Consider the following 143,879-nt stretch of genomic DNA (forward strand, 5'->3'; position numbering starts at 1 on the left):
TCTGGAACTTTGTACCACTCCCTAGAGGTCCTGGTACTGCAGCCAGCGAAACTCAATTCTTCAACGACATCACCAATAGCTCCTGTCTAGCGTCAACTCCCATTCATATGATTGGCTTCCAAGTTTTGGATGCTGCTCCCTTTTTGACACAATGATTTACCATTCTGGACTGGAGACAAGAGACAGCGCCGTCTTTTTTGTCCTTTTTTTCAATTTTTCATGTCAGCTGAGAGCATGCTGTAAAGTCCTTGAGGAATCCTAAGAAATGGAGTGAAATATGTTCAGCATTGTCCTTCTTTTTTAAAACGCAACGACTATGGCAGAGTGTGGGAAATGCAGCACAAGCAATAAGAAAGATTAGTGACAGACAGACAGTCTAACTACAGCTGTCATTTCTTTTTGCTTTATTTCTCATAAAAGCTTTTCAAGATAGTTTATGGACAGCTGTTTTCATGCTGCAGCTCATCATGACTGCAAAAGGCAGTTGCAAGCTCTATACAGGGAGCTGGTATAGGCTCCAGCCACCCTACAGGATGGGAGATATATAAAATGAATTGGTCGATACAAACAATTGGTCATGAAATAGTTGAAATATGTGCCCAATCTATGTTCTTTCAACATTGTCCTGTGATTTACTGGAGAACGGTCCAGCCCTTGAGTCAGCTGGAATGGGCTTCAACCTCTTGTACTGTATGCTGTATTTGTTTGGTGTTATTAAAATATCAAATATTAAGCCATAGTTGGGCCATTGATAGCGTATGGTTCAAGTAGTTGAGTTTTGTGCTGTTTTGTAAGCCCTTTGAGGCTCTTTTGTTATTACGGGCTTTCTAAATAAACTTGACTTGACTATTGATTGTGTCACACTGAGCCAGCTGGGATAGGCTCCAGTTACCCCATGACAAATGTGCTGCCATAAGGCAATTTTCTGACTGAAATTATGTATTTGCTAACAGTGATTAGAAGTAATTCATGGTTTATGCAAATTTAAGGGGAAAAAACTATCGCAAAAATGTACTCCCGGTTTCCGATCTCGCCAGAGGGCAAAGTTCGCTTGCTGGAAACTAGAGATGCTGTCCACATTGAATTATCATGCAGGAATGCCGTAAGTTTGACGATATTATAGTTTATTTAGATACATTTGGATATTGATGAGTATTTTGGTCAAATGTGATTGAATAAGCTTGAAGCACTTAATTCTGTTGTAGCCGCTCAATGTGTCGAGATGTACCTTTTCTGTTACAGTTTTCACTGCACAATTATAAAGGAAGGCAATTAAACTCTACAGTCGAAGTCCAGGGTCTTCATTTCTGCTTTAGCTTGGTGTCACCAACATCCCAAGCCATTGCTCCTGATGTGGTTCACATAGCGGATTTCAATTGGGAATACGATAAGCAATGTATTTATTTGTGTGTTTCTGGTCAGTCCAATACAATATCACATGTGCCCTGTAACTGATCAGTCCAGGGTGTAGTCCGTCTTTTTTCCTGAAGCCAGATCTCCAGCTCGCTGTGACCCAGAAGAGGAAAAGAAAAAGCCATGTTGGCATTTGATGTGTGAGAAGGAAATTGAATATGATTAATAATGCAACAAAAATGCATGGTGTGAAGTGATTATGCAGGAACAAGCATTCTTGTTCCGCAAACCAACAGTCCGACTGTATATACGAAAATTATTATCGCTCGTTGTTGGGGGGAGGGGGGGTTAAGCTGGAAGTGAAATGCGACAGGACTGTTAATAATTCCTGCTGCACAGTGATGATGAGTCAGGCTGAATCTTTAGACGGAATAAAAATAAGACTGTGCCTGCAGAGCCTATATCTGTAACTCCTCTCTCATCAGCTCCACTCTCCAGGACCAGCAATTTGGAAGGCTGAACTGTAAGTGACCCGAACTATGAGGAGTTCCTGCTGAATATGCACCCCTAGTGTGTGTGTGTGTGCATGTACAGTACAGTGTGCATGTGTGTGGGACTTGGAGGCCTCACTTTGGAAACTGTTTGGCCCCATGCTGCCATGGGCCACCTCAATCTGTATTTGTCATGACAACACTTATCACCACAAGGTAATCACCATGTCATTAAAACACTGACAGGACATATTCACTCACACAACATTACACATTCTAATGAGATCCAACAAGTGCGTACTTTTGTGACTGATGGGTATTTTATTGACCTAAGTTAGGCAATTTTTAAAGTTACCGTTTGGTCACTGTTTCTAAAGTGCCGTTTTGACACATGCATCGGATAGTAAACAATGTGGGGTGTCCGTCAATGTAATTATTATGTAACTTATTTCACAATTTCCCCTCTAAATAATGACATGTATACTGTGCTGCGGTTATACTCCGGTTTCCACCCACGTTACAAAAACATGCTAGATTAATTGGCAACTCCAAATTGTCCATAGGTATGAATGTGAGTGTGAATGGTTGTTTGTCTTTATGTGCCCTGTGATTGGCTGGCGACCAGTCCAGGGTGTACCCCGCCTCTTGCCCAAAGACAGCTGGGACAGGCATACCTGTGACCCTTGTGAGGATAAGCAGTAGAAAATGAATGAATGAAAAGCTTCACATGGCTAGCTAACTGATACTGATGCAATACTGAAGAATAAAAGCTGGCCTCTTGTGAATAACCACATACTTTACGACCTGGTAAGCCTCTAGCGCTGTGTGTTGCGTTGCATCGCTGTAGATCCCAGAGGGATCACACAACCTCATTTGAATGCTTTGATTCCACTTAAAGGTGACAAGGTCTGATAGCAATTGTATGGTGTTTTCAAAGGTGGGCATCACACAGTAAAAAAATAAATAATATATATATAATTATAATTGCTGGCTCTGATGTAGACAGTTCCTGTGGAACAGACAAACTTTAATGAGCCTCAAACAGAAAACTATGCAGATGGGACATGGAAAACTGTCAACTTTTGTACTTTCAGTATTGTACAGAGAAACAAAAACACCAGATGTGCTGTAAAAAAAAAAAAAATCAAGAACAATGTGATCATAGTTTAACACTTGTTGTTGAGCAAAATGTGTGATAAAACACACCATGTTGGCTCCAAGATAGCAAAGCTGACATAGCAAAAGTGGGGGTTTTTTCATAAAAAAATATCAGCAGCAGGAGCACATTTGTGATGCTGAGGCCGACTCTGAGAGTTTCTTACTGCTTGAGTGGGGATAAGCCACAAGGTAGAGCAGTGGAAGCTCAAACAAAAAGTGGCTAGGCTAAGGGGCGAGCATCCCCGCTTGCAATTGCAGGCTATGGAAGACAATGAGTCACACAGAAACAACCAGATTTGTATTGGTGCTGTCAGGAGGAGCAGCGTGGAGAGAAGGAAAAGAAAGGAATGAAAATCTCTTTGCGTGGGATCTCAAGAATGGACCAGCGGAGGTGCGATGCTGAGTGTACACAGAATAGATCTTGCTTGCGTAGACTATGAAAGACCCGGGCCGTGTAATGTAATTAGTTCCAGAAGCAGGGGGGGACGAACCAGGGAGGGTCTTTTAAGAAAAAAAAACTACCCACAAGAAACCTGACGATTTTTTTTTCCAAAAGAAAAGAAAAACAACATAATGCAAGTTGACAGGCAAAATGGGGCAGCATTTAGGCTTAGCGTTATTAGCATGACAAAGAGGAAGGAGAGCAGTGTCTGCACCCTGCATGGAGGGTGAAGAGGTTTAAGCACAAGAGCAGCAGGAGACGAGGAAGTGGCATACTGAGACGTGTGTGGGTCACATGCATATACATTTCCTGGTCGGTTTATTAGAGACACTCATACAATGTAATGCAGCTGTGTAGCTAAACAAGATAACCTCTACCTCAAATGGTGGCAGTGAGGGATTTTATTTATTGTGTCGAGAGTACGTTGACTAAAGGACAGAAGAGAGGGTGACGCTATTTTGCAGGTTTGCAACATTTCTAGCAGCGTATGTTACATTCTTAAAGGGACACCCCTAGAGGGCGCCAACATTTGAATGTCCATCCATCCATCCTCACTAAGGTGGCAGGTATGCTGGAGCCGTCTTTGGGCGAGAGGCGGGGTACACCCTGCGACTGGTCACCAGCCAATCACAGGGCACATATAGACAAAAAAAAAAACAGTCACACTCACATTCATACCTATGGATAATTTGGAGTCGGCAGTTAACCTACCGTGCTTATTTTTGGAATGTGGGAGGAAGCCAGAGTACCCGGAGAAAACCCACGCATGCACAGGGAGAACATGCAGACTCCACAGAGATGCAACATTTGAATGTGCTGCAAGCATTAGAGAACATCCTCCTCCTGCAAGTACAAGCTTTATTAATGTTTTAAATGGCTTATTTTCTCTGGTTACATTTACTATATTGAATCATATGAATGTAAACCTGACTGATTTTCTATAAAATTAGCTTATAAATAACTGTCGTAGTTAAAAAACAATACTGCGGTGTCTCTGCTTATTCACGTATGTGTATTATTTGTGCATCTCTTGAGTGTATTATACTTCTACTTTTCTAACATTCTTCTTCTCTCAATACCGTTTGAGGCTGTTTCATCCTCTGGAACAAAAAAGCCAAAGAAAAAGCAAAAATGTGATAATAATAAAACCTAAAAAGAATTCTCTTACTTCTTGTGCAGCTTCTTTATTTCTCACCTTTTTTAAGTTATTCAATTCCATCCATCCATTTTCTATGCCTCTTATCCTCACCAGGTTCGCGGGTATGCTAGAGCCTGTCCCAGCTGTCTTCGGGCAAGCGGCGGGGTACACCCTGAACTGGTAAACCTGCTAAGCAACTGTTAATTATGTTAAAAGACAAAAGGATATTACTGTATTTTTAGGTTGAGAGCATAAAACAGAAACTACCACATCTCATGGCGCAACAAACGGCTCAACCGTGTTCACTGAAGGGAGTCTGACTGTGCCACACTTTGAAAACCACTGTGACAGAGGTTCCTGTATCCCTGAGTGTCCATTAAAACTCAACATTATGGTCTTTGTAAAAGCAGAATTTCTTGCATTTGATGGTGAGGGTGTACTGTGTGCACCGCTGTATGTACAGTTTATATACTCTATATATTCATACAACTTGCGAGGCGTAGCACTTTGTCTGCTTGATATTAATACATGCGCTACAGGAGCATAATGAGAGAGGCTTGTGGCATTTTATTCTACACTTCTAACGACTGAGATGATCAAGTATGTTTGTTATGGGCTTGCGTACTGATCTGAGGGTGGTCTTACATACCGAATAAGAGAACTATCAAAGACTGATAACTCCTCGAGGGGGTGCAAGGGGCCTTCGGGCATGCAAGTAGGCCGATTACTTCTCCGCAGGGCAAGAAGTGATATCATCTCAGGCTGAAGGCTTATAGGGAGAAGGCAGGGTGTGTTAAATACAGCATGCATAGTGCATGGTCGTGATGGTGTGGGAGAGTTGACTGTGGTGCTTTTGCATCAGACAGGCACATCAAACGCCAGAGGGCGGGGTTAATCTCGCCCCATGGTGATGCTCAGAGGTGCAACTCGCTGCCACATTTAATGATGCAGACAGACTCTCTTTTACACGACCTCCAGTCACCATTAGCGCATTAACGAATAGCGAAAAACTTAAATTAGGTTCACCTGCCTATTAGTTGTATGTCTTTGGTTGTGTAAGCTTCTACCTTCTACCTCTGAGCAGCTGCACACAAGATCACTCACCCCTAAAGTTTTGTCTGCATTATTATTTTTCTGACAAATAAATGCCCTTTACCGTTAAATTACAGAATACTGTACTTACTGTAAATACCAAAATGTTAGGAATGCCCATGTTACCGGCACCAGACGTAGGGATAATCTGGACTGTTACACGGGCCAGGGGACACTGCGTAACCTGTGGATTAACAGAGAGAGGACCATGTTAGCATCAGCCTTGCGCCCTTATTTCTGACCCGCCCACCATTATAAACAATTAACAAACAAATACACAATCACATTTCCCACAATAGGCTTTTCAGTTAAGGTGCAGGTTGTTTCCCTCTCATACTCACAACACTTCACAAATAAAATAGCAAATTATGTAAACAAACCAAACATAAATAAATAAATAAAACATTCTTCCTTAAGACAAATGAAAACACATGACTGTAAAATAATTTAACAGAAGCTAAATGAGGTTAACATTAACATAACGACACAAATTATGAATTTCTACATATTTCACTCACTCTCACGCACGACTGACTAGCATCGTTCATTTACCTGGAGTGGGAGCAACAGAAATGTAAATGTAACAAAACATATAACCTTTTGTCAGGAAAACAACATGTACTCACATCTGGCTAGTCAAACAACTTGATTTTACTGAACACTTAATGACATTTTACAACAAATACACCTAAATAGGAAGTACTATATATGGTGTTTCTTAGTTAGCCTAGCAAAGCAGTCGGGCCTCTTGGCATCGAGCCAACACTCGTACACATCACAAAAACACTCAACATCGTACTCACACTTCATACAGTACTAAGACAAAAGTAGCAAACTAATATTTTGCACTACCTGTGGATTGGAACAGAGAGCGTTAGCCACGTTAACAACTTCAACGTGACTTGCGCCGTCATTTCTGACCTGCGCATGGGCAGGCATGGTCGCTCCAATTGATCCACAATGGAACCAGATCGCCACCTACTGGCAAAACAGTGTAACTGACCCTCAACATACGAAGAGTAGTTCAATAGCAAACAAAAAATAGAGGGGGTGTCTGTTAACACAATAACACAAGATGCAGCATTCAACCGATTACACATTATTTCTTTGATCTAAACCACCTGGAGACTCTTTCTCTAAAACCCAATCATCAGTTTAGAAATCTAGCGGTAATAATGGACTCCGATCTGAACTTTAACAGCCACATTAAATCAATACCACTACCACATTTTTTACCACCTAAATAACAAGGAATAATAAGGGAATGGTGTAGACTTTAAAATAGAGTTCACGGTCTTGCGCCAAAGTACAGTTGGAGCCACACAAACCATCTTGGGCACAGCTATGGCTAAACTGTCAGTTGAGCGTTATTAACGTTCATTGTTTTGCTGTGTACCCCGCCTTTCGCCTGAAGGCAGCTGGGATAGGCTCCAGCAGACCCACAACAACCCAAATGAGGACAAAACAATGATAAAATGAATGGACGGGTATAGTTTTGTGTGGGTGTACCTAATGAAGTGGCCAATGAATGTAAGCTAATATATAATGAAAATACTTTCTGACAGAGAGCAGTACAAATGATAAGAGCATAATTTTAATAAAAACTCCATTACTGCACATGTCCCCTATGAAATGTTAGGAGAGCAGTAAATTGAAATTTGATCAAAAGTAATGAAGCGAAAACAAGATGGTTGTATTATAACATCATTTTTATCTCCTGTAGTCTTTTGTCTTCATTGGGGGCCGCAATGAAAATGAATGTCTTTTTCTCGTCCTTTTTACAGATGTGTTTCATTACAGATAAATGTGCATAATCTAATTACCTATTGTTGCTGTGGTTTCTGAGGCCATGGTAAGTGAGTGTGGTACTCTTGATGCACATTTGGAAACTTGGGAAAATACAAAAAAAAAAAAAAAAACAATGTTGGAACAATCAAGGGCTTTAATCAGTGTTGTATTAGTTTTGTGGGTTCATGTCAACCACAGGCATGAATCAGGATAAAGGCCCATCTATTAACATTCAGGGGAAACTTGGTAGGGCAGCAATGGGCCAGTTTGTTACACATTGTAATTATGTAAGTAACACTGATTATTAAAGCATCCATTTTTTTTAATGAGTGAATGTTATCTGCCATCAGACTCCATAGTTGTGGTGTCTCATCTTACAGTTTGGAATTTGTGTACAAATTTCTTCTTCTTTCTCATTCGGCTTTTCCCTTCAGGGGTTGCCACAAATCAATCTCCTCCATCCAACCCTGTCTTCTGCATCTGTCTCTCTCACACCAACTACCCTCATGTCCTCCTTCACTACATCTATATACTTCCTCTTTGGTCTTCCTCTACACCTCCTTCCTTCTACCAATATATTCACTATCTCTCCTCTGGACATGTACCAACCATCTCTATGACATTATCTCCAAGGCCTCTAACATGTAATGTCCCTCTGATGTACTCCTTCCTGATCCTATCCATCCTGGTCACTCCCAATGAGAACCTCAGCATCCTCATCTCTGCTACCTCCAGTTCTGCTTCCTGTCTTTTCCTCAGTGGCACTGTCTCTAGACCAAACAACATGGCTGGTCTCACCACAGTTTTATATACCTTTCCTCTCATTTTTGCTGAAACTCTTCTATCACACATCACACCTGACATTTTTCTCCACCCGTTCCATCCTGCCTGCACACGCTCAATTTTGGAAAAAAATATAGACATATAAAGTTGCACAAAATGTCGCTCATGAGGTTTCGCATAAAAATAACTGAATTAGTAATGGAATTTATTCTTCATAAATGTGAGTACCAGGGAAAGTAGGAAAGTATTGCGTTACATTTAAAAAAAAAAAAATTCAAATATGTCAAAGAATTCAGATTTTGTGTTGGGAGATGTTTGATGACATTCACCGAAAGATAAACTGAAAACAAGAGTTTGAAATTAAGTAAATGTAATCCATCGAGTTCAATCTAATTCTATGACATTTATTTACAATATACTGTACACATGAATGTCATATTGATAAATGAAAACAGAGAACTAACCGAAACCGTGATCATGCACTTGTCAACAAAGGCAAGGAAAAACCCTTCCCCCAGGGGAAGAAACCTTGAAGATTTTATTGTTTTCAATTTTTTGCCCAGGTTAACTTTTTTTTACACTTGCGTGTTGCAAGTAATATTGTTAAAAATGTATAAGTTAGTGTCTTATTGTTTGTACAGTTTACTACTAACATTGCTGAACTTATTTTTACACTTTCATGACATATAAGAAGGTTAAAATGTTGCCCTAATTGCCAACAGTTGAACCGTGGGATGGATTATTTCTTTTTCCATCATTTCCTATGGATTGCATTTCATTTAAAGAGATTAGCCTCTTGTATTTAATACTGTCTCTGTGGGTTACGTTGCTACATATACAAAGGACCTGCTCATTGCTTCTTTCTGATCCAGCTTTGCAGAGCCCCCATCAAAATCCATTATTTCTAACTCCAAATTACATGGTTATCAGCGGCTGTGACACACGCAACCGTCAAATCCGGGAGCCAATTATCTGATTAGACTTTTTTCCCGTGCCCTTCTCCATTGAAAGTGCTGTAGACTAGGACATGCTGATATGTATTATATGTTGTTTTTTCCCATGGGCATCAGCACTGTATTGCACTATTTGTTTGAATTTTTAGTCTGAAATGTGCACAGGTTTAACACCACCACCAGGTAACATGGGAGCTTCAATGTATAGCAGGAAGTGAGCTATTATAGGAATTATGGTCCAACATGCAGCAGAATGTGACACTAATATCAGTTAGTTGCTATGCCACTTGATAGAAGTTTTGTCAGTGCTGACATAGCGACATGCTGACAGTTGCATGTATAAGATGCCTCTTGTTTTTTTTTTCTCTCTTTTTATGATCCGCATCCAGAATGATGTGAAGAAAGTGACAAATAGCTTGTGTCGTTACCAGCATGTCAAGTGACACGCACAGCACTGAGATTTATACAGCAGCAAGGCATCCAATAATACAAGCAGAGAAGTTGGTCCAGGGCTGACAAAATATATTTCAGTCACAATTACTGTGTTTTGTTTAGTTTTTTTTTTGTCAAACATCACCGTAAACTCTCCTGCTCGAGACTATGACGGTCCTTGGAGATAAATGGTTGCTTTCCAACTTGAAATATGTCACATTTAATTTGCATAGGAGGGTGATGCGGCAACTTGTAAAGCAGGTAAAAAGAATTCACATTGGAAAATCTGACTTGTCCATCAAAGCACCTGAGCAAGCTAAATCCAATAGGTTTTGACACTTTGACACTACCAGAGAAGTAGTATTCATTTAACCTTAGTGTTTTTATTATTGTGGTTGGAGTGTGCAGTGGCGTGGACTTGCACTGCATCATACTGAAAGGTGTTTGGAATATTTTGGTGATTACAGCAATCGAATAAATTTATTTATGGTAATGGTAAAAATAATGGCATTACATCAATAAATACTGTCCCAAACGTATGCATTTTAGTTCATTTATTTATTTTTAGTCAAATCGTTTCTCCGGGTACTCCAGTTTCCTCCTACATTCCAAAAACATGCTAGGTTAATTTATGACTCCAAATTCTCCATTGGTATGAATGTGAGTGTGAATGGTTGTTTGTCTATACACTACCGCTCAAAAGTTTGGGATCACTTGGAATTTTTTTTGGCCATTATTATCGGCAATCCTGCCATGAAGTCCAGCATCCTGAAGTCGCCACTTCACTGTTGATACTGACGCTGGTGTTTGACGGGTACTATATAGTGCTGCTGCCAGGTGACGACCTGTAAGGCGTCATTGTCTTAAACTACACACTCTCAGATATTTGTTTTCTGGCACTGTTGTGCATCGGGGCCTCCCACTTCTTTTTCTGTCCTTGTTAGACCCAGTTTGTGCTGCTCTCTGAAGGGAGTAGTTAACAGCATGGTAAGAGATTTTAGTTTTAGTTTAGATTTTTAAATGGGTTTTCTTATAATCTATTAGCCTTATAAAATGATTAACTTGGATTAGCAGCCATACCAGGAGATAGTTGATAGTAGGCTTCTATGCAAAATTGTAGATCGTTCTTTGAAAATCATCTGATTAATTTTAATTGTTTGTGAAATTGATAAAAATGTTTGTGAAATGGAAAAAAAAAGTTTGTGAAATGCATGAAAATGTGTTTTTCTTTGGAAAACAAAGAAATTTGCAAGTGATCCCAAACCTTTGAGCGGTAGTGTAAATTGTATGCATGTTCAAATAAATTAAACCATTACCATTATGTGTATTTGCATAAAGTATTGGTATCGGATCTGTATTTACTCAGTTTACTTTAATTTTACTGTATCTGATCAAAAGAAATCAGAGGTATCACACATCATCACCATTATCTGCTTCTACACACGAAACCATTCAATGGCCACAATCGGCACCGTTGAGTACCGTATTGGTTCAAATGTCCCGAGTCCTAGTCCTAGTCCTGAGTGCATGAGCTCTCAGTAACTGATGATCTAGCAGAGAGGCCATTGCATTCATGTCAACGATGGAAAGCCCTGCAGTTAAAAAAAATTCTGCAGAGGGGATAAAACCCGTCTTTAAACTTCCTTGTCAGTTTGGATTAAGTGTGTTGTCAGCTGAGGGAGCCAAAGTAGAGCGCCAGATTGTTTGTAAGGGATGAGGGGCCAGGAGGAAAGTCCCAAATCATCTAGCTGGTGTGTCAACATTGACCATGTTTATGTCTGGTTGTTCTTGCTGGAGTCAGTCAGATGTGGTCAAGCACATCCTGACCTCTCGGAGCAACACCTGAATGCTAAACACCTTCCTATCTGACTGTGACTTAACAGCAGCATTTGAATCAAACCCTCCAATCACACTTCGGTATTGTCAGTTGGCATTAGCATAATTGCATATTTCTGACCACACAGAGACTTAATTATAGCTAAGTGACTGCTAAGGAGAAAATGGCATTCCTTTATGCAGAGTCTTGTGAATTGTAAAGCCCAATGAGAACAATTAGAATCTTCAATTTGATTCCTGGCCATTAAGACAATTACATGTGTATAATGTGCAGTACATGCTTTGTCGACGTGTGTCCTCACATGCATACGTTCGGTATAGAATTCAATTATTTTAATCAGATTTATTAAAATAATATTATTGTTTTATAGGTTTTAGCCCCAAAATATAACATTAATCAGAATCATATACAAATACTAAATATATTTATATACTATATATTGTATACAATATATACTAACAATACAACATAGACTGCAACTTTTTGCTGTTAAATTCTGTGTCCACATTTAGGAGTCAACCATGGATGTCGCATGACTTAATGTATTTATGACAACACAACATAGTTGTAAATATATTATATACTATATATTATATACAATATATACTAAATATATTTAATACTAAATACGTATCAAATTAGGCTGCACGGCAGACAAGTGGTTAGCATGCAGGCCTCGCAGCTAGGAGACCTGAGTTCAATTCCACCCTCAGGCTATCTCTGTGTGGAGTTTGCATGTTCTCCCCGTGCATGCGTGGATTATCTCCGGGTACTCCGGTTTCCTCCCACATTCCAAAAACATGCTAGGTTAATTGGCGACTCCAAATTGTCCATAGGTATGAATGTGAGTGTGAATGGTTGTTTGTCTATATGTGCCCTGTGATTGGCTGGCCACCAGTCCAGGGTGTACCCCGCCTCTCGCCCATCACAGCTGGGATAGGCTCCAGCACACCCGTGACTCTTGTGAGGATAAGTGGTAGAAAATGAATGAATGAATATCGAATTATTTGTTAACAAAGGTTCAAGTATTACAAGAATTAAGGGATGATTTGAAGAGGAAAGGCTATAATTATATGACAATTGGTGGGTATTTTACTAGAAAAATGTCAGAGTATTCATAGAATAAACTATCCATCACTTATCTTCACGAGGGTCGAGGGTATGCAGGAGCCTATCCCAGCTATCTTTGGAGTCACCAATTAACCTAGCATGTTCTCGGAATGTGGGAGGAAACCGGTGTACCCGGAGAAAATCCACGCAAGCACGGGGAGAACATGCAAACTTCAAAGCCAGGTCTGCCCGATCTCCTGACTGTGCGGCCAACATGGAAGCCACTCGGTCATCGCGCGGGCCTTAGAATAAACTAGTGATTTTAATAATAGTAGTAATAATAGTAGTTTGCATTCCATCACAGTTTTTTTTACTTTATTTTTCAAGAAACCACAATACATGAGCATTGTATTAATTATTGTGTAATATTATATGTGAGAATACTAATATCACTAATGAGACTACATTTTCATTATTCAATTTTTCATTTTATATACACCATGATTTTAGGTATTATTAAAGCAGTTTGACTTAGGTTATGCAATTTATAATAAATCACGCTACATACAAAATATTCGATTTATTTGATTTTATTTTCAAATTCATAACAAGAGACTCCACATTTCTGAAATAGCGTCTGATCGAAGCAAAGGGCAGGGGGCTTTTTTTAATGGTTTGGGTTGGCCTGGGTCACACCGTGTACTTTTTGTATGAAAGTACTCATGAGAACATCCTTCATTGACGTGAAGAAAAATGAACATTTAATAGCTGGCATCAGAGCAAATGTTTTGTAGCACTTAAATTGAATTTAGCAGCAGATGAAGGGAGCGCTGTGGGTGATTTGAAGGCCCAGCAAGGCTGAAACATCTGATATGACTTAAGGAGCTGATAACGCCTTGGCTCATGGCGCTCATACAAGATGTCATGCAACCTTTTCAATATTTCACACCGTGAAGAGCCTCTGCAGGCAGGGAAGTTGTTTTATGGCTATTTGGTAATCCATCTTCATCAGCATGGACATGGAGACCTGCATTTTATCATAAGTTGTCCTGATTTATTTTTTTTCATCGCCATGAGTAATGTGTTTCCAAGTTATACAAATTAAAATAGAATTAAAAATAAATTGTTCATTCATTAATTTCTAATTTACTAGATAGTAATATTCATTTAGGATCATTATTTTTAAGATTATATTACACAATTTAATTAATTAATGGAAATCATCATTATTAATCTTTTATTAATCTATTTAATTTCCATCCATCCATCCATTTTTTATACCTCTTATCCTCACGAGAATCGCGGAGGTATGCTGGAGCCTATCCCAGCTGTCTTTGGGCAAAAGGTGGGGTAAACCCTGGACTGGTGGTCAGCCAATCACAGGGCACATATAGATAAACAACCATTCACACTCACATAACCTAGCATGTTTTTGGAATGTGGGAAGAAACCGGAGTACCCAGAGAAAACATACAAACTCCACACTGAGACGCCCGAACAGGAAATCGAACCCAGGATCCATTTAATTTAATTCTTGATTCATTGAAAAAATTGCAAATCTTAGTTATTTAAAATTATATGAACAGTGTGTATCATTGAAATTATGTTCAATGTTATTGAAGATTAAATTCCACAATGTCTAATAAATTATTCATTATTTTAAATGATTGTGTTTAAATGATCAATTCATGTATTTCATATTTCCTTCCACAATTTCAGTCAGTTAAGTCACTGTGTCAGTCCACACTTGAAAATGACCAAAGAAAAAGAAAAAGAAGAAAGAAAGCTGGTCTGATGTTGTGTTGAATCATACAGCAGTAATTCATTAAGGCTTTACCACGGATGTAGCTACTTTGTTACACATGCACCTTTGCCTTTGTGTGTCTATGCAAACATGACCTTCAACATCTTCTGATGAATTCAATTAAGACAGCTTGACATCTAATGAAGGCTTTCCAGCCTCCATCCGGCATATAGAAGTCCTTTCAGCAACTACAGGTATTCATCAGGCTTTTATTCATGGCAGGTTACACATGCATTATCAGTCTTTTAATCCTCTTAGTTCCTTTTAATAAAAACACATATTTTCCTTTGCAGCTGACTGGAGGAGCTACAGTGCACGCTGTATTTTTGCGGTGAGGCTTCTTTGCATGTGTTGGAGTATATACGGCTCACACACAAAAGGAAGTGGGCTGACCGAGAAGGCTTTGAAGGGTTTTAGTTCTTCCCAAAATGTGCTTCTTCGTCTGGGTTTCTCCCTGATGTGTGTCTGCTCGGCACTAAAAAGAGAATTGCAGATCAGCTTGGCAGACAAAAACAGAACAACTCCAGCTCTACGCTGCATTACAATCGAGGTAGGATTGTTTGGATTGTATGCATTTCATATTTAATACAGAGTACAGTAATAATGAAAATAGCTCAGGGTCAAGCAAGTCTCTTTTACACAGAAATAAGAGAGAAAAGGAATAGCTAACAGCCGAGGCAAGGGTGTGAAGTTGTTTTTTTAAACAATTGTCTATATGTGCCCTGTGATTGGCTAGCGACCAGTCCAGGGTGTACCCCGCCTCTCGCCTGAAGACAGCTGGGATAGGCTCCAGCATACCTGCGACCCTCCTGAAGATAAGCGGTAAAAAATGGATGGATGGATGGATGGATGTCTATAACATCTTACACACAGAGACCCCATAAAGAACCATAACAGTAGAGCCTACATTTATCTGTCTGTGCATTTCACACAGAAACCTGCAAAGCAGGTGAAACATAACCAGGTATTCAAACCGTTCTTGTCCAACAGTAACTAGCGGACCTTAAAACCTGGCTAATTACCCTCCCTTTTTCCACATAGTTATGTGTGAGCACCACAGACACAGAACAGTGGAGCAAAGTGAAATGTAAATCTTATGGATTCTGACGTACTATCAGAGCCATAACAATGGCAGAATTGTAGTAATACAATAATAACGCTTTTCAGAGTAATCAAAGACGCTTTACAGTGAAGAAATTTTTTTTGAGTTGAGTAAAAACAGAGTAAACGATGCATTAAATAATATTTAATATTTTAATTTTTATAATTTTTTATTTTATTTATTATTTTTATTATTTGTTATTATTTTTATTATTTTTAATTATTTTTATTATTTTTATTATTTTTATTATTTTTATTATTTTTATTATTTTTATTATTTTTATTATTTTTATTATTTTTATTATTTTTATTATTTTTATTATTTTTATTATTTTTATTAATAATAATATCCATCCAATTCAGAGCTTTTAAAAAAAGTAGACTTAATCCTGCATTTATTTGCCTGTGCATTTCACACAGAACCCAGCAGAGCTGAGTGTAAAATGACACATTATATCCATCAATCGGATAATTAGAGGCGTAAGTGCTGGTGTGCTGTATACAATATTCCTTAGACAGCAAGTAGCCCCTTCCACACAGCCCATAAAAGCTGTCTTTTCTTCTATGTACTGTAGTTGTAGTTGTGTTTTGGGGCTGTGATCATATTAGCAGATTTTGAGGTGCTATCAGAGCTGTGACAGGGGCGGGACTGTCTTTCAACCTATAAAACTTGCATATCAGAATATTTATCAGTGCATTTGTCACAGAACCCACGAAAGTAGCACATTGATGAAACTCTGTGTGCTCTCACAAAGTGACACATAATCCTGCCAGATAAATGGAAGAATAATAACGTCAGTGCGACATGAGTGGGGGTGGCCTGTAACAGAGGCACGAGTTTCACTGTGTGAAAGCGCATTCGCAATGCCAAGAATGGAGCGTGAGGAATGCCCAAGACTCCTGGACTGTTGTGTTGAAAGCAATTGTCACAAGGTTGACAATTGCGAGATAATTCTGTATATGTTGTGCTATCCCCCAAAATAAGCAATGGCAAAACGTGATAATACTTTGCTGTTCTACAGTTAGGGAGCCAATAAGTGTTCGCCATGATGAGATCATTATCACATGAGCTATGATTGTGGCTCAGTTGGACAGGCCGTGTAAATGAGATGCATATGGCCTCGCTTTAAAGAAGCCACACAAGGCTGTGCGCTCATTTTAAGGCAGCCATGGTTGGCCACTATGCCAGCCTTGATAAACACACACACCTCCAGCTGAGATTTGGACAAACCGTAGACCTCCTCCAGGAAAGACTACTTGGGGCCAAATGGTGTATTAATGAAGAAAAGGGGAGGACAAATCAAGCAAATAAACAGAAAAGGCCAATCAGCACATCTTTGGTACAAATATTTCATAGAATACACTCCAATATTGAGGTTTTTTTAACTTTGGGATTTTACTTTGGCTGCACAGTGAGCTAGTGGTTAGCGCGCAGGCCACACAGCTACGAGAGGCAGATTCGCTGTGGCATCTCTTTGTTTGCATGTTCTCCCCGTGCATGCGTGGGTTTTCTCCGGGTACTCCGGTTTCCTCCCACATTCCAAAAACATGCTAGGTTAATTGTGACTCCAAATTGTCCATAGGTATGAATGTGAGTGTGAATGGTTGTTTGTCTATATGTGCCCTGTGATTGGCTGGCCACCAGTCCAGGGTGTACCCCGCCTCTCGCCCAAAGACAGCTGGGATAGGCTCCAGCAACCCTCGCGACCCTCGTGAGAAAAAAGCGGTAAAAAATGAATGAATGAATGAATGAATATTATTATGATTTTTTTGGTGGGGGTCACAAAGTTGGTTTACTTATTTGCATCCTAAAATGACATCTACAGTATGTGTATGAACACCATTATAGTGTATTATGGTGCAACACTTGCACTCTCTTCAGGCGGCAACAAGCCAGTTTAACACTGAACAGATGTTGCAGCAGCTCATTCAAAGCCCACACGTGCAACATATTTGTGAATGAAACGTGCAATTTGAAAGCTGGAATCCAGATATTCAACATTGTGGATGGCCCCATTGCTGCAAATGATTAACATATGACAAGACTTTGAAGGTGGCAGAAGGAGGTTATTAGGTGAGATTTATAAACATCGCTAACCATGTCCAATCCAGTGAGAAAATGATGTGGAGCATTGCACTATATCTTGTTTTGCACGGAATTAACACTTTCACGCACAGATACTTGCCATTAGAAATGACAAAGTGTGTGTGGCAATATGTCACTCGAAAAAAAATCTCTCCTGTTTTTGCCGTGGAAATAGTTTCTTCAAGATAATCCATTTGTAGACAGATGTAGTGAGCTGAAAATTGGAAACAAAATTAACAGAAAAAAGCCCGACAGTACAGTGGAGGTCTTAATTGGGGGGCAACAGCATCAGCACATGTGTTGTTCAAATCCCCAGCTCGCTCCTACCCCACCAAAACCTCTTGCTAGCTTAATGTTGATGTTCTCCTCCAATTTCAGATCAACATTTGCAGTAACAGTGACCGTTGTAATTATTGGATTAGATTCAGCCCCAGAATATTGCCTTTTTCTCCCCAATTGCCATTGTTCACTAGTGATGGAAGCTAACAAGATAAATTGTATATGCACAATCCAGTAGGGGAGACGGGATTTCTTGTTAAAAAAAACTGTCATGTGATAATAATTAAATTAATCTCATGATAAATTAAAATTCATTCATTCATTCAGTTTGTACCATTTATCCTCACGAGGACAGCATTTGTTAACGGTTCCACGGACTTCCTTTAAAACTCGACGAGATAGATCATTCAAAGCAACAGCACCCCGGCTTTGGAATGAACTTCCTCTCAACCTGCGTTCTTTGGACTCAGTGGAGGCCTTTAAAAAGGATCTAAAGACTTATTTGTTTAGACAAGCATTTTAACTTATACTGACTCATATTTGCTGATTGTATTTTATATGTGCATGATGTTTTTATGTTGTGAAGCGCTTTGTGACTTTGTCTGTGAAAAGCGCTATAGAAATAAAGCTTACTTCCTTACTTACTTACGAGAGTCGCGTGCTAGAGCCTATCCCAGCTGTCCTTGGGACTGGTTGCCAGCCAATCACATGGCACATATGGACAAACAACCACTCACATTCATACCTATGGACAATTTGGGGTAACCAATTAAGCTAGCATGTTTTTGGAATGTGGGAGGAAACCGGAATACCCGGAGAAAACCCATGCATGCACGGGGAGAACATGAGAACATGCAAACTCCACACAGAGATGGCTGAGAGTGGAATCGAAATCGAATTTTGTGCATTGGTTATGCACTGAGATGCTTCATAGAACAACGGTGTTCCGACAGCTTGAATGGAGTGAGACGTTATGTCTGTCATACAGTGTTTTTTTTTGCCCAAAGACAGCTGGGATAGGCTCCAGCATACCCGCGACCCTAGTGAGGATAAGCGGCATAGAAAGTGGATGGATGGACGATGTTGTGCAGTAATATCCCAAAAGGCACAGATATTATAAATGCCATTTCTTGTTATGGTTTTGTTGCAGGATTCCTGTGTGAAAGAGCTGATTGTATCCAAAGTGGCCCAGAATCCTTGAATGTGTTGTAATTTCTAAAAGGATTCTGGTCTCTTTCACACTGATTTTTTAAAATGTGTTTATATGTATATATTATATATATATACACTACATATAGTGAACACATCAAGGACAGAGCTTTCCTGTAGGCCACATTTTCTCGAGGAGGAAAGCAAGGACAGCATCTACAAAATGTGTTTGTTGAAAATACAAATTGTTCCTCTTCATCTCCGGATGGGCCGCATAATCGTGCTTTCTTGGATGGCCTCTCATAAACTGTTTTTAATTTCATCCTGCTAAAAACTTCAATGACTTCCACCCCCCGTTGCCCCAATTTTCTTTGTGCTAAATAAGCGTCATATATCAACTGTCTCTCTGTTCTCTTTCCAGTTGTTCATCCTCTTCTGATCTCTTCTTCATCTTTTGGATCACGGTAACAAGGGATTAACTATGGCTTCAAATCAGTAATGTGATTTGAATTAGCGCTTCCTGCAAAGTGACCCCTACTAGTGTATTGTATAAAGTTAGCATACTGTGTGTTTCCAGATTGTTTTATTCCTGTCGGCTCCTTTACCTATTGCCTTTTCCGAGCCTTAAACTTTTGAAATTATTTTTAATTTAGTTCCAAAATATGCCGAAATAAATTTTGTTAGTCCGTCTGTACTGGTGCCAAATGCTTGTCTTATTTGTGGAATCATCTTCCACTCCTCCATTATGACATCAATGGTGGAGCAAGTAGATGTTAGACACTTTGCTCTCCTCCACCTTCCTTCCTTCTGCTGGAGGCCCCACAGGTCTGGAGGAGCCACTCCATTACCTACAGCTTACTTAGCAAGGCACTTGACATTTTAGAGGTTTGTTTGTACTTCTTATCATGTTGTGGCCCAGTTTCCCAATGGAGGGGACCATGCACTGCTTCACAATGTCACAGTACATGTTGGAATTCATGTTTCAACTTAATGAACTGTAGCTCCCCAGCGCTGATAGCACTCGTGCAGCCCCAGACCGTGACTCTTATCTTGCTACTCACGTGTTGCCAATTATTTAGACAATAAGGGCTGTGTGTTGACTTTTTTTCAATGGATAATGAATCTAGACTGCTATAAAAGCTCCGCACTTTAAAGCATATCCAAGTTTATTTTCTATAGCATTGTCCATTGTCCATGTTTGTCACACTTAAATGTTTCAGATCATCAAAGAATTTTAAGTATTAGAATTATGTATTAGGAAAAAAAACCCATCATACCTATAGTAAAATATGGTGGTGGAAGTGTGATGGTCTGGGACTGTTTTGCTGCTTCAATACCTGGAAAACCTGCTGTGATAAATGGAAACATGAATTCTGCTGTCTACCCCAAAATCCTGAAGGACAATGTTCGGCCATCTATTTGTGACCTCAAGCTGAAACAAACTTAGGTTCTGCAACAGGACAATGATTCAAAATACACCAGCGAGTCCACCTCTGAATGGCTGAAGAAAAACAAATTGAGACAAAGTCTTGACCTGAATCCTATTAAGATGCTATTAAGATGATGCAACCCACAAAAGAAAACCTTCAAAATCGTCCAGAATCTGCACCGTTTCCAACTGTATTTTCTTGGATTTGTGCTTCCCACCAAAATGGTCTGTTTTAATTTATTCTAGCCACGGCCCGCCTCTGGGCATGCCCATGCCACTGATTTGTCACACGCCCAAAGTGCTTCCTTACTTCCTAACCACTTTCTAATATAGTGGGTATAGGAGTTGATAATAAATGAATAAAGTCTTTGGAGAGATAATTGAAAAGCGTTTAGGAGTGACTGGCAGCTCACAAGCTACTGGCTAGAGACCCCTGACTTACCGTGTCTGAACTGAACTGAAGTGGTACCGCTGCTGCAGTGGAGCTCAGGAGAAGACGGACGCATGGCAACTTAGCCTGCCCGAGTAAGACACACTTTGTGTGGAACTCAGAAGCGGGACCTAAGGGCGGCGCATGGATGCACAAGATGTCCACAATGAATGCACCTTTCCCTGCGAGAGTGCACTGCTTCTGGCTCTAGCAACAGTTTGGCAAATATTTCACATTCATGTTCACAAAAACAATCCCGTGTGAAATGCTGTTGACAGGTGAACATATTTTTCACTTGCTGGGAATCACCAAATACAATAATTTCTGCCTGAGCTTGTTTCATAAACATAGTAGCAGAGCTTGGGGGAGGGCAGAGAGTTTATATGGTTTACAGCTATGCCTATATAAGGATGTCCGCCCCTCTGTGACATCACAAAGGGGCAGTTTTACCACGCCTTTAGAAACAGAGCGTTTTGAGTTTTCCCAAACTTCTTTCAGGGCTCACTTCCAAATGCACAAACCTCATTTTTGCCTCATGTTACCTCATGTGACAAACATGCAAAAAATTATCAGCAAACTTTTATACACTACTGTATGTGTCGTACTTAAATATACTTCAAAAGAGAACATATTTGATATTTCAGCTGTGTTACACAATGTGAAAAATTCACCAGCAGCACAGAAGACGTTTGTTGATTATATGAATGTATTTGCACAAAAACTCAACAAATGTTTCCACTGAAAACTCTTGCATTTGCCTTGTGGGTTTGACAAAAAAAATGCAATCAAAGCCTTGAGCTTCATGTCTGATATCAACACCCCCCCCCACCCCCCACCACCCTCCTCTTCTCATTTGCTAATATACTCCTCAGAAGGTAGGGATATACAGGTGAACTTAATTTGCACTTCTCTAATTTTGAATGTCCAACATGTTAAATATTTAACGCACACAGTTGTGCATATCACTAACTTTTTGTGAGGAGTATATATTATCCGATTCCTTTTTATCTGCTGTGTTTGATATGAAATGGCAGGTGGCCCACAGTCACAGCCTGAATGCTGAATTGAATTCTAAACACTAGTACTAAATACTAAATATTGATTCTCAAGGGACAGACATTTTTGCACCCCACCGATTTGAAATACTACATAAACTGATCATATTTATTCATTTATCTGTACTGTACAGACTGAATTAAAAAATGAAACCAGGAAAATGCAACAAAATGGAGCGCATACAAGCATATTCAAGAGTCAAACTGCATGTTGAGTACCTTCAATTTGTATATGTTTGTAGGTTGGCATTGAAATGAAAGCCGACAGTCTATTTGAGAAGCACCACATTAGTGCATGGGAACATGGCAGTATTACTACTGCATTTGTGTTACATGCTGCCTTTTAATATTGATGAATACATGATCTCAAAGTATTCGTTGAGAATGTATGCATGTACGTAGCTGCTGCTGTCATTGCTCACTGTGAAATATTCACATGTAAAAGAGCTTTGATGTGAGCTAGAGTGGCACACATATATCATGTGAATATGGGACTATCTTGGCATTTTTTTTCTATTAAACTCAGCCTAGTCTGTGATTTGTCCTTGACTGCCTTCAATGAGAGAACATTGCCCCCTGCTGATTCGACGTTTGTACACCATAATCACAGGCCTGACAAAAAGCAATGTGACATGCACAGGGGCTCCGGGGAAGGGGCTCAGTCATAAGATGTGAAGGAATCAGGATCGACTTTGATTCCCCCCTCCTTTTATATAGTCCTGCTATCCCTCATGTCGAAACTGTGCAGTCATGCAATGTAACATGTTATTCGGTGATTCGGTGAGGTGGCCTGAGTCTGACTGAGACAGCCCTACCCAAAGTGGCACCCTAGGAAAGATTTTCCATGGCTGCCTGCATTGTTTTTACCATTGTCTTTAATTTGTAATTTACACGGTTAACAAAAAATAAATAATAATAAATAATAATAACAGGCGGATGCACGATGGATGAGTGGTTAGCACGCAGGCCTCACAGCTAGGAGACCCAAGTTCAATTCCACCCTCAGCCATCTCTGTGTGGAGTTTACATGTTCTCCCCGTGCATGCGTGGGTTTTCTCCAGGTACTCCGGTTTCCTCCCACATTCCAAAAACATGCTAGGTTAATTGGCGACTCCAAATTGTTCATAGGTATGAATGTGAGCGTGAATGGTTGTTTGTCTATATGTGCCCTGTGATTGGTTGGCGACCAGTCCAGGGTGTACCCCGCCTCTCGCCCGAAGACAGCTGGGATAGGTTCCAGCACCCCCCACGACCCTCGTGAGGATAAGCTGTAGAAAATGGATGAATGAATTTTTGGCGCCCCTTAGAGGCCACGGCACCCTTGCAGCCTCTTCTGTTGCCTAATGAGCCAGCAGGCTCTGGCTGTGAAAAACTGCAATAATTCATTATACTAATTTACTTTTTGACTATTTGCACAAGAGCTGCACCAGAAATAACATCTTTGCCAAATTAATGATGCTCCGTTTTGACTCGCAAAATATAAAAATATGATTACACCATTTATGCTATTGACTTGGTGTGTGACGAACCCTGACGGGAAAAAAATTAGTTGTTAAAGGCACATTTTTTTCCTGACTTTAAGCTTCATTTCTGCTGGTTTGTGCTAATAAATTCTTGTGTATGTAAATAAAACAAATGTGTCTTACTAAAGTAAATCAAACCTCATAATTGAATAGATTATGCTCTGGTTCATTAAAATTCCATACTTTTTTTTTATAGCTGTCACAGGTCAAGTCAAGTAACTCTCACTGAAAAAGCATACATTTCTGCATAAGCAGAGTTTGCACTTGGCACAACAAAATGCCTCTAATGTTGTGACTGAAAGGTAAATTGCCTGGTGATGGAGGAGGAAATTAGTATTCCAACAGCAGCTTCTACTTCCAATTGACCATAATCTGCATTCACACAGTCCTCTGTGTCAGACGAAAGCCTTCAATTAGGAGTCAATTCTATTCCAATTCAAGGCATGACTATTTACTTTCTCCGTCAGCCCTCAAGACAGCTTCCCTACCCAGCAGTTTGCACAGCTCGCTGCTGTGAACTAACTGCAAAAACAAGTGTTTGAGCATAATCACATTCACAGTATTCTAAAGGCCTCACCTTGGTGGGTTTAGACGTGATGTAACATAAGTGGGGTTTTAAAAAATGGCAGCAACGAGATGAAACAGCGGCGAGGCTTTTGATACGAGGCCTCACGCTGGCGAGGATGTGGCTTAACCTCAGCGGGACGCATGTCCCCTCACCAGGTGTTCCTATGAGAGACCACCAGCTAATTGAATTTTGTTCTGCTAACCTTCGTGACACTGTTGGAGTCATTGACAACAATGGCATCACACCCACTTTGCTGCTCACAGCAGAACTGACATATTAGTCTGGCTAAGCTATGATAATATTAGCTTTGTGTTTATTGTGGGTGGCGCCATGCGGTTATTGTGAGCAGACAAGCCTGGAGGAATTCTTTCTCTGGGCGTAATAAAGCATCAGCAGTAGGCCGCATCTCACACTGAGATGCTAAGGAGCAGTCAGGCTCTATTGTGTGTTGAATTTCATACAAGGCAACTATTATTAGTAATTCACTGCAGTGGTATTGGTGCTGGGGGCGGGAGGGGGTCGCATGCACATAAAGGAATATATTTTCCACAGCAAAATGCAGGCCAGTGGGAGTCCATTTTTCATGAAGAAGAGCAAAAGGCCTTGCCCTACTCAGCCTAAAAGTCTTGCTGGGTTACACTAGCGGCACTTTCTGGTTGGTGGGATTATTGTCAAAATCCTGCTGCTGACTGCCACACAGCAAAAAAGTCAATATTTGCACAATGTCCTGTCCCGTATGGCATATAAATAAAGAAACACTAAAAATCCATCCATACATTTTCAAAATGAGTTGTCCTCATTCGGGTCATGGGCGAGCTAGATGGTCACCAGCCAATCACAAAGAGCATATTTATAAATAAGCATTCACTTACTTTTATATACATGTTATAATATGTAGTAACAGGTACATTCTTGGTAACATATAATACTTACAGCAGTGGTGGCACCTCCAATATGTACTTTTGTGGTAGTGGTCTGAGACATTGAGCGTGTGGGTCTGATGCGCTACGGAGTGTGTGGTGAAGCTAGTTGCTAGCCGGCTAGTAGCTAGCTGGTGTGGTGTGGCAAGGTGTCAATATGACAGTAATGTAGTTTGATCGGTTTAACAATGTTAATAATAATAATGTAATTGTAGCTTTGTTAATATGCACGTCACATTATATAGTATACATGGAGCGTTTTCCCTGACAAATGAAAACACGTATATAAGTCCCAAAGCAGTAACAAGCCATCAGTGCACAGTCAGCTTCCACGGCACACTGGAGCTCTATGCCCTGTTTCACAAAGTGGGACCTAAATCGCAAATGTTTCTTGATCTTCATTAAATTGCTACTCATTAAACTCAAGCCTCATTCACTTACCTGTCAGTGTGCTGGAACCTGTGATGGAAGACTGTTGTGTGATAAATTAAACACGTAGAATAAAGGTGGTAGACATTGACCAAGATGCCTACCACCATAATGGAGATTCAATAGAGATTTGCGATTTGAATCTGTATCTTCAGACTGTGAGGCCAACATGCCAAACACTATTTCACCATTCTGCTCAAAGTTATTACATTTCGTCTTGTAAGAGTAACATCACATTTTTTGCATGAAATAACAGTTGAAAACACAAGACAATATTACAGTTTTACGTTTTAGTTTGGCTTGACAATGTCAGAAATAAAAAAAATGTTTATTGTGACGCTTGTAGTTCACGTCACCTATAAACACTGTATGAATGGGCGGGACTACAGCAAAAACACAGGAAGTGTGTCGTTCATCCCACCAATCAGCTGCGCTCATACTGGGACGTCGTGCCTAAACAATAAAGTACATGCTGCAAGGCCAGCATAGCTCGAAACACGTTGCCTCGTAGTGTATTCTAAGCTATATATATCATTAATGTTGTTGTTACTTATTCGATGTTGACCCAAGGTCAGCTTTTACGAGTGCAAGTTGCTTTGAACCACGTTGAGACGACGTTAGCTCGGCAATGCTAGTCAGTCTCTGGTATGTTTTTCAGCAGCGTTAGCAAGGTGTATGTATATGAGTTAGCAAATATTGTGTATTTTAATGCGACAGGTAACAGTCAAAATTTCCGTAGGAAGACGTTTTTAGTAAAGAGTGTTATGTTGCTCGAATAATTATAATTGCCTAGCAAAAGGCTGCAAAGATTAACCGGTGTTCATTTCCGTTAGCCACTTGACGCGATTGTAAATCTGACATTAGCTTAGCTTTAACGCAAAGTCACGCAGCAGCAAACTGGACAAAACATTGGATCTAGTCGGCTTTAAGTCGGGCACAGCGGGTTCGCTGACCCCTCAGAAGAAAATGAAAAAGAGGAAGGAGTTAAACGCCCTCATAGGACTCGGAGACAGCAAGCGAAAAAAGCCGAAAAAGGGCTCCGGTCACCGGCTTCTACCAACCGAGCCCCCGGACTCTGAGTCAGACTCGACTTCGGATGACGACGGTTTCAACAACATGGACAGCGGAGCTGGCTTTGGGAAGTGAGTGATCGCTTTCTAAGATAAGACCGCCAATAACATACAACATGTGTATAGAACATTACATGATAAATGCAGAAATAAGGACTGCATTGGGTTATTTACGTAGCAGTACTTGGGCCATGCAAACATACAAATATACGAAAATGGACGTCATTTCACGTGGGCGAATAATAATTAACCAAGAATAGAACATCGCATATTGGGGGCACTTTAATAGAATAAATTGGGAATATTCGTATTAGGTTACAAGAAAAATCCTGAATTTTACAAGATAAAGTTAACGTTTTCCAAGACAACGCCACATTATAAGGGAAAAACCTGTATTTTTAGTGGGATAATTACAAGAGTAAATGTTATAAATACTACACGAGAAGTTGTAAATTCTATTTTGAAAATGTAGTAATTTAAACATAAAAAAAATCAGGAATGAAGAAAATATTTTATAATAATTCTTTTTTAAGAATAAAGCCATAATTTTAAATTGAGACTATTACAAGAATAAACTAGTCATTTTACAATTTTAAAAATGTGTGCGCTAAGGTAATGTTATAACGAAAAAAAGTTGTAGTTTTGGATTGATAATAATACATTGATAATAATTGATAATATTGATAATAATCCTGTAGTTCTGAGATAAATTAGATAAGAAATAATAAAAAATATTATTATGAGGAAAAACTTTATTTTACAAGAATAAAGTGAACGGTTTCAAGTCTGTACTGTACAGATAAATAGATAGAGGTATTTCAAATTTAGCAGGGTGCGAAAACATTTCTGTCCCTTAGTGGGGGCATGATAGAAATATAATTGAGAATCCCCGCATTATGATGATGACTGTCCGGGAGCTTTTAAAGTTACACTGTTGAAGTGTTTTCAACAAATATTTAATGATATTACCTGAATAATATATAACATGGCTCCGGAGATACAAGGACTGCTGGTCTTTTGACTATTAGTTTTAGGGTTATTTTAAAATTAGGACTTTTACTCACAATATTACTTTTCTTTTCCTTCCTCCAGTGCAGCCCTAGTAGTCCGCCATGGTTTATGGGCCACTTTATGAAAATGTATAATCCCCACGGTGCAGCATGCAAACCGCTGGAAATATATCTTTGTCATGAATAATTAAAGCAGTGTGTCTAATGTTTCCAATGTTTCTCTATTTGCAGAAGAAGCTACAGCCAGTGCTGCACTGTATGCTACCCCTTGTTTCTCTTCATTATACTTGTTGCATGCGTAACGGCCTGCGCTGGGCTCATATGGATGCAGATTGCCTTGAAAGAAGATTTTGACTCGATGAAAGAAAGATTGCACAGCAGTAAGTTGCCTTGTGATGACCATAATTGAGCTCGCTAAACTTTGCACCCTTGTAACAATGCTGCCAATGTTTGTGTTTTTCCTGTAACAGTGGAATCAAGCCAGAAGGAGTCTTCCAGTGAACTACCAAAATTAAGTGACGACTTGAAATCTGAGGACAGAAAACTTGATGACATTGAGAGTGGGGATAAGGGGCTGGGCAAACTCTGGTCTAACCTCACAGAAATGAACAGAAAGGTCAGTCAAAAGCATGCATTGGCGGTGTTATTAAGTCATATATTCTTAGAGGTTATTTGTGTCATTGTCCTCATGCAGATAACTTTACTGGACACTGCAGTAAACCATTTAAAGGCCAACTTGAAGTCAGCCTCCGATTTAATCAGCCTACCCACGACAGTTGAGGAACTGCAAAAGGTAAAGTGACGTCATAGTACAGGAGGTCAATGGTCTATGTACGGGTTTTGTTCCAACAACAGCGATGTAAGTCGAGTTAAATTGCAGTTGTAGGAGTAACTCGTACAGTCATGTACAGTCAATCCTCACTTCATCACGGTCAAACATCACTCCCTCAAACTGTTGGGGTTTGTAAAAAAAATAAATGACGGCTGTTTCTTGCTTGACTATGGCCTATTATTAGCCCAAGAACTTCATATCTAAGCAAATTTTGCATATTCTTGGCCTAAATTAAGCATTTTAAGCTGAAACGTGTTCTAAATGAACTAAAATACAAATACAGTTAAGGCAATACAAGACGTTTGTGAACTTCTACACTGGCCACAAGATGTCACTAGTACGACTGGCTTTTTGTTATTTTATAATTATTTTTCTCAGAACAAGCACTAAAATAATAATAGTCATCATCACAATCATAATAACGGTGTGTGCACTGTGTATATAATTACAAGTGAACGTGTGTAAATACACGGGTAGTTTACTGATCATCTTTTTTCCAAATTTTCAGAGCGTGGCTACAATTGGGAGCACATTAACCAGTGTACAACACGACGTGAAGACTATGCAAACTGCGATTGAAAGCCAGAAGAAGTCGGACGATGCGCTGAAGGCAACAATGGTAAATTCAAGGGAGTGCAAAACATTAAGTACCACTGACTTCACAGTCTATTGAGATCCAATACAAGAGCCCATTTATTATAGAGTAAGTTTTCTTGTGGTGTCCTACTGAATTTTTAAACTGTTGTTTTCTCCAATCACTAACGGCTTATACCATAGAAAGGATATGGTATAAGCCGTTTGGCCTCCAATGCCAAAATGGAAAATAGTCGAAGGCAACTTATTAGTATGTTAGTGTACATTAAAATAATTTTGCACTCAAGTCCTGTAGTTGCACATCAATAACTGGTCGACAACTCCCAACCAACAAGTACAAGACACACTGTCAGTGTTTAAGTAGATTGTGATGTTTTAACAAACACACACAATTGGAACTTCAGTCCAATTTTTCAGTGATGGACTACATATCCACATTTTCAGTAAGGTCTATTTGTTTGACAGGACATAAAAGACCTGAGGAAATCAATGACGGAGGCCAACCAGTCGGAGGTGCAGCATCACACGTGGACCAACGAACAGATCCACATCCTCCTGTCAACCGTCGCAGAGCTGCAGCAGAGACTGGCCTCCTTGGAGAACAGCTCCAAGCAAACAGTCAGTCATGTTACCACAGAAGCTTAACATTTTGGCCAGCAATTTAGAAGGAAATACTCTTCATCATCGTACAAAACAGTGCAAGACTTAGAGCTGTTTGGTTTTATGGTGGTTAAGAATGTTAAAAAAAGAGACGTATGAGTGTGGAGTTGCATTGCAGATGGTTGGTGGTAGATTAAGATGTTTTTGCACTTGTGTAACTTAAAGACAACCTATTATGCTTTTTATACTTTTCTGACCTATAAATGTTGTTACAGTGTTGTATTCTTGTGTTAAATCATGCCAAAATTTGAAATTGGGTTTCAGCAGTAGTCCGGAAGTCCTTTGGAACACTTGGGACTGTGACCAATCACAGCATAGTGAGCATGCCCGAAGGGGTACCGTGGGTGGAATAAATTCAAACAGACCGTTTAGGAAATCCAAGGAAATACACCTGGAAGGAATAGGGGCAGATTTTGGAAGATCTAGAAAGCTTTCTGTGTATAGCTGCTAAATAGGAGTCCACAACTCGATACAAAGGGACACAAAATTAACATAATTGGTCCCCTTTAATAAAGCTTTTATTGTGATGATACCTGTTTAGACGCAGGAACATATAATTATCTCCAATGTCCTCCAATGTGTTTAAGTGAATAAATTATCTTGACTGCTACGTTTTCCCCTCCGACTTTTTCCAGTTGAAAGATGCTGAATCTCATCCACTTGTCAGCAGCAGGCCTCAACTCTCCGAGAAGATGAATGAGGCTAAAACAACCAAAGCGTCACCAGGTACTGCTTTGTCATTAAAACATCAAATATAGTACTTCCCTTTGTCCTTGTCTGAAGTTATTGTTACGCTCTTATTTCTACAGACAATTCCACGCTAACTCCAGGTCCGCAAACGAGCAGGCACCCACGCTTCGTCACACCAAGCCGCTCCAAGAGAAACACTGATGTCAAATGCCAAAACAGGCGATTACTTTCTGAAATTGCATCACTTGAAGGTGCTCATATCTACAGTACATCTATTCTTTCAAAAGTTAAATGTTGCAGCTTACGGAGTACATTTTTGTCCACAGGTCTGGAAGAAATTTATGCCGACATCAGTCCCGATTCAGCGGGGTTGACCTACAATGAGCTGTTGGAAAAACTCGGGCCGTCCACTCCGAAAGCTCGCACCTTGAGGTGCTTTGATGCAGACGGAGATGAGAGGTACTCCCTGATGGAGCTGAGAGATGCTTTAGGTGTGTGGGCATAAAAAAATCCCCCCCCCCCACAGCAGTGAACAGTATTGAAATGAAGCCCTGCAGGGTCTGGCGTAAGGGGCGATGGCTCTCACTCCACACCCTTTCTGTACTTGCTGCACTTTTGTGTGAATTGAACATTGATCATGTTGATTGTCAAAGGCTACTCTCCAGTCCAGCACAACCCGAGCCCCCCCCCCCAAAAAAAACTTGACCTACTAACTTTTCCACACCATAATTTACTGAGATTTGGAGCACACATTTAGTTTTTCATCCAATCAGACTTTTTTTGTTTTCAATGCTACACCAACTCCCTCCTGGTACAAGAGTGAAATGTATTTTGGACTTTTATGAATGTTTACAAATGACTACTATTAGAAGCAGATTTGTCTTGTTTTCATATGTTTAGCTTCAGTTTTTAGCCCGTTTGCTATCTTTGCCGAAACATTTGAGTGATCCTATCAGTGGGCCATTTTGTATGCTTTTCCATTGTTAAATTTTATGTAGTTTTTTCCCCCCGTGCTTTCACTTTGTTTTTGACATTAAACAAGATTTGAAGGGCTATGTAAACTTTGAAACACTTTAGATGCATATGTAGCAATAAGAGACATAGCATGACTATTGCAGTAACAGGTAGTACAAGAAGCACTGAAATCACTCTTTTAATCATTTAACTGAATGTGTAATGGTGTATTTACACAAGTTATACAAGTTTCTCAATTTATCTTATTCAGGGTGTAGGATGAATTCAATTTGCTTTACAACTCAGCACTGTATGTTTTTAACTAAGTTGTGCATTGCACGTTGCTTATGATAATGTACAAATTATTTATGAAGAAGCTAAAATTGCCGACTACAAAGTAGTAGTGTGGGAAAATTAGCTCTGAATGCAACATTGGGCCTTTGTGAAAGCTGTTGGTCTATATGCTGCTACAATGAGATTTTGTCTTTGTGCGTGACTTCCAATGAATAAAGAGTTAAATATTTCATTTGTTGTCCGCCTGTTCACGATACGTATTTGAGAGGGTGCATGATTTTTAATTCAGAGGTAAACCAAAAAGAGAACAGACTTCAATGCATTATGGGTATATCTTGCAGTCTGAACATTATTTAAACCAGTGCCCCTTTGGCTCTCCAGTCCTGGGACAAGAGTCCAAGCAGTTCTTCCTCATTCTCTTCTTCTGCCTCCTCCATACTAGCTTCAGTCTCCATAGGTTCCTCCTTTTTCCTCATCTGAAACCTCCTCTTCACCACATCCCTCTTGTCCCTCAGGAGCTCCACTCTTTTGTAACACTCAATTTGTTCGTCAATCTCGTCGATTTGACGCTCAAGACGGCCCTCCTCATCATCTTCTGCCACGATGGCCTCCGACTTTGTGTTCACCTGACGTATCTCCTTCTGGAACTCTTCCCACTCCTTGTCCATTTGGTCCTTGGGTGCGTCCACGTTGCGCACTTTGGCGTCTCTCACTGGGTCGTCAAAGAAACCCTCTGGCAGTGCTTCGGCTGTGCTGTCTTTCTTCTCTGTGCTTTTCTCAGGCACCTCCGCTTTGAGGATGGAGCCCGAGTGAGAGACGGCCGGGGTTGTGGGGATGGAGCTGTCAAAGAAATCTGCAGGCAGTCCGGCTGCTTCTGCTTTCTGAGGAGCTGCGTCGGTATTCCCGGCTTCCTCTGTCGCCTCCTTGTCATCATCTTCATCATCATCATAGACTCCAGCTAACAAACTAATGCTGTCTGACTTTGCAGAATCAGACGTCTGGAAGAAATCTGCAGGTACACCCGAGACGGACTGACCTGCCTCTGGCGTTGGTTTCGCCTTCTTCACGCTGACGTCCTCGTCGTCCGGTGCTTTCCGCTTCACCGGTTGACTCTGCAGTGTTTGTTTGGCTTCTTTAAGCTCAGAAACCTTTTCCTTGTGTTGTTTTCCGAGGACGTGAGCGGGCCACAGCAGTTCAGACTTCACCTGCGTGTTGCACAGCACACAACTCAGATGTCCCAAACTGTTATATTTGGCATATGGAGACTCAACGCGTTTCTTCTCAGATGTTTGTCTTTGTTTTTCTCTCATCAGTCGCCGGAGTTCTTCTTGATTTACAACTTTTTTCCCTTTCTTTGGAGCCATTCTGGTCGGAAAAAACAACGCGGCTAATGGAGTTAGCTCGTCTAGCTTTTGCGACTATCTGAACGAGAGTCGCAGACAGATGATGTCATCCAAAATATTGTCGGTGGTGTCGCGAGAGTGGCTTCCAAGGAGCGAGCGAACATATTAGCATCCAGTCTGTTTGATATTTGCCGCAAACGAAGCTGCACCGTTTTGATGTAAATATGCATTTTAGAGCTTATGGTGGATACAACTGTGTAACTGTTTTAGGTTCGTGTTCCGTCTCAGATACATTTTGTGACGCTTTGTGTGCGGTATATTATAAAACACTTCAGGGATTTTAACACCGCGCCCAGGGTTGAGTTTATATTTTATAATTGAGGGCTGGCTAGTAGCTAGCATCGCTTCCCGGAGGCTTCTTATTTTGAGTCATTTATAAAACAGATATATTAGATAAAATTAGTTGTTCTCCGTTGCGAATGTTGATATTTCCACTAAAATTGTCAGATTGTTGCTAATGCCATCTATTGGCGTTGTAGTTTAGTTGATAGTTAGCTCGGTGGCTTTAGCCGTAATGACAGGTGAGACGATACGCGCCGTGCGAAAAGACCACTTCAAAGCCAACAAAAATGTCCAAGCCGTGGACTCATTCGACGACACTGGCCACCATTTGAAGTCCAACAAGGCTTTCCTCAAATCCGTCAAACCGTCTACACTGCACCAGCAGCAGCTTAATGCAAACAACCTGAACGGCAATGCATCCAATGGCAATATTGTCAGTGATGACAATAAGAACCCCATCATTCTCACCAACGAGGACTTCCCAGTGCATGAGTGTGTGTTCAAAGGAGACGTGAGGCGGCTGTCCTCTCTCATCAGGACTCATAGCATCTCTCAAAAAGATGTGCATGGTAAGAACAATGCTGTTTGCAGCTTCCTGTTTCAATCTCAGCATCATGTAATATTGCTTTGTGTGTCTCATTTTAGGTAATACACCTTTGCACCTCGCTGTGATGCTTGGCCACAAAGGTAGTCTACATTCTTTATTATTTTGACAGGAAGGAAACTCAAGTCATCTCGAGTTTAACATGATTTAATTCCACAACTGACGTATCACATTGTCTGGACTCAATAACCAATTATATTACCGTCAACTATTAATTTCTTTATCAATTATTATTTTAATATTATTTATTTGAATGCCATACACTATCTATATTGATTTAACCTTAACTCCTATTTAATACAAGAAGTGAACAAATGTATTGGCAGTTGATAAGAAATGGAAAGAGGTAGAATTTGCTAAGCTTTGCAAATTTCCCCACTGAGGGGCGAATAAAGGCATATCTTCTTGCTACTCCTTTTTGGGCTCCTTTTTAGAATTGTAATATGTGATGTAGTCCAGTGTAACATGTATGCATGTTCAAAATAAATTAAACCAAACAATATAAGACAATGTAACGACAACAACAAAATAAATAAAGCCCGTCTTCACTTTGTAACACACAGTTGGGCAAAGTAACGTCAATAGTGCTAAATAAATAAACAAATGAAGCAATTACTATTGGCTGTAATTAAGTCCTTGGGGGAGGGAGGGGGGGTTGGCTCCTGAAGCCATCATGTGTCCAAAGACTTACTCCCTGTGTGAACAATACATAAATGTATGCTATTTGAATAACACAATATTGTTATTGGAATAAATCTACCCACGTCTACTTTTGAAGACATATGGCCTTAGGAAGTGGCGGAGAAGACAATGCTACTTCACGTGGAACCTTTTTTTTGCACTCTTAACTGTCGGATAAGTGTAAAAAAAAAAACATGGATACATACCTGTCTGAACCTTCAAAAAGCAGTGTTCATCTTTTATATATTCTTTTTTTTCCCCTGTAGAATGTGCTCTTCTTCTTCTGGCCCACAATGCACCTGTCAAGATAAAGAACATACAGGGATGGAGCCCTCTAGCAGAAGCTATCAGCTACGGTGACAGGCAAATGAGTATGTTGCCGCACAAATGGGTTATTTTGCTTGCTGTGATATATTCTTACATGTGTTTGTATTCATCCCACATTGCACTTGAACATTCCAATTGAGTTAGTCTGCCTGTATTTCTTTTAGAGTTTAGGATTCATACATAACCTGTTGTTGCAATAATAGCCACCTTTAGATTGCAACTTATGAAAGCGATGGAAATGAGGTGCACAACATGATAACATAATGTGGGTGACATTGCAGTGCGTGAGTATAATCTGCACAATTTTGCATGTTCATATGAGAGATTTTTTGTCAGTCTATCAAATAGAATCTTATATTTGAGTGGGGCTTAACATCTGCTAAGTAGAGTATGTTGGGAGGTCAAGGTGACAGCCACTTGTCTGAAAATGCAATGGACAAGGCCAAAAATCCCAGCATTGGTCATCCTGGCAGCTTGGAAAGCAGCCTGAATGATGGCTTAGTGTTGGGAAGCTTAACCCAAAGCTTCTGGGTGCTGCATATGAAACACAAAACAGCATGCTGATGCCTTCTCTGCTGTTCTTTTCTGTAGCTGCTGTTAATCTTGTATAGGCCATTAAAGATAAACGACTCGGGAGTGAATAATTGAATAGTACATCGCATGATGCTAATGCTGCTGCTCTGCTCATGCAAATGGAGGCTAGCGCTAACGGGAGGAGACCTGCCTCTATAGCGACGTGACCCACCTACTTCAGTCCCTCTAGTTAGTATGCGGTACCGCTTGCCGCCGGACTAGGAGGCTCGCGCACACATCTCTGCTATAAAGAATATTTAAAGGTCAAATGAATAGTGTATTATTTTGTGTGTCCCATGTGAAATGCTGCTGCAGGTTTGTCCTCCATCATCACCTTTACGAGCTGTTCGAGGGCAGCAAAGTGCCTTGTCAGCATGTTTCCCGTCCACTGCGCTGTGTCTCCCACTGTGCATCTGAGATGCATTAGCTTAATATATAGCCGCTCTTGTGCAGCCAACCGTGCGCTGTGTTAAAGTAGCCCCCCATGAATTGGCCTTCCTAATAAAGTGCTCGACTGCTGGACTTAAGATTGGACTTAATATCAAGGTTTTATGTATGTACCTGTGTCTTCATTTGCTTATTTATTATTAATTTTTAATGTGCTAATATTTTAACCAAATGTCTTCTTATATGTGAATAATGCAAAATGCTTAAACAGTTCTGACTTTATAAAGATAATAATGATACCAAATTACTGCATTTTCTCAAATAGTGACCTCTGTTTTAATAGAGACCCTGCCCCAATTTATCAACGGGTGTGTCCTCCACTTTAATAATTAAACAAAGCAGACATGGCATCTGTATACTCCATTAAAATAAATGAAAATCAAGCTTTGTTATCTTCATGAGATAAGGCAGTTGTACTGCAATGATGCAGTTTTTAAGATTGTTATGTAACCCAAGGACCAACATGTACTTGTTTTCTGGAAATTGTTTCATGCAAACCAGCAGGTCTTTTTTAAAAAGAAGCGCCCAATTTCTTATTTATTTGCGTGTTTGTCACACTTAAATGTTTTAGATCTTAAAACAAATTTCAATATTTGTCACACCTGAGTTCCAATTTCTCCAACCACACCCACGCCTGATTACTGCCACACAGGTCTCATTTAAGAAATCACTTGAACAGTACCTGCCTAACAAAGTAGACCAAAAGATCCTCAAAAGCTAGACATCATGCCAGCAGCTAAAGAAATTGTGGAAGAAATGAGAAGTTAATTGAGATCTATCATTCTGGAACATTTTGGAAAACCTTAGGACTCGAGCGAACCACAGTGAGATCCCTTATCTACAAATGGCGAAAACATGGAAATGTCCGTTTTCATGACTCCACCATAAGAAAGACACTGGACGAAAACAGCATGCATTGTTGCTAACGGTGTCCCAACCAATTATTACATAGACTCCCTTTATTGTCATTGCACAAAAACACAGTAGTGAAATTGCCAACGAAATGTCGTGAACCCATATTAGGTTTAAATTTGTGTGACAAACGTGCAAAAAAAACAGTAACTTTTTCCCACCACTTATATATATTCAGGGTGGTTGTATATGTGGGTTAATAGGGTAAATGTTAGCAGGTGTCTTGTGGGCATCTTTTCCTGGCTTCATTGGCTCTACTTTCCTATGCTGCAGTCACAGCAATCCTGCGCAAACTGAAGCAACAATCCAGGGAGAGCGTGGAGGATAAAAGGCCCAAATTACTGAAAGCCCTCAGGGAGGTGAGTGCGCCACATTTGACTTGGTTTCATCCTAAATAAAAAAATCTTCTCATCTACAAAGTCTTATCTTCTTTTTTGTGTAGCTGGGTGACTTTTATCTGGAGCTGCATTGGGATTTTCAAAGCTGGGGTGAGTTGTGTGTATTTTTAGACACGTTGGAGGATGGGATCACACAATGAGCGCTTTTTTATGATCCGTTTTAGTGCCTTTGTTGTCCCGGATGCTGCCCTCTGACACTTGTAAGATCTACAAGCAGGGCATCAACATTAGGTAGGACACACTGCAAGGTCGTACAAGGTTGGAGTCTTTCAAACCGCCACATGCTGTCTTGTTCATTCAGGCTGGACACCACCCTCATTGACTTTATCGACATGAAGTGTCAGCGCGGAGACCTCAGCTTCATCTTCAACGGCGAAGCCCCACCCTCACAGTCCTTCGTGGTGCTGGACAACGAAGCCAAAGTGTACCAAAGAATACATCGCGATGTGAGAGCATCTTTGCTTGGTCAGCAGCAGAAGAGGCAGTACTTGATTGTCTTTCTTTGTTCTTGAAGGAGTCTGAGATGGAGACAGAAGAAGAAGTGGACATCCTCATGAGCAGCGACATCTACTCAGCCACTTTGTCCACAAAGTCCATCAGCTTCTCGCGCAGCCAGATCGGGTGGCTCTTCAGAGAGGACAAAACGGTAAAACCTATTTGAGGGACACTATCTCTTCATATAGTGTTCAGGGCCATTAATTTACTCAACTGCAGAGAGTAACAGGTATTTGCTGAGTATACCACAGTGGAAGTCAAATGACAAAATATTTTGGAAATCTACCCGTATCTCTATAAATTAGTACAAAATAGTACTGTTTAGCCTGTATATCTGTTTTTAAACATTTATTATTATAACATTTATCAATTATATTTTGTGGTCCACATGCACCACTTGTGTTGTTGGTTGCACCATACATGACGGAGGGGTTTGGTTTGGTAACCTCCAGTCTGTTGTGCGAGTATAGACATAAATGTCAGGCTAATTAATTGCAAATAGACAGCACTTCCTCAAGTTCAATCTCCTCATTGTTTAGTATGCTAGCACTGTTGACATAGCTTTATAGGGCCGTTTTACAAATTACACTTTTTTCGTTCAAATTTTTTAGAACGCTTTCTTTTTTTTTTACATTGTACACTTATTTGTTTTACCGGCAAAAATACCGAAATACACATTTTATCAGTCATATATAATTGGTATTATAGATTATTATCGGTTATTATGCTTATAATTGTTTGAAAAAATTCTTGAGGGTTTAGTGTAAGTACTTTTCGTTCACATAGCCATGTTTATACTATACATGCTTAATTTAGGTGAATACTAAAATTTCAGTTTTTTGACTAATAGGCCGTAGTCCACCACATAACAGCGATACTTCATCAATTAATTTTTTAGGGAAAAACTTGAGTGAGTAAACTTGTAAAAATGAAACGGCCAAGTAGCAAGGGATGACACCATGGATTAGTTGAATGAAGTATCTGGCTCGCTAAGGTGTTACGTTTTGTGCAGGAGAGGGTGGGTAACTTCCTGGCTGACTTCTACGCCGTCAATGGCCTGGTGCTGGAGTCCAGGAAGCGTCGCGAGCACCTGAGTGAGGAGGACATCCTGAGGAACAAAGCCATCATGGAGAGCTTGAGCAAAGGGGGCAGCATCAGCGAGCACAACTTTGAGGTCAGCTCATCACACTCTGATTCTTCTTCTTAGTGGCTTATTCTTCAAATCATGTTTTTTTTTTTTCCCTTTTAAAGCAGTCCGTGAGGAGGCAATCTCTCTCAGCCCCGCCCTCTAACACCATTTCCTGGGAGGAGTACATCACTGCAGAGCATGGAAAGTGAGTCCCCTTTTAGTCATTGTTGTCATTTCATGCAGACAACAACATCTTCATCTACCTCCTCCTCCTCCTCTTCAAGGCCGCCTCACCTGGGGAGGGAGCTGATGTGCAAGGAGAGCAAGAAACACTTCAAGGCCACCGTAGCCATGAGCCAGGACTTTCCTCTGGGCATTGAATCGTGAGTACACACCTTCCTTCCTCCTCGTACCTCATGGGTATCATGAATCATCTGTAGTTTTACCTCCCTACCTCCGTGTGCGCTTTAAATTCAGCTACTGAGTTACTGTAGGAGTGAAAGTCATGCATGTCAAACTTGGGGTGCTGTTGTTTACAATCAACACAGCGTTACTCCTTACCGCTATTACAATGTTAGATAATTCCTACTCCCTTTTTGACATGTGGAAGTGTGAATTGTATTGTGATGTATTTGTCAGGTTCAAACTCCTGTGACACCTGTAAAAACACTTAAACATAGAAGAGACAGACAACAAAATGCAAAGTTTCTCACAGTGAGGAGAGTGAAATAACAAACCCAGTGACATGCAGCTCCACTCTGAGTATGTAGTTCACGCTCCTTTCTTTTTATTCTCTTTAGGAGGTCCCTACTACATGGTCGTGCAACTCTAAAGGGGGGGGGGGGCAGTTGCACGAGCTGTGTTTGTTTGTCTTAAGTGTTTGTGTGAGTAATTACTTTTATTGTTTTATGTGTTCTTATCTTGCACATTCTTGCAGGATTAACAGGAACATCTGCAGGGTCGCTGCTGGTGCTCTCAGGCACCTCCAAGGCCTGGGGGGCTGGGGGTCGCTGGTCAGGGTCACGGAACATTCCTGCTTCAGAACACTAAAACACTTGTTCTATTGTCTAAGCAAACAGATATAAGGGTGACAGCTAGTACTATAATAATTGTATCTACCGTATCGTCTGGACCAGGGGTCAGCAACCCGCGGCTCCAGAGCCGCATGTGGCTCTCCAGTCTCTTTGTTGCGGCTCCCTTTGCAATGCTTGAATATTTTTTAAGCACCCGAGTGGTGAAAATGCACATCTTCGTTATGAGTTTACAAAAATCCAACTTTGTGTGAGACCATGAATGCATCCTGACTGAGTTCTGACTGGTGACTGAATGAGCAGACAGGATGCTATCCAGTTCTCTCTGACAGGTTAACATGAAGGGAAATGAGTAATACTTTGAGTTATTTGAGTTATTAATTATTATTAATGAGTTATTTGACGATTCTAAAAAATAAATTAGAGCTCATTTAAAAACAAAAGTTTATCTCCAGTACTAGCAAGAGTACTCCAACTCGTCTTTTTTTTTCCCTCCAATGTTGTTTTAAACATACAACGTTTTGCGGCTCCAGGCTATTTTTCTTTAGTGGGCAAGTGGGTGAAATGGCTCTTTTCATAGTAAAGGTTGCCGACCCCTGGTCTGGACTATAAGTGGCACAATTAGGTAGAAAAAAAAAACATACATAAGTCCCCCTGTTATCTTTAAGACGTGCTCCACCCCTACGATCCTTCCTGTACCCTCTGCTCCTCGGATGCAAACTTCCTGAGTGTCCCTAAGACAAAGCACTGAACCTGGTGGGACACGGCCTTGGTCTTCCGACACTTTTAAGACTAACTTGTTTCCGCACTGCTTTGAACAGATAACTTTTAAAACATGCATATTTAGTAATATGTACATCACATTGCAATCTCTTATTATCTATTTGTTCTGCTTCTTGTTTTTCACTTTCTACTGCTATTTTGCACACTTGCACTTGTTTGCTTTTACCATGTAAAGCATCAGTTATTATGATTATTATCATTATTGAAGTGACGGCACCCTCTCTGGTACTCCTTTTAGGAGACTGACCCAAATATATACATAGTGTATAGGTACCTAATGGGCAAGACTTTGGTCTTCTACACTCATGCATTTCAAGTTTGAAGTCGCCATGTGTCTTAAAGTTTTTGGTAATTTGTCATTTACAGGTTACTTAACGTGTTAGAGGTGGTGGCGCCCTTTAAGCACTTCAACAAACTGCGAGAGTTCGTCCAGATGAAACTTCCTCCTGGTTTCCCCGTCAAACTGGGTATGTTTTCTTCATGAGGGGGGGGCAGTCAAGTCTAATGTACTCCTGCTTCATTTACTTCCTCCCTTTTGCAGACATCCCAGTCTTCCCAACCATCACGGCCACCGTCACCTTCCAGGAGTTTCACTACGACCAATTTGAGGGGTCACTCTTCATCATCCCGCCCGAGTACAAGGAAGACCCCAGCCGCTTCCCTGACCTCTGACCTGGAAACAAGAAGTGTTTGGCTGCTCCATGCATCTCCGTTTCATACAGATGTGTAATATTAAGTGGAAAAGTGAGGTCAGTCATTGAGCTGATGCAAAGGATAAAGAAATGTCCTGCTGCTATTCTCTCATGAAAGGACTTTAATAGAAATATTCTCCTCGTGTTCTTGAAAGCGTCTGACACTGGCCTCTGTAAATAGTTTGTCTCCTCCAACAACAAAAACACTACTATTATATCCTCAAATATGCATTTATACATGATGTATCTAACTACTCATGGCCGTACTGTGTAGCAATACATTTAAGAATGTTTTTAAATGAGCCCATTTTAACTTAGTCATCACCTTCAAGACTTTTTGTTGTGCAAGATGAGCATTCAGGTTTGCTCATGTTTACCTCTTAGCTGTCTCCATGTTTCTTTGTATTGTCATGTGTGTGCGTGTGAGAAACCCAGCCAGGTGGTCAGGTAAGTTGTTTCACACTACACTGATCAAAGTATGTGAGGGTTTGTGTCATTCATGCACCCTGCAGCTTCTAGCATATCTGCAAACATGGTACCCAATTAAAAGAAATGTGTCACACCTGAAAGCACCTTTTAGTGGATACTGTTTTATTTATTTTTTTTACTATGCTGTGAATTTGACATTGCTGGAAATCTTCGGATTGTTGTTTTTTTTGAAGCACTCTTATTTATCCCTTTAAATAAAGCACCAGCATCACATTGCACTGGGCTTTTTAAAGTCATTTTTAAAAAATGTTATGTTTTTTCAAAAAAGTCCCAAAAAGCTGCAAACTGTATTAACCCTTAGCCAGGGGAAAAAACACCATTAACCACACATATGTACTTAACTAGAAATTTGTGTAATGGAAAAAGTAAAAATTAACTGGAATTTTTAGTACAGCTTTATGTATTATATGTATTATATTGATGTCTGCGTCATAAGAGGATAAGGTTTAGAGGCCTATATAAAGGCTCTAAAAAGGCCAAACATTGTTAGTCCAGTGAAAGGCATCATGTCTATCATATGAACATCTCCGGGCATTGAGTATAGCGTAGGTTGGTTTGAGCTACAGTGAGATACCCAACCCCCCAATCAGAAACCTGTATTGAATGAATGCCACAACAGGACTCTGTTTACAACAGGATCGCTACATACGGTTGCAACACCGGTACGACCGGTTTTGCTGTGCCAGTTGTACAGCACGGGACACACTGCCAGGAACATCACCCAGATAAGCAGTGCCACTGTATCAACCTGGTATTGAGTGTTTTGACTTTGTTTCATAGGTGTCATTACCTTTTTATGTTTTTGGTTTGTTATTCTTGAAACATTAGGTTTGTTTCTGTATGCCAATATCCTAAACAAATGCAGCAGAAAAAAAGTATGAGCTAGGTTTTCCAAACTTCTAAAATGTTTATTTAAATCAATGGGACTTTGTGTTACAATAAAAACATTTCCACGTATTACGTTCCAAACGTGTATGGTGGATGACAGATAAAATGCATTAAAGTACAGTATGTGGTGCTGTACATTGTTTATATTGCCCAGAAAGGGGCAATGTCACAGAAAAATGACAAACATGAATCACCAAATTGTTTTTTTTTTTATTATATAAAAGAAAACCTTGATAAAACATTTTCAAATAACGAGAAGCTAACTTACAACTGTTCCAAAACGCAACAATCACAAGACCCTACAACAAGGAAACAATAACGTGAGGAGGCGACAATTTAATAAGGAAAGCAACAAATGTGTCTTCCAGTTTCACACTTTAGTATGAGTGGCAAAGCCTCCATGTTGGAAGGGACAGGGGCACCCGGGCTAAATGCGGTGCAATTGAAGTAGCAAATCACAAGAGGAGAGTATGCCGAGGAAACTTTAAATCACATGAATTCACATTTTTGATGAAATGTTCATCGTGTTTGGATGGAAAGACAGAGCCTGGCGGGTGATTGGGGAGGGACGGTCAAGTCGCTCAGTCGCTGACGTCCATGTCGTCCTCATGGGTGTCGTCGTCACCGTTGGCCTGCCGCGAGTCACCATTGCCATCTGTGTAATGAGGCGACATGGCCGAGTAGTCGGAATCCTTCCTTTCCTGGCGCTCCTTCTCGCTGTCGTAGCCTTGCTCTTCTTCATCGTAATCCCTAGTAATCTGGGACAAGATGACATCGCTCATTATCTGGGCCGCATGCATGTTCAGGTTCAGATTCTGAAAGATCTAGAAAGTTTTGTGTGTGGGTTATTGACAACTCAATAGATCCATCCATTTTCTATGCCGCTTATCCTCACTAGGGTCAAGAGGGTATGCTAGAACCTATCCAGCTGACTTCGGGCAGAAGGCGGGGTATACCCTGGACTGGCAACTCAATACAAAAAGCTGACAAAAATGGCATAATAGGTCCCCTTTAATGTAATTTAATAATTCAGTTAAATAACTTAATGACTTCCTAAGAAGAATCAATTAAAAAAAAGAACAGATTTGTTTTTAATTTTTTCTCTTACTTTTATATCTTTCTCTCCTCCGTCTGACTTCCTCTCTCGCTCTCTTTCTCGCTCTTTGTCTCTGCTCCTCTTTTTCTTACTGGTGGAACGTTCTCGCTCGTCCCGGCTTCGTTCTTTCTCACTGCGGCGTTCCCGCTCTTTATCCCTCTTCTTGTCCTTCTTGTGCCTGCATGGAGAACAAATAACTTAACAAAAGTGGAATTGTGGGAGAAGAAATATTTTTCCCCACTCACCTGCGAGGCGAAGGAGACCTGGAGCCCCTCCTCTTAGGGGACTTCTTAGGAGACCGGCTGCCGCTGCGACTTCTCCTGCGTCTCCTGCAGAGGCGCAACAAAGAAGAAAGATGTTTAGCGTGACAGCAGGAACAGCTTGGAACAAAGAAGGAGGAGAAGTCAACTCACCGACTCACGCTGCGAGACCTTCGGGTGGTGCTGTAACTCTTCGGCGGCGTTTTGGACCTCCTCCTTCCAACATCCTCCTTCTTACGATCTCTGTGGAGTCATTTTTTTTTACATCAGCCAACTCTATCTGAAGCCCCTTTCTCACAGCCTCCAAAGCCCACCATTGTTAGTACTTGTCACTGTTCTTTAGAAAGAAAGAGGGGGGCAGAGTCTACCTGCCAATTTTCTAGCTTTGAAGGTATTATCTGAACACAGAAGCAGGAGGCTGCCTGTGTGAAAACTTTTTGACAATGCAAAGACCTGCACCCACCTGGATCTGCTTCTGGAGCGCCTGCCCCGGTCTCTGGAGCGACTCCGCCTCCTGCGGGGGCTTTTGGAGCGCCGCCTGTTTCTCGAAACGGAGCGCCGTCTTGACCTGCTGCCACTTCGCCTGCAACATCACCACTTCATTTCTGCACTTCAACTGACTAGGCGCCTGTCGCCTCTAATCTTCTAATAATTACCTGCGTCTGGACCTGGATCTGGACCGCCTCCTCCTTGACCTGGAGCGAGAGCGCTTCTTTCTGCTCTCATCTAGCAGATACACACGTGGTAAGTCCAACATGTTACAACACAGAGTACAAAGACAAAAGTAGCACACTTACTTCCTGGTTCTATTGCGGCAGAAATGAGCGACTGCGCCTCTCTCACTCTCTTCATGGCTTCCTCCATTTCCTTGTTGGCGGCATCCGCTTTGAGGCCAGCGCTGAGGTTCAGGCCTGCTGCCAGAGGGTTGAGTCTGCACACAAACACAAAGAGATGTTTGAATCACTGCTTGTCATTCTGACACCTCAGGAGAGCCTGAAGGTCCAGCTTAAGGTCCACTTACTGGGGATCCGTCATGAGCTTCAGCAGCTGATCAGCGGCCTGGAAGATACAACAAAGTATTTAGAATGACTGAAGTAAGTTTCCCCACAAAAAGAATGCCACAAGAGTAATGGTAATAGAGGACTATGACACAGACAACCCGCTAGTGGCTGTGAGCATCATAAGGAATGACATCGCAGCCATTTCATTAGCCACTTCTTCTGGCAATGCATAACATAATCCACTTTGATCTTATTGCAAAAAATGTCAAATATTTATAGTAATTGTTCTAATTAATGTGCGGAATTGATATTTCATTAACCCTCTGGGGGGCCTCTATAAATACAAATCATGTAAATATTTGTATTTTAATCCTCTCAAAGCCTATTTGATTCAATCATATTGTTTTTACTTATTCTGTGGTTGCACTGGGCATGCTCTACTTCTGTGCAGGCAGGCTGCTTGAAGGCCTCTCTGTGGGTGAGTGGGGGTGAGGCCAGTGAATCAGACAGGATGCCCGGCGACCTTATCACATTTACCGCTTGCTCACTAGTTACAGCCATGCACCCTTGATTGACAAGCTCAAATCACATACTGATCCATTGAGGAAGGAGAACACAACCATGCATGGCATAGTATTTAGCTCAGCACTTCCTAGTTTTCATCACTGCCTGCTGTATATGCATGCATTGTGTAGCATGAGTTATGTGGGAATTGCAATGTTACATTAATTTAGTGAAATTATGGGATTATCTTTAAAAAAAATTGCTTTCACCTGAGGGTTCATGTTGGGTCCAGGGAATCCAAATGCAGCCATAGCATCCATGTTTAGACCAGCAAATGGGTTTCCTCCAATCTGCAAGAGAGGAATGTTTACTTGAATTATCCTAGTCGTCTTATGATTATTTGATTCCCAACAAAGAGCATCATACAGCTGGATTGGGAAGGGGGTTGGGCGTGGGCAGAAGTCCTCCTCCGGGCAGGATCCCTGCAACGGCGTTTGCCGGGGCCAGCAGCGACAAAGCTTTGGCCTCATCCGGGATGGAGCCTGTACGGGAACAAACACCAGCATTAGTACGGGAGCGACCACTTCTTCTGCGTGTCAACATATCCAAGCAAAGTCTTCAAAAGGTGCCTTCAAAGTGAGGTGTTTTACCTTCTAGGTGTGCAGACTTTGCCTGAATTCAACACATCATTTTTGCAGTGACACAACTAATGCTGGCATACATCACACTAGTCCAATGAACACTGCCAAGAATGTATCACCTGAAATTGTTTGCTAAGTCATGAACCAAACGTGAGCAAGCCCAGCTCTTCTCCAATTGGCTGTGAGTTTCATTTAGACGTTTACTGAAACAAGCGACTCACTCACGGCGGCTTCGCTACTAAAAAGCACACACAGAGAAAAATCGGAGATACACACAACAGAGAGAATTTTAGGGTGTTTGCCAAAAAGTCTACACAATGTCTATTTACTAAAATGAAACAAAAAAAAAACATCACAGTTAAATATACCACATGACAGTAGTAGCTTCACCCTGCTGTAACATCTCCTTACCTGTCATTCATACAGCAGTCACATTACAGGCTGCATTTTTGCAACCTTACTCACATAATGTCATATTACTGTAGCTCAATCAAATAAATAGCAAGTTTTTCCAGATGTAAAAAAATTCACAATTGATTTTTTTCTGAAAATAATGCCACCTAAAATTGGAACAAACCTGTTAGTGAAAACAAGTGGGTTGCCAAAATGTACACACCATAAAACTAAGAGTTGCTGCTTTATGACAGCCTTCAGTGGTTATAGATGGGAGTCTTGACAATAATGTCTTTATAAAATGTGTCAAATGGTGGAGGTGGGGTGGGGGTCTCATGTGCATAGTCGCCCTTCAGGTCAGCCTGATTATATGTAGGTCTGGGTTCTGGCTGGGCTATTCCAAAACTAAAATGTTGATTTAGATGTATGCTATGGGGCAAAAATGTAAACTTTCTCTACAGTTGTGGGACAAAAATGACCGTTGAAAAGTTCCTCCACCTGGACTAAAGCATTCCATTAGCATGATGCTGCTTACCCACAGTGAACAGTGGTGTCACAGTTAATACACTCCCCCGTTTCAATTCCCCTTACTCTAACAGACAGACATTGTGGACACACACATGACAACATGAAAACAAAAAGAGCACACTGGAGAGAGAGAGAGAGAGAGAGAGAGAAAATGGCTGCAGGAGACAAATAAAGTTGGGTGGTATTTTCTGCAGGACCTTTTCAGTCTACGGGACTGGCTGAGCCAGGAAAAACAACTGTAAAACACAACAACAAAAGAAGACCACTGTTAAATGTTAGGAATTGTACCAACATCGACAACATGTCGGGAAGGCATCTCAAGACAACTTCAGTGCAGTCTTACTACAACGCAAGTATAGCAGTGGCTCACCTTGTTAACCCCATTTGTGTATATTAAGAGTGTAATCTAGACATGATATTTTGTAGTAGTGTATTTTTACTACACACAACTGTACACAGTTTAAGATAAAAGGAGTGATTTAATTGATCATGTCTTTGGACACTATGATTATATCAAAGACAAACGCACTCTGAGCCAATTATCTTGTACCATGCTGATGCAGTTACCAAAAATGGAAAATGAAAAATTTAAACCATGTAGAAAAAAGAATAAAACCATAATTTTATGAAGGAAAAATATTTAACTTAGAATTGTAAAAATTCTCATATAAGTGTAAATCTAGCCTTTTGTATTGTACTAATTTAGGAACTATAAAAATAATCATAAATGAAAAATCTAACTAGAGCCTGTCAAAAACGAATTCTGCCACTTTATTCTTAGTAATTTCCCACTTGTTTTGCTGTCAAAAATTTTGCTCTTTTTTATGTGCAAACATGCATTTCAAATGACATTTTGGAAGCGGGCAATTTACCAATAAATTATGCAACCTCGTGTCTTATCTATGAGGGTGCTTCCTATGAGAGCACCTAGGAGAGATGGGAGGTCAATTTAAAAAGAGAAAGCAGAGACAAAGACATAAGAAAAGGGTGGGGCTTGAATGCTTCCTGGCCTTTGCCATTGTTTACAGTCCCCTGTTGGCGGGCAGAGGACCACTTTCAGCCATCAACCCGGGGGCTGCTTTTGCCTTCTTCACTACAAAACCACACACACACACGCACGCGCAAAAACACACACACGCATACACAAATGACAGAGAGAAGTTTAACAGAGGGTAGTCCGGTATGGAGGAGAACTTCAATAACATAAGATTCCTGTTAGTTAGTTCAGCACCCTCAGTTTTAAATTATTCAACTCAACTTCATGCAGATTTTGGTATATTGATTTTTTTTATTAACTTACAGTTCTAGACACAGTTTGAATCAGACAGATTGCATCACAGTATACCAGAAATCTGGAGTTTAGTTAAGTGTATGCCTTCCACTCTAAATCCCATCTAAATACACGACCATGGCTAGCAAATGAGTGTGGTCTATTTTCTTTGTTGAATCACACACAGGTTTCATGAGGAGACAAACCTTCAGCAAACGGGACCACGATCAGTGCTCGGTCCACAAAAACAGTGTTGGTCAGATGTTGGGACACACCAACAGATTCTGGTTCCTGGAACTTCACAAAACACACCCGTGACGTCACGGGCATGGGGGAATCACTAGTGGAAAAGAAAAAAATAGTATTCAATTAAAGCATGGGAAACAATATAAAAAATCGTTTTTCAAATCAGAACAAACTAAGCAAAAAGTACAACTGTAATGGTGAAATAACTGTGGCTTATTAAAGCATGACTACTGATTTGATCATTGATTTAAGCTAGGTCGCATTTTGTTTACATTTTGTTCACAAACACCGTCCAACTAGAAAAATCAGAATGTGTTCATTGCGTCATTATCCTGATGAAAGAGCTTCGGACATATTTCGGTTGATATCGCTAAAACAGCCAATATCGAGGCTCTCATATCGACTCGTTACTGAATACTAAAACGTTGGGCATTCTATTGTGTAGCATATTCATAAAACGGCGTACTTATTTTAAACCCACAAATTCCTCTCATTCCGTGTTAATGGCTAGTGCACACACAGAACATGTAAAATTAAATAAAATCACAATAACCACGTCGCCATTTCGAACGCAACGTTTCGCGAGGTTAGCTACTTCAGTTGCGCTTCAACTAGCGTTAGCATGCTAGGCCTTGTCTTACATTTAAAACTTGCTGAGGTCTCTAATAACAGAACGTCATTAATGAATCGCCACTTTCTTTAATAAAAGAATGATCAGTAGGTTTACTCACTCTGGTGGAAATAACTTGAGTTCTTCGATGGTTCCAAGGAAACCAAAAAGTGTCCTCATCTGCTCCGATGTTGTGCTCGGCGACACGTTAGTCACCTGGACTACCTTCGTCGTGTAGCTCATGTTTCCCACCGAACTAAGATCACTAACGTCGATTTCTCGGGTTTAGTGACACTTACAATGACGCGTTGGTAATTAAAACGAGTTGTTTGGTATTTAGCTGGCTAGCTCGCTAACTGATACAACAACGGACTACCAGCGTTGCGCGGCCATGTTGAGGGATTAAATGATGCGTTCCGGTTATAGTTGGGAAGTCGGAATTTCCAGGTTCCTGGTGGGCAGACGCTATTTAGAACGCCCACTGCGTTGCTGTACTCTACTTACTGTATTGTTGTGACCGTCCTATTAAAGAATACTTTAAAACAGTAAAATTAAAAATTTCTGAGTGACGTATAACGTCAGTTCGCGTGTGCACATGTGTTCTTTATAGAACTCTTTAATACCCGTGTTGTTACGAATGTCCTTCAACTACGTGTACTTGAACAAGACACGTGGCTCATCATAAGAACACAATGCCACATAGTCATGTGTTTATTATATTTGGTCACGTTATATTTTTGGAAACCATTTTAGTTCATAAATGTAGTACTGCTCTGAGTATATTTGTATATTCCGAGGTGACACAAACGCTCCATCACTGCGAGAGGATGCGATTCAAAAATGGAGGATGGGTTTAGCATGGAACTGTCGGATGTGGACCAAAAGCTACTTTATCTTAGCTGGTTTCATAACTATTAGTGTGAATATTTTTTGCCAGCTTTATCACCTCATCAAATATTGTAATGTACTTTAATGCTAACCAATTGAAACGCGCTCTATAGTTTGGCGACAACCAAAATGCATGTATGGCACAAGTGAATGTGAATTCAAACCCAGTTTGTCAGAAATACTTTAATTCGTGTTATTTATTGTTTTATTATAAAATGCTGATTGATGAACACATACATTTTAGTAGTGGGTTAAAAAAATTAACGTACATACGACTGGTTTAGTACTATTTCACACGCTTAAAACTATATAAAAATACGTCATCTTTAGCGTTTCAACCGCAGCGCTAGCTCCCTTCCCATACAATGGACTATATCGTACATGTTACTGCACATGTGCAGAATGATTCCGGAAGACCTGAGTGATTTAAGAGAAACAGGATTAAACAAATAATATAAATAACAGTAAAATAAATATTTATTAAAAATTGATAGATAATAAATATTAAGTAAAAGCCAGACCAAAGAGGTTGGTCTTGAGCCCGGAATTGGTTTTCAAACTTGATGAAGTAAATTGGCACCCATACTTCACATGCACTAGAGGTCGCCATTTCCTGCTTGAACGCTCCAATCCACTTGCTCCTATAGAGAACACACTGGTCATGTTATTTGCATGGAGATTATCCTCCATGGTTTTATCCTCTCATGGGTCAAAGTTGGGTCAAACAATCTATAGACCGCAATATTTTTAAAAATAAAATGCTGTTGTTGAGTTCTGCTCAAGTTCAGCATACTTTATTGGATGCCAATGGTCCAGGTCGTGTCAATAACATACAAAAAAACAGGGTTGGCATCGGCCCAGTTGCCATGGAGATGAGTCAGCTGGCTGAGATGGATTAGTTTGTCCCATCATCTCCATGGAAACCGTACTAACGCCATCCTGTGATTAAGGGCATGTGACGTATACTGTATAAGGAAAAAAAAAACAACAAAACACACCAGGTCATCCTAGATTTTAAATGGCATGGTTTGAACAAAATGCTTTAATCCCAACTGTTTTCAAAGAAACGGTCTCCATGACAGCCACACTTGTATTACACAACTAGCATATGTTAGCTTGTTCCTTATAAAGCCCCCCAAAAAAGTCTTGTGGCATGATGACTAAGCGCCGACTTCATTATAGTCAGCGTCACCAGTGATCTCCTAGAGGAACAATACAGCGTTTGTTCAACATAATCCCTACACCTGGATTAGAACTGGACTGAGACAAGCAAGTTGAGGCATTTTATATCCCAATTTAATGATCCAATTTCTGCTTTTTAGCAAGGTATTTCTTAATGTATATACAATACATATGTATATTTTTTAATTAACATTTCCTTGTGATCATTTGGGAATATTTTGGTCAGTTTTATATTTACCTTTAATACAGCCGGTGCAAACTCCAATCATAATAATCAACATATAATTTAATTAAAACAGCAACACAGTATTATTCTTTTAAAGACATTTCTTGGATTTCAGTGTATCTCATTAAATTGTATAAAAAAAGCACAAACCTATTGCAACACATTCTAATTCAATGAATAATCCGGCTTCTGCCATTGAGACATTCAGCACAGGATATCAACACAATAGGATTCTTGTTCACGGTCTACTATTTAACCTCATTGGCCCAAAAGAGAGGAAAAAAAAAAGCTTTACAGTGTAGACGGTGAGAGGGGACTGGACGGATAAATACCTCAAATCTATCGTGTGAGAGCGCAGGCTTGTACTTTTCTACTTCAAGAGTTTGCTTTGTGCACACAGGCATCATGGTCAGCAGGTAAGTTATCTTTTTTAAAATATTGTATATATTTTGTTGTAACACTATGTCATCAATGACAAAGTGGCTTTAGTATTTACAGCAAATGTAAATACCCCTGAGGTGACCCAATCAGAAATGTTCCAAATTAACTATTCATGTAAAGTCATTTAATGTATTTCTATGACTTCAAACAGATTTGAACACCCAGCCGGCGGCTACAAGAAAATATTTGAGACATGTGAGGAGCTTGCTGAGCCCCTTCCAGCAACAGTCATAGGTAGATTCCAAATTCTTAACAATCTGTCTGCATTTACTCCCACAAATAGAGATTTCCATCACCCAAAATGCTTATTGTTCTGTTCCTCAGGGAGGATTCCTTCCTTTCTGAAGGGAAGTCTTCTGCGATTGGGTCCAGGTCTTTTCGAGGTGGGAGATGAGCCCTTCTACCATCTCTTTGACGGACAGGCGCTCATGCACAAATTTGACTTCAAGAATGGCCAGGTCACCTACTTTCGCAAGTAAGCAAGCTGGTAGTTTGAATCAATATTCTCGGTTTTAAAGTTATAGCCACATTTTCTCTCTCATTACTGAGCTCTTGTCTCTCATTTCTCATGTTGTGTTCCATCTAGATTCGTCAAAACTGACGCCTACGTCCGAGCCATCACAGAGAAGCGTGTCGTGATCACAGAGTTTGGAACGTTTGCCTATCCTGACCCCTGCAAGAACATCTTCTCCAGGTATGAATCCATGTTATACCTTAAAGCATCTTCTTGTTTATTCAAAGATTCTGCGATGTGTTGCAGGTTTTTCTCCTACTTTAAAGGTGTAGAGGTCACAGATAACTGCTTGGTCAATGTCTATCCGGTGGGTGAGGATTTTTATGCTGTGACAGAAACCAACTACATCACCAAAGTGGACACTGACACACTGGACACGCTGAAAAAGGTGTGAAAACATCACACTATGAGGAAACAACGGCCGCTGGTCAAACGCTTTACCCACGTCTGCTACTACAGGTCGACATGTGCAACTATGTCAACGTCAACGGTGTGACAGCGCACCCCCACATCGAGAGAGACGGCACGGTGTACAACATCGGAAACTGCATGGGGAAAGGAGCCACGCTGGCTTATAACATTGTCAAGATTCCACCCACACAGAAAGGTTCATGTCACATTATAGAAAGTTTTCCAGGCTTTGTATTAAGATGTGTAGCGAAGCCTTTTTTTTTTTTTTCATTTTAACAAAGCTGTCCTCTTTCCTTCATGATCTAGTTTTCTTCTATTTCACTTCCTGTTCGTCCCAATACTTTTGTCCACTTAGTGAGCATAAACATCCATGTCATACAGACAAGTCGGACCCCATCGAGAAGTCCAAGGTGGTGGTTCAGTTTCCCAGTGCTGAGAGGTTCAAGCCCGCCTATGTGCACAGGTGAGTGAACCGCCATTGGTTCTAGGTTTCCGTACCAACTAAGCACGCCAGAAAAGCTCTTCTTGGTCTCTCATTCCAGCTTTGGCATGTCCGAAAACTACTTTGTCTTCGTGGAGACCCCCGTGAAAATCAACCTTCTAAAGTTCTTGAGTGCCTGGAGCATCCGAGGTTCCAACTACATGGACTGCTTCGAGTCCAACGAGAGCCAAGGAGTGAGTCAGCATGGCCTCTCAAGTCCAACCAAAAAAACATCTCAAAGGATCATCACACATCACATCAGCAAAACAGCAAAATGTCATGTTACCATACATTTAATACCTAAAAACATGTGAAGCACCACAAGATGCATCAGGCACCTTTAAAGGTTTATTTTCCTTTAGTTTGATTATAAAAGCTCTTTATACTTACATGCAGAAAATAACTATAAAACCCCATAAGGTGACAGCATCACTCACCATTGTTTTTAGTTTTATTATACAGTGGTTATTACCATTTTTTAAAAACTACAATTAGGTGACAGTATTGCTTCGGTGACTTGTATATATGACACATCACACACCTGTTAACTTTACCTGATTTCCTATGTGTAAAATTGCTCATTTTGTGGTTATTGTAGACGTTGTTCCACATCGCCAAGAAGGACCCAGGGGAGTACATTGACCACAAGTTCAAAGGAGCACCCATCGGCATGTTCCACCACATCAACACCTACGAGGACAATGGCTTTGTTGTGTTTGACTTGTGTGCATGGAAGGGGTGAGAGTGCTGTTACATTTGAATAAGCACACATTTTTTACAGTGTTTTATAGTGCTGTGTTTGTGGTATGTGTGCAGCTTTGAGTTTGTGTATAATTACCTTTGGCTGGCCAACCTGAGGGCCAACTGGGAAGAGGTGAAAAAGGCAGCCATGATAGCTCCCCAGCCAGAGGTCCGCAGATACGTCATTCCCTTGGATGTCCACAAGGTGAACCATATTAGTTTTATCCTCCAAAGAGAACCCACAGCAACTCTTGTGTTTTACCTCTGATTGGCTAGGAAGAGCAAGGGAAGAACCTGGTCAGCTTGCCCTACACCACAGCTACAGCAGTGATGCACGCTGATGGGACCATCTGGCTGGAGCCTGAGGTGCTGTTTGCTGGACCTCGCCAAGGTACACACTCAGTCATTATAAACACCGGCTCAAAGTACACATATGGTATATTTAACTCTCCATTTCATATGCTTGTAGCTTTTGAGTTCCCGCAGATCAACTATGAAAAGTATGCAGGGAAAAATTACACTTACGCCTACGGCCTGGGACTCAACCACTTCATACCTGACAGGGTATGCAACATGCTTTATATGGGCAATACACAGAAACATACAGTAGATCTTTGGTTTCACTTTTGGTCCATTTTTGTCTGCAGATCTGCAAGTTGAACGTCAAGACCAAGGAGACCTGGGTTTGGCAAGAACCAGACTCCTACCCTTCAGAACCCCTTTTTGTCCAGACTCCTGATGGTGTAGATGAGGATGATGGTACATATATACATATATTTTTGTATTTTTTCATTGGACTTTTCTTAGTTAAGATCTGTTGGATGGATCTGGTTGATGTTAGCTAGTTTGCAAAAACAACAACTTAACTGCTGAAGTCTCTTGTTTGAAGTCTTGCATGACAGAGTTTGAACTACCATACTTGTTTGGGGCAATATCGAGGCAACGTTTCTACCAAAATGTTGTCTAATTATGACTGCAAGTCTATAAGACTGTGCTTTTCTGTTACAAGAGTGGAGGCCTCACTTCCATCGTGTCCTCCTCAGGTGTGTTGCTGACCATTGTGGTGGCTCCCGGGTCCCAGAGACCAGGATATCTCCTCATCCTCAACGCCAAGGATCTGTCTGAGATCGCCAGAGCGGAAGTGGAGTGCACCATCCCTGTCACCTTCCACGGCATGTACAAGCCACAGTAGTGACTTCAGTAAAGAGATCCCTTCTCAGGCTCATTTCATGTTTATGTCTATGTATAAAAATATGAATAAAGCTCTCTCGATAAATGGTGCTACTTTGTTTACTTTTGATCCAAGAGTGTAATTACTTGAAATAAGCAGTCCAAATTCTTGAGATATTTGCAGAGATTTGATGTGTTGCCATAGAAAATCCTATTATTACCCGAGTATTCAAACATGTTTCTACAGTCTGCTTTTTTTTACACAATTATTTTTCCAAAGTAAAAGCAAATCTGATTACCAGCATGTCACCTCTCAATCTGAAGAATGTTGCAATCAAGACGGATGTGAGGTCTCTGAATGCAACACAGACTTAACGTTCTTCACATTCTAAGCAACCGGAATAAACTCACTTTAGATTAACACGGTCAGAGGTGTGAATGTAACAATATGGTTATTACAAATGTACACACACTTATGTATTCATTTAAAGGTGTACCTATGAATTATGAAGTATTCAGGCACAAATATAATATAATACAACAAAGTATTTTTACATATTTATTGTATTTTTTCCCCTTCAAACACGCACACACACACAAGGGCTGGTTTGTTTCCAACAAAGATTACATGAAACATGATCGTTCAGAACGAGTTTAAAAACACAGTAAAAACAAATTGCTCAATGGAAAACTAATTTGGAACTTGTTTGCACAGTAAGGTGTTTAAACTAAACCTAAATGCAACAACAGTACCTAAATAATAGCAACCCAAATAAAGATAAAATAATATAACAACTGCAAAGTCAAATGAAAGTGATGAGCAAACCTCTGTCTGCACGCACTGAACAAAAACAGAAAGACGTGGTGGTAGTTTAGGTTATACATATATTAATCATGTATGTATGTATGTATGTATATTCCTAGAAATAAAGTGCAAATCTGTGGATCGGGTGAAAGTGACAGTTGTGATCCACCCGCTCATGCAATCAGAGCCCTTTACACTGGCTGCTTTATTTACACACCCAACCAAGTAACATTCACAACCTATTTATGCTTATATAGTATTTTCTGTGTACTTTTGCCTTTACGTATTTCCTATGGATTATATCCCTGTGTAAGGGAATGATATATGACAGCCAATCAGTATTCATAAATAGAATTTCAGCTCATAATTGTATGCTTTTTTGTTATGTTGCACCTCCAATGAGGGTCAATAATTTACAGTTAAGTGACCACCGAGGCCGGCTCAAGTGGTGCAAACCAATCTAGTATTGTGGAACTTTCTTACGGCTTTATTTGTTTGAAAGTGCATGGCAAGACAACACCCAACCTTTTTTCGTGTTGTTTTTAAACTGAGAGCATTAGTTGGTCTCGTAGGTGGACAGGAGGGCGGCGTCGACGGGCTCCATGCAGGAGGGGCAGGTGAAGGACCTCATAAGCCAGTCGTCTATACAGTCCATGTGGTAGATGTGCATGCATGGCAGGAACCGCACCGGGTCGCCGTAGACGAAGTCCAGCATGCAGATCACACACCTGCAAAACACAGGTTCATTAGTGGGTATATTGCATATCCAATGGTCGCCAGCCAATCCCAGGGCACATATAGACAAACAACCATTCACACTCACATTCATACCTATGGACAATGTGGAGTCACCAATTAACCTAGCATGTTTTTGGAATGTGGGAGGAAACCGGAGTACACAGAGGAAACCCATGCATGCACGACGAGAACATGCAAACTCCACACAGAGATGCCAGAGGGTGGAATCAAATCGGGTCTCCTAGCTGTGTGGCCTGTGCGCTAACCACTTTGTCTGTCAGACAGATTTTCATACATTGTATTTGATATAATCGTATTGCATGTGCACCTAATAAAGGGGTGACTATATGTAGAGAGCCAATTTGGTCTAAATACTTTAGTATAAAAAATATTTAAGAATGCACTCCTTACTCTCTGATCTTTTTCTCCGAGCCGTCTTGCCCTCCGTCATACACGCCTTTGGGCAGGTGCTGGATCAGTCCGATGCGCTGGGCGATGCGGATCTGTTCCTCCTCTGTCAGCTGGGTGGCTAGACGGGTCTGGCTGGGTGTGGGATGGTACATGGGCATGTGAGACTGCTCCTGTTGACAAACCAGCCATTGTACAAAGGTGTCATTCTTTGTATTTTCCAATGTGTAAAAGACAACATCATAGCCCCCAGCATGCTGTTATGTGGATGGTGGCTCTGTATTCATTTTGTGGTTTTAATTTGATTTGGCCCTGTTGTAGTTTTGCACAATACTTAATAAGTAAGATAAATCAGCTCACTATAATATGTACGTATGTTAGGTATGTGCTGAAAATCTTCCCCAGTGACCAGCTAGCGTGATGCTCATGCTAGCAAGAGCTCATGGTATTTAGATTCATTCTTATTGACAAGTACTTAGAAAACTTGACTCAGTGACACAAATAACGTTGGTCTTTTCTCAGGCCGCAACAATTATTCCAGTAATTCGATTTTAAAATAACCTGATTATTTATATATTTTGCTGCGAGGAATCGCTTACAAAGAAGGAAGTAGGAAGAAGGAAGCAGGCTTTTGAAGACACAGGTAGATTGAAGAGGCTAGAGAAAATGACAAGGCTATGAAGGAGAAGGAAAACAAAATGTAAAAAAACAGACACTCTCACAAGGAGCTCCTGCTGGATGACATGTAAAATGTGGAAGAAGTTTATAGTGGCTGTATTTTAATGATGATAAACCGGTACAAGGCGTATCGATAATAGGATTAAATATCCCAATATTTCAAATGATCTATATAGTGTTGGGCATCTAATCCGGTTCAGAACGACCATCGAGAGAAAGTTTGCATGGTTTAAATGAGGATACTAACCATAATCCTTTCATCCTATTATCAAGTAGTATATAAATACTAAACTATTAAAGTTGAATATAAATGTTTAGAAGTACACTTTCACAATAGCAGCAGGATGTTTGAATTGCACTTTATTTTGACCACACATCCATGCAAAACAAAGATGCATAATAAAGATGATGTTGTGATGTTCGGTGTTCACAGGTACATGTTGACATTTTTGAGGTACACACATTATAAGCTTATGGTGTTGGAATTGCACTGATGTTGATGTGTTCAGGTCAGAATCAAGTTATATAAACGTGTCATACTCGTATTACAAGTTATGACTACTCCTTTTTGGGAATGTAATGTGTGATCTGTGCATGAGGCAGTGACAAGATTGTGAACTTTTTATACAACTATATAAAAGATGAGCACATAAAAAAACTACTATAGCATACGAAGCATCCTATCAGATTGCTCTGATGTCATCCTCTATACTGCCCACTGCCACACGGGGGCATATTTGTGGGGTATCGACCATTCATGATTATGACATGCTGTAATGTACAGTACAGTTTATTTCAGTATTCAATTATTTAATATAATCGTATTTTTGACAATCTTACACAACGGATGAAGTTGTTAATGAATAACAAAACTTGCAAATGGCAATGCTCACCTGGTAAGGCGGAGGTGGCTCCAAGTCGGCATCTGTCACGTCCCCGAAACTCGCCCTGTCCGACTGGGTTTCATGAAGCAGAGAGATGTCGTCCGATGTCGGGGATTTCAGGCAGTTCCCCATTTTTTAATCTACTCCTGGTTCAGGGTTTCCACAAAAAAGACCCTCTGAAATACCAACGACGCCCGCGGTGGCTTGTTGTTTTTATTCTGATGTCACAAAACAGGGTTAATTCACTCCAAAGACATCCTATGCATGTTTATGCAACTCCCACGGATACTTCTCAGAGTTAGTGGTTAAGAGTTTCAGCTCATGTTTCCACAAAAAACATGCACCTCAACACCAAAACAAAAGAACTCCTGCTAACGGCGAGCTAGCTACTTTTGTCCACCAGCTGGGTGACTTCCTTGATTGGCGACGCTCATTTTACACTTGGATCGAATTCTGTGATAAATATCTACGGCAAAATCCACTGTCACTGTTAAATTAAACTGTATAAAGCTCAAACAGCATCGACAAAACCGCGTTTTACCTCCACGACTAACACTTTCATCAAGACTTTAAAGCTGCCTTGTCTTGCTAGCTCCTTCTTTAACCCTACATGCTAAAGTGTCGTTTGGATATGACGTCACGATATAAATCTTTCATGTGATTGGCTCGTTTCACCAGATCCAAAACAATGCCCAGGTCCGCCCCCTTTCTAATTACAACATAAAGAGAATGTGTTATTTACGCACATTTATGACGAAAAAAAACATAAAAACGAATTTATTTTAAGAATATATTTTCTAATTTTATGTTGATTTGTATGTATAATGGGTTTAACTATATTCTTACATCTTCATTTTCCTATACACTTATGTCTGATGTTCAGTATACAGCATGTAATTATAAATAAAAATAAAGTGTTACACTGCTCATGTGTCCAAATGCAGTTCAGAATAAATGAATCGGAAGTTTTGCCTTAATCAAATGTCTGTTACAGTCTGCAATTCAGCAGGTAAGATGTTCCAAAGCCTGGAAGCAGCTAAGAACAAGACCAATCAACCCACTGTTTGTAATTGGACAGGGGGACCTTAGGAACTGTTGGTTGGCTTTGCTGGTTGTTGGTTAAAAGGTAACACAAATAAGAACCAAGAATTGCCTTTAAAAAACACATTTTAATGTTAAAATCAACTATGAAACAGACTGGACGCCAGTGCACAGAGCCCAGAAATGGAATGATGTGACTCTGTTTACAGGAGTTGGTCAACATCATTTTGTACCAGTAGTAAGCGGTTGAGTAATGACTGGTTGATACCAACATATACAAGACACCACAGTAATCAATGTGAAAACTAATGAAAGTCTGCATAGCCATTTCAAGATCTCTGACCAGTAAGCAGATTTGATCCCAAACACAACGCACACAATTAAAAGTGATGTAAAATGAACAATTCTGTTTAGATACCGCTAAATGTTTTATGCATTTCCCCCTGTTTTGTTTTTACTGGAACATTGAACATTTCACTAGGTATTGGAGTGCCATTATCAATGTCGCTCTATTAAACTATGACTCATATTTTTAGAATCATTAGTGTTTTGCAAGGCTCAATAAATACACACTGGTGGACTTAAGGACACATTTATTTGTATTTACAGCTATTATACACTTAAAAACCAACAATCCCCCCCCGGAACTCATGATGCAAATCTATCTTTTTTTTGTAATCACAAATTTGGCCATGTCCCATGTGATTAAAACAAATACACAACAAACCTTTTATACAGCTTGCCAGCCTTTAACCCGTTATTTATTCTCTCTAAATGTTACAAACAGCCTCTGTACATTATTATTAAGCGATAAGAGTAATGTTTACTTGCGTCAGAAATGTATATGCTGTGTCTGTCTACAGTCATTGTCTGCAGTGGTTATACAATATTCACAAGGCAATTGAAATAAATGGTGTTCCCGATAGATTCCATCTGTAAAGGGTGTCGACCGGCAAAAAACAAACAGGAATGACAACGTAAAAAGTGTTTAAAGGTTCAAGAGTTGGCGGAGGCATCATTGAGCAACAATGCTGGTTTAAATAACAAAGCATCTCCTCTCTATTATTGTACGACTGCATTCTTATCTCACAAGTTATTGATAAAATTGATAAAACGGAAATAACGCTTCCCACCCCTCGCATTCCATGCACATTCATTCGTATTGTAGAAAAAAATCCAGCATTGTTGTTGTTAATTGTTTATACAGCATGTCTGGTAAAGTATGAGAGTGTGCTGTGTCAGCTTCTTGTATGCATTGACGATCATAATATATTTACAAAGACGTATAGGAAAGTGTTGTCAATAAATAATCCGAAAACAATCTTTGCTTATAAAAACATCTATTGGCATTGAATAATTTGTGTGCAAAGGTGTGCAAAAATCTTAAGCCACAATTAGCTAAACATTGTCTCTCTGTTTGTTAGTTAGCTTCTGGTTAAGGATCGTACCACTTTGATTCTGGTGGGTGACTCAAACAGTGGAAATAAATTCCAAATCTTTTACACCCTATGTAAAGTATCATTTCTTTATTTTAGAGGTGGCCTAAGACCTTTGCACAATCCCTCCATCCTGTGGCTCTGCATTAAAGTACTGTGCCCTATCTTCAGTACAAGGCAGGAAGTACACTTTTTTTTAAGTTGTGTTTTGTGAATCAGCAACTACAATTCCAGGAAGAAGTGTTCTGTGTTGTTTCGGATACTGTAACTAAGACAACGCTGTACATTGCAGCAAAGAGTCACCGTCTCCTCTTTTCCTAGCACCTGTCGTCCTCCTCTGTGTCACTCAGTTGGTCGCAGCCCGCCACCGAGGCCGTCTGCGCCAGACGCTTCCGGAAGTGTCCGTTGGGGACCTGCCAGCCAGTCCGCAAGCGAGGGCGAGCTGAGCTGACAGTGTTTGAGCGTCCCAGACTGCAGGCCACGGCCGCCTCAAAGGTCAACGTCTCCATGGGGCCGGTGGGATCCGGGCTGTGGTCCTCCTCTTGAGAGGCCAGGAAGGGCTCAGATGGGTAGCGACGAGGCGGGGAAGGGTGGTGACCCGGCTCGCTCCCTCTTTCGCCCATCACTTGGTCTTGCCTTGGAGTCTCCGGGCTGCCTTGCTCATCATCTTCGTCGATAGAGGGGTCAGCGCGGCACACCAGGGGGGAGTAGGAGATGTGAGGGCGAGAGCGGGTTGGCGTTTGCGATGAGGGTCGACGGACACTGGGGGTGCTAGACTCGGATGTGGAGGGCACAGGGCTGTCGGAGCTGTTACCCTGAGGATGGTAGAAATAATAATCAGTATTTTATATTATATAGGGACAATTTGGAGACACCTTAATTAATCAACTTGTAGTTGTGTTCAACCGCTGGGTGTAAGAACACGACAACCCTGATCCCAAATGCTCTTTTTTGAGTGGATGAACATTCCCAAGGACACACCCAGAAGACATGAAGCTTCTGGGTAGCTGCATATTTGCTTTTTGTTTTGTATACCTGTTTGTCTCTGGGGTTTGTCCTCTCCGCACTTGAGGAGCGTGACGGCTGCAGACTGCGTTCCTCAGAGTTGCAACGAGATGTGTCCGGAGACAAAAGGTGGCAGCGCTCCTTGGATCGACCTCTCTCTTTGTCGCCCTGCTGCCAGTGCTCAGACCGAGACACTATAGTGATGACAAAACAGGTTGAAATTGTCTATTAAATACAGAATAGATGATTGAGGACTTGAAGATGATGTCACGACAACAGCAGGACTGACCTGCAGCCTTGTAGCTTTTGTGGCGAGGTCGATAAAACCTCTCCGGACTTTTCTCCTCCTGCCAAAGACCATTGACCCGGTGGTCGGCCACAGTGGAGGCAGAACGCTTCATTGATCCGCCTGAAGCCTCCGTCTGCAAACACGCACAAACACATACATTACAATGAGATCATTTGGGTTACAGAGCGTTTCATTTGCATGCTGTATCGTTGGTTCATGCACCTTTTCTCAGGTCAAACTCAAGCACTAGCAACCAGTCAGATAGCTATTTGTAAATAAACACAGCAATACAACAAACAATTAAAAGATTTTCAACAGCAGTTGGCAAACATTCCCAACCAACTATCGCTGCACTCAATTCCATGTCTACTTGAATGTAGACTGTAATTGTTTGTAAAAGGAATAGTTATATATACTTAATACATATATTTAAATATATATTTGTAAGTATAGCCAAACTTTTGACTTGTACTAAATTATTTTTGTGGAAAATAAATAATTAAAAACGTTTTTGGATTTTTGTACAATAATAAAGGGGATTTGGTATAACAACTAAAATGTTTATTGGAATAACAAAGGTGGTGTTATTTTATTAATATTTTATTAGAATTTATTATTATTTTGTTTAGAAATTATTATAATTATAAAGTAAAAATAAAGTATTAAAGTATTTCAATTTTCTGAAAATATTTGTATCATTATATAGTGTATGTGTATTAATTTAATTTCACTGTTTTTATTATTAATTATTTTTAATAGGTCAATTTTATGTATTTGTTTATTAAACATATTTACAGACAGTATTATGCTATAAACCAGGGGTGTCCAAATATTTCTGCAGAGGGTTGTATACAGAAAAATCAAAGGACGTGGGTCCAGTAAGATATTATTATTATTATTAATCTATATATGTTTTATTAAATATTAAATGAAACATAAAATCATTCCAACATAGGTCAAGTTATGCTAATTTGATCATTATATGTTAACAATCATTGTTAGTGTAATATCATGTTCACCCATCAATCCATTTTCTATTTCACTTGCCCTCATTAGGGTCAAGGGTGAGCTGAAACCTAACCCCGGTGACTTTGGTGGGGTACACCATGGACTGGTTGCCAGCCAATCACAGGTTATATTTTGTTAAAACATTAAATGTTTCAACTTTTTCTCTTTTCAAGGTGGCCCTAATCCTCCCTCTTAATGTTTGGTTGCAATTCTATGTATAGAACATTCCATGGGCACCAATACAAATTGAGCTAAGGACTGCAAATGGTTCCTTGTTTCATGACAAAATGTTTCATGATCGCAAAAGGGATGGAAACACATCATTTGTCCATTTTGGTGCCCACATATTAAGGTACATTTTATTCACCTACGTAACAAGCTATATCTATTTTTATTGTAATTTCAAGCATTGCAGTTAAAAATCAACCACTTTTCAGACCTTGAAGACATGGAAAACAAACTCCATTCATTCATGGGGACCCTGCAGCCACATCTGGGCAGCCACGGATCCAACTTTTAAGCCTTGACCCGATTCCGAAAGCATCACAACCCAAAAAATGCTTTGGCTTTTGTCATGGGGAGCGGAGGCCATGCAGCCACTGAAGAAGGTGAATCTCCAGCAAGAGAGGCAAGAGTCATGCAGGAAGTGTGTACCTGCCACTCTACAGCCAGTCGGGGCACGGATGAGGCCCGCACACACAGGCCCCTCCCTAGTGGAAGATCGAGTGTGGCCTCAATCCCCCAACGGCATTCGCCCACCTAGGTGAGCAAAGACAGACAGGCAAGGCAAGAGGAGGAGACAAATCAGGCTTGTCCTTGCCTTGATTTGTCGGGGACAAGGTCTCATCTATCAAAGCCATCACTGACGGCAAATTCCAGGCCAGAAACAGACAAGAAGATTGACTTGCTTGGTGAGACAAGCCAGAAAAAGACAAGTCACAGGGAAAGATGGACTCCTTCTTGGAGGAACATGCATGCTCACATCGTGAGAGCCACATAAACAACAGACTGTCTACACGCTCCTCTGCAACACTTTGACTCATTTTTGGCAACAAGTGAGGATCCACTACAGTGTCGAGACAACACACACACGCTTGTCCGAAAAGACCACAGACAACCATGTTCTGTTAGGAAGCGAGAAAGTCGTTTGGGAAGGACAAGGAATTACAAGTGAGTAATACTTGTTTTATGAACAAAAGTATTGGGACACAATGCACCTCCAGAGGTAGATGGGAAAATGAAACTATACAAAATATAGTACCGTAAATGAACAATGAAATACCGTACATGTACACAGCGAGGAAAAGAGGTACTGTGGTGTGAAAAGGTGTTTACTGCCTTCCTGATTTCTTATTTTTTGCATGTTTTCAAACTTCAAACTAATTTAAATATTACTCAATGACAACACAACTGAACACAAAACACAGTTTTTAAATAAACATTTTTATTAATGGAGAAAAAAAACCTATATGGCCCTGTGTGAAAAAGTGATTGTCTAACTTAACTGTGGTTTATCACACCTGAGTTCAATTTCTTTAGCCACACTCAGGCCTGATTACTGCCACACCTGTTCTCAATCAAGAAATCCCTTAAATAGGATCTGCCTGACAACGTGAAGTACACCAAAAATATCCTGAAAAGCTAGACATCATGCTGAGAGCTAAAGGAACTAATGACAAAGGAAGTACCATAAATTATATAAGCTGCACCCACTAAATTTTGGAGAGCAAATGTATTTGTACATACGTATATCAGCTGCAATTGTCCATGTCATAAAATGGTATATTGTGGCACGCATGAGGCTGTGAGGACCATGCAGCTCGTTATTTGACAGGAGGCAATGATAAGTGATGAAAATCATTAGGGTTGCAGCTATCTAATATTTTAGTAATCGAGTATTCTACTGAATTTTCTTTCAATTAATCGAATAATCGGATAAAACATATTTTTAAAATTCACAAGAAAAAAGAAAACCTTTGACTAAGTAATGAAGGACCAATTGGTTGAATGATTGCCATAATGGAGTGTTTTATTTCTTAAATAGACATAGTACATAGGGTAAGTGGTGCTGATGTTTAGGGCTATCGATACTATATCCAATCTGACTGCACACAGACAAAAGAGTTGTTGAGGGAGTCTAACTGGTGTGAGTCAAACAGGCAAACAAAGATGAAGTTGAAATAAAATGCTATATTGGAAAATTTTTGGAAAAGGTGTAAAAATATAACAATTAAACATGAAACAGTGGTGAAACTTCCCAGGAATGGCTGGTCAACCAAAATAACCCCAAGTGCGCAGCGACGACTCATCCAAGAGATCACAAAAGACTCCATAACAACATCCAAAGAATTGCAGGTCTGACTTGACTCAGTAAAGGTCAGTGTTCATGACCCCACCATAAGAAAGACATAAAACAAAAACACACAGTTCCAAGACAAAAACCACTGCTGAACAAAAAGAACATTAAGGCTTGTCTCAATTTTGCCAGAAAACATCTTGATGAGCCCCAAGACCTTTGGGAAAATACTCTGTCATCTGACAAGACAAAGGTTTAACTTTTTGGAAGAACAAACACTTGATTGCAGTTGTTACTGCCAAATGTGGCCCCACCAGTTATTAGGTTTAGGGGGCAATGACTTTTTCATACAGGGCCATGTAGTATATAGTAGTATCACCATCATAAGACTGGACACACTGTGTGTATGTTCATTAAACATCCATCCATCCATCCATCCATCCATGTTTGCGAATAAACAACCACACACACAAATAGCATTTTGCGGACAAGACATAATTAGCATAAAGACAACATGAGAGTAAAGTTGTTGTACCGCATGAACGTGATATCAACTTGTGGCTTCCCTGTGGAACAAAAAAAAGCTCCAAACTAACTGCATTGCTTGTTTGTTTTAAAAACAAAATGTATCACTGTGACGAAAAGTCACATTTGGAGTCCGAAGACCAGAGGATAAGTGGATAACGCTAGTTAAATGCTAGTTTGATGGCACCAATGCAAAGTAGAGCAATGGTCAGTAACAGAGACAGCGAAAACAATAGTATTGGCAAATTTGAGAACTAGACTATACTATGGTTGAATAACTACATATGAAAAATGCATCACAATACTTTTGTCCATGTAATGTAAATAATGCATCATACGTCATATCAAGACATGCCTACTCTTTGCTTACCAGGTTCTGCTGCTGACTCCCATCAGCGTCAGAGCTCATAGACTGTAGAAATAGCTCCTGAGGTGAAATGGGACTCAAGGCCACGAAACCCCCTCTTGTCCTATGTAGGGCGGACGTAGAAGGGTGTAAATATACACATGAAAGGATGCATAAATGTACAGAAAGTACAAATACAAACACACAGGGCCGAGCCAGCACTGTGAGCCATCAGGGGCAAAGGCTGTGTGTTGGATAGAATGTCCTCAGGGAGCGTGGAAGCATCCAGACGCTTGAACATCAGGTTGCTCTTCTAATATAAGACACACTCCACCAATTAGTCTTTTTTTGGTCATAAAATGTCCTGTCATGATCACTTGCCTGAGCTTCCAGCTGTTGCCGCAGCTTCTTGGCCTTGTTCTGCTTGAAGTAGTCCATGATCATCATGGAGGCATAGATCTTCCCCACCGTCATGTCCGTGTCTGCCAACAGCAAGATCAGAGCTAACAGCCCTGAATGCTAACATGGCTGATTAGAGGCTGACCTTTGTTGATAGGCACCAGGAGGTCCAAAGTTTTCTGGGGCAGGTAGGGCCAGATAATGCTGATCTCTTTCTGCAGTTCAGCATCCAAGGCGATGCGGTCTTCACCACCTGGAGACACAAACAACACATTTTGATACAGCTATGGTGTACTGGTGTATCTAAAGTTGTGACCAGTGTGATATATGAAACACGCATCAATTCACCTCTGGCTATTTTGATGTCCAGCGCCGTGCGTATAAGCGACATGAGAGTGGAGGTGAAGTGGACCGTCATGTCCTCATCCACTGGCATGTTCATCAGCACCAACCTCTGAGGGACAAACAGGGAGCATTTGACGTTTTACATTTTTTAATACCCTTCCCATCCACAAGCTATAATTACCTTATAAGCAATCTTCGCAGGACATTTTTTTCCCAAGCCGAGTGGAGGAGACATGTGTGTTAACATTTCATACATGGCCGTATAATGGATGCGTCCACTGCGGAGTGAGGTGAGGAAGAAGACACACAGAAGATGTTAGAATATTATAAAAGTTATTTTAAAAACTACAATTACCTTTCAATGACCTTGCTGTGACTCTCTTATGAACTGGAAAGTATTAATATTCTCTTTGCATTTGCTTCCCTCTGCTGGACGAATGTTGACATTCATCATCATTCAACGATATTCGTCATTAGGCACACCACCCCAATAAATTTCATTCATTCATTCATTATCTACCGCGTATCCTCACGAGGGTAGCAGGTATGTTGGAGCCTATCCCAGCTGTCTTTGGCCGAGAGGCGGGTACACCTTGGACTGGTCACCAGCCAATCACAGGGCACATATAGACAAACAACCATTCACTCACATTCATACCTATGGACAATTTGGAGTCGCCAATTAACCTAGCATGTTTTTGGGAATGTGGGAGGAAACCGGAGTACCTGGAGAAAACCCGGGGAGAACGGGGAGAACATGCAAAACTCCACACAGAGATGGCCGAGGGTGGATCCAATAAATTTGCTTTTACAAATATTTAAATGCTTAGATTTGACTTACACAGTCAGACAGATATTTTAATTTTTATTTTTGTTGCTATTTCCTTACAATATCACGATAAAACAATAAGCTTAGAATATATCAAATAATATGACAGGATTGAACAAAACTCTGGACCGGGTCACAGGGGCAGCTAAGGAACTTGCCACTTCTGAAGTGTCCATCCACTTCTTTCAGATCCACCAAGGGAATATCAATCCATCCCCAGACCAGTTGTGAGACATAATCCCTCCAGCGTGTGTCCTAGGTTTTCCCCGGGGCCTCCTACTGTCTGACCATGCCTGTAACATCTAACGATCCATCCGATTTGGCCGTCAATTTCACGCACCAGCCTTCCATGGGGCAAGACCTTGCACCATACCTAAAGGGTGTGATCCACGCTGAGAACCATGGCCTCAGATCTGGAGGTGCTGAGGATCACCCCAGAAGCTTCACATCAATGGTGTCTGATCATACACACAAACAACCTGAGCATCATCAGACATGGACACTTGTATTATCACACCTGTCTAAAACCTGAGAACTTGAGGTAGTCCAACTTCCAATCTGTGGAATTCTTTATATGATTGGGTTGAAAAGGTTAGCAAAACGTATTTCACAGCTTCTTTCTTATTTGTAGCTTCGTTTGTTTGTCCACCTTAGACCAAACAAGCCAAGTAACATCCAATTAATGATGTGAATCATGTAGGACGTTATCATTTCCTAGTTTTTTATATTTATTTTCTTGTTTACCATTTATTCTGTTACTTTCTGTTTTGCAACAACCTGCCTGCTCTGGCACTATGTTTTTCTGAATATGTACTTGAAAGTGATACCACATTTACTTTGTCTAAATAAAAAATACAAATCAACCCCCCAAAAAACCAAGCCACCTTACGGTCCCTTTGGCATCACTCGGGCGAACTATGCATAACACTGCCTGTATTCGGTAAGTCCGGCCATCAGAATAAAAGAATGCCACAGTACCACATGCACAGTTAAGCCACACATTTAGTCCACAACTTTCACTCAGCCAGCCTGCTTGGTGAATGGATGTGGCACTGCCCATTAGTTTCACCATAATACCGGGTTAGTAAGCAGCATTTAGTTCCCTTAACTCCCCTGCACGAGTATCTCTACGCTAACCTGTAAACAGCAGCATGTACTATGTCAAATGCCTTTTCCAAGTCCACACAGCAGATGTAGACAAATTGGACTAACGCTCATGCACTCTCCAGTACCCTGGAAAGGTTGTAGAGCTGGTTGAGTGTTTGACAACCAAGATGAAAACCACATTGCACCTCCTGTAGTCAGGCACACCCTACGCTCCAGAACTCTAGAATAGATGTTCTCAAGGAAGCTGAGTTCTAACTACCGCGCAGTTCTGACAATCCAGTTGTAATGTTTCTGACTTCCACGCAATGTTGAAGAGACGGTCAACAAAGACATCCGGAGTCTTGAGGAATTCAGGGCAAAACTCATCCACCCTCAGAGCTTTGCCACTGCCGATTTTTATAATAAGGTCCAGAGAGGAATTTGGTTCCAGTACCCAAACTGTGGGTCAAGGTGAGTCCAACTACCAATACAAATAAATGAATAAACAATCAAGAAATAAATGGACAAATGCACCAGATACAAAAAACTTTGAAACTAAAATGGATGGGTCATGATTTGATCTCACCATGCCAAACGATCGTACTCTCCCCAGATTCTGACAAATTCATCCAAGTGATGAGGTCCAAGGATTGAGGAGTCCCGCGTGAGGTACTCAAAGTTATCCATAATAACGGCTACAAACAGGTTTAACATCTAACAGTGACAAAAAAGCACAATGCAAGTCATAAAAATGACGAAATAGATGACAATTGACTGTACTGTTTGAGTTCTGACCAGGAAGGAGCTGAAGAAGATGAAGGAGACAAAGTAACAGTAGGCAAAGTCAGTGCCGCAGCCTCCCTCATGGTCCGGGGACAATGTGAAAGGGGCGATGGAGGGGTCGGGCTCGCACTCTTGGCCCGACAGACAGGACAGCATAATCTCCTGCCAGGACTCCCCTGTTGCACTCCTGATAGATTTGAAAATGAGCAAGGACCTCATTTGCATGAAATTAAGACAACAGTCCCGCTGGTGAATGAACATCAACATGCATTCATGTCAAAAACCCACCTGAAGAGCAGCATGAGAGCGCTGAAGAACGTCTTGAAGTTGTTATGCTGATTGATGTGACTCTCATCATTCAGCTTAATGTTTCCAAACACCTGCAGACGGACATTACATTATTATCCATCCATAATAAATAACATCTGAAAGACTTAGGGGACCTATTATGCTCATTTTTTCGGGCCTTTTGTATTGATTGTGGACTCCTACAGAGCAGCTACACATTATAACCAGCACAGAAAACTTTCTGGATCGTCCAGAATCTGCACCCATTACATTCCAGCTGTATTTCTTTGGATTTCGTGCTTCCTGCGAAAATGGTCTGTCTATTCCACCCATGGCCCGTATCCACCGTGCCCACCTCACTGTGTTTGGGCTCACAAGGACGTCCGGATAGCTGCGGAACCCAACTTTATAGGAGTTGATAATAAGAAACATATATAGAGCCATATGTGTATGACTCTGAATCCCAGTAACAGTAACAGTCCCAAGAGGTTTAAGATATCTCTGAATGGTAAGTAGCTTTGGCATTTTTGCGTTTTCATGAAATGTCTTGCTTTCTACAACATCGGTAACATTGGTGTAATGCGGTCATTGCATGTTTTTTGCAGGACTACCAGGGTTTAAAAAAACACGGGTAGACCCATTGATTGTGATGGGAAAGGGCTATTAGCAACTCCAGACTCTGTGAGCTTGTAATTTACACCACTCGCCCAGTATGCACACTCTATAATGCTCACAAGGGCCGCGGGTATGCTGGAGCCTATCCCAGCTGTCTTCAGGCGAGAGGCGGGGTACACCCTGGACTGGTTGCCAGCCAATCACAGGGCACATATAGACAAACAACCATTCACACTCACATTCACATTAGGAATTGTAAAGAAACTTTGCTTTCCCTTACACCCAAAGAGACATTGATAACACCGTAACAGCGAAGCAGAGCCTGGGGGAGGGCACAGAATGTATCTGGCCTACAGCACACGCCCATATAAGGAAACCCGGCATGCATTAGAAAAAAACCCTCTGAAACCGAGTATTCAAAGCCATACCAAACTTCTTTCAGGGCTCACTTTCAAATGCGCAAACCTCTTTGTCTGAAACATCATTTAACACAACAATACACCATTTTAACTACTTTTATAGGTCAGAAAAGTTGAAAAAGCATAATAGGTCTCCTTTAAACAGACACATACCTGCATTCCGATGATGGCGTATATGAAGAAAAGCATTGCAATAAGCAGGCAAACATAAGGAAGCGCCTGTTGGAGAAGCGATGGAATTACTTGTAAATAAAATGCCAGAATTTACAGGATTGCCATTTAAATGGAAAAAAACTGACCTTGAAAGATTGTACAAAAGTCCAAAGCAGGATGCGAATGGTGTAACCTTGCCTCAGAAGTTTGATCAACCTGGCTGTTCGGAAGAGCTTGAGAAAACTCATGTTGATGGTGTTCACCGACTGGACCAGAAAGAGGAGGGAGGAATAAAATGAATTCAAAAATATGGCCTTTATCCATCCACCCATCCGTTTTCTCTGTTGCTTATGCTGCCTTTATAAAATTTTTATTTGGAATGTTTTACCTGTAAATCCACAACAATCTCAGTGATGCTGCCAAGGACTGTTATGAAGTCAAAAATATTCCAAGTGTCTCGAAAATAGTTCTGAATGAAATACAAAGTCATCATTATTCAAACAGCAAGAAATGTAAGAAATTGAACACATTTTTGTGTCTTTACTTACCACAAAACCAAAGGCCATAATCTTGAGTATACACTCCATGGAGAAGAGAACGGTAAATGCTGTGTTTAGATGTTTTAGGACTGTATCATAGGCCGTTGGGGCAGAGTGGTACTGAAAAAACACACAATGATGACATTTGGTAAATTGGTAAAATAATCTCTAACCAAAACGTGCTTTAACCAAATACATTTTTACCATAAAAAGTCATGTCAGTCCAATTAATCCTTTCCAAAATGGCAACAATGTTTTACATGCAAAAATCTAATGCATATACAGTTGTCCCTCATTTATTGCACATTATATTAAGAAATTGCACATTTTTGTATAAAGGCATAAAAAACCTGTTAATGACGTTAATTATCAGATTCCTGTAGACATGAAATAACACAGCTGTCACCTTTACAATCCCGTGATTCTTTGTTTACACCACATTGCGCAAGCTACGGGATCATTGCACAGACATAAGGGATGGCCGCCGCTGCATTGCAAGCTACCGAGCTAACTACTCAAGCTCTCCAATTTACTTAAACTTAAAGTGTTTCAAACAGAGTGAGGAAGAAGGACAAAGTAAGAAGCCAAAAACGTCCCACTTCCATATGGAATGGGAGGATATTTTATTACGCTATCATGTTGGAGTGCAGGCATTGTGTCTCATTTGTCTCATTTATCTCATATATGCAATATTACTTATGTCTAGTGACCAGAATAGTTCAGACTTGTATTACAATGTTTTTCTTTGAATAATAATAGGCAATACTCATACAAAACAAAGATAATTTATGTTATATTTATTAATATGGGGAAAAAAACTGCTATTGAACAAGGGAGCGAAGTTTGAACCGTGAAGTAGCAAGGAACGGCTGTAGTCTCTTTTGCTCACGGCTGCAAAATACCCCAAAATGAAGTCAATGAAAGTTGGAAATGCAAACATTTCATAAAAACTGTGAAAAACATTGAATATTATTGAATGGTACTGAAAATAAATTTAATTCATTTTCATTAATTAATTCATTTCATTTAATTTATATGCAATCAGCATAGTTTTATGCATGCAAAATACAATTGTTTTGTGTTCTTGTGGCACAACTGTTACTCTGCAAAAAACTACAGAGTCAGCTGCTGATGACAACATAGACAGATGGCAGAACTGACTTCCGGTTAATGTTGCAAGTTGCAAGCTAATGGGCTGATAACAAGGACGTTTTTGTAATAAAAACATAATGAGAAAACAGTTGGACTCATACAGCGTATTAACAACATGGCAAGATACAGATGCCATCAGATGCCGAGACAAATTTTGCAAAAAATATTTTGATGTTAACCAAAGAACAAGGTAACTGGGACATAACTGAGGTTCCACTGTTCCACTTATTGCCTCACTAAGGTCCCAAGTGTATGCTGGAGCCTATGCCAGCTGTCTTTGGGCGAGATATCAGGATACACCCAAGACTGGTTACTAGCCTGTAATATTTAATAAAAGACATAATATTTTGTAACATAATCTTGTTACAACTTCCTCTCTAATACCTTCATCATGAGGACCACCGTGTTGAGGGCAATCATGACCAGCACGGTGTACTCAAATGAGGGTGATGCCACAAAGTGCCACAGCCTGTACTGGAATGTTTGTCTGTTCTGGGGCATGTAGCGGGTCATGGGCTTGGCACTGATGGTAAAATCAATGCAAGCCCGCTGAAAGAGACAGAAAGGTAACAGTTTTAGTAAGATTTCCAAGCATGCGCTCGGATATTTACAAGTGTGCTGCACCTCATTCTTCTCCAGACTGCACTCCTGAATCATCTTGTCACCCTGCTCCTGGAAAGTGATGATGATCAGAGCCACAAAGATGTTTACGAAGAAGAAGGGAAAGACCACGAAGTAGACCACGTAAAAAACAGACATCTCCATGCGGTTGCCTCGACTTGGCCCCATGCTCTCTTCGGTCACATCAGTGGAGTGCTGCAGCACCCTGGGAAGAAGACACAGAAGACAAATAAGATTCATGCAATAAACAAACATCATTTTGAAAAGAAAGAAGACTCACTGAGGCCATCCCTCGCCGGTTGAGACAGTGAAGAGCGTGAGGAGGGCCCAGCAGACATTGTCATAGTGGAACTCATGCCTCTTCCACTCTCTCCTCTTCACCACCTTCTTGTCCCTGCTATAGTCAATGTAGTAGCCTCTGTGGTGGACACAAGTCATAATTTATTTCTTTTAAAGGGGACCTATGATGCTTTTTCCATTTTCCTGACCTGTAAATGTTGCTAGAATGTTGTATTATCATGTTAAACAATGTCAAAGTTTCAGATAATAAGGTTTGTGCATTTGGAAGTGTGCCCTGAAAGACATTTGGGATGGCTCTGAATGCTCGGTGTCAGATAGTTTTTTCTAACAAGGGATCCCTGTGACTTCACAACATTGTGAAAGTCATCTCCATCCAGCCAGTGACTTTCTTATAGATAAGCTGTTAGCTATACAAGCTGAGTGGGACCAATCACGATGGAGCAGGCGTGCCTGGAGACGGGCGGGGCAGACAGATTTGGAAATCCAACGAAATACAGCTGGAATAGGTGCAGATTCTGGAAGATCTAGAAAGCTTTCTGTGCGGGTTATTGTGTGTAGCTGCTCTATAGGAGTCCCAATACAACTCAATACAAAGGGCCGAAAATGAGCATAATAGGTACCTTTTAATAAAATATTACAAAATAAGCAACCATTCACACTCACATTCATACCTATGGACACTTTGGAGTCACCAATTAACCTAGCATGTTTTTGGAATGTGGGAGGAAACCGGAGTACCCGGAGAAAACCCACAGACACACAGGGAGAACATGCACACTCCACACAGAGATGCCCAACAGAGATTCGAACCAACTATGTGGCCTATTTGCTATCCACTAGTCCACTGTGCGGCCCTCCTATCAGGATATAATAATTACATCCAAAAAACACTTTCTGGTACTGAGCAAGATACCATTGGGCAGTCAGTAAGTTGCCATATGTGGACTTCCTAAAGTTGTGACGTGAGAAATGGACAAAAAATCTTAAATAAAGTTCTCTTTCCTGACACTTGTTCACAAGATTTAGGAGTGGCATGGAAGTTTAGGAAATTTAACCAAGGATTACTCAAAAATACATCAACCCTGTGATATGGTACTTCAACATCATGTAGAGTACAGCATTTTAAACATTTATATGAGTCTGACAAGTTGGAAATGTGAGATCACGCCAACATGAACAAGTCTGAGAGCAAAGTTCCACCAATTGAACAGACCCTACATGAAAAAACTATTGTGGCTTGAGTTTACTCTGCATTACAATGGGGGCTGTTTCTATCATGGTGCCAATCATAGCACAATATGACGGCAAAATGTGGCAACCAAAATATCAGAAACAGCCGCCAGTGCACTGATTACTTGTGTGTACCTCAGGCTGTGTACTTGCTTGTTGCTTAGCTACTGTTTTTATTTGTCTAATATCTACTCCTTTAGAAAGTAGCTGTGTCAGTAAAAATGAGACCAAATAATTTACAGCAGTTTATATGTCAAACTATAAATGTGTTAAGAGTTGCAGGGATGAAATGCCAAAGAAAGCAGCAATGGAGGATTATAATGCTGGTTAATACATCGCAGCATACCATCATATCAATCCCACTCATATTGACTATTCTGGTCTGTTTGCAATCACTCAAGCTCTGCATTTCACATCTATATTCGGCTTCCTATCATCTTAAAAGGTTGTGCCGTTCACTTACTGGCACTCCTTCTCCGTGTTCATGGAGCTGTCGGTGCAATAGAAGAACTTCCCCTTGAAGAGCTGCACAGCGATGACGGCAAAGATGAACATGAAGAGTTGGTAGACGATGAGGATATTGAAGACGTTCTTCAGCGATGTCACCACGCAATCAAACACAGCCTGAAAAGAGATAGGAAGGAAAATAAAGATTTGTGAAGGAACTGTATGTTAATTAATCACACAAACACGCATGCGGATGTTTACCTTGAGCTTAGGAAGCCTCTTGATGGTCTTAAGAGGTCGCAGGACTCTCAGGACACGAAGGGACTTTATGGTCTTGATGTCTCGGCCCTTATTGTTTCTGTTCAAAGTGTGGAAATGTGGCATTTAAGGCCAGGCTTGTGCAGTTTTTAATCAGTGCACCAGGACACTCACCAATAATAACAAAACACATAAAAGAAAAAAAAACAACATCTTAAAGACAATGAAGTCTCATGTACAATGCCTTTTAACTATTAGCTTAGGCTGCATGGTGGACGGGTGGTAAGCGCGCATGCCACACAACTAGGAGACCCGGTTTCGATTCTCAGCTTGGGCATCTCTGTGTGGGGTTTGTATGTTCTCCCTGTGTGCGCGTGGGTTTTCTCCGGGTACTCCGGTTTCCTCCCACATTCCAAAAACATGCTAGGTTAATTGGTGACTCCAAATTGTCCATAGGTATGAATGTGAGTGTGAATGGTTGTTTGTCTATATGTGCCCTGTGATTGGCTAGCGACCAGTCCAGGGTGTACCCCGCCTCTCGCCCCAAGACAGCTGATAGAGGCAAAGTTATACCAGAGCCCCATGCACAGCGGAAGAGATTTTGATCCTTGATTCAATTAAGACTGTCTGAGACTACCTCACTTGCAAAAATACAAACTGCTCCATTCTACCTTGTAGGGGTGAACGGTAAGTGCAACTAGCACTTATAAATGTTGTTAGAATGTTATATTATCATGTTAAACAAAGTCAAAGTTTCAGATAATGAGGTTTGCGCATTTGGAAATGAATCCTGAAAGAAGTTTGGGATGGCTCTGAAGCTTTGGTTTGAGACCGTTTTTTTCTAACACTGGCTCTTTGTGAAGTCACAGTGAAGTCATGGGCCAGGTACGCTCTAGAACTGCCCTCCCCACAGCTCTGCTTCGCTCTGCCGTTGTTAGCTATAGCTCCCAGGAAATCTTTCTCTGAGGCAGAAGTGGTTGGAGTTGGTGATTCCCAGCAAGAGAAAAATATTTACATCTGTCAACAGCATTTCACACGGGACTGGTTTTGTGACGTGAACTTGAAATAAAAGCAGCCAAATCTCACCAGGAAAGATGCATTAATGTCGGACACATTATGCCAACGTGTGTCTACAGAGGAGTGGAAAACCACAGTGTACAGTTGGAAGACTACATCAGTGTTCAGTGGGTATACCCGGGTTTTGTAAACATCAATAGTACCTAATGAAATAGCTGATGTGTGCATATTTGTGTAAGGCAACAATGACAACAACAAGAAAAACACACACAAAAAAACAAAAAAGCAGTGCTTTAAAACAACAACAACAAAAAAACAAGCACATGACAGTAAATGCTTAATGTGACTTAAGTAAATGTTTACCCCATCACATTCCTGGATGCCCCCACAGAGACAAAATCCACAGGAACAACAGTGAAAAAAAGAGTTGCGAGGCATAAGGAGAGAGACACAGTTATAAAGTCACAACAGAGAAAAATCAACATGTGCTGTGCGGTACAACACAAAAGTTCCAAAAGTTATTTGCTAAGACTCAGAGACGACATAAATAATTACACAATCAAATTATATAGAAAGCCATCTTTGTGCTCCCACTGCTCAGTCCAAGGATGCTGGACTCGGGCACCTTTATCCCGAGGTCCACTGCTGTGAACGGTGATATATAACCACAGTGCATGGTCACTGATGATTAGTGCAGTGAGTCACTGTGTTAGTCACAGGGCGGGCAGCACTTTGTGGTGACTCACGTCAAAGCGAAGGCAATGAGGGCTCCCACCACCACAATGAAGTCCAGGATGTTCCACATGTCTCGGAAATAAGAGCCGTCATGCAGGATGAGGCCCTGGTCGATCATCTTGAAGGACGAATGATGCATAGTGAATCATAGTATGGAGGTATTTTTACAGTTTAAACATTCCTCATCCTACCTTGATGATCATTTCAAAGGTGAACACCCCAGTGAAGACGTAATCAAAATAACGGAGGACCTGGGATAAAAACCATGAGAAGACATACAAGTTAAGACAACCAAAAATTAGTGATGCTCCGATATATCGGACAAAATTAGTATCTGTGTATTTGTGTAAAAAAAAAAACACGTAATCAGCATACGCCGATAAATGCCTTTCATATTCAATCACATAAAGGTATACAAAACCAAACTTGTTTGGTCTAGAGACAGTGCCACTGAGGAAAAAGACAGGAAGTAGAACTAGAGGTTTTCAGAGATGAGGATGCTGAGGCTCTCATTGGGAGTGACCAGGATGGATAGGATCAGGAACGAGTACATCAGAGGGACATTACATGTTAGAGGCTATAGTCAGAGAGGCCAGACTGAGATGGTTGGGACATGTCCAGAGGGGAAATAGTGAATATATTGGTAGAAGGATGCTGCGTTTAGAGCTGCCAGGTAGGAGGCCAAAGAGGAGCTTTATGGATGTAGTGAAGGAGGACATGAGGGTAGTTTGTGTGGGAGAGATGGATGCAGAAGACAGGGTTGGATGGAGGAGATTGATTTGCTGTGGCCGTTCATAGTCATTAATGTAATCGTTACCTTGTTTCTTTCTGAACTGGTACACACAGGGTCCTCAGCAGCCAGAGCAATGCTACTGGCCACAATCACGAGGAGGATGGTCATCTCAAAGTAGCGCAGATTAACAACGTAGTGGCAGATCCTTCTAATACTGTGAAGGTCAGAAATGCGATTTTTTAATTTAGTTTCATGGCAAATATAGTAGGACTTTTAAGCATCTTACGGGTTGGAGGCTTTGAAGAGGAACATGCTGTCTGGAGCAACAGGTTTAGGGGGAATGGGAGGTTCTTCTTCCTCTGTGTCTTCGTCTCTGTCTCTCTGGTCAGACTGGTAGGCCTCCAGCTCTTTGCTGTTCACTAGAACCCAGAAATTTCAAGTTGGACATGAGCAAGAGTCGTCTGTCCACTAGAGAACACCCAGTCAAATGCAACCTGTCATGGGCGTGAGCTCCAGAAGTGGTTGTGTGGACATTTCGATGGCCACACATCCCTCCAGGTTGGACTTGTCACGGTTGAGGGAGCCTGTGCGCTTTTCTGATTCGAGGGCACACACGGTGAACTCGGTGGCCTCCAGGGCCGTCTCCACGGGGACAGTTTGAGACTCAGGGATGTTGGTCGTCCTGAGGCAGGGGGAGAAATGCACGGGTGGCATGACATGTATTTATTTACAGCACTTCATACAATCCTAATTTTTTCTGTCAAAGTACAGTCCACATCAGGGGTGTAGACGTCACAAGTCGTAAAAGTTAAGAATGCAATGTACAAAAGCAGGATTTGGGTGGTACAAGATAGCTACAGTACCTTCCATCATCTCCAACATCTGCATACGGGTTGACGATACACATCCCGGAATCCTGGAGTGCCTCACCCTCCACCTCCACTTTATCCTTCTCTTCATGCTCCTCCCTCTCATCCAGTATCCTCCTCTCCTGACTGAGTGAACGCTTGGTGAGCGGAACATCATGCGGCGTCTGCGTACAGTCCAGACTCTTTGCCTCAGGGCGAGCCTCGCGGTGACGGTGCCGTCGGTGCCTGGCCCCTTCCTCTGGACCCTGACTGGGCCTGAACTTGCGAGCCATCCTGTGCCGGCCCCCACCTGTGGTTCGGTGGTTGGCACCACCTGTTTTTTCCTCTGAGAGGTTAACCAAAGGCTCGGCCGTCGGGGGTTCGGGTATGGGGATGGATATCGACATTGGGGGCTCAGGTAGGGGCATCCCTACGGACATCGGGGACTCGGGAAGGTGGCCGGGGCTGGCCTCTGGGGACAGTGCGGGTACGTGGTGGGCACTCGGGGTTTCAACGGTGTCCTCCGTGGGGCTGTTGAATAGCTCCTCTCTGCTCGCCATTTGCCGGCGTTTGCGTAGCTGATTGGCTCGTTGCTCCCACACTGACATGTTGACCTTTCTCCTCCGCTCACGGCGATTGGCGAAGGCGTTGGAGCTGTTGAGGGGTTGCTCATCCATGGCTCCTGAAGCACCCTCCCCTTCATCAGGGAAGGCTGGTCGGCCTCTGTGGATGGCACGTTTCCTGTATAGGTAGGGTCTTCTTCTGCCACTAAAGAGCAGAATGGACGTGTTAGCAAAGGCGGGCGTCAACTGAGGGAATTTATAAGGATTTGTTTGACATTTTGGTGTGTCTTTTGAAAAACTACAATGCTTAAACTACAAGCTTCTCTTAGCATAAGCGAGCAGCCGAACAGCCGCAGAGAAAAACAGCTATTTTCAGCCTCACGAGTAGATATTTTGTCTAGGCTGGACAACTTCTATTACTGGTTGCTTTGACAAATGTCTCCAAACAAAATTTGACTGTAAATTAGCTAGCTGTTTCCCTCTGCTAAGCTAACTGGCTTATTATCCACTATTAACTAATAAAAGCAAGCAAGTAAGCACATTTTCCAAAAGGTCAGACAGGATTTACTGGTGGAAAACATTCAAAAGTACTGTATAGTATACCAGATATGCAAGAAAATAAAAGCTTCCAACAACTGAAAGTTGACAGAAAAAGGTCAGACCTTTTCTGGGAATCAAAAATGTTACATAAGTGATGACAGAAAATCATTGCAATGCAAAAAAATATGTGAAATATTCTAGGTTAAATGACTTAAAAGCATCCAAAAAGAAAAGGGGGGTTACCTGAGAGATACATAATAAGTGAAAAAAACCCACAAGACCACAAAAGGGAAAAAGTGCAGGATTAACGCAAAAATCTATCAGAACAAAATCTCAACAATCATTTGAGGGAGGAATTTTGGAGAAGAAGACAGATGCATACAGATTTTACTTACTGTTATTCTGATTCGGTTGTTGTCCATGTAATAAATGAGTGATTATTTGAAAACAAGACATTAGAGTTTTACAACATACACAGAACATTGGTGACATCGTCCAAAATATGGCCTTCAAGATGATGAAGTCATCTGCTTTGTACAATTTATCATCGTAATGATAGCTCTGAAGGTAAATATATTGTCATTTTAGACAGTGTCACTTTACAACAGGCATAAAACGAGACAACGTGATGGAACCAGCAAAACACAATAAAATGTAGCAGAAATTATCTTGTACATTCATATATGTAACAAACACAACAACACAACTGGTCACAGCAGTCTGTAGATATATATTTTGGATGGATTTAGATGGGGTTTAATTTTTGTAGACTTTAATACCATATATTGTATTGTTAGGCTATTTTATTTAATTATTTAATTATTATTATTATTTTATTAAATTTAACTTAATTTAACTTAAGGTCCATTAAATGTGCTTAATTTTTTTTATTTAACTGTATATTGATTAAATTATAGAAAAAAGTAAATAAAACGATAATGTTACCAATTTGCATACCTAACTGTTTTGTTATTCAATTCAGAAGTAGTCTTAATGAAAATCATTTTACAATTGAATCTGTGAATTGGACGTTCACTTAAAATTCTTATTGATCTGCATGTGAGTTGCCATATTGTTAATAGTCAACTGATATAAGCACTTGTGAGTTCCTACAGTATAGTAAAAACATGCAAAACTAATGCAAACAGCCCTTCAGCAAGCCATGTCCATGCTCGGATGAGACACTGTTTACATTTCTGGAAAAAGGGGGCTAGTTGTTCTCAAGTGTCATAATGCATTCATTAGCAGGATATCTCAGCCAGAACCCAACAACGCATTGCAAAGTGTGTCTCCTCCCACTAGAGAGCGACAAGTGAGTCAAAATACCTCTGACCCGACTTACTGAATGATTAGACCTATGGGAAAGCCACCAGGTCACTGCCAGGCCAAAATTTCATAACCAATCAAAAGCGGAGGTACCAACAAAGGTAAATAGAAGTGAAACATTCTGCAGTAATAATTGTCCTACTTTTAACCCTAAACATTGACAGCAATACTTTAATACTGCTGTATTCCCCTACTTTTCATTTCTACTGGTTAATAGAGAAGCATCCAGGGACCAGTTTCAACAACTGCTTGCAAAGTGGTGAAAAATTTTCATTTTAAATATTAGTAGATATCTCAAATTATGCAAGGCCATTGAGGTTTCATGGTTATCTCATCCCGGCATGGTCATTTCTTTACTTAAGCCATTAACTTACTCGGATATTAAGCCATCTCTGCCTCGGGCATACCGTTGGTTGAAGAACTCCTCTTCCTCCTCTTCATCCTAACAAAAATGAACATGCACGTTGTCTGATTGATTAAATTGGTGCTTTAAGAGTCATGCTGTTCAAAGGAGGAGCGAAAAAAAAGAACAGTAAAATGTTGAGGAGATTAAACCTTTGTCAGTTCTTGCGCATTGGCCAGATTATCCACAGCGATGGCCAAAAAGACGTTGAGGAGAGTGTCTGTCGGAGAGATGATTAAGAAGGAAAATCTTTACAACTTAGTGTTTGGGCACAGCTATCATGCCTCACCAATGGGACTAGTTCTGTGTTTGGGAGCCATAAAAGCTCCACAAAGTTGAGGCACATTGATACTTTTCTCTGCATCAATGAGAGATTTTAGCTACTTCAATATGATGGACTTGTCAACAAGGATACAGTTTCCAAAGAGGGTGAGGACAATGAAGTAAATGGATGACCACATGCCATACTGCACGCCTCCTTGCGAGCGAATCCCGTTGTACATCACTTCGTTCCAGTCTTCCCCCGTCAGTATCTGCAAGGAGATATGTGTGACTTGTTGGGACAGGTTAGATTTTGATCCAAAATGTGCAAAGAAAAAATATGACAAATATGGAACGGTTGCAGAAATAAGCGTCAATGTGCATGATAAGCTGCCTTCTACTAGGCCTGATTGAAATGAGGAAAACCTAAAAATGTACTGCTATGCTGTCCACCAGAGAGAGACAGAGGAGCCCAGAGCCCAGAAGGAGGCTGACATCACCGCAGCCCCTGGTAGGCACCAATGAATGCTTTTGTTGGACGCAATGCATAATAGGAAAATGTTAAAATATTTTTTTTTCATTATTTTGAACTCATATTGGTACTTGTATATTTCCTAGGTATCTTTTGAGTGTTAAGTTGCTGTGTGATGAGTTTAGTGTTTCTTTGTAAGATGACACTGTCAGACCGTTATATTGAGGAATGGCTTCCTGCAATTTATATGGCACTCTATAGCTTGTGATTGGCTCCAAAGAAAGAGCAACCGTTTCCTCAATGACTCGTGAGCGACACAGTATATAAATGATTAGTAGTAGTTCTGAAGTAAAGGAGATGATTGATAGATACTTTATAGATCTCCAGGAGAAATTGACATGTCACAAGATTAGAACCTAGCCTTAAATTAGCTACAGTCAATAAGCCACAGTGTTCAAAGCTTAAGAAAAAATCACAATGGACATTTCGGTAATTTATTCCCAACAGTCGATTATATTCATTTTGTTGTGTGTCTCTTGGCTGCTCAGCTTCCAGTCGTGTATATGTATGTTGGATTTTTTTTGTCCTCAGCTTCAATGTGTTGCTATGACATCTGATCTGCCCAGGGTCTGAAGCCCGAGGTACCGAATGCCCCGCTTGCCACTGATTTGGATTTGAATATTTGAATTGAATAAACAAACAAAGGTGCTGTAATGATTTCAGGTGATTTATTTTGCATTATGTTTGGGTTACGTGATCAACAGTGCTTTGCTGGGTGTGTCGCCGTCCCTTATTTTGTTGACTCTGTCCCAAAACGTGTGATAAAATAAGGGCACATTAAGTCTTGAAAACTGAGCATTATACAGTATTTGTAAAGTGAAAGCAAAAGCATGTATTTCGTACCGTGAAAACAGCAACAAGTTAACAATAGGCTTGGTTGCATTTCTGTGGCTGATCTGATGCTGGATTCTGCTCATGCTTCTGATGTTCATGCTGCATATGTGCGCATGAATGTGTGGGTGGGCAGCGGAGGCGGGGGGCGGAGAGCAAGCAAGCAGTGTTGTTTAATCTGCGCCCCGGGTGAGAAATATTCCAGGGCGCTATGTGTCATGGAGGAGCAGGCAGAATAGGGAGGGGGAAGAGGGGGAGGGGGTGACGGTGGTTCAAACCTGAAACACTGTCATGATGGCAGCTGGAAACGTGTCAAAGTTGGTGGGTGTGTAATCTTCAAAGATGAACCTAGAGTGGAGCCATATAAAAGCATGTGGTCAGGTATGACCAAGGAGGAGTGGAGCTATTTCCATCCGTTCAGACGTTATGCTTTAAAGTGATGAAAGGAGTGACAATCTCTTCCCTACCGTCCTCCAAAGAGCTGCATCCCCAGCAGGGCAAAGACCACAATAAAGAGGAAGAGCAGAAAAAGCAGGCTTATGATGGACTTCATGGAGCTCATGAGTGACACAACCAGATTCCTGAGAGAGGCCCAGTATCTGGCAAGAGGGGCAAAAACAAACTTTTTGAACCTATTTAAATCACCAATTAAAAAAAAAAAGCTGCTAGTACTGCCCAAGCTTGTTGTAGAGAGAGATGATGTCGCTGTCCCACTTACTTGGTGATCTTGAAAATCCTCAGGAGTCTCAGCGCCCTCAGCACACTGATGCCAAATGACATTCCGGGTCGGAAGAAGCCCCACACCACTTCGAAGATGCTGCCAACAATAACCTGCAAAAAAATGGTTTAATGGTTTTGTGTCATTTATTTTGATCATGCATACAAGTTACATTGGTATACATGATATAGAACTGTATATTGCCGGTCTTTTGACTATCCCCAGAGCCAGAAAGAAGTATGCGGGCTCTAGAGCCTTTTCCATTCGGGCCCCGACGTTGTGGAATGCTCTACCTGTTAATATTAGAGCTGCTACCTCAGTAGAAATGTTCAAGTCCCGACTTAAGACTCATTTCTATACTTAAGCGTTTAGTTAAAAATATTCCCTGCCTGTTTTGACTGCCGCTCCTTCTCTCTCCCACTGCGGTCCCTTCTCAAGGTTTCTTTTTCCCTAATGGGTTTTGAGTTTTTCCTTGCCCTGATGGGGGTCCAGATCAGGGGATGTCGTTTGTCATCTATTGTCTATCATCTACTGTTGCCTGCTTGTTAAGCCCCTTGACTATATTGTACTACTATATGTCCAAAAAGGATCAATTTCAATACATTTGTTCACTTCCTGTATTCCAAATGTACTCTTTGCTTGTTTAAAATACATAGAAAAATAATATGGTATAGTTAAATTATTCTTGTACCCGTGAATAAATTATATAGCAGAAGTAAAAAAATATAACACTACAATAAAAGTAATAACCGATGAACGGATTAGTTTACAGAAACATAGTTGTGCAAAATTAACTTTTTAATGTTATAACAGTATTTTGTGTGCCTCCCTAAAGCCACAGATGACATATTTCACTCACGCCACAGTCGAAGCAGTTGAAGGATGAATGGAAGTAGAGGCGGAAGCCTAAACCATACATCTTCAGGAACATCTCAGCCAAAAACAGCCCCAGGAAAACAAACTCGGCATAGTCTGGAGAGGAGGAAAACAAACAAATCCATAAACTCAAAATAGAATGCCATCTGCCAGAATTGTGCTTTTTGAACATCAAGAAGTGGTAAAGTGTGACCCACAGAGGAAGACAGTGAGCCAGTCGGGCTGGTTGTGGTGGACAATGGCCACACAGATGGTGTTGAGAGCCACCAGGCTGAGCACCATCAGGTAGAACGTGTCCGTTTTTACCATGCGGCGGATGGAGATACGCAACATGCGCTCTTTGCGCCGTAGATAGGCGGCTGGACCACGGCGGCCGCTACGGAAGTTCATCCTGGAGCGGGACATACCTGCCAAGGAAGTGGGGAAGAGGGGTCAATCAATATACGTATACAATATGATTAATGGAAGAGCATTAATGGAAGAAGCTGAACTCACTAGCGGTGGACATGTCTGTGTATTTGTCGTCACCCGGGGCTCCTCGTCGTGCGCCCGTCTTCTTACTCGCCCTTTTCAGCACTTTGGTAAAAAAAAAAAAGCTTTAACACAGCTTTTAATTGTTGGAGTTCAATTCAAATTATGCAAGGTTTTCTGTTTAATTTATGAAACAGAACAAGCAAAAAGCTGATTTTTTAAATTTTTTAAACCCTCTATATGAGTTTTCATACACCAATATAAAATATATGTCTTTCATTGTCATTTTCATTATTATTGCTAGCTTTTTACATTGATTGGTAGGGGGAAGAAATCCCATGATTCCACTGCCTTATAGGTGACACTTCAGGGACTGACTATCAAATTAGACTTTTGTCACCCAAAATATATAAGAACACCACCACTGGCTAGCATATGTTACCAACAGTGGTTTCAGAGAGCAGATTGTACAAAGAAATGTCTATAATCTTTGCAATTAAGAGTTCAAATGATTGACATTTGTCATTCAGCCCGAAGGGGAAGTGGTGGTGATGCCTGTGAATGGCTGTCACTCATTCACAGCCTGTGCACAGGCACATGCACCTAGTGTGCATGCACATACCCATACACTCATTTTCCGATGTGTTACATTAGGTGAGGCTTGCATATGCTCAGAGTAGGAAAACCCACAAAATATGGAAGTACAGTAATACTTCGCGGTTAATTGGTTCCAGACCTGACCATGATAAGTGAATTTCCACAATTAGGACTTTTGCAGTTAGATCATAGAAAAGCAGTTTAAGTGCTAAACCATGAATATGAAATGAAATAACACCGTTACAGTCACCTTAATTATATTACCCAGTATAGCAGACATAATCAGAGAAAATAAGACATACATAAGACTTGCACTTGTGTTTGTTGCAATAAATAAATATGATCCGGACTTGTGGAGAACAGGAAGAGAAGTGTGTTCCGAGATGAGTTTTATCTTGGAGTGGATTATGGTCCCAACAGCAGCCAATGTTATGATTATGATTATTATTATGATAATTATGAATGGTTTTCGAGTTAAATCCCACCCTCGGCCATCTCGGTGTGGAGTTTGTATGTTCTCCCCGTGCATGCGTGGGTTTTCTGCGGGTACTCCGGTTTCCTCCCACATTCCAAAAACATGCTAGGTTAATTGGTGACTCCAAATTGTCCATAGGTATGAATGTGAGTGTGAATGGTTGTTTGTCTACAGTATATGTGCCCTGTAATTGGCTGGCGACCAGTCCAGGGTGTACCCCGCCCGAAGACAGCTGAGATAGGCTCCAGCAACCCCACGACCCCCATGAATGAATGAATGAATGGTTTTGTTATTATGTGGACAACCACTTACATCAACCTCTCTCTAAATACAGGTGTTGCTTTACACTGTATAGTACTACATTGTCAGCCATGTTGGTTGTTGTTCTTGTGGACAATGCCTATTTTACTTAGTTTTTGTAAGATTTTTGCAGTTACAAAAGCGATTGTGATTGCCAACAATTTGAGGTCAAACTATTAAGTAGAACAACATTAAAAAGTGTAATAGAAATGTGAAGGCAGCGGCAATCATATCCAAAGATGTGGTGATATGATCTTACCATCTAATGGTGACCTCCCAGAGTTTTTGTTCTCCTCTGCTAGCATTACCTCCTCTGTAATGGAAATAAAAGCAAGTTATTATACATAGATATAAACATGCACGTATCCATTGATCTGTCCTGACGTCTTTTTTCAGGAAGCAGGCATGAGCTGATGTAAACGTTCAGAGACCCGTGTGACCCTGTGTGTTTGAGAGGAAGCGCTCTTCTTCTCTCTTCAGTCCTCGCAATATCTCTCACTCTCGCTTCCCACTCTCACCCACACGGAGGTACACACACACATACCCACACAGCCGATAAACACATGGGCTAATGCAATTCACATGTATACGTGTGCACAAATTTAAGTCAGTGAGTCAGTATCACCTTTTCCTCACCCTCTATTTGCGTGGGAGACGCCCAATGCAGACGCCATTATAACAACCAATGCAGACTCACGCATTTTTGATTATCGCCACCACCGTCTCAGTAACAAAGCATCTGAGCATTGCAGTACCTGCCCTGTCAATCCAGGCCCGGTAGCCGTTCAATTCCCGCTCCACCTGCTGCTGTCGCCGCAGCTTCATGAAGGCCCGCCTGTTTTCCACACGCTCTCTCTCCTTGGCAAACTCTCTGCGGAGACATGCATAAAAACTCCAATTCGACAAAAAAAGTAAAATAAACCTTGTACATAGGAAGAGGGAGGCCACACCCACCCAGAAAGGACTCCCAACACCAGGTTGAGCACAAAGAAGGAGCCAATGATGATGAGGGGGATGAAGTACATCCAGTTCCATGTGGGGCCTAAGGCATCATTAGTCTGAAATGACATTAATAATATAAATCACAGAAACAACACAAATGCTTCATTATTCAGTACACAACTTCAGAACTGAAATAAAAATGGAAACAGATAGCAGGCACAACAACACAGAAGTCATTCAGATTATTGTTCCTGTTAATGTGATACCTTCATCCGGCTATTTGTGACCTAAAGCCAATGTTCAAAAATAGGTATATGCCACACAGGCATTCTTGTTCCTGTTGTTGTGACACTTACACACAGCCACTTGTTGCTAGGCAGAAGTTAAAAAAATTGGGCAATGCCAGTCATGTCGGGGCTGAGGTTGATCCTGGACAAAATGGCAGCAGGCAGATATTAAGGAATGAGGAAATTACGCGTACTCAAAAAAAAAAGCATTATATGAAAATAATAATAAATGGGTATTTATACACATTATTATCACAATGGAATCTGGGGCTCTGTATTCAATATAAAATGTAAAAAAGATATTATGAAATATATATATACATATATATAATTTTTATTTTATTTTTTTAATTGCACAAAAAAAATGAAATAATTATATAAGGAAGGAGGCGGCACGGCGGTCAAGTGGTTAGCCCGCAGACCTCACAGCTAGAGACCAGGCTTCAATTCCACCCTCGGCCATCTCTCTGTGTGGAGTTTGCAAGTTCTCCCCGTGCATGCGTGGGTTTTCTCCGGGTACTCCGGTTTCCTCCCACATTCCAAAAACATGCTAGGTTAATTGGTGACTCCAAATTGTCCATAGGTATGAATGTGAGTGTGAATGGTTGTTTGTCTATATGTGCCCTGTGATTGGCTGGCAACCAGTCCAGGGTGTACCCCGCCCCTTGGCCGAAGATATCTGGGATAGGCTCCAGCACCCCCCGCGACCCTCGTGAGGATAAGCGGTAGAAAATTAATTAATGAATGAATATAAGGAAGGAAGGATTTAGAAGAGTCCAAAAACAGCACTATAATAATTCTGATTTATATACATTTTCCGTGCTCTGCATTGAATATATCATTGAAAAGTATATGATATATATATATAATTATATTCATACACGTGCCCAGTGATTGTCTGGCGACCAGTTCAGCATGTACCCCACCTCTCGCTGGAAGTCAGCTGGGATAGGCTCCAGCATAATAAGGATAAGAGGTATAGAAAATAGATATACAGCGTGCACTTACGTTATAGAGAACGGCTGTCCATCCCTCCATGGTGATGCACTGGAAGACGGTGAGAACAGCAAACAGGATGTTGTCAAACTGTGTGATGCCATCGTTGGGGCCGATCCAGGTGTCATTGCAGTCGTACTTCTCAGGACACTTCCTCACGCCACATGCAAATGCCAACTCGGATGAGTCTACCGTCTCGTTGTCTGTGCGAAAACAGAAAAGAAAAAGAGCACCTTCATGTTACGAGGGGTTGAAACCAATCATGGAGCGTTGATGACCTCCATGGTGTTATGAGCATAGACAGAACAACACACAAGGAGATCAAGAAGCTGCCATGATGCATGCATCCTCCATCTGGCTGGTGGCATCAGAGCATCCATTTGTGCCTTGAAGCTCCTTTTTTTATTAGCCTGCTGCATATTCTACTTTCCTGTGAATTGGACATCGGGACACTCTTTCACTATTGGGTGCACTGGGGATGGTGGTGCGCTACTCAACAGGTTTTGTGAGGTGTGAGGTTTTGGCTATAACACTGGCCACACTTCCTTATATGGGTGTTCGCGGGTACAAGATCTAGGCTTGCCCTTCCCCTGCTCTGCTGCACTGTTTCATTGCTCTGATTTCACCAGGTTAGCGCAGAGCTAACTGATGTCTGGAGTTGCTTATAGCCTTTTCCACCACAATCAGTGGATCTATTATTTTTAAACACCGGTAGTCCCGCAAAAAATATTTAATGACCAAATTTACAATACCGATGTTGTATCAAGATTGTCTGCACTCAATAAATATGGACTTATGTTACCGCTCTTGGAGTTCATACACGGTAAGTCAGGGGTCTCCAGCCAGTAGCTCCTAACCACTTTTCAAGACGCTCTCCAAAGGGTTTATTCATTTATTATCAACTCCAAATAAATTTAGAAAGTGGGTTCCGGCAATAGCGCTTGGCAGTGTGACCAATCACAGTGGAGTGGAGGTGGCCTGCTACATGTATAGCATATATTGACTATATTTATTTGAGTTAAAGTTACACTGCAAGTCCAAATTATCTACCTTTTTCTACATATATAATAAAAAATTATTGATGAGTATTCCACAGGGCCGCACGGTGCTTAGAATGTTGCTCACACATTCAAGGGATCGGGAAGACCTGGGTTTGATTCTCTGCTTGGGCATCACTGTGTGGAGTTTGCATGTTCTCCCCGTGCATGCGTGGGTTTTCTCCGGGTACTTCGGTTTCCTCCCACATCCAAAAACATGCTAGGTTAATTGGCGACTCCAAATTGCCCATCGCTATGAATGATTGTTTGTCTATATGTGCCCTGCGATTGGCTGGTGACCCTGCCACGCCTCTGGGATTAGGCTCTAACATACCCATACCCTAGGATAAGCAACATCTAAAATGGATGGATTCATTAGACACACAGTTCATGTATTACATTCAATTAGTATTTGCTATATAATTTCAGATATAGAAGAGTATAGAAGCATATAGAAAACACACATTTGTCAGCTGAATGTGACCGTGATCAACCAAACTACCTTGGCGATCTACTGGTAGCTTGTGATCGACATGATGGGCACCTCATGTTACATGGAGCGGAAACCCTGCTTTGAATACTTCTTTTGGATGCCTTATACACTGTATTTGTATTTTGGTTCATTTAGTTTGTTTGGTTTGTTTATTTTTATGCTTGAAAATTCTTAACTTAGACAAACTATATGTGACATTTGCTTAAATGTGCAGGTTTTTACTAATAATAGGCTGTATTTAACAACAAAACAGCTATTCATAAGTTATTCATTCATATATGTTTGAAAACCATGGTATAGTGAATCAGCAAAATTTGTGGTGAAGGTTGAGCGTATAACACTGGAACGTCTGAAATGAATTTGGTGTACACCATAAATATATCAGCTTGGTAAGCGGTAGAACTGCTGAAATGTTTCAAATACCATCTCAATGAAAAGCTTTCAAACACAAGCGCAGAGGAGTTCCACAATGTTAATTAATCAGAACTGCAAAATGGACCGTGGGATGCAAGGACATAATCAAAACAGTTCTTCTGGTTATGCAAGGACACGTGCTGCTGGTAAAAAAAAAAAAAACATGTGCACGCCCACTACCATTGGACTACATCCAAAATATTCTGTGAACAGATGACATGATATGAGCAGTAACCTAATGGACACAATATTAAGTACACTTGCAGAGCAAGAGCCCCAAAACAAAAAGCCACATTGGACGTGAACCCACCCAGGATGTCAACAGACGGCAGGCAGGTGTGGTGAAGCTTCCCGCTGTAGAACTCCAAGCCGATGATGGCAAACATGAGGATGGCAAAGAAGAGGAGGAGACCAATCTGAAGCAGTGGGATCATTGCCTTCATGATGGACTTCAGCACTATCTGCAGGCCTGAGGGGGAACACAGAATTATTTCTTGTGTGCACAACTAAGTCAGTCAGCACTGAATGTCTACATTCCATTTCAGATTGGGTAGAATAAGCTTTGCCTGTGTATGCTGCATTTAGAGGTCAAAACAACATGAAAATGAAAGTGCTGTCTATGGATGAAATTAGAAAGAATAAAGGTCTGATTCCTTTATGTGTATTAAAAGGAAAGTGAGTTTAAAAAAAGACTCACTGGGGATGCCAGAAACCAGCTTGAGGGGCCTCAAGACTCGCACAGCCCTCAGGGTGCGAAGGTCCACAGGGATGTTCATGTGGGCTCCTGCCGTCGCCAGGATCCTAATGGACACAGCAGGGTATCTGAATGTGACTTAGTACTTTGTGATCAAACAGCTTGATGTCACCATTTCAATGAAACATTATTCAACATAAAGGAAAAAAGGTGAACGACACGGTGCACAAGTGGTTAGCATGTTCTCCCCGTGCATACGTGGGTTTTCTTCGGTTACTCCGGTTTCCTCCCACATTCCAAAAACATGCTAGGTTAATTGGCGAGTCCAAATTGTCCATAGGTATGAATGTGAGTGTGATTGGTTGTTTGTCTATATGTGCCCTGTGATTGGCTGGCGACCAGTCCACGGAGTACCTCACCCTCTCGCCCCTGAGGATAAGCAGCATAAAAAATGGATGGATGGAACAAGGTGCCTTTGGTTTCCTTGTTCCTTTTGTTGACATGAAGAGCATCTATCTGACATGTTTTATTGACATAAATAGCCTAACAATGAGGTGTTAGTCCAGAGCCACTTGATGATAATCGTAATCAAGCTCCCTCTAACAATACGAGCCTTGATGTGATGCATGAAGCAACCGTGGAGAAGACTGAATGGTGTTCAATTTGCATTTTGGAATTATATCCATTAGAGATGTTGCAATCGATTGGCCTAAATCCCTTTCAACACCGATCCCCTGTAGCTTGTACTACTGCAGCCTGCACGGATCCTTTTGTTCAGTGCAGTGTAGCCCAAGCTAATGCTACTTGGGCAAACCGATGACACCCGTTGCGAATATCATGATAATAAATGACCTGGATAAATGAGAATATTCAAAGGTATATTAGTAATGACCTATTTTTTGGCCCCCATGGAAGTCAAGGGACCTTGGAATTTTCCCCTTTCCCCTTTATACAGGCCAATAGATTTCATCATACATAAATTGAAATATTTATTACATGTGATCAGTATCGGAATTGACAGCATAAATCCCTGATCGGAGCATCCCTATCCACAGTATGTACTGTATATACATACAGTATGTATGCATCGCTATACTCATATCTGCCCAAACGCAATGACGTCTTTCTGCCTACACACAAATAATGAAAAACATACACGCTCTCTGGCTGACTAACAAGCACAGCCAAAGGCAAATATTCTAAAACGATCTGCTTATGTGCAAAGTCATGTATGACCTACAAGTACAATTATTTGTTGTCAATGCACCTGCCTATTGCACACACAAGGTTATGTGTGTGTGTGGATGATTGAGTGTGGGGGGGGGGGGGATAGAAGGCACATGGCAGAGACTCAAGTGTGGGCCCACGCAGAATCTCTCCTGAAAGTAGTGGGAGGGAGCGCGAGCGAGTGTGTGCATGATTGTGTGTGTGTGTGTGTTGGCCGAAGCAATGACACAGCGAGAGACACGGGGGTAAGGAGCATGTGGAGTGGGAGTCTGTGGAAATATCCTTCACTCCAAGCATTGGCCACAAAAGGCAGGAAGGAAGAGGCTGCATACAGTATACTTCAATGACACATGCATTGATTGCAATTAAAACAAAAAGTGGTATTTATTCGTATTTATTTAGTTTAATTTAGCTGTCAGGTTATAATTTACAAGTGTATGTTTTGTTAGAGGCTGCACGGTGAGCATCTCTGTGTGGAGTTTGCATGTTCTCTTCATCTATATGTGCCCTGTGATTGGCTGGTGACAAGTGCAGGGTGTACCCCGCCTCTCGCCCAAAGACAGCTGGGATAGGCTCCAGCATGCCCGCGACCCTAGTGAGGATAAGCGGTATAGAAAATGGATGGATGTTTTGTTGAAATCACAGAAAATGTAGCTTTATACAATAATACACTACTAGAGTTCCACAGGGATCCGTTGTTAGTCCTATTTTGTTTCATTGCTAAAATACTACCACTGCTTACTACAAAATAATGTACTCTGCATCATTTTTGTGGGTGGTCATATGCCCCTTCATCCAATTCCAAGTTTAAAGTTGAGGAGCCTTCGTTCGTTCCTATTTATTCTCTCAATAGTATTTAGCCAATCTAAATAAAGTCAAATTTAATTCATATTTAAATGAAAAACATTGACTAAAGTACTTGTTCAATCTTAAGGACAGTAAGTCAGGGTTAGTACAGATAGGCTGAGGTACTGAACACTGTACATGGAGCACTGTTGCACTGCTACTGTTAGAGAGGCTGAATTCATTACATGCAGCCTCTCCCACACACCTCCACCTACACTCCCTAACGCCGCCAAAAACACTACAGCAGTCATCGGCGGCATCACGTTGCTCGCCATTTGAGTGCAGCTCTGCGTATGCTAATGCACAAAACAACATCAACACATTAATGGCTTTAATACCAGCTAAAGAACACTGACTAATTAATATGTGGCTGTTGGATTGGAATTATGTACAAAAGTACAAAGAGTTGCACCTGAAACAGCACGCTTGTGTTAATAATGAAAGCTAAATAAGAAGAATCAAACAATACAGTTAACCTTGCTAAGAACCAATGTGAGAAATAAATAAACGTCTCAATTTAAGAAAGTGCTATGTTCCTAAGCATGATCACTAAAGATCCACTAAAGTACTTAATGCTGCACGGTAGCTGAATGGTTAGCAGGCCACACAGCTAGGAGACTTGGGTTCGATTCCCTGCTCGGGCATCTCTGTGTGGAGTTGCATGTTCTCCCAGTGCATGCGTGGTTTTCTCCGGGTACTCCGGTTTCCTCCCACATTCCAAAAACATGCTAGGCTAATTGGCGACTCCAAATTGTCCATAGGTATGAATGTGAGTGTGAATGGTTGTTTGTCTATATGTGCCATGTGATTGGCTGGTGACCAGTCCAGGGTGTACCCCGCCTCTCGCCCAAAGACAGCTGGCATAGGCTCCAGCATGCCCGCAACCCTAGTGAGGATAAGCAGTATGGAAAATGGATGGATGGATAAAGTACACTCAAAAAATAAACGTTTAGGCTCAACAAAAAAAATCAACGCAACAGTTCCCATTAGTCTTTCTTAGTTATGACAACTTAATTTGAAATTGCTTCGAACCAACAAACAATATTGCATTGCACAAATTAGCTTTTCCTCTTCACTCAAAGCTTATTTTAAGTAATGTTTACTGAATAATTGTTGTCATAGGGACAAGTTTTTAAGTTCGTAACTCAAAGAAATATGTTAAGTCAACTGACTTAATCATTTTATTCAAAGTAGTTTAATTTGTTGTCTACTTAATTATAATAACAATGCACACAACTTTTTAAGTAGCAGTAACTTAATATATATATATATATATACGTATGTGTGTGTATATATTATGTTACCAAGCTAATTTTATTAAGTCATGGCAACTTGAATTTTGTTTTAAGCTTACCAACAATAAAATTTGAGTGTATATGACATTCTAAATTAAGTTCATGTAATAGCCAACATTATTATTTGAACATAACTTAAAAAATAAAGTTAGCAACTTGGAAAGTTTATCTAAATCAATTAATTACATTTTTGACATTGCATTCATGTATAAAATCAAGTGGTGTCAACAGATACTCCAAATTACTTTTTAGAGTGTACTTCAGGTACAAAATAGTTTGCTAGCTATAGCCATAAATGACATCCTAATCAAAAATATCTCATTTGACTTTCAACGGACTTCTAAATGTGAATGTAGCACATAATCTCACCCAGACACACAAGAGATTATTATTGCCACATGGCTAATGAATCCCAATTCCCTCACGTTTATGTCATTCCGTCTAACGATCGGGGCGATAACTTTGGTGAGCAATCACTAATGTGACAAGACAAGGCCAAAAAGCTCAACAACTTACAGCTGCAGCTCTCTAAATAAACCACTCCTAAACACGCGACATTGTGGTGTCACGCGACATTTCAGCACTAATCGAGCATCATGTCCACCTGTGGCGACGCTGGTCGAGAACTAGCACCTTACCGCCAAATTCAATTATCTGACAGGTTTCTGTAGCCTAGGTCCTCCTTTTTTGCCACATGCTCATCACTCAGATTAAGGTTTTTAATCGAGCTCAGTGTCCCAGCAGATTGACTTGTAGCGATTCATTAATACGAAATGGAATGAATGCCGCCAGCACTGGCCCAGTAGCCTCGATTTGATTCCCACGAGGCCTCCATGACACATGTGCGCTTTCTTTTAAGTCTGACTTACTTGTACTGTGACACCACACTGATGGGGGTGGAGTGTCTATGTGTGACATAGAGACAGACGGAAAGAAAAGGCAGATGTGTTGGAGAAAATGTGCAAAAATGGTGGCAGAAAACGCGGCTGGACTCTTAAAGGTCCCACAATATGCTGTACTATTTTCAGCCATTTTTAAGTCTCAGGGGTCCCACAATAATGTATCGGATGTATCAGGATCCAAGAAGAGCTATTGCTGGCTTTCACATGACGTCACATCCCGCTGTTGTCCAACAACTATATTCATAACTCGAAGTTATGTAAAGTCAGAGCAAAAAAATCAGCATGTGGAAACCGTACAAATATGTATTTCGGAAAATGCTATTGGTCGGGTAGTTCATCCTAATGGGAAAAAAGAAGCCACCTTTCTTGGCTTTTGCTAACACACTCCAGCACACTCAATGTGCAATTCCTGAGGTATTTAGCTTCCCATGTTGGTGTAAAACAGGGGTCTCAAACATGCGGCCCGTGGGCCAAATGTGGCCTGCAGGACACTAGTTTGAGGCCCCCCCCCTTGATATGAAAGTTTAATGTTAGTGCGGCCCGCGCAAGTTTGATATGGATGCTGTATGGTATCATGTACCCAGAAAAAAATATTACGTTTGATTAATGTTCATGTTAAAGGTTAAATAACTGTTAATAGTTATCCTCCCTATCCGTGTGGAAGTGGTAAGTTTTTGGCTATTTAAGTTTAAAGGAAATAACTTGAAGGCTACCGTTTAGGTCGCTAGCTCTCTAGTTTGCGAGTTAGCATGTGTCTCAAGACCCTGCAGTTGCGCAATATGTTGTAAATAAAAAGAGTATAAATGTGACTATAGTCGTGTTTTGTCATGTCTACAGGGCTCTAATAATGCTTTGTTAATTTTAATCTGAAAAAAATAATTTGTCTACCCACCAACTATATGTGGTTTCTTAAGTTTTTATTATTTGCCATTTTATTATTATTATATTTATTTATTACTGATTGATTGATTTTCTTTATTCTTGATTTGTTTATTTATTTTTCATCTTATTTTGTGCAGAAAAATAAAAATTAAGATATTTGAGAACAGTGGAATGTTTTATCAGAGCTTTTATTGTAGAAAAGCGGAACCAAAGCACTGAAAAAGTTTGTATATTTTTCTGTTTCTAATAAATGTGTTTGTTTTTTCGTGGAAAACCTGATGCGGCCCAGCCTTGCCCAGACCCCAGCTCCAGTGGCCCCCAGGTAAATTGAGTTTAAGACCCCTGATGTAAACAATGGCGACTGAAGCGTATTCTATATCTGTTCATATTTGCAAACTTCTTTGCTCAAACAATCAATTGTTTCTTTTGTTAGGACAGACTTTCTGGTACTTTCGGTGTACAAAATAATTTATTCATTTAATAATTTAGACTACCTATACACCAGAGGGTGTTATCTGCCTCACTTATGCTGGTGTCATGGCGCTGGAGCATAATCCATGCTATTCAGTTCCCACGTCGCTTAGTGTGCAGAACTCCAGATGTTCTTTGAGGATGTCCTGCATCTCTTTTCTTTTCTTTTGTCCACTTTCTTTTGTCCAGAAAGTCTGCTTTGTGTTTGTATCAACCTATCAAGCGACTAAAAAGTAAGAGCTCGTTTGCACACAGCAGAGCTGATTTGGGCTAATGACCCATTACTGAAGTGCTGCAAACGTGATTGTTGGATAATGAGACTAACTCGAAGCATAGCTCTGTAAAAAAAAATAACATTTATAAAAGATGGAGCGAGATCACGTACAAAGAAGGACAAATGAGAACATGTGGGTGTCAACAGCAGTGGTCCTTGAATGCAGCACGTCTGAATGTATAATTAATTCACCAAACCAACCGGTCTTATGGGGAACAAATTAAGACTCTTTGTTTTTTACTCTTTGTTTCTTGGGTGTATTTTCCCGATCAGTCGCAGCGCTGCATTCAGAGTGATTTGAGCGAGGCCCTGAAAGCGAACACAAGCAGGTTTTAGATACAACTGCCAATCCACTTAACCACCCACCCATCACCCACTACAAAGACTGGCTGCTGCACTATGGAAACACAGATTTCTTGCTTTTATTTTATGCTCGCTCTGCATGGAGTTTGTCTCAACATCACAACCAACGTATGCAAAACTGACCCGCCAGTTGGGTCAACCCGACTGGAAGTGTGAAGTGTCTGCAGGCCTTCCATATATTGATACAAGCTGATGGGGGCGGTGTTAGGCGCATGAATGCACCAACATAATCCGACAAAGCGTGTCGGAAATTAATGTTGCGCTTCACCAACCACAGCCTAGTAAGCGCAAAATGAATTCTGTCAAAACTAATTGCACACTCACGATTGAGGTTTAATTAAAAAACTTTTTTGAAATTAAGTTTGTAGTACATAATGGAAGTACAGTGCATATAATTAGGAAATAACACACACTCACATACAATAGGCATGTTGGCCTGTCTGGACTCTGGATCCAATGACTGCAAATATCCAATAGTGATACCACTTATGTTCAGTATCGATACTTTAAATGGCTAATGTGACACTGCTCAGTCGAGATATCAAAAATGTCCAGGGCTGATACAGTAAAAGTTCAGTTTAATAGTGCAAATGTCCACTCGTGATACTATGAATGTTCAGCACTGATAGTTCAAATTCTCGATCTGCCATTGCAAAGGTTCAATGAATGTCCAATATGATACCGCGAATGCTCAGATAATATTTTACGCTGATGTCCCATGTGAGGGGTAAACTAATGGCCGATACCTATCAGGCTATTGTCAACAGGCCAGCTGAAATTGCGTTGGCAAACCTCACTTCCTGTTGTCTTCCCGGGCTCACACTGAATCCATCATGAATCCAGTTTGCCACTGCGTGTACCACAGACAGTGTGAGTGGCACTTTGCTCCAAGCCCAACTGGATCAGGCCGCAACGGATTCATTGTGAGCCCGGGGTAAGAGTCACTCTGGACATCAACTTGACAGCTCTAGCTAAAGTAAAATATCTCTAGAGTAGTATTCAAATGGCAAACATCAAAGAATCCTGTACAGATCTTACTACGCTGCACCAAGCCAAAGGATCCAACGCCAATCCCCGATTGATAGATTACAGACAAAAGTGAGAATGTTTAAATGTTATTGTAAAACTGCATGATTTGTCTATCTGTCTACGGTTATTTGTTCTGCCTTGTATGAAGCATATCAAAATTGAATATCATATAAAACATACTAGCCGTCAAAAAGAAAAGACTTGTTTCTGTGCAGCAGACAACTGTGATTATTTCCCCTGCGCAAAAGGATCAAATCACAATGTTTGGTGACGAGCAATTTGTGCAAAACAAACATTTTTGACTTTGTTGCCAAGGAGACGAGCCAAAGCCACTCACCCGCTCAGCACAACGATGAAGTCCATGACGTTCCAGCCATTACGCAAGTAGGAACCTTTGTGAAAGACAAAACCAAGCGCCACCAGCTTGATTCCCGCCTCAAAGCAGAATATCCCGATGAAGTATGGCTCTGTCTTCTCCTGCACAGATACATTAGACGGTTATAAAGACGTCATAAACATGTCATTGTGTTTGTGGTGTGTGTCAACACACTAAGCAGCTTGTAATTACTGTACACTGCTCTCAAAGCTGAGAGATAATTGTGGACTCCGACACTGGGTGCTCACCAGTCTCTTTGCCATGGGGGTTTTATCCTCTCCGGGAAGGTGCTGCTCCAAAGCCAATACAACACAGTTGGCGGTGATGGTGGCCAGGATCATGTACTCGAACGGCGTAGAAAGGGCCACAAAGTCAAGGAAGGTGACATTATTGGATAACAAATACAAAATATCAACAACCCCTTACACTTAAGACTTTGTGCATTAAAAACAAATGTTTTTTATGGTTGTGCACCACTGAAAGAAAAAAATGATGGATGATGCCTTAAATGACAAATGAATTAAGACAGGATTCATGTTCTCTTCGATGGGAAGGCAATCTGTTAAGAGTGAGGCTGCCGTCGCCATGGCAACATGTCTTTTAAGCGCTTTCATGAAGAGAAATGGAGAGTAGGTAAGGGAGGGGAATAAGAGTGTCAAAGAGTCACCTTGGCCTGACTGGGAGAACGACAACTTTGACACTTACGTCATCACTCTATCTATCTATCTATCTATCTATCTATCTATCTATCTATCTATCTATCTATCTATCTATCTATCTATCTATCTATCTATCTATCTATCTATCTATCCATCTATCCATCTATCCATCTATCCATCTATCCATCTATCCATCTATCCATCTATCCATCTATCCATCTATCCATCTATCATCTATCCATCTATCCATCTATCCATCTATCCATCTATCCATCTATCCATCCATCCATCCATCTATCCATCTATCATCTATCCATCTATCCATCAGTCAGTCTGTCTCCAACTCTAGTGAAATGAGGTCAGTGACTCACAGAAGAAGGGGACCAACACTAACTCGCATGTCCACTCTATTGCCAATTATGTGCGAAAATACATGCTACGAGTAGTAGAGCCTGTTTATTAGTCATAATTCATAGCTCGCTACTCCCCTTCCAAACCCACCTAGCTTGACATTGACTTTCTCCTCAAATTTTGGACTGACCTTTGTAATGATTAGAATAGATTCAGTTCCAGAACAATCCACTTCTCTCTTGCCTTTGTTCACTAGTGACGGAAGTTAACAAGCTAGATTCACAATCCATGTTCAAAGGGGACCTATTATGCTCCTATAGAGAAGCTACACACAATAACCCACACAGAAAGCTTTCTAGATCTTCCGGAATCTGTACCTATTCCACCTATATTTGCTTGCATTTCCAAAACGGTCTCTTTTAATTTATTCCAACCACAGCCCACCTCCGGGCACGCCCACTCCGCTGTGATTGGTCAAGCCCTCCCAAGGAGTTCTGGACTACTGTCGAACCCCACTTTCTAATTTTATCGGTATAGGAGTTGATAATAAATGAATAAACACTTTAGAGAGCTACTTGAAAAGTGGTTAGGAACTACAGGTAGCTCATAAAGTACAAGCTGGAGAACCCTGACTTACTGTGTATTAACTCAAAGGGTGGTAATGCAGGTCCGCGTTTAAAGGCTATTAGCAACTACAGACATCGGTGAGCTTGTAATTTGGACTCCGCTCCCTGTATGCACACTCTATAATGCTACACAGACAATGGCTTTCTTACATAAAATAAACACATTTAGGACACTTATAAATTGTTATTTGCAGCTAAGTAACGTTGGAAAGGCATCAGCAGTGGATAGTCCAGCTTTGTATTTTCCTGCTTTGCCCACATTCACAAAACAGCCACTTCAGCCTGAAGGCACGTTTGGGCACGTTAGCAGTCCTTCAAACTTGAACAAACTTGAACCATGTCCTGGAAGAAGTCAATGCTCCTTGCCAACAGGGTGAAATCGTCAACAAAGAAGTGCAGCGGGAGGTGGGACCTATAGCTTGCGTTCAGTGAATATTTTGTTGTTTTTCAATGAATGATGGTTCTGTAGACATGCAAGCTATATGGCTGATCATGCAGATGATGACTCAGGCCAGGAGGACTCAGATGTATGAGATGATACTGAGGACCACATTATTGCAGTGACCATTCAGGCTGCACCAGATCTTAACAATGCTATCAATGAGCCTCCTGCAGATCAAAATGAACCTGAATGCTCTTAGAGTGCTCAAGTTTGTTTACAAGTCTAACCATGAACCATTGGTATCTCTTTGTTCAGAAAAAGACGGACGACATATCCATGACTTATACCATGTCACAAACTATGTTCCCCACCATTCTGAAGTACCACAGATTTGACAACCGGGCTACACGTACAGAAAGGCCGACAACTGATAAACTAGCCCCATTCTGGTAGAGGAAGTTCTGGTGTGGAGAGAAAGTGATGTCAACCTCTCCCTCACCAAGTTGACAAGAAGGTTCGTCTCACTTGTAATTCATGTACATGTGTGTCATACTCATAGTGTTCAATAAACTGTGAGCGAGCAGTGTCTGTCATGTGGTATTTCTGTATTACATAATGGATACAAATGAACATTTCAGTTCACTTGCAGGATTCACCCTCTGGTTTGTTGATATCATTGTTGATATTTGACTTTTATTCTATTTTCCAAACAAAAAACGGTCATGTAAATGATTAAACAGATGGAGTCGCACAAACTACGGTGCTTTCAAGGGGGGTGTGAAATCTCAATGTTTGATGAAAAAAACATTATCAGTGAAGCATAAAGACATAAACATGTAAAAAGGCAGTGATTTACAGTATACCGTTTCCTTTCTGTTTGGTAAAGGCTGCAGCACATAAGTGTGCATAACCCTATGCGTTATAAATATGAGTACTGATAGATGACAGCCCCTAATTAGTAGTTAGTATTGCTAATTCATAGTCTCGTTCACCCTGGTTAACTTAATGCTTTGTTCGGCTTGCAAAAGTTTCAACTTTTTGTCCCACAAATCCTATTCAGCACTGGCAAATTAGCTTGTCTCACCAACCGGGAAGAAAAAGTGACAGCATTTCACCACAATCTTGTGCAAGTGAGTGCAATCACGTTGAATCGATCAGAATTGTTTTGCACTTTTGGACTGCAAAGATGTGGGTCTGAAAACGCCGATGATATGCCAGAGCCCTCCCACACGCCTCAGCCTTTTGGAGAAGCGTCAGTCCGATTCTGGCCTAAAGCCAGTCTTGACCACTAGCCCCCACTCCTACTCACCCACGGAGCTGGCGTTTAGGTAACAATAAGAGGACGACTGGTATGCTGCAAACGAGAGGGGGTGTTGAAGCGGTTACGCCATCACAACAGTTGACAACATACAGTAAGTCCTCTTCGGCTGACATAAGAGAACATACATGAGTTGATGGGAAAGTGGTGCTGAGAAGAAAGCATCCTGCCGCATGGGTGGATTTGAACTGACACCCACTCACAGCCACGCAGGTTCACATTCCAGTGAGCACTATGAGGCAAAGAGAGCCATGCATGTGCTCACACTGTGTGCCTCCTCCCACAGCTTCTTCTAATGATCACTGCACATTCTCACTAACTTGGTGTCCTCTGCCACGAGCACATGTAGAGCACATGTAGAGCACACCCAGAGGAAAGTAGAGCACATCGGAGTGAAATGCAGCTAATAGTAGTGTGGTGTTTGGGAGCTATGCTATAGCACTTTGCAACATAGTTCCAAACTCTTTACAAGATTTTTGGAGTGTCTCTAAGCTTGGAGGTGATGTTCTGAGACATGTGAGAACAGAAAAGGGCCTTCTCGAAATTTTCTCCCAAGTTAGAAGTTCAAAATACATTGGCAAGATGAAGAATTAAGATTCAGAGCAGAACAAAAGGGCGCCTTGATCAACCCCCTGATTGATTGACTACAGATGTGCACTACAAAACGACATTTTCATGTACATTTCCTGAATAGCATCTAATATGGTGCGTGTCTTGTCATGTTATTTCAGTTTTTCTCAGATGCTTTGGTGCTTTTCTCAGATGCTGGAGCCTATCCCAGCTGTCTTCGGGTGAGAGTCAGGGTGCACCCTAGACTGGTCGCCAGCCAATCACAGAGCACATATAGACAAACAACCATTCACACTCACATTCATACCTATGGACAATTTGGAGTCGCCAATTAACCTAGCATGTTTTTGGAATGTGGGAGGAAGAAAACCCACGCACGCACGGGGAGAACATGCAAACTCCACACACAGATGCCCGAGTGGGTAATCAAACCCAGCAGTGTGGCCTGCGCACTAACCACTTTATCACGGTGCGCCTCATCTTGATTCATTACATACAAAATTGTTGAACTAGTAATCAAGTCCTGTTAAGCAAATGTTATACCTATACCTGGAAGGTCAGTATTGTGGAAGTGGGGTGAGGATGCGATCAAACAATAGCCCAAAGACAAAGGCAGATTTCAAATGAAATTAGGTCTGCAATCGTGCACCGTGTTGTCAATCTCTCAATGGCTGAAGCTGGTCAGAGGGTGCAACCAAATTTGGTGGTCCTTCCAAAATTCAATTGGTATAAAGAACAGGGAATGCTGATAGCAAACAATGAAATAAGCCTTAGAGAAATTCATAGTGCTGTCATAGATGACAATAATATAGTTGACAACATAAAGCATGTTTTCTATGTATATGAACAGTCAGCACTGTAAACTGTTGTACTTTGTGTAGTTTCATGCTGTATACTAGCAATTCTGTATATGTATTCACAGAAATACAGTAAACTGGAAAGCACTAGTCATATCACCCTTATCCTCCTTCTTGGTCCATACAATACAACATTGACTGACTCTTTACAAGGTCTTAGTCCCTGAGAATGAGGGGTGGTCAACAAGTATGCTGTTGTGTGGGATAATGTCTGTTTTCGCCACTCACCTCTGGTCAGATGACAGAATGCTTGGCGAATACCGAGCTCCCCACTCCCCATTCCTTCATTTTTCTCTGCCTGGAGGTGGATGGTATATGACTGGCATCCAAATGTGCAATTGGCCTTGCTAGCAGCCATGGATGCAGCATGTGATGATTAATAGGGTTGTGAAAAAAAGCACCAACGCCACTGAGAAAACTATAAATTTGATCACAAAACATTCCTGACTTAGCCTTTAGCATGGCAACAGGAACTCGAAGTCATTGCCCCCGAGCTCTGTCGTTCATCTCTGATATTATCAGCGCTTCACGCTCTACTTCTTGGCGAACTAACACTGTTAAGTCACAAGTCTCACGGCTGCAAAATAACCCAAAATGGAGCCAAAGGAAAGTTGCAAGTGCCAGCATTTCGATAAAGGAGAGAAACTGTATTGAATTCAAGAAATACCTCATCACAAAACACAGAGGTGGTGTATGTGTTGATCTCGCTACCACCTTAAAAGTTTATTTCTGACTGTCATTGTTTTATGCATGGAAAATTATCATTAGAAAACTTTTGAAAGGTTTTGTATGTACGGAGCCAATTTTTTGCACTTTCATTATTTCATATGGGGAAAATATATTCGGTTAGAGTACGATTTGGTTTGAGTCGAACCTTCTGGAACGGATTCATGATGCTAGCCGATGTAACACTGTGTTTTATGTATTTATTTATCTTATAAGCACAGAAAATATGAACACTTAAAATACAAGATAGTTTGGGTTAGACTAAAGCCTAATCAATTCACTGAAGTAAACTTCAGTAAATCCATCAAAATTATATACGTATTTTTCATATTTGTACTTCGTAATAGTATAACAATTTATTGATATTTTAGAATAAGTAAATGTTTTATATTGTTTTTAAAATTAAGGGGGATTTCAAATTACTACATGATGATACTAATTATCATTTTGTCGTTTTTTACATGTTTATGAACTATTCTGACTAGATCGTATTGAATAAAAACATATTAAAAGTGTAGTTGCTACAACTACTGTTCATGTCGATCACTTTGAAAAAATCGTAAATTATTATATTCGTTTTAAACACAATTTTCATATTTAAACTATATATTTTATAACCGCTGTGATTGGCTGGCAACCAGTCCAGGGTGTAACTCGCCTCTCGCCCGAAGACAGCTGGGATAGGCTCCAGCTCCCCCGCGACCCTCTTGAGGACAAGCGGTACAAAATGAATGAATGAATGAATTAATTAATTAATTAATTTTATAACAACAAGTTAATGTTTGGATGAAATTCAAGATTAAGGGGAATAAACAAAACCCTGATGAATATTTGATTATTATTATTTATTTTTTTAATCATATTGCATATTGTTAATACTATTTACGAATACTAGATGAAGCCATTTGAAAGACTATCAAAAGTATGTTAAGGTGTAAGGAAACGGTGTTACATTTCCGAAGGGTCGTCGCACAGTAACTCTGCAACCAAGGTGCTGAACACAGTCACCGCCACTTGATCAACTTTACACGGCGTCAAGAAAAGGATATGGCCACTCGATGATGCGACGTGCATATTTCCTGATGATATTGTCCTCTGCAAAAATGAACAGCGACCTGTTGACGGTCAGGCAGTTTTGCCGGTGCGGCACAGGGTTGTACAGAGCCATGGTCCTGGCCCGCTGCGCCTTGGCTTGCTTCATGGACGCCGTCAGTGCGCCGGCACCAGCAGCGGCAGCTGTCACCGCCGGGTCCTGAGCGTCCATGCCTCGCTCCACGTCTCCATCCCCGGAGTCCACGGTGCTGGGAGCGGACTCGTCTCCGAAGCGAGCCATTCTACAAAGACAGATGAGCAAAGTGATCCGGCTTCAGTCCAACAAAAGTCACTCCATAGAAAACTCCTCGTCTAAAAACAACTTTTCAACTACAGCCTCAGTCCTCATTAGAAGCGTACAATCCGCCGGAAGTCCTTACAAACTTTACACATCCTCCCCTCCCCCACGAGTGTCTCCATGCATGCATGCAGCGATGTGATATCACCTGCAGCACTGGTGAGGGAGGAGGAAAAGTGGTCAGGCAACCAGGAGAGCGAACACATGAAGGAACCCTCCTACAGCATCATCTCATGGTTAGCACCGCCATCTCTATGGGAGGAGGAGATACGGGGGGGGGGGGGCACCTTCTGTATGTAGTTACCATAGCAATTGGGGGTTTGCTCATTTTGACAGAGGAATGCCATATGCACAAACACTATGTGATATTTAAAAAAAAACAGGTTGATTGATTTGTGCTAACTTGACATAGACAATATCAGGATCCAGTGATTGGGTTTGGAATATTGATACTATAATTGAAAATTTGAAATTAAAATATCTAATAATATATATATCAATATATTAAATATTTATAATATTTTCACGTTCATTATATATTTATTATTGATAAATGTGTATTTTATAATATGCTACATGATAATAATATAAGATAATATACCTGTTACTCATAATAATGACACCTAATAATAATAATATGATGTCTACCATAAAACAATTACAAATACAAACAAATGGTTATTTGTCAAATAATAAATACAAATTAACCGATGAGTCAAGCAAGTAAAGATTAAAATAATATTATGCATAAAATATTCCAAACACGACACCCAATAAGATACAAATAATATAAATCCTTATTATCATTGATGTTATATTTAATGTAAAATACCATGAATAAAAATACAACCAAAAAGGTATAATCGCTATCAAATTCATCATTATATATATTATATATATATATTATATATCATCATTCATCATCATTATCAACTTAATCATTATCATATGGGCATATTGTAGATTGTTTGACGTGTACTGTTGTTTTTCTTTTTTAGAGATTTTTTGGGGGGCAATAAAATCATTCAAAAGAGACAACAGTAACAAATAATTCATCGTAGAATACAGTATAATAAAATAGATGAATAAAAATAGTAAGAAAGCTTAATGGAGACCGGGTTGTACTGTAAGAATATTTAAAAACTAGGCCATTGTGCTAATATTGGAGCAAAAGTCAGGCGTAAAAATAGAGCATGAAATAGATCTTAGGGCTGCTCCCTTTTTTTTTGGGAGAGGAGAAGAAGAAAGACGGGTCTTTTTCGTCAAGCTGGGTGCCACAAGTGAGACCTCATTAGGCAACTGCTCACTCCATCTGCTGCTGCTGCACCCCCATCCTCCCAGAAGCTTTTTTTTTTATTCCTAAAAATGACCACACCACCATTCAATAAGCAGACATGTGCAACTAAAAAGTGCAAGTAAAGTCAAGCACAGCATCATCGATATAGCCGACGCTGTGCTCGGGATACTATACGTAGTATTTTACAGAAAGTAAGCTAAACAAGGGCTGTGAGACGCAGGTAGGAAAAGGGTGCAGATGGGCAGCATTTGAGGGCTCTGACGGAAGGGGGGGGGTGGCTTGTGAAGGCTGCCAAGACAGAGTGACAAATGGATGCTTGGCAAGGGCAAATCTTTAAGGTAAAGGGAATAAATATGATCAAGTTCCCAAGTAAGCTGCAAAAAATAAAAATAAATAAAAAAGTCCAAATGTACTCTTACACTAGACCAATCAACGAAAAATAGTTGTCCATGCCTACCAACGACATCTATCTCTCCATTTCTTTCTATCTACGGTATCCACTGTCTCAGTTGTTTCCATAGCGACATGGCTCTCTTGAATTCCATGCGCCCATTCTTTTTATTTCTGCCAACAAAGCCATGTTTCACAATAGTGCTTCCTACAGAAATTTGCACACACACACACACACACACACACATGCACAAGTGGGACGTCTTCTGCAGCAACACGTCTGTACAGTAGTGGAAACAGCTCAATTCAGCTGGTGGACAAAAGAGTTAAGACACAATATAGCTGTGATTCCTTGGATGGATACACATGGCAAAAGTCATGTTTGCTAAAAAAAAAAAAAAAAAAAAAAGCACACTTGTCAAATCGATGATATTTGACTTGTCCTTATGCGGCACATCCTTAAAAACAGCACCACGATTAGACTAATGTTTTGCTGTAGGTCCTTAAAGTCCATAAAAAGATGTTTAATACATTTATGACTGTATCAGCTGTTTGCTGAGGTAAAAGGGACAACAGAGTCTTGCACTGACATTATATACAAAATAAGAATAATTGGCAGTGAAGGGAAAAGTCTGCCCCCACAACAAATGAGTTGAAAAGCTCTGGTGTAAGCTAACGCTAAACTTTGTCAGAAACATGCAGCCTTACTGTATTGCCTGAATAACAATCATTTTCTACCGCTTTTCCTCATGAGGGTCGCGGGCATGCTGGAGCCTATCCCAGCTGTCTTTGGGCGAGAGGCGGGGTACACCCTGCTGGACTGGTCACCAGCCAATCACAGGGCACATATAGACAAACAACCATTCACACTCACATTCATACCTATGGACAATTTGGAGTCGCCAATTAACCTAGCATGTTTTTGGAATGTGGGAGGAAACCGAAGCACCTGGAGAAAACCCACGCATGCACAGGGAGAACACGCAAACTCCACACAGAGATGTACGAGTGTGGAATCGAACTCGGGTCTCATAACTGTGTGGCCTGCACGCTAACCACCCCCATAACATTGGCCTGAAATGCACTCTACAAAACACCAAGGTGTAAATTTGAGCAAGATTGGTCGAGCAAAACATCTTTGGCAACTATCCATCCATTTTCTATACCGCTTATACCCCGGTATGCTGGAGCCTATCCCAGCTGACTTCAATCGAGAGGCGGGGTACACCCTGGACTGGGTCTTTGGCAACTAATTGACCCCAAATCATTGAGCATTTGTCCCATGATCATACATCCACTAATTGTACACTGTTTGTTCTTATTAGGGTTATATAATAATTGAGGAGGAGTCTATCTCAGATGACTTTGGGCAAGTGTGCCAATCATAGGGCACATATAGACAAACAAACCTTCACTCACATTCACACCCAAATGATTTGCACCCGTGCTAGCCGCTAGGTCACTGTGACTATACAAGCTGGAGAAAATCTGTATTACATATATACAATGTCCATAATTTTACACATGACTCACTACTCCACTGCAGAGGTTTTTTGTGTGTATTAGAACCAAATAAAAAATGTCTAGTGGCCTCTATTGTGGTGATCTATGAGTACATTTATGACATTTGGACGATTGTATACTCTGTGGGAATGGTCCTATTTTTTTTTTTCTTCCACAGTTGAGGTCACATGCAGGTCCATGAAGGCCTTCTTGGGTTAGTTTGGTGTGGAAGAACACCATCCAACGGCAAGTCACAAAGCCCTGTCATACCTAAAATCATCAGTGACCTCTGACCTCAAAAATGGACAAGAAATTCCCACAGAAAGACTGTAATCATCTTGTACAAAGTCTTCCCACTTCCCACAGGCTTCCCATACATTTATCCACTCCTTGTCTCCTCTAATAATAAAAATAAACCAACAAAACCAATCAATAATGGATCAATACAGAGATTAAGAGTCCCACTTAAGGCAAATATAACATGGGGAGACATATGATTCAACTTCCTGTATTCACAGGAAGTTGCCTTTTTGACAGTGAAAGGAAGCAGGATGAGAGGCCATGACACCACACACACACACACACACACACACACACCCACACACACTAGCTAAAGTGGGCCATACTTGTGCACAGCATTTATATAATTGCAGATAGGCTTTGAGCCAACATTGACTCAAGTGTTTGAGTGTTTTATTTTATCTTTTCCCCTCTCTGGCTCTCTGTTCCCTAGCAACGGATATCCGCTTGCACCAATGTTATGTCGGTTTATTTCCACCAACGACTGCCACTTGAAGCTTCCAACCATGGTGTGAAAATGTAGACGTATGAGAACAGTTCATATTTCAAATGTGAGGGAAATCATTCATAAAGTTCAAAGAAAAAAATATGTTTCCTGTCTAAATATACTGTATAAGTTTGTGGTTGATAAATATGATTATTTATAAGATTATTCTGAATAAATAACCAATAATATTTTACCTGTTGGGCTGTGGGATGACTACAATTATGCTAAAAATATTATTAATGTACAATAATCAATATTTACATACTGTTCCTGTTACTTTAATTTTGTATATTATTATTCTAACATATATAGAACAAGCCAACAGGGACACAAAAATAAAATCTGATTTTCAAATACAAAAATAATGATATAATAACTTTTAATATTTAAATTCAATATTTATACATGCAAATAATGCATGTGTGCCTATTAAATATGAAACTAAATGTTCCTTATTATGTTTGTGTATGTTGTTTATTATTTATTGTGATATAAAAAAAAATCCAAAATTTACAGTTAATTGACAATAGTCAATTCTGAGGGAAGAAAAAAATCCCCCAAATTACCAGAAATTTTCAAAATTTTTCAAGCCCATGTGTAGTTTGCATGAATATATTTTTATATTTAAAAAATGAAGGCCCCGGCTCTAAATGCATCTTTTGCTGCTTCCCTGCTGTTGCCCTACTTTGATTCCCTAGCATCCCCTAATGGACAAATAACTGCAATGCATGCAAGGCTGAAAAATAGTGCAGCTCTCTCCATCATTTTCACCTTCCCTGTGTGTTATGTTCTCTAATTAGCCGTGCACTAAACGCCTGAGCATTGCAAATAGGCAATGAGCAAGCAAGAGAGAATGACACTAACTGTACAATACACACTGAAGTGGACATGGAGTGGGCGTTGGAGGTCCAGAGAAGGGTGGAAGGAGGAGGTGGTGGGTTTAGGGTGTCATGTTGATGGAGTACCACCACTCCATGTTCAAGTGTTGGCTAATCACAGCACCCTCAGCTCGACCATTAATGGCACCGCAGTCCCAAGTAGCAATGTTACACATGCACGCTGTACAAATAAATCCAAAAGTCAAAGCTGAGTTTTGAAAGCTGGAAGCAGTGGGGGCTGATTTGGGTGATTCATGAGTGGAACAATGCTTTCAACAAAAGGAAAACGGCAAATATTGCTTCTATGCAGAGAAATAAGCACTGTAAGGCGGCAACAAAACACATGTACATCTTATCATGGTGACTCACTCTCATTCATTCTATAGCTGCTGTTAAGGAATAGAGCTAACACAAGGGAATACTGTAAAAGACTATTATGAACACGTAAGCTGCTAAGCTAAGAAAATCAGGAACATTTGCCTCATCTGACTCATTTGGGCTCCAAAAAATACCAAAAACCGAAACCGATTTACAAGCTATGTGGCCATAGTCCAAGATAAGAAACTTAAAACTCAACCAGACACTGTCTGTGGGTTAAGAGAATCTCAATCGCCTCCCAATGGCTGTGAGTGGTACACTAGCCGGTGCCGGGGGTCCTATATTTTATGTTGTATTTGTAGACATACAGCAAATATTTTTGTGTTCTCACCGAAGGACAAAAAAGAAGTGCAATGATGACCACAGAACTGGAAATAGAATTCCAACGCAGGAAAAAGCAGCACATTATGACTAAAAGAACAACACAGTTAATATAGTAAATACTATTAAGAGGGATTGACTTATTTTTACACTTTTACAAAATATTGAAATGTTAGTTTTAAAATGACATGTTCTACCAGGGTGAACGTTTGACCCCAGAAGTGATTAATACAGTTTCATTATTTTCTACAAAACAAATGTGTTCATCATCAGAGATACCAATGTACTACAATTACTACTGGAAGAGAAATATCAATAATACATATAAGCAGTAATTTTCACACTAGTGTAAATGCTAGCAATATTTTTTAAAGCTGTTTCAAACCCCAGGATAATTTAGTGGGCTAGTTAAAAAATGGAAATTATTAGCAATTCTGTTAATTATGTGGAATTGATTGTTGATTGCACCCTCTGGCATCTCTGTGTGGAGTTTGCAGGTGTGGGTTTTCTCCAGGTACTCCAGTTTTCTCCCACATTCCAAAAACATGCTAGGTTAAGAATGTGAGGTATGAATGTGAGTGTGAATGGTTGTTTGTCTATATGTGCCCTGTGATTGGCTGGCGACCAGTTCAGGGTGTACCCCGCCTCTCGCGTGAAAATAGCTGGGATAGGCTCCAGCACCACCGTGACCCTCGTTAGGAAAAAGCGGTAGAAAATGAATGAATGAATTGAAGTGTGTACAAAAGTGAGTCCATCCATTTGACCATTCATTTAACCTTTAACCTTTGCCTTTGAGTGTCTTTCAACTTACTCCCACTCCTTCCTGCGAGCTTGCGGTGTGCTCTGGATTTTATGAGCCTGGTGAGCCATGATGATGTCCTTCTGTTCCACCAGTCCTCCACGCCGCCGAAGCGCCCCGTGTCCTGGGCTCGGAGACCCCGAACCTCGATCCGAATCCTCCCCACATGGCACATCAAAGCTGGCCGCTCGGGCGGGAAGGTCCAGGAATTCGCCGTGAGGGACCTGTAGGGAGCATGAGCGGACACCCTGTGCCAACCCGGGGCGGGCGGCTGGGATGGGCTTCCTCCAGGCCTCGGGTTCGGGGAGGGATAGGGAGGACTGTACGCGCTGCTGTCCACCGCCTGGACCGCAGATGGACGGAGTGTGGAGGGAGAGGGAGAGGGACTGGTCTGAACTGGTAAACATTTCCATAGTTGCTAGGAGGCCACCATTTCGCCACAATGCTGCAATACAGACAGTAGAGAGAAAGAAAAACATCAGTAATAGTCAGTGCACACCTAAACCAGATGTGGAACCCAGGGGCCATTTTTGTTGGCCCTCAACATATTCTAAACATCAATTTAATTCAGTACTAATTACACAAATTTGCTTAAGAGTTCATATTTTTTCACATAGCTTAGCATAAACTGACTTACACTGGATTGGTTTTAATATGTATCAAAGTGGTCCCTTTTTGTACGTGTGGCCCTCAGGAGAAAAGGTTCGAACACCCATGATTGAAAAAATACAATTTTACAGGAATGTTTTGCTTTTTCTTTGGCTTTTCCTGTGTGTGGTTCTTATCCTGGACTGGTCGCCAGCCAATCACAGGGCACATATAGACAAACAACCATTCACACTCACATTCATACCTATGGACAATTTGGTGTCGCCAATTAACCTAGCATGTTTTTGGAATGTGGGAGAACAAACTCCACACAGAGATGCCGAAGCGGAGATTAGACCCCGGATATTCCCGATCTCTAACATGCTAACCACTCGGCCATCATGCAGCCCTAAAAGGGTACCAATGATATAGCAAAAAAGAAAAATATGATGATAACCATAAAACATGGCTGTTAAAGGTACATAATAATGCATACTAAACTTCTTAGATAGACGAAAATGTGAGAAACATTGAATGTATAACTAGTATAGGGAAATTATGGAGATAGTTTGACTCTGGAACAGACAAATTCACTTCCCATTGTCTTTTATGGGGAATGTTTTTAATGTTTTTTAATGTTTTTTTAGTGGCTCCCCTGTATTCCAAAGTGGTATTGCAAATATTGCAAACGCTAACTTAGAACTAGTACATACTGTATGTAACATAAGCCTGGAGTTTGGGTCCTTCTTCTGAAGGTTGTGTAATGTTTTGACTCTATGGGGGCCAGCAGTTCCATCCACACAAAGATCAAACATGACCCAGTGGTCGCCGCTTATGTGTAGCATGTGAGACAGCCTAAGACGTGGGCGTGGAAAGGTGTCAGGGCTGAAAAAGCAGCAGGTTTTGGGTCGAGCAAATATAGTCATAGTCAGAGACACAGCAAACAAGCTTGTGTTGCCACTGAAAGGAGATGGAGGATGAGGATGAGTGAGTGTGGGAGAGGCTAGGTGAAGGTATAACAGTGACTCACTCATCAAGACCTGTTGGAGTTGTTCACAGAAACTGAGCCTAGAGGTCAGAGCACAGAATTAACAAGGCTGGCTCAGACTGCCACTTAAAGGGGAGCTACTTTAAATTAATACTGTAGGCGCTACTAACCAAATCAGATGTTTGCACAGGAATTGTGTTACTAATCAAATCAAATCAACTTTATTTGTATAGCACTTTTCCTGCAAAGACATGCAACACAAAGTGCTTTACAGTGCTGAACATATGAAATAATTTGGTGAATAAAATCGATTAAAATGGCTGCACATGGATTTCCATCAGTTTCTAATATTTTTTTTCTAATAAAAATAAAAATAAAAATAAAAATAAAAATAAAAATAAAAATAAAAATAAAAATAAAAATAAAAATAAAAATAAAAATAAAAATAAAAATAAAAATAAAAATAAAAATAAAAATAAAAATAAAAATAAAAATAAAAATAAAAATAAAAATAAAATGTAATAAGATGTTTGCATAAAAATGCTATTTGGGTTAGTAATAAAATATATGCACCTCTTGAGTTACTAATTAAATGAAATTAAATGTTTACACATGGATGCCACATGTGTTAACAAGAAAATAAATGGATTGATTTGTCGATAATTCAATTGAGTCCAATAACCACTGCAAGAAAAATACATAATTGCCCTAAATCATGAACATTAGGGTGGGGATTGCCCTATAGGCTGTGATCCATTTCTTTTAAATAGCCCCAATGCTTCACAGTGGACATTCGCACACATTGTGCACTTTATGCACACTCGCTGCATAACTGGAGCAGGTGAATTCTTATTAATGCAAAAAAAAGCTATTCAACAAGAACAACAAACAAAGGCAGACAAACAAAGATCAAATTCATGCACTTTTACCTCCACAAGATGTTCTTATTCCTCCATGGAGTACGCCTCGGGTGGCATCCTCGATGCAGACCCTCCCTGCCCGCTCCGCACAAGTTGGGAAGGATGCTGATGATTCCTTGAGTGATAATTCTTGCCGGGGGGAGGAGGAGGAGGAGGGGGGTGTGCTATAAATACTACCCGGCGGATGGCAGCCAGAGCAGCGTTCCACGCAAGAGCGTAAACACGAGTGAAGCGTGGAGATAAAGCAAGCCCACCTCCCGTAAAACCTAGCACCCCCCCGCACCCCACCCACCCACCCCACCGGCTGCCGTGGTATGAGTCACTTTGTGTGATTCTCCTCTGCAAATGTCTGCAAAGATTTTCAATATTTTTTTTTATTGATTTCAATGATGACCAAGGAAGGGGGAATCTGACCGGGGATCAGCTGAGTGCAACAGGTTCATTGAAGAGTGCGTGTTTGAGTCATTCAGTCACCACTAGATGGTGGACTGATGCCACACACCTTAGCCTCTTTTCCATTGTGCATAAGCAGGGCTGAAAGACAACTTTTTGGAATGTCAAATTACAGTTTAAAGCCACCACAACGCCTTTTATAATATTAATGAAACATCTATCAATCAAAAGAGCGAGCAGACCTCACAGCTCGGAGACCAGGGTTCAATTCCACCCTCAGCCATCTCTGTGTGGAGTTTGCATGTTCTCCTTGTGCATGTGTGGGTTTTCTCCAGCTACTCCGGTTTCCTCCCACATTCCAAAAACATGCTAGGTTAATTGGCGACTCCAAATTGTCCATAGGTATGAATGTGAGTGTGAATGGTTGTTTGTCTATATGTGCCCTGTGATTGGCTGGCGAACAGTCCAGGGTGTACCCCGCCTCTCGCCCGAAGACAGCTGGGATAGGCTCCAGCACCCCCACGACCGTCAGAAGGAAAAGTGGTAGAAAATGAATGAATGAATGTTAGGACGGTATTTGCAATAAAGTGAAAAAGTTCCTCCTGTATTCATGTATGTTCTCTACACAAAGAACCCAAAACACTTGAGTGTTTATTATTATTTGAAGAAATTTGAAATTTGTGAAGAAGCGTGTGCAGGCAGGATGGAACGGGTGGAGAAAAGTGTCAGGTGTGATGTGTGATAGAAGAGTTTCAGCTAAAATGAAAGGAAAGGTATACAAAACTGTGGTGAGACCAGCCATGTTGTTTGGTCTAGAGACAGTGCCACTGAGGAAAAGACAGGAAGCAGAACTGGAGGTAGCAGAGATGAGGATGCTGAGGATCTCATTGGGAGTGACCAGGATGGATAGGATCAAGAAGGAGTACATCAGAGGGACATTACATGTTAGAGGCCTTGGAGATAAAGTCAGAGAGGCCAGACTGAGATGGTTGGGACATGTCCAGAGGAGAGATAGTGAATATATTGGTAGAAGGATGCTGCCAGGTAGGAGGCGTAGAGGAAGACCAAAGAGGAGGTTTATGGATGTAGTGAAGGAGGACATGAGGGTAGTTGGTGTGAGAGAGACAGATGCAGAAGACAGGGTTGGATGGAGGAGATTGATTTGCTGCGGCGACCCCTGAAGGGAAAAACCCAAAAAGAAAAAACAAGTTTATTATTATTAGCAAACTGAACAATTTATTCAATGTAATGAATTTGAATGTCCCTGACCACATGAGTTTCAAGAAGCTCACATCCACGTTCTCTGTGACTACAAGCAAGCTATAATTGACCACACAGTTAATTAAAAGGCCACCTGCGTTCGTCTTAACCACCACAGTTATTCCCCAAGCAGACGACGATGATGATGAACTCTCCGCTTGCGCACACGCTAAATAAAGACTTCAAATCCACTCACACATCCCCCGAAGTAAGTTGTGGGACGTCGCTGTGAATCTTTCTTAATCAGAATACTTGGATGAGGTTTTGTCTTCATTTGAGGAAAGAGAATATGCAAAATACACATCAGCTTGGTCCATTTTCTGTACCGCTTATCCTCACAGTCGCGGGCATGCTGGAGCCTATCCCAGTTGTCTTCCGGCAGGAGGCGGGGGTACACCCTGGACTGGTTTGTTTGACAGCACTGCTCATAGATATATATACCTATACCTTACAAAAGGTGGGGTAAAGTTACATCGCTTCTCGTTTTACTATTGGCCGCACTGATCAGACAAGTGTGACATCACAATGGGACTTGAGAAAAAAAGTGAAATCTGCCTCTGAATACACTGCAACATTGACACAAACCAATAATAAAACACCGTTAGAGAGCCCATTCTTGTTGGGACATTCAAGAAACAGTCGCCTGGTGCTCTCTGCAGTTGAGTAAATAAACACCATAACTTGAGGAAACATGTTATGGAACTTTTTTTGTTCATAAAAGGCCTGATAAGACAGTTTAATCATCAAGAATCAGTTTATTTCCATATTCTAAAATGCAAAGGACATAACAGGATTTGAGAATAAATCCAAACGGTTGAGTGCACAAAAATGTTTCACTGCAAGCGATTATGTACAAGAATGAAGTCAACAAACCTTTACAGGATTCAACATTTAGAGTAAACTTTAGTCTTTTTTTTTTAAACTCAGTAGCGTAGACTGGACTGGACTCAGTTGTACTGAAAGAAAGCGATTTTTGTTTCGTTAAAACACAGCACAATGATTCATTTACAATAGTGTGAACTCTGAGGTTCACTTTAAGTGCATTAAGGTCTGCTTTATGCTCAGATTTGGAAGCTTAGTATCTCATAATACTCCTGGAGGTGGCGCTTTTTAAGTTGCACAAGAGAGAAAAAAAACAATATAGCCACTCTTGGCTTGACCTAAAAATACTTCCCATACATTGGTGAGCAATTTGATTGTACCATCAATGTGTCATTAGCTCCAGCATTAATTAATGCAGTGGTACCTCGGTTTTTGTTATGAATTTGTTCCAAAAAGTCAGACGAAAACCGAAGCAGTTTTTCCAATAGGAAATAATGTAAATCCAATTAATCCACTCCAGACAGCCGAAAATATGAGAAAAAATATTTTAGAGAATAATTACATCTTTACATGCAGAAAACAATGTGAAATAATTATAAATGATGAATGAAATAGACAAACCTTTTACTTATACTGAAGACATCTTCATACATTGAGAAGAGTTCTTTCTTAAAGTCAGCCGTGTTTCTCACCCTGTTCATTAAATTGCTGGCACTGCCAACTTTTTTTTTGTCCCCATGGCGGGTTATTCATCAGTTGCATACCAAAAAATTATTCAGAAACGCATATGATGTTCATTTCGGTGAAAAAAAAAAAAAAATCATATGTATACCGGGGTGTTAGAAAACCAAGGTTTGACTGTATTAGGATTTGGTTTGTTGATTATGTTTTGTACAGTGTATTTTAAATCACAGTAAAACAGATTTTTGGATCACTTTGGATGCATGAATGTGGGATTTTTCCCAACCAAAAAAAAAAAAAAAGACATGCGAAAATATCATCAAACCAGGTGATCAGGTGTTTAGATTAAGTGCACAACACACCAAAACATAGTGTGAGCAATGATGACTATTTATATATCACAATTAAAGTAACTCACCCAGTCCTGGTTTAGCTCCAAGATCCAGTGGGAATCAGTCTGTCATTGGGTTTATGTGGCTACAGGGTACGACAGAGATGAAAGCTAACATTGAGCTGGACACTATACGTGCTATAGAAGAGAAGCCAAAAACACCACTAACAGTGTAAATAAATCATACCTAATATAAACCATTTCTCAGAGCACAGAGACGTTTACATACATGACTTACACCGCTTTTTTCCCCACTTCTCTTCTGACTTTCAGAGGCGGAACCAAAGTGCTCAGGTCGAACTTGTAAAAAAATAATTTATACACACACACTCCATGACCGAACGGGGGTTAGTTGTAAAATTGCCGCCTTCTTATTGGTGCTATTCTCCCCAATTCATGTGGTACTCAGTGCCTTCGTCGCCTCTCGGCTGGATTAGTTGTCATTTGTTAAAAGGAAGGCAGGCAGGCAGGATGACGGTGGAACAAGCCGGGCCCGCTAGAGGTTCTGCCACCTCTCCTTCCAACTCTGTCCATGTTGCTTTCTCTGGGCTGTAGCAGATTGTAGATGACTTATAAGCCCCCTGGGGGAAGAGAAAATACTGTCATTCCTTCCCTTCCTGTTGGTGCTGCTTGAGTTTCTTGCGGTCAGATTTAATATGTTAGACAATACCATGCTCCAGCTGTAGCCCCCCACCAGGAAGATGCTGTCATCCAGGACAGCGCAGCCTGGACCGCTGCGACCCTCCAGAATGGGCGTCTGGAGGATGTTCCATTGATCTGCTTTTGGGTCGTAACACTCCACTAACATTACATCTAAATGAGAGAAACCTGTGAGTGGGAAAGACAAGTATGCAGTCATCCATTTTCTTAGAGTATTACAAACAACTAAGAAGATTTTTAACATGTTATTGTAAGGCAGGGGTCTCAAACACGCAGCCCGCCGACCAAATGTGGCCCGCAGGACACTAGTTTGAGGCCCCCACCTTGATTTGAAAGTTTAATGTTAGTGCGGCCCGCGCAACTTTGATATGGATGCTGTATGGTATCATGTACCCAGAAAAAATTATTACGTTTGATTAATGTTCATGTTAAAGGTTAAATAACTGTTAATAGTTATCCTCCCTATCCGTGTGGAAGTGGTAAGTTTTTGGCTATTTAGGTTTAAAGGAAATAACTTGAAGGCTACCGTTTAGGTCGCTAGCTCTCTAGTTTGCGAGTTAGCATGTGTCTCATGTTGCGCAATATGTAATGGTTGTTGAAAAACCTGAAATAAATATGTTGGTAAAGTCATTAAAAAAATGTTTATTTGTCATAATAAAAAGACTTTGCAGACGTAGTGGTGGCAGCCCCATGCAAACCATCACCAGAGCTTAAAAAATGCTAGGAAAACCCTGAGTCATGTAAAAAGATTACAACATCCTTATAGTGCTCGCCATGGTTTGTAGTCAAAATACTTTGAAAGACATGCTAGATTTCCTCAATGTAGTGTGCTCCTATATACATACTTTGCTTGATGGTGGACATGTTTTTCAAACAATCTTCTTCAAGTTTGACAGAATGTGCTTATCAGTCCGCAAAAGGTATGTACCAAATTTGGTGGTATTTCACACACCGAAAAGTTACACAGGGTGTTTTGTATAGCACATTGAACTGTGTCAGAAATTCAAACGTTGGGGTCTAATAACAGCACCACCATGTGCACTTGATGCACCCAATATCGCATGGTCAAAAAACTCTATAGACGCTAAGTTACACTATAATAAAAACATTTTTTTTCTCTCTTTGATATTTAAAGTATGAAAATGCAGAGCAAAAAGCAACTCAAGGACTCTGCCTTTCAGAATCTTCTAAATCCAACACCAAAGACAGGCAGGTATGCAGAGAACACAAACACAAAGAAACAGCAGCGCGGTATTCTACCACTGATGAAAGGAGAAGTGAAAGTAAAATGAACAAGGTCACGAGGACAAATAAAACAAACAAACAAAACTATCAATCTTGATTGTTTTCTGTCCATTTCCAGACACGTTCCAATGCGTACCTTTCAAATGGTTTCCTCCAATCGCGTAGAGGCGGTCGTTCATTCCGGCTAGTGTGTGAATGGCACGCTTTGTGTTCATGTCCTGCTTGCGAGCCCACACGTCCATTACGGGGTCATAGCAGTAGAGCCAGGACACGTACTCGCCATTGTGGACCCCGCCTACAGTAGGTAAAAAGCTCTATCAGCCAAACATGCTGTATTATTACTGCATTTAGTCTGTATTTCACTTCAATTCATTCTACTTATAAAATCACTGGTCACAACATTAAGTCCAGTATGTATGAGTGTGTATAGGATTAAGTTGAAGGCTAACTCCGACGTGGGGCGGGACTTCAACTAACCTGATATGTAGATCTTGCCGTTATGCACTGCTCCAGCATGGGCGGCCAGAGGCTGCGGTAGAGACGACACATAGTTCCACTCGTTGGTCTCCAGGTTGTACGACTCCACGCTGGAGAGGTAGCCTGTCTCGTTCCGACCACCGATCACGTAGAGGTGCTTTTCCAGGCGACAGGCGAAAAAGCTAGCTCTCCTGAGGAGGAGGAGGAGGAAAGTGTCATGTGGAAGATTGTATAGTAAAGTTGATGCAGTTTCATTAAAAGAATGGCCTCACCTTTCCTGCATTGGGGGAAGTTGTATCCAACTGTTGAATCTGGGATCATAGCGACTTACAAAATTAGTGCTGTGTTTTCCTAAAAGTACAAGGAGAAAATGTGATATGTAAAAAATGTACATAGGGAAATGTAACCCAAGTGAAAATGGTAATATAATTTTTTTATATATACTTGTATACTATATTTTTTATTTAATAATACCCTTTCATATAATTATAAGTGCATATATATATATATATATATATATATATATATATATATATATATATATATATATATATATATATATATAAAGTATAAATAAAATGTTTCAATATACCAACACTCAGCATCAGGTGATTTGAATCATGTGATTCTGTGCACCCAATTAGGGGTTCACCCCTTGATCACATGACACCCAATAACCAATAAATAGCTAACAGGAAGCCACTCACCAAACACATATGGGGAAACACTTGCTGCACAGGTAGCATGGCAAATTTATTTCAGAGCAATAATATGTTTTAACACTGCTGCATTTAAATACATTGAAGGCACCCACTATCACTGCCACGACTGGGAGCACTACCTAGGAGCATTTCATGGATTATATATTGACCGGAAGTGGTAAGTGTTGATAAAATTGGCTTCACTTATAGCTTAGCCACACTGCCTCTTTATATGGGCTGATTAGCATGAACAGCAAATGCCAGATTCTCATAGTGTAAATGGAATAAACATCCACTTTCATGTTGATGGTAGAATTGTTGCATTTCACATTATATTGCAAACACAGAATCAGCTTTATGCTGTCTTGGTTTCCTACTTGTTTGTACAAAAAGGCCCCTCAAACAACTTGACACGTCAAAGATTTCACTGTCACTTTTCAGCGCCAAATAATGACAAGTGTGACTGAGGGTGTTGCGTGTCCACTCAGTGCTCATCTGGCTTAACAAGACTAAAAGTGCAGCAATTGGAGTATGAAATGCCAATGAGGTGCATGGCTTTACCATTGGGGTTCCATTGATCCTCTCCTCCTAGGAGCAACAGAAAGTTTTCCACCTCCACAACGCAGTGATGGGCACTGTTGTAAGGCATTACTGAGTGAGACACAAAGAAAATACATTAGTCCATAATAGGAATTGTACAGTAAAAGTGGGAGCTGAACATCAATGAAGAACCCTTCAAAAACACAGAATATTCCTGGAATAGTAGAAGAAGAAAACGTAGTCTGGGGTATCATTGTTATCATTAAAAAACACATTTCTTGGTGGGGGTCACCTGCTTTTGCACCCCCCTTCCTGTCCTCCATCATCTTCGGTTGCAGTGACCCCCATTGAGATGTGGAGAAATGGTCTTGGGTGACAGTCGTAATGAACATGATCGTGTTCACTCAATAAATCTTGGGCGTGGGCGGCGGGGTAGGGGGGGGTCTTGTGGAGCACAAATCAGTGAAATGTTAAGGCCCACCTGTCTGTCTCCATCAGTCATTTCCACTGTCGCCTTCCCACTGCCTGATGGATCACAGTTTCTGCAGAATTAGACAGCCTTGAATCTCATTTCTTTCCAATTGGCCTCTCGCTGCAATCTCACTCCGCCCGTCTTGACATGTGCCGCTCCTTGTCGGGGTGGGGTGGAGTGGAGTGGGGGGGGGCTCAGATAGAAGCTAATACCACATACACTAAACACAGCTTTATCTTGAACGAGGGGATTAGGTTGCCTGCCTCCAGTGCACCTCAAAGACAAGTGCCATATGACTGCCAAACTCCCTTACATGCTATTTACATTATCGTTCAGTCAGCAGTATATAGGCCACGGATGGGCGGCTTTTTATTTGATGTCTAGTGACTTGAAATCATCTTGTACTTGTAGGAGAAAAAAAAAAGAGGTGCTCCTGGCTCTGCAGAGAGGCGAGGCTACAGTAAAGTTGGGGAAGCAATACGGGAGAATACGGGATGTGGGATGTTTGTCCTGCCTCTACAGGTGTCTTGGACACGGGCGTGCAGCAGAGACGTCTTAGATCTGATTAGTGAAAGACATAAAACATGCCATTTACTTTTACCTTTCCCTGTGTTGGTGCTTATTGGGAGAATTTAATCTACCTACCGGTGCCCTTTTGCTTTTAGATCCTCAGTGATGGGCAGCGTCCTCTTTGACACGGACACCGTGGTTGCTGTTTACACTGAGCTCAAGGGCTCACTAGAGGGAGTCAGAAACCTCTGCATAGAGGCAAAAGGGACGCTTGACTGACGACATGGCTAATGCACCAAGGCTGCTCCAGCTCTGCCTTGTGTCTTTTTCCACCATCATAGCAGCTTCCACACGAGGGTGGAGTCTCTTTTTTTATTTTCAAGCAGCCATATTGTACAGTGTGATTGTTAGATGTTATTGTCTTTGTCTGGCGTTCATGCACGTTGCTGTGGGTACACTCGGTGTCAAACTTCACACCGGGACTGTGGCTCCATGTGAAACAACAAGGGGGAAGATCAGAATCTTCCCAAATTATCTTGATGAATGTCTTAATCAAAGGCTGTCCCTCTAAGGTTTCGCCTCATTGCAAAGTTATGATTGAATGTTAATAATCTCCTCTTTCACATCCATTGTGTGGAGTCTACATCAGATGCTCACTGATGTGCTCAGGGGATGATTGTGCAATTTTGTCCTTCCACAAGGCCACGGACCATTTAAGTGTTAACTTTTTAAGTTGGTGATGGAAGTGATGGAAATCCCCACTGACCTTTTTGCTAGTTGCCGTTAATACCCATGAGGGCAAGGGTAATGAGCAAATGACAGTGCGGACACCAGCGTGCTTCAGCCTGATGTGTGTGTGTGTGTGTGCGCGTGTCTGTAGAGAGCACCCTGATGAATTCTGGTAAAATATGCGCCTGTCGACTAACAAGACATCTTTGGGGGACAAACAATAAACTTTAAAAGACTACAACCGAAAAACCACTCACAAGATTTCACAAGAAAGCTGGCCTGGAAATGATAGCTAATGCTGAGAAATGTCTCCAACTACCACAACAAGTAAGAACTCGATAGAACTGAATAGAAAAATATGGTTTGCCATTATGTCAAGTATGACCTTTGGAATATGAGAACAATCTAGAGGTGAGTTTAAAAGGTCAAGGATGGCAAGTGAGGGGGAGGAAAGAAATGTGAACTAACAAAAGCATTGTTTTTTTTTCCTGGAAATACAAAGAATTGTGAATATGAATGTAAGTGCAACTGTACTGTATAATTGGTCGGTGGTCATTGGTAGATGGGCTTGGAATAAGGAAAATAGTCTCTGCTGTCATCATGGTGACCATGGAAAGATCTACTTTCTAATCCTTTATGTTACAATATTGGGGAACCAGCCTGGACATTTTTTGAACCGTGTTCGCGTCTATGGTAGTGATGGGATTTCGATTACCTTTCCTTGATCTATTTACAGATCCAATAATTGATTGTCATTTTCAAAATGTATCTCACCCAACTGCAAGGCATACGCATCACATTGAAGGAGCAGTAGAAGAAGATGACGCACAATTAAAAAAGCTCTAAAAAAAAGTATGCAGCATGTTCCTCCCACATTCCAAAAACATGCTAGGTTAATTGGTGACTCCAAATTGTCCATAGGTATGAATGTGAGTGTGAATGGTTGTTTGTCTATATGTGCCCTGTGATTGGCTGGCGACCAGTCCAGGGTATACCCCGCCTCTCGCCCGAAGACAGCTGGGATAGGTTGTAGCATACCTGTAACCCTTGTGAGGATAAGTGGCATAGAAAATGCATAGATGGATGGATGGATATATTAGGGCTATCAATCCATATGTATGTTTTCAATCACATTTGTCCATAGTCCATACTCTTTTCTTTCTCCATTTCTGCTCAATATTTGTTCCCACTTGTGGCTACAGAGTTACCGTGCTTCAATCAAACTATGGTGTAGGTCGAGAGTCAAACAGGAGGCCTGCACGTTAATCGTGCCTCAAAAAAAACACCACCGTTACGGGAAACTTCTGTGCATTATTAACGCACATGTACAAAAATATTTCATTAATTAAAAAAATAAAAATAATAAAATAATTCATTAGTTAATCACACAAAAAATGTTAATGAACTGGATAATTTTGCTGGTTGTTGCCATGGTTGTTTTCCTCGTCTCACGCATCCAAACAGGCAGGAAGAAAGTTCACTCTGTGCATTGGCACAGCACATTTGTTTGTGTCAATGGCATGAACTAAGTGAGCCCTTTTGTCCGTCAAAAAGTCTCTTTGTCTCAGTGGGTGGAGGCGGGGCTGCTAGCATACACACAGAGTGAAAAAATATGAAGCAAATTTGATGTATTGTTTGCCGACATTAAGCATTTTGAAGGATAGAATTGGCTGAAAAATTCAAAGATGCTGTAATTGATATGTATTATTCTACACTTGTCACCAAGTGACACACCAGATTTGATCACAAAGAACAGAACTTTGACTGCAGTTTCGAATGATCTCACAGCAGGTACAACAATCCCTAAGAAAAATTCCCAATAAAAACACGACGTTACTATTACGGCCATTACCCATGGCAAGCTAAAGCTTAACTCTGAACCCCCTACGCCACTTCCTGTCCGCTTGCCACTCAGCTCCCCAGGGATTATATTTATAGCAACACATAAATGCAAGTCTTAAATGGCTTATTTACTCTTATTATGTCTACTATATTGGACAATACAAGTGTAAAGGTGACTATCTGTGTTTTTTCATGTCCAAAGGGCTCTAATATTGTTTTCTATGCTCGAACAATGAAAATATTCTTGCAGAAATTCACTTATCACTGTCGGGTCTAGAACTGCGATCGGGATATACAAGGGATTACTGTATACACTTTTTTTAATCTATACCATCTGATCCTCACAGAGCCCACCCTGCTGTAGTGGTTAGCGTTTTGGACTTTGGAGCGGATGCCTCGGGTTCGAATCTCCACTAGTAAGCACTATCGGTATTCGTCAGGAAGGGCATCTGGAATAGAATTTTGCCCCAATTACTTCAAGACACAATGATCATAATGATCTATTATCTCTTTATCAGTCAATACTATTTGTTATGACTTTATTTCAGGATGTGAATTTGTACCAAAGTCATTTCAAAGTTAAGTAGACTTTATCCCCTATTGTTTTTTTTAAATATATATTCCTTATGTCTCCTTTAAATGTAACACTATTATAATACAGTACAAATCTTTATTGAGATTGTATTTATTCACCAAAACCGCAAGTTGCTTAGCTCTTTAGTATTTATTTTCTCTCCAAAGCCAATATTAGTTCACAGCCATAAGGCCACCAACCACATTTACTGTGTTTTTAGTAAATAATTACAGCAATCTAGCTAGTATTGATCACTGCAAGTGAATAATCAGGACGAATTTAAAAGCTGCTCAGTAAAGATATCACACGTCCCTGCGTTCAATCTCTGCCACAGTAGATCATTAGATTCAAGTGAATCCCATCATGCATCTCGGCAGCATATTTCAGCAAAAACAAGGGGAACCGGGCGTGAAGTGCCGCAGTGCCGTGAAGTCACGCTCTGATTAGAAACTTATATTAAAAAGTGATAGTGATATATTATTACCTGAAGGATTTAGGGAACTCCTTCACTCAAATTAACCCGCGTTAAAGTCATCCACAGGAACGACCATTCCCCATCATAAAAAGCCACGAAACAGGAGATGCTGTGAGTTGAGGGAAAAAAAAAATCAAAAGGATTTTGAAACTCACTTGTGAGGATCTTCCATGTCTTTTTTTCGTCATCATAGTACTGGACCAAATTGCTGGGGAGGCGATCAGGTCCAGGAGGCAAACCACCCACCAGTAACAGCATTCTCTTATTGGAACGGATTCTGTAAGGACAACAGTGTGTATGAGAAAATAAGTAAAATAAATATATATAAAACTTACTTCATAGACCGACACCAGGGACATCTTTATCACTGTATTTTCACTTGACTTGAAGACATTTATTACAATTAACAAAAGGCACACTTATCACAGTGATCTGTTATCAAATGGTTATTACACTCTTAAAGGTATCGTTCTAATTAGCAGTGAAGCGAGGATGGTCCTGCAGGGTGCCATGCCGGAGGCTAAAAAGGCAATTGACTACATAACCCTGCCTATACAATGTCCCCATCTCATTGGCTGTCATGATTCATGTGACATCCACTAGTCGTTTGTGGGAGTTTGCATATGATATATAACCTGGTGGTGGAACACTCTATTCTCCATATAGGAGCATTGTCTGCCTGCTAATGGATTTGAACACAAATCTACCAATTAATCACAATATACAGTAATTATCTTACATTACATCCAGTTACCATTCACCTTATTTCCTTTTTCTTAGCGGTCTTTTTTTAATGAATGGCAATGTCACTCACAAAGCATCTTTTCTCTCTGCTACTGGCCCACTTGGAAGCCTTTTTGGGGTTATTCATATGCAAATGACCCCCTGGACATAGATAATGGTGATTAATTGAGAGGAGAAGAACAGTGGCATGTGAAACTAATTATGAGGATTCCCGAATCCTTGTTCATTTAGGCCCACGTGTTCAAATAGATATGTTACTGTTGTGATGTGGACATCGATTTTTGCTTTTAAAATTCAAAATGACGATGGAGTAACACTGATGCTAATAAGTGGGGGGGGGGGGGGGTGATGACATCACTGCCAAGGAATGAACTTCCTGACAATAGTTCTAGCTAGTCCTGTAGCGTGGCATGCTAGGCATGCGGTTTAGCCTCGTTGTGTGAGTAAAACATGTGCAAGAAAGTACCACCAGATCAAATGTCTAATCACTTTTGAATGAAAAACAGAAGCTATACATGTATAACATGTTAACATACATGCTTAGCAGTCCAAACGTGGTCACCATAACTTGACAACAATGCGCAGATTTTTTTTAAAAGTGATCCCTCACGTTAGTTGTCTCACCTGCTTGCTGTGGTCTGCCTGCAGTGCTGCCTGAAGGGCATCAGGTGGTAGTTCATGGCATCCAGCAGTAGCTTCTGGCACACAGGGTCACTCCTCATAAAGTCGACCGACTGCACCCTCTCCACCAGCTCCGGGGCTGGGATGAGGGCGAAGCGCAGCCTCTTCATGAGATCCGGAGCATAGTGCATGCGGGTCTCTCGGTCATGCTCCAGCCAGAGCACCGACATCTGGAAGAGAGCCAGCTCCGACTCCACCGGGGGCGGCAGAGCGTCCAGCATGGCGCACATCTCCTCAAAGTTGAGCAGCAGCACATCCTCCACCAGGTACTTGTTGGCCAGCTTCTTGGTCTCATCAAGCCCGTGGAGTGCGGCGATCTTGCAAATCTGCTTGTAGTTCTGCACTGATATCTGGTCGTTGAGGAACTGCACGCTGAGCTTGGTGATCTGGGGGATGTTGAGAATCTTGCTGACCGACAGAACCTCTTCCACTGTGTCCAGGGAAAGAGTCACATTGGCAGTGTAGAGGTACTCCAGCACTAGTCTTAGTCCAATGGAGGAGCAGCCTTGCAGGACCAGGTTATTGATGGGCCTGGCGCTGGGGGTCACCAGTTTGTCATCAGGAGAGGACGAGGGGGTGCCGCTGCTGCCCTGGTCTCCTTTGCCGCCCTCGTTGTTGATGGCATTATGGGAGGAGAAGAGCGATCTGAAATACTGGGAGCAGGACGCCAGCACCGCTTTGTGGCAGTGGAAGTGCTGTCCTTGGGCGGTGAGCGTCACATCACAGAAAAGCTGCTTCCTCCACAGGAGGTTGAGCCCGTGCAGCAACGTGTCACTGTGTGTTGGGTCAAAGGTTGACGTTCTATCACCCGATCTGGACATGACTTCCTGACTGTGGACGCCACCTGGGCAACAGATAAACCATGCAAGCCATTTACCTCAGAGCATCGAAGTTGCACAACACATGCCGGCTCAGTCTATGTAAAAGCAGCCTTTGGATAAGTTATCAATCCAGAATGGCAGAGCATTTACATCCCATGTGGGATTAGGTCATCTTCATCTTCCAACAAAAACACAGTAGTCCCCGTCGTACAATACTCCCATCCATTCCTAGTAGATTTAAACAGAAGCTGTGATTTAGGGGGCGCAGGTGAGCCAAAACAAAGACGACGGAGATGCTGTGGAGCTCTAACCGGCAACGATGCTCCACTCGGCGGATACGGAATGCGAAATCCCCGCTAAGGGAGAGCGTAGAGCAGACATCCTCTCTTCCCTCTCCGCTTCTGCTGCTGCACACGCTGGCTATACGAGACGAGCACACGGCCCCGGAGAGGAAAAAAAAAGGCAATTATCTCGTCGAAAACAAAGTCAAATAAGAAAAGAGGTACAACTTCACCGCGATGTCAGAGTCTTTTGTTGCGGACACGTCACGACAAAACGCCATTTGTGCGTGCGTAAACTTACGCGCGCCGCCAGTGTGACAACTAAATGATGAGAGCAGCCACAACTTACCTGACACACACTCACACGCACACACTCTAAAAAGAAAGTAATCTTCTGGGGGGGGGTCCGGTAAGTGAGATTCCCTCTGCTTTTGTTCTCTTCGTTTTTGTTTTTTTTTTTTTAAAAAGCGATTCCCCGCAAAAAAGTCCAAATTAGGTTGTGGTTATTTGTTGATCATTTGAATCCTCGGAATTAACCAGAAGTGTGCGACTGTGTGAGAGGGGAGCCGTGCTTTCTGCAAGAGAAGAAGAAGAAGAAGAAATATACGTGTGACAAATTATGCTACCAAGAAACAACACATCATTATCCTTGGGCCTGGGGCTCAGTGAGTCGTAACGAGAGTAATAGGAAATCCACGGTTGGGGAGAGAAACGGTCGTGCATGGCCGGTGGAGAGAGACCATGCAGGGGTATGGATGCTGGAGAGACTCGCAAAATTATGGCTCAAGGCTATTGTAAAAACTGTCGAGCGTAAATGACTGCGATTTCAAACATCTATGGAAGAAAGGAAAGAGGGAAAAGGGGGAGAAAAAAAGGCGAGTCTCATGGTTTTTTTTTTCACCCCTCGCTGTTATGGAGAGAAACCGTCAAGTTTTAGTGCGCATTGCTAATTAGTCAATTTCTCTCTGCCTTCACAGCCCGGCGACTTTGCTGCTGAGCTGAAACTGCTAATTTCTGGGACCAGCCTTTTTTTGGCTGTGAACTGGATGGATGAATGGCTTGTCTCGCACAAATGACAAAAAGCCCCTGCCTTAATCTCCATCGCCAAAATAACCCCTCATCTCCCAACCCCTGCAGATAGTCCTTCAAAAGCAAGGTGCTCTATACTCAAGTCGTGCATATGCATCATAAACTACATGTCCGGTCTTTGTTTATAAGGTGAGCCTTTTTCACTTCATGTTTTTCATTAAAATCATGTTATGGATGTACAAGTTGTTTTATTAGTGTTTCACATCTCATGGCCTCAAGTACAGGCCTGAAAACACCATAAAAGTAGTGAAACGAGGATAATAAAAATATGCACAAATTCATACCGAAACCAGCCCAGTGCCTCACCCGTGTCTGACGTTTATCGCTCAGACTTTTCCTGTCCTTTCACCTGGGTACACCACAGATTACCTTACAACTAAACATCCCACTTCTGACACCATTTGTCACCAAACTTAAAGGGATAGTTCATTTTTTTTACATGAAGTTGTATAACATCCACATCAGCAGTTGTAGTGTGCTGAAAAGAATCCATCACTTGTTCCGTAGTCAGACGGTTTGACTTTCATGGAAAACTGCAAATGTATTACACGTTTATATTAACGTATATTGTTTTGAGAAGCAAAGCACTTCACTGTGACCACACCAACTATCCAGAACTACTTTCCTCAAAACCAAAAAGCGACCAGAACTTGGCTCACAGGATGAAGTGGGGGGTCACTGTTGATACACTACACTGTTAAGGGGGATGTCATGCAACTTGAAGTTAAAAAAATAAGAACTATGCCTTTTAAAAGCAGTCAACCCGGACTGAATACTGATGCCAAAAATGAACACTAAAATGTTTTGGACTATCCTGTTCTACACCTTGACTTATCTCCGGGACACTATCAATTAGGTCACGTGTCCTTATCTTTTCCACTGGGCATGCATTAGTCAACCATTCAACTTCTGACACCAAAAATGATTCCGAAAATCTTTCTGTATGCAACTCTTGGTGGTTTGAACTGCTCTGTCCTAGTGGGTCTCCCATCTCTGTGGTGTATCTCTCAAGGGTCACCTTTCCCAAGCGTCCTTTCCGGCATTCCATGGGCAATAATCCAACTTCTTACACCAAAAACGATTCAGAAAGGTTTTCTGTATGGTATCCTCGGTGGTTTGGACATCACTGTCTTTGCACTTAACCTATTTCTGGGGTCTACAACTCAGGGTTCACCTTTTCCGAGGTCCTTTAAACCGGGCATGCCACAGACAACAATCCCCAGTTCCTGTGCCTCACCAATCTCTGGGCTGACTTGTTCTAAGCATTCTTCCAATTGGGCATTCACAGTCCACCCATTTCTGACACCAACTGTCACACAAGTCAGGAGTTGTACTCTCAGCTTGGATTCAAACAGAGTCTACTTGGTTGGCAACCCATACACTCACCATGACATCAACTACCACAGAAGAAAACCATCACAATGACTTTGTCTGTTGCATTTATGGCAACGGATGGTTAAAGGGGAACTGTTATGCTCATTTTCTGCCTTTTGTATTGCGATATGGACTCTTTATAAAGCAGCTACACACGATAACCCGCACAATAAGCTCTCTAGATCTTCCACAATCTGCACCTATTCCAGCTGTTTTTCCTTGGTTTTCCAAAAATGGTCCGTTTTGATTTATTCCACCCCCGGCCTACCTCTGGGCTTCTGTGATTGGTCACACGTCCAAGCGCTCTGGAGTACTGCAAATTTTGTCGGAATAGGAGTTGATAATAAATGAATTAAATCTTTGGAGAGCTACTTGAAAAGTGGTTAGGAGCTACTGTTGGTGCATGAGCTATTGTGTGGAAACCCCCGACTTACGGTGTATGAACTCAAGGAGTAGTAAGATCGGCACCGCTAGTGTGGTGAAGCTCAGGAGAAGCCGGGTGTGAGGGTGCTACGTCCACCTCGCCTGCCTGAGGAGGAGCACTCATTGTCGGACACACTTTGTCAGAGGCACTGCTGGTGCCGTGGAGCTCAGAAGCCGGACTTAAGGGTGCTGCATTTGTGCAGACAATCTTGGCACAATATTGGTAGTAGAAAGGTGTTTTTTGTTCTTGTAATTAGCATGCATGCAGGTAAGATGCTCACTCTATTCACATTCTTAAATGGCTAATGACAACCGCTTAGACAAAATAAACATGGTTCTAACACACTTAAAAGAGTGCTGCAAAGCGGGGAGTGGGGCAGGTGTACCCTGGCACGCCCATTTTAGGAAGTCTGGCTCACTGTGACATCACAAGGAGCCAGTGTTAGAAAAAAACTCTGAAATGGGGCGTTCAGAGTCATCCCAAACTTCTTTTAGGACTCACTTCGAAATGTGATAACCTAATTATCTGAAACTCTGGCATGGTTTAAAACAAAAATACAACATTCTAACAGCACTCAGAAAAGAGGAAAAAACATAATAGCTCTACTTTAACAACACTAAAAAGAATTGACTGAGAATGACTTATTAGGACATAATGAAGTGTCAATTAAATAAAAGAGCTCAATTAGAGCAAAACAAAAGAATATCCACATGGGAGTCCCATGAGACAGGCAGTGAAAGATACCTCACATGCCGTATGGAATGACAGATTGGCATAAATGTTCACATTCTATGAAATACACCCTGCACCATGTCTTTTGGACATGCACTGACAATCCACATAGATATCATTTATCCAGGTACAGTAAGTATTACTGCTACTGAAATTAGCGTGTACTTTCAAACATGCTTGTTTGGTGTTTGCTACAGTTTTCAGTCGGACTGGTGAGGACGCGTGGCAGCGCTACAGTAGTTGGCCGTGTTGCACTTGGGAGTCACATACTGTTATCTTTACAAGCGCTCAGTTAGCACTAAATTACCCAAGTCTCCAGCGAGCCATTCTAACACAATAAAATGACCATTTCCAAACTCTTTCAGCTCTTTGTAGCAGCTCAGTCTCCTGAGGCCGCTGGTCTTCAGATTGCAGGGCGTTTATGGTTGCAAGTTGTTGCAGTGTGCGGGGTTGGGGGTGTGGGGGGTGGCTTCTGGTGGTGGGGGGGGCGGTTGGTGAGGGGGGGTCATCAGATAAGAGAAGAATTTCAAGACTAATTAAACCCGTTGAGACAAAGAATCACACTACAGTGATTTACAACTCTCTGTGCCAGTTAACCCGGCTCATATTTATGTGTCATATTACACAGATCAGATCAGGTCCATGCCTATAGGAAGCCATTAGAGATGGTGCCAACAGCAAGATGAGTCTTTTGTAGACTTATGGGCACGCATACTTTTTAAAGTGTTGACCGTTAAAATAAATGTAGCTCATGCTACATTTCATGGCTATATTGCAATGCTATGATAAGCATTCAAATTATTTTATGCAGCGCATGTTGCACACAGCATAAGGTCAGACATTTTTTACTCGATTAGCATAAAAGGTGAACATTTACTCTTAATCAGTGCACTGAAACAAAAACCAAAGTTGTGAATAGCTTAAGCTTTCATCCATAATTCCGTTTGCTAGCTTCTGCAGACAGGGAGGGGGGGTTATGCTAAGATAGAAAGTATTATTTTCCTAAATGGAAGGTGTCAGATGGTCACGGAAATGTGATCCGCTGTTCAAGATCACTGCTCCCCATCTGCAATTTGTGACGTGTGAAAGATTCAGCCCGAATGTGCTCAGCAAGCGTAAATCCTCAGCACTTTCTCTTATCGGGGAAAAGCAAGATAACCAGCTGTTTACAGATCAGAGAACATATCATATTAATATCATGGAGAGGGCGATATCATCTTGTTTGTAAAAAATATATATATATTTTATTTTAACTAACTATGGTGTGCTATGGAAACCTATGAACTACAATTAGTAATGTTAACTGGTCATATTAAGTACACCTGCACAATTGATGAGATCATTTCATGACATGCTCAGTTTTGGGATTTAATATCACATGTTTATTATTGTAGTTGTGCAGAAGTGCACTGCATTCACTGTTTTATTGCTGACCCTCTGATATACCTGAAATTAAATACGATAACCAAAAATATCCCTCAAATTCATCCTTATTAAACGCATTTTACATGATGTTTACATGAATGATAATGTAGGATGATGGTTGAACAGATGGAGTTGGAGTCACGGTGAATAAGTTATATATTTAAGTTTCACTTTTGTGTCACACAGCAATTATGGTGCATTCAAAGACTGCCAAACAAAGTACAAAACCTCAACACTTGATGAAAAGACATTATCGGTGAAGCATAAAGACATAAACATGCAAAACTGGTGGCACGTATGCTGTACAATTTACCTGTATTATCATCATCTAGCCATCTATTTTCTATGCCACTTCCCTTCACTAGGATTGCGGGGGTATGCGGGAGTTGATCCCAGCTGACTTTTGGACTGGTTGCCAGTCAATCACAGGGCACATATAGACAAACAATCATTCATACTGAAAGTCTACAACCTAACATGCATGCCTTTTCACATATGTCTTAACAAGAAAGAGCTGGCTCGTCTATAGGTCGTCCAAGAGCGAGGCTCTTGACTAACACCAACAGGAGGTGCCCACATCACGCCCTCCACTGGCTCCCTGTTGTGTACCGTGTTCGATATAAAATCTTGGTACTTACTTTTCAAGCCCTGCATGGACAGGCCCCTGCATATATTTGTGATCACCTCGTACACCTCAGCCCGCCTTCTGAAGTCGTCTCGGCAGCATTCGTTAATGGTTCCACGAACTTGAGGAGATCAATCGTTCAAAGCAGCTGTGCACTGGCTTTGGAATGAACTCTCTCTATAGACCTGCGTTTTTTGGACTCAGTGGATGCCTTTAAAAAGTATCTAAAGACTTGTTTGTTTAGACAAGCGTTTTAACTCTGACTCAGACCTGTTGATTGTATTTTCTATATGAACATGATGGGAGTAACCAGCGAAAACCAACTCGCCCACAGGGAGAACATGCAAACTCCACATTTTTCTGTGAACAAAAATGGCTTCTCTTTGGAGAAAAAAATATTTTTTGTGTTTTTACCAAAGGCCTGCAGATTTGTGAGTCTATGAATGCTGAGTAGCAAATTTGCGGGGATGCCCTGTGTTCCGTCTTGGGGGAGTTACATCTATGTGAAAGGACTGACGGGTCTAGTCGAGGTCACGAAACAGTATTTTAAGGGATCAGGAGTTTTTGAATGAGCAGCAGCTACTTCACAAAGACTCCTCACTTCCCCATGAAGAGAACAAATGAGTTCACTTGGAGGAGAAAGCAGAGGAGTCAAAGGTTGCAACTTTTCTTTCTTGTGCTCAATTTGGGAGGGAAAAAGGAGCTGATTAACTGTCTTCGATTTACTGTACCGACAGTGAAGTGCATGCTTGTCATCTTTGATGAGTTAGAAATGATTCTTATACCATCCGCAGGGCAATGCGATAAATAAGACAAGCACTTTTGTGTGTGTGTGTCATTCTTAAGGCCCTGCTGTTCTATAACCCCCACACATGGCGTAGCCACCACGGATACGGCTCAGGGAGTCAGCCGGCAGCCGGGAGAAACAGGCGGTGTCCCCAATGTGTGTGAGTATGTGTGTGTTTTTCAAATGATAAAAAAAACAATACAAATTGTGTGTTTCAAGTGTAAAGGAGACACAAGGGAGGTAGACTGACGCTCACCTGAGTGAAGAGTCCAGGCTGTATGGAAACCCAGAGTCTGTGTGCCTGTGTAGGGGGCCACAAGAGGAAGCTTCAGAGTGGGGTAGGGGTGCTGCTGTGGCTGCACAGTCCCCCAGCGTGATGCATCTACCTTCAGGGTGGCAGCAGGCGTGGAGTGGGGTGCGATGGAGCGAGCGCGGGCTCAGTGGCGCGGTCACCTGGGGACGTTGAAGCTGTTGTAGCAGGACTGATAGTTCTTCCTTGGGAGGACTGCAAGATGAGCACCATTGTATTAGCAAAGTCCTTCTATAATAAAAAATAATCAGTGATATAGTTTGCAGTGCTGTAGAAATAATACCCATCATATTGAGAGCTGTTACTAATATTTTGCCCTTCGTGTAGCGGCATAAGTTCACCACAATATTAGAATCTCAGTATAATGTACCGGCAGTCCAATTCTACATTGCTGCAAGTTAAATCAATACAACTCACTTTTAACACATGGCATCTGCTCAGATCAGCAGTGTGCAAAGTGCAGCCCGGAGACCATTTGCTGCCCATCATTCATTTTTTATTGGCCCACGGCACATTGTAGAAATAAAATTAAACGTTAAAAAAAATGCAGCAAAATGGGAAAAATTTAGCAAAAAGGGTCAATGTATTGAGAGATACAGAAGGTGGAGAATTTTAAATAACTGGGGTCAACAGTCCAGAACAATGGAGTTTGTGAAAAGGAGGTGAAGAAGCGTGTGCAGGCAGGATGGAACGGGTGGAGAAAAGTGTCGGGTGTGATGTGTGATAGAAGAGTTTCAGCTAAAATGAAAGGAAAGGTATACAAAACTGTGGTGAGACCAGCCATGTTGTTTGGTCTAGAGACAGTGCCACTGAGGAAAAGACAGGGAGCAGAGATGAGGATGCTAAGGTTCACATTGGGAGTGACCAGGATGGATAGGATCAGGAACGAGTACATCAGAGGGACATTATATGTTAGAGGCCTTGGAGATAAAGTCAGAGAGGCCAGACTGAGATGGTTGGGACATGTCCAGAGGAGAGATAGTGAATATATTTGTAGAAGGATGCTGCCAGGTAGGAGGCATAGAGGAAGACCAAAGAGGAGGTTTATGATGTAGTGAAAGGAGGACATGAGGGTAGTTGGTGTGAGAGAGACAATGTAAAGACAATGATTTGTCTTTAAATAGATAACATTCTTTTCAGCATCAATTGTAATTACAAAAATATTCATTCATTCATTCATTTTCTACCGCTTTTTCCTCACGAAGGTCAGGGGGGGTGCTGGAGCCTATCCCAGCAGTCTTTGGGCGAGAGGCGGGGTACACCCTGGACTGGTCGCCAGTCAATCACAGGGCACATATAGACAAACAACCATTCACACTCACATTCATACCTATGGACAATTTGGAGTCACCAATTAACCTAGCATGTTTTTGGAATGTGGGAGGAAACCGGAGTACCCGGAGAAAACCCACGCATGCACGGGGAGCACATGCAAACTCCACACAGAGATGGCTGAGGGTGGAATTGAACCCTGGTCTCCTCGCTGTGAGGTCTGCGCGCTAACCACTCGATCGCCGTGCCGCCTACAAAAATATTAATCATTAATATTAATATTGATCACTGGCGATCTAGACATTTCAGGTATCAACTTATTGCCACCCCCATGTGAGTAACAACATGAAAACATTCTGCTTATCTTTTGCAGTGGTACTTAGTGTTGTTGGCCAGTGAGTATGCTAGCATATGATACAAACTGCATTACAAAAGTTCCATCATTTCAACATGAATATATAAATCCTCGGCAAAGGAATATAAACTATGACATCAAAACACATTCTGCTATAGGTAACATTCAGTAATTTGCAGAAGCAAACACAGCGTTCACTTCAGTTGGTTCCACTTGCAATAGGAAGCAGGCAAATTAATAGGAAGGGATGTGAACATCTCGCACATTAAAAGCTGTTCAATTCCAAGCCGTACATTTGTGTGTTGCGACTGTTGGAGTCCCATCTTTTGGAAAACTCTGCGTCTAACATGGTCAGCTCTCCCAATTATTCAGTCCACTGACAAGTGAAACAAATGGGAGCAACCCGGTGCATCCTGTATTATCTCCACTCCTTGGATTCCCTGACAATAATTAATACAATGGCAAGCTTCTGCTTCCGGGCCCACCAGACAACATAAGCTCTCCCTTTCTGAGGGCTCTCAAGAGGAAATTACACCCAGGCGGAGGGTTTGGGTGCAGGTGTGGGGGGGGGGTGCAATGTCATACATACACTGTACATGCTGGCCCCTTGCAGCCAGGTCTGATGATATATCTACAGCACAGTGATGAAATACAATGTAAAATATGTTAAGACAAATACTTTGCCCTTTGCAGCATCTATAGCCTTGAACAGCACATGTATCTAGGAAGGTCACGTGACACGAGCTTACCAAAGCAGCAGTGCGGACCACCTCACACACTATTGCATCGCAATATCATCTGCTCATAGAAAGCATATCGACATTACATCTAATACATGTAATAAATTGCTTATATACACTCTGTAGACACTTCATTAGGTACTCTGCGCAATATAATACGAGCTATAGAGAGATATTAATGTAACAATGTGTATTATTGTGGCTGTAGTTTGTAGTGGTGTAGAATTTTGAAATGATTAGAGACATCTCTCAGCATGTTGTGCAGTTAATGATGCAATGCAGTCCTATTCCATTACACCTAAAAGTACAACAGATACATATTGCTGTCAATCAAAACCAAGCATTATCTCTCAAGGAAATATGTTTTCATATATTCAATTGTACAGGTGTACCCAAGATTGCATTTATTCTAGCCCATAGTGTTTGAAATAAAAAAAAATAAACAAAAGTTTATTTTCTATTTTGATTAATCATGTATTTATATGATTTTTTTTAAGTCTGTGCAAGAAGGGCCCAGCATGACCCGTTGGAGAATTGCCACCTCTCCTATTTTGGCCGGCGAGTGTATTACAGGTTTTTTAATTATAGAGGAGCACATTCCCCCAGCATCCATTAAAGGAATGCCATGCTAATTTTAAATCCTCACAGCAGGCACTGGCTTCGACGGCAAGAAAAGTGGATGAGTTTCTCTTTAACAGCTGTAATTTGTGTTTTCCAATCACCATGCTGATTTCTGCTCATTATACTCTGGTTTCACACCGGTAAGTGAGCAAAGTTTGGATTGATTGACTCTAATTAACTAAGAAATGTTCCGAGCCATGGATTTATTATCATGCTAGCTAGCCACAAATGTCAGAGACTTTCACAAATTATTATCCTGTTAAGATAAATATCGCAGAAATCAGATGAGTGTGAAGGCAGAGGGAACATGTATTGTTATTGTGATGAATTAGTTTGGCATGTTTTCTGCACATCAAGGGATCACCTGAGAGAATACACAGTTTCCCTCTGTTGTAAACCAATGACAGATAATTCAGCTAACTAAACCTCATGGTGGCATTGACGGCAATTATTACAATATTAGATTTTATGTATATTTAAATGACAGGATATAGGGGTCACATTCAATGCAAATGTTACCACAGGAATTTAGAAAATGAAGCTTTTTTCATTCATTCATTTATTACCACTTATCCTCACGAGGGTCACAGGGTTGCTGGAGCCTATCCCAGCTGTCTTTGGGCGAGAGGCGGGGCACAACCTGGACTGGTCGCTAGCCAATCACAGGGCACATATAGACAAACAACCATTCACACTCACATTCATACCTATGGACAATTTGGAGTCACCAATTAACCTAGCATGTTTTTGGAATGTGGGAGGAACATGCAAAATCATGCAAACTCCACACAGAGATGACCGAGGGTGGAATTGAACTCGGGTCTCCTAGCTGTGAGGCCAGCGCGCTAATCACTCGGTCGCCGTGCAGCCAAAATAAAGCCTTGCTATCTATGAATGACTTGGGATGTCGCATGGAGAAAATTAATGGTCAATTAATCTATCAATGGAGTCTTATTTCTCTGGGATGTAGCTTATCTGTACTGTACTGTATTTCAAACTAGTTGATACTGAAACAACAGCGCTTCTGCTGGTTGCAGCCAAACAGGGCGCACAATCTACACCAGGGGTCTCAAACTCGCGGCCCGCGGGCCAAATGCGGCCCGCGAGACGCTAGTTTGAGGCCCCCATCTTGATACCAAAGTTTAATGTTGAAATGACAGCTTAAAGCTGTGTGCACACCGTACACAATTAACATGATTTTGCCCCGCCCATACTGTTACCCTACCCTGTTACCCCGCCCTGTTTTGCTTTGGATTAGCAATGAAACTAAAAGCTCATGACGCTGGGTACAAATAAATGCAGGAAATGATTTGGAATAAAACGGAAAATATACGGCAAGATGAAGCATCTCATCAAACATGTTGTTAAAGTTACGATGCTGCTTCGATGGAACTGAGTACGATGTTAACTTGCTAATTGGGTAAAATTATTAAGTTTCATTAATGTTCATGTTAAAGGTTAAATAACTGTTAAAACTGTACATTTGAATCTGAAAAAAATAATTTCTCTACCAACTGTATGTGGTTTCTTATTTGCTGTTTTATTATTATTTTACTTATTTATTACTGATTGATGGATTTACTGTCTTTATTCTTAATTTATTTATTATTTTTTTATTTTTATTTCTTATTTTGTGTATAGAAAAATAAAAATTAAGATATTTGAGAACAGTGAAATGTTTTATCAGATATTTTGGTGTGGAAAACCGGAACCAAAGTACTGAAAAAGTGTAGGGTATAGCAGAAGCAAAAGCATTGAAGATAGTTTTTTTTAATTGATTTTTTTTCCAGTTTTTAATAAATGCGTTTTGGGTTTTTTTTTTTAAAACCTGATGCGCCCGGCTTCACCCAGAACCTAGCTCCGGTGGCCCCCAGGTAAATTGAGTTTGAGACCCCTGATCTACACGATCGAATTGGAACGTTAACTAGGCTGATTCCTACAAATTGCAGTGTGGTACTTTTCATACATGTCATACTAAATTCATATGAGACCCGCCTACCATGCAGCATAAAGTAAGGATAGCTATGTGTCTGATAACAATGCTATTCCCACGTGTGCACCCTAAAAGTTGGCAGCATCGCCCTCATTGATATTTTAGACACAGTAGCACCTCTCACGACTAACATTCTTTCTCGGTGCTCTGTCGGCTCCATGACTCAACTCTGTGGCTGGCTCAGGAACAAAGGCTGGGATGGTACTGGAGACTGAGAGGACACCTCCATTTCCCCTGTTTTCAAAGCAGAGAGTTTTCGTTAGCTTCAGAACCACGCTCTGATACACTCGGCTTCTCGCTGATGACTAAAAGCGATCACTGGGGTGGATCGGCGTGAAACGGGGCCGTCGTCTGCATGGTGGCGCCACGCTGAAATGCTGCCTATAAATCAGATTTTCAGAAAAGATGGCACTGTACAAAATAGGAGAGAAAAAAGAACACAAGAGAGTTTTGCATCCTTTTCATACTGAACCAAGTGAACATACTGTATGTCTATCAAGAGTGCAGATTAATGTGACCACACATATATGTATTACTGTGAAAGCAGTGACCAGTTGGTATTTGGAGAGGTCAATGTTACTTAATATGTTAATACGCTGGCTAAATTCAGCTTTATAAAGACAGCATCAGCAGGTTTGAGTCTCATTACAGGCTAAATAATTCCTAGTGACAACAACAAACCATCATTGAGTTCAATGCTCTCAGATCCTAGACATCACTAAGTCATTGTGTCCACACTGCCCCCTTCTGTTACCACAAGGCCAGGCTGCCTGACATCTAAAGTACAAAACAACAGCCCAGTTGTACTTCTATTAACTTGACAGTGGAGGCAACCCATATTGCTAAGCAATCTTGAAATATTTCCCATACAGACTGAAAGTATTTATATTCATGCACAATTTGTATTATTTATCACTGCTGTTTTGATGGAAATGTAAATATTTAATAGGACATTTATTGTTTATTTCGGAAGGTTTGAACTTTTCCAATGGATCATGTATCATGAGGAAGAAGCTGGTGAAATACAGTATTATATAAAAAAAATCAATTTTTGAAAACAATACAAAATGTGATTGGTTTAATATTTCAATTTGAAAATAGTGTTTCCCCAGGGTGTTTCTTTCAAGCAACATCCTTTTGTGCACACTATTTACCCCTGGATTGCTTTGGGCTAATGTCTCAATAATTTTCACTCCTTTCTCAGGTCCTTCCCACAAAGGACTTAACTAATGATCCATGGACAAAATGAAGCATTTAAATTTATTCATTAATCATTCATCTCCAGCTCATTGAAAATGCTAAACTTCCACAAAATTAAGATTGAATATTGAAAAGTGATTGAGGGAGACAGCCCTCAGAGTGACGGAGAGTGCGGGGAATGGGTTCTATCTGGAACCAAAACAGAACCTCTGCTCGCACGCTGGTGGTCAAGGTGTGCTAAGTGCTAGTTAAGGTCACCAGCTTTCACTAGTTGTAATTAGATCTAAAGGAATCTGGAGAAGCGTAGAATTTCTGTCAACACTGCCTGTAATTATTCTCTTTTCCAATTAATGGTGACATAGATTAATTATCTGATGAGGCAAAGCCAATTGCAATCATTCACCCAGCTAAAATTAGATCAGTCCTGACAGCAGCATGAAAGTCACCTGTTTCATTGTTATGGATCTGCAGCGAATAAAAGAGTGGGGGGGTCGTGATAGTGAAGCGTGTGAGGGTAAGTAAGTTGTCTGGTACAGGTGAATGTCCTGCTGTTTGAACTGAAGACATCTACTTGTCTGTTGTGACCGTGTCCATGCTGGAATGTTAGTTCACCTATAATAATAGTAGCGTCCAATATAGAGATGAGCTCTATTTGAATACATTAAAACAATAAATAAAAACAACAAACTAAAGGAAATCATGTCTTTTTATGCGGAAGGAGAACAAGAGACTCTTGGTCAACCAATCCAGGTTCAGTCCTCTTCCGTTTTAAAAAAAAAAAAAGAAAAACTCAGCATGCAGTTTTTCTATTAAACTGCCTGGCACTGTCAACCAGCTTGGGAATCTGAGCAGACGCAGCCATGCAGAAATTCTCTGACTAACAATTATATCAGAAACAGGATCTTGGATTACTGTCCCCGGGGACTGGGCCGGTGGGCGTCTGCTCCAATCATTACTGGCCATTCAACAAGGCTCTGCACTGCTCTCCACTGTTAGCCATTGTCAATTATGCCATCCCTGGTGTAAACCCCATGGAACACAAAGCTGAACTGCCAGTTCCGGCTGTAGTGTAGCAAGCTGACAGCCCCCCTCCCCAC

At 41.1% G+C, this 143,879-nt stretch overlaps 8 protein-coding genes across 12 annotated transcripts; 3 read left to right on the top strand and 5 right to left on the bottom strand.

Annotated features, from left to right (window-relative positions):
* The first annotated feature begins 25,719 nt into the window (after positions 1 to 25,719).
* On the top strand, positions 25,720 to 31,626 carry efcab14 (EF-hand calcium binding domain 14). The gene is made up of 9 exons (XM_058066487.1): positions 25,720 to 26,432; positions 27,602 to 27,750; positions 27,841 to 27,986; positions 28,065 to 28,163; positions 28,711 to 28,821; positions 29,262 to 29,414; positions 30,092 to 30,182; positions 30,266 to 30,397; positions 30,473 to 31,626. Exons 1-9 carry the CDS (start codon positions 26,257 to 26,259, stop codon positions 30,649 to 30,651), a joined length of 1,236 nt encoding a protein of 411 aa, XP_057922470.1. The 5' UTR covers positions 25,720 to 26,256; the 3' UTR covers positions 30,652 to 31,626.
* On the bottom strand, positions 31,253 to 32,870 carry znf830 (zinc finger protein 830). Its single transcript, XM_058066488.1, has one exon. It carries the CDS (start codon positions 32,756 to 32,758, stop codon positions 31,748 to 31,750), a length of 1,011 nt encoding a protein of 336 aa, XP_057922471.1. The 5' UTR covers positions 32,759 to 32,870; the 3' UTR covers positions 31,253 to 31,747.
* LOC131125192 (ankyrin repeat domain-containing protein 13C-like) lies at positions 32,548 to 41,858 on the top strand. 2 transcript variants are annotated; one of them, XM_058066485.1, is made up of 13 exons: positions 32,548 to 33,648; positions 33,725 to 33,766; positions 34,631 to 34,735; positions 36,897 to 36,982; positions 37,066 to 37,111; positions 37,186 to 37,252; positions 37,323 to 37,467; positions 37,536 to 37,667; positions 38,529 to 38,690; positions 38,771 to 38,850; positions 38,930 to 39,028; positions 40,826 to 40,926; positions 41,001 to 41,858. In XM_058066485.1, exons 1-13 carry the CDS (start codon positions 33,312 to 33,314, stop codon positions 41,129 to 41,131), a joined length of 1,533 nt encoding a protein of 510 aa, XP_057922468.1. In that variant the 5' UTR covers positions 32,548 to 33,311; the 3' UTR covers positions 41,132 to 41,858. The 2 variants fall into 2 exon arrangements, with proteins under 2 accessions (XP_057922468.1, XP_057922467.1); XM_058066484.1 differs by having other exon boundaries at positions 32,551 to 33,648; positions 38,768 to 38,850.
* A 665-nt stretch (positions 41,859 to 42,523) lies between these two features.
* On the bottom strand, positions 42,524 to 49,507 carry srsf11 (serine and arginine rich splicing factor 11). Its single transcript, XM_058066486.1, has 12 exons — positions 49,199 to 49,507; positions 48,428 to 48,561; positions 45,816 to 45,931; positions 45,659 to 45,739; positions 44,906 to 44,943; positions 44,682 to 44,815; positions 44,541 to 44,610; positions 44,348 to 44,467; positions 44,038 to 44,127; positions 43,870 to 43,953; positions 43,637 to 43,802; positions 42,524 to 43,286 (listed from the first exon to the last, which is right to left on the bottom strand). Exons 1-12 carry the CDS (start codon positions 49,318 to 49,320, stop codon positions 43,110 to 43,112), a joined length of 1,332 nt encoding a protein of 443 aa, XP_057922469.1. The 5' UTR covers positions 49,321 to 49,507; the 3' UTR covers positions 42,524 to 43,109.
* A 461-nt stretch (positions 49,508 to 49,968) lies between these two features.
* Positions 49,969 to 55,259, top strand: rpe65a (retinoid isomerohydrolase RPE65 a). Its single transcript, XM_058066483.1, has 14 exons — positions 49,969 to 51,789; positions 51,966 to 52,048; positions 52,139 to 52,289; positions 52,401 to 52,508; positions 52,575 to 52,716; positions 52,788 to 52,935; positions 53,121 to 53,202; positions 53,282 to 53,414; positions 53,819 to 53,958; positions 54,037 to 54,166; positions 54,238 to 54,352; positions 54,431 to 54,525; positions 54,609 to 54,720; positions 55,005 to 55,259. The coding sequence occupies exons 1-14, from the start codon at positions 51,779 to 51,781 to the stop codon at positions 55,151 to 55,153; spliced, it is 1,599 nt and encodes a 532-aa protein (XP_057922466.1). The 5' UTR covers positions 49,969 to 51,778; the 3' UTR covers positions 55,154 to 55,259.
* An 885-nt stretch (positions 55,260 to 56,144) lies between these two features.
* Positions 56,145 to 59,280, bottom strand: LOC131125196 (RING finger protein 11-like). Its single transcript, XM_058066489.1, has 3 exons — positions 58,654 to 59,280; positions 57,086 to 57,255; positions 56,145 to 56,664 (listed from the first exon to the last, which is right to left on the bottom strand). The coding sequence occupies exons 1-3, from the start codon at positions 58,774 to 58,776 to the stop codon at positions 56,493 to 56,495; spliced, it is 465 nt and encodes a 154-aa protein (XP_057922472.1). The 5' UTR covers positions 58,777 to 59,280; the 3' UTR covers positions 56,145 to 56,492.
* Positions 59,281 to 59,945: 665 nt separating this feature from the next.
* Positions 59,946 to 115,746, bottom strand: LOC131125181 (voltage-dependent R-type calcium channel subunit alpha-1E-like). Of its 3 annotated transcripts, none has more exons than XM_058066462.1 (48): positions 115,546 to 115,746; positions 113,053 to 113,485; positions 106,347 to 106,631; positions 100,057 to 100,162; positions 99,770 to 99,909; positions 92,147 to 92,250; positions 91,760 to 91,918; positions 89,518 to 89,708; positions 88,235 to 88,338; positions 88,036 to 88,151; positions 87,540 to 87,593; positions 85,933 to 86,013; positions 85,635 to 85,844; positions 85,421 to 85,533; positions 84,562 to 84,674; positions 84,311 to 84,442; positions 84,122 to 84,191; positions 82,635 to 82,752; positions 82,372 to 82,439; positions 82,224 to 82,258; positions 79,403 to 80,155; positions 79,034 to 79,221; positions 78,826 to 78,958; positions 78,624 to 78,753; positions 77,998 to 78,057; positions 77,818 to 77,924; positions 77,435 to 77,446; positions 76,058 to 76,154; positions 75,813 to 75,973; positions 74,100 to 74,237; positions 73,823 to 74,024; positions 73,583 to 73,747; positions 72,056 to 72,166; positions 71,896 to 71,976; positions 71,654 to 71,773; positions 71,508 to 71,573; positions 70,321 to 70,412; positions 70,045 to 70,219; positions 69,836 to 69,963; positions 67,516 to 67,612; positions 67,338 to 67,443; positions 67,135 to 67,242; positions 66,972 to 67,072; positions 66,797 to 66,903; positions 66,615 to 66,714; positions 62,416 to 62,548; positions 62,157 to 62,320; positions 59,946 to 61,936 (listed from the first exon to the last, which is right to left on the bottom strand). In XM_058066462.1, the coding sequence occupies exons 2-48, from the start codon at positions 113,451 to 113,453 to the stop codon at positions 61,439 to 61,441; spliced, it is 6,933 nt and encodes a 2,310-aa protein (XP_057922445.1). In that variant the 5' UTR covers positions 113,454 to 113,485; positions 115,546 to 115,746; the 3' UTR covers positions 59,946 to 61,438. The 3 variants fall into 3 exon arrangements, with proteins under 3 accessions (XP_057922445.1, XP_057922443.1, XP_057922444.1); XM_058066460.1 differs by having other exon boundaries at positions 59,947 to 61,936; positions 82,191 to 82,258; XM_058066461.1 differs by lacking the exon at positions 77,435 to 77,446 and having other exon boundaries at positions 59,947 to 61,936; positions 82,191 to 82,258.
* Positions 115,747 to 118,029: 2,283 nt separating this feature from the next.
* klhl14 (kelch-like family member 14) lies at positions 118,030 to 130,477 on the bottom strand. Of its 2 annotated transcripts, none has more exons than XM_058067159.1 (9): positions 130,185 to 130,477; positions 128,677 to 129,577; positions 127,464 to 127,585; positions 122,728 to 122,817; positions 121,738 to 121,816; positions 121,466 to 121,656; positions 121,125 to 121,283; positions 119,754 to 119,911; positions 118,030 to 119,664 (listed from the first exon to the last, which is right to left on the bottom strand). In XM_058067159.1, exons 2-9 carry the CDS (start codon positions 129,552 to 129,554, stop codon positions 119,524 to 119,526), a joined length of 1,818 nt encoding a protein of 605 aa, XP_057923142.1. In that variant the 5' UTR covers positions 129,555 to 129,577; positions 130,185 to 130,477; the 3' UTR covers positions 118,030 to 119,523. The 2 variants fall into 2 exon arrangements, with proteins under 2 accessions (XP_057923142.1, XP_057923141.1); XM_058067158.1 differs by lacking the exon at positions 130,185 to 130,477 and adding an exon at positions 129,705 to 130,083.
* Between the last annotated feature and the right edge of the window lie 13,402 nt (positions 130,478 to 143,879).

Source organism: Doryrhamphus excisus, chromosome 3 (assembly GCF_030265055.1).
Source record: "Doryrhamphus excisus isolate RoL2022-K1 chromosome 3, RoL_Dexc_1.0, whole genome shotgun sequence".
Lineage (NCBI taxonomy): Eukaryota > Metazoa > Chordata > Actinopteri > Syngnathiformes > Syngnathidae > Doryrhamphus > Doryrhamphus excisus.

Coding starts and splice junctions, on each gene's coding strand:
- efcab14 (XM_058066487.1), top strand. CDS start 26,257: ATGAAAAAGAGGAAGGAGTTAAACGCCCTCATAGGACTCGGAGACAGC. Junction 27,987..28,064: donor TCACAGAAATGAACAGAAAG/GTCAGTCAAAAG, acceptor GTCCTCATGCAG/ATAACTTTACTGGACACTGC. Junction 30,398..30,472: donor TGAAATTGCATCACTTGAAG/GTGCTCATATCT, acceptor TTTTGTCCACAG/GTCTGGAAGAAATTTATGCC.
- znf830 (XM_058066488.1), bottom strand. CDS start 32,758: ATGGCTCCAAAGAAAGGGAAAAAAGTTGTAAATCAAGAAGAACTCCGG.
- LOC131125192 (XM_058066484.1), top strand. CDS start 33,312: ATGACAGGTGAGACGATACGCGCCGTGCGAAAAGACCACTTCAAAGCC. Junction 33,649..33,724: donor CTCTCAAAAAGATGTGCATG/GTAAGAACAATG, acceptor GTCTCATTTTAG/GTAATACACCTTTGCACCTC. Junction 37,253..37,322: donor AAGCAGGGCATCAACATTAG/GTAGGACACACT, acceptor TTGTTCATTCAG/GCTGGACACCACCCTCATTG.
- srsf11 (XM_058066486.1), bottom strand. CDS start 49,320: ATGAGCTACACGACGAAGGTAGTCCAGGTGACTAACGTGTCGCCGAGC. Junction 45,740..45,815: donor ACCCCCTTCCCAATCCAGCT/GTATGATGCTCT, acceptor CCTCTCTTGCAG/ATTGGAGGAAACCCATTTGC. Junction 44,468..44,540: donor AGATCCAGGTCCAGACGCAG/GTAATTATTAGA, acceptor GTGATGTTGCAG/GCGAAGTGGCAGCAGGTCAA.
- rpe65a (XM_058066483.1), top strand. Junction 52,509..52,574: donor TGCAAGAACATCTTCTCCAG/GTATGAATCCAT, acceptor GATGTGTTGCAG/GTTTTTCTCCTACTTTAAAG. Junction 54,721..55,004: donor TGGTGTAGATGAGGATGATG/GTACATATATAC, acceptor TGTCCTCCTCAG/GTGTGTTGCTGACCATTGTG.
- LOC131125196 (XM_058066489.1), bottom strand. CDS start 58,776: ATGGGGAACTGCCTGAAATCCCCGACATCGGACGACATCTCTCTGCTT. Junction 57,256..58,653: donor AGCCACCTCCGCCTTACCAG/GTGAGCATTGCC, acceptor GTTTGTCAACAG/GAGCAGTCTCACATGCCCAT. Junction 56,665..57,085: donor TCGGAGAAAAAGATCAGAGA/GTAAGGAGTGCA, acceptor TGTGTTTTGCAG/GTGTGTGATCTGCATGCTGG.
- LOC131125181 (XM_058066460.1), bottom strand. CDS start 113,453: ATGGAAATGTTTACCAGTTCAGACCAGTCCCTCTCCCTCTCCCTCCAC. Junction 82,753..84,121: donor CCATCATGACAGTGTTTCAG/GTTTGAACCACC, acceptor ATCTCCTTGCAG/ATACTGACGGGGGAAGACTG. Junction 82,440..82,634: donor CCTCACCCTCTTTGGAAACT/GTATCCTTGTTG, acceptor TCTCTCCGACAG/ACACTCTCCTCAACGTCTTT.
- klhl14 (XM_058067158.1), bottom strand. Junction 122,818..127,463: donor GACATGGAAGATCCTCACAA/GTGAGTTTCAAA, acceptor TGTCTCACTCAG/TAATGCCTTACAACAGTGCC. Junction 121,284..121,465: donor CGGCAAGATCTACATATCAG/GTTAGTTGAAGT, acceptor TACCTACTGTAG/GCGGGGTCCACAATGGCGAG.